The following is a 127,897-nucleotide window of genomic DNA, read 5'->3' as shown; positions in this document are numbered from 1 at the left end:
TGAATTAGGGAGAAATGCCTGCCTGCATCTCTGCTGGCCCTGCAGTTAACCCAGCACTTCACACTAAGAGGTTATGGGCAGCCAGCAAGATGAGAACCCCAAAATGAGCACTAAATCTTGTGAGATTAACATATAAAATCCCTTAATGGAAATGCAGGCACCACAGGTAATTACAGATCCACTGACTCAGCCAAGTACAGGGCACAATTCCAGAAACTGGGGAAGGAAAGGAAGTCACAGTATTTTCTCCAAAGAAACCTGAATCGAGCCAGAGAGCAGTAACAACAATTACTAAATTGTCAGATTATTCAGGCAGTAAGGAGGGCAGATGGAGACTCGGGGGCAGAGTTTCCAGCACTGGTCCATCTCTCACAAGAATCAGATGAATTTTACATCCCCCTAATGTTTTGCCTTTCCAGAAGGGTGAGCAGAAGCCTTGGGACAGGCGTGGGACAAGCACTGTTCAAAAGTCTGGAAGGAAAGCAGACAGGAGCTTTCCAGCTGAAGCTCCTGCCAGGACAAATTAGGAGGTGACAATTTACAGGGGCAGGAGAGGGCACGGAGTGACCTGATCTCACCTGGAAGGGACAGCACGGCCAGGCTGCTCCTGCTGCCACTGCCAAACACTCTCCACCCTGCAAGGACCTGGCAGGAGCTGTGCTCACCCAAACCATTCCCCAAGCCCCGCAGCAGTGCTGCTCCCCCATTCCTAAATCACAGTGGAGCATGGGTACAATGGGATTTTCTCAAGACAGCACAGATGTGTCCCAAAAGCAACAGGGCAAGGCTGGAGGGGAATCTGCCTTCCTGCCTGCCCCTGGCCAGGCTGGGAGCTGCACACCCACACCCCTGTGCCCTGGGCACCCAGCTCCACCTCTGCGTTCATCCCAGCACCCAGTGCCAGGGACCTTCTATGGCTGGAGAAGAGCTGCAGCTACAGAACTACTCAGGCTGATCTTAAAGAAAGTTTTTGCTCATTTAGATTCCCAGGCTCAGTGCTGAGTGCACTCACCTTGGCCAACCCACAACACAGAATATTCAAGAAACTCCTTTGGGGTCAGCAGTGCCCCTGAGGGCATAAAGAGCCTCCCACTGCCCCAAGAGCCCAGTTTTCCTGCTTGTTGGCACAGCTCTACCATGAGGCTGCTCCTTTACCCCAGACACCTCCCAGTGACACCCTAGCAGTCCCTAAACTGCACATCCTCTCATTTTAAACATGAATCCCCACAGGGAAAGCATGGCTCTCCTATCTCCATCACCTTGCCAGCATCCAGAAGCAACAAAGCCGTGGCACAGCTGAGAAGCTCAAGTGCTTTTCACTCCATTTTCACGAGCAAAACACCATCAGCCAAGGACTATCCATCTGCTAAGGGCAGAGCTTGAGGCTCATCCCTAATTACACCTTGTCCACCCTCCTGTCTCAGCAGCATGGAGCTGCTTTTGAGGGGAGGTGAGGTTTGACAGGTCAAAGCTGAGTGTTTGACCAGCACACCCTGGCACTACTGGAGCAGCTGAAGGAGAAGAGCCCTGTGAAAGCAGAAAGAAGGGTTTTTATCTGAGCTTGTCAAGGAGGATCACAGTGTTGAATTAATATCTGACATCTGCCAGGCTCCTGGAGCTACCAGGGCAACGCTTGCAGGACACGTCCCAGGGCTAATCAGGCTGGGGTTTAGTCCTCTGGAATTGTTTTCCCCCTCCCATACAACATCATGCTGATTTTTCAAACAAGTTTGCTTTTCTGTCACCGAGTTTTCTCAGCCTACTTCTTGAATTGTGATTTGACCTTGAATTAGAAGGGCTTAAGCTATATAAACACATATACAAATATATATCTATTTCAGGAGGCAGAAGCTTAGCTCTCACCTAATCACCACAGCCTAGGAGCTGGGGCTTTACGAGGAAAAGAAAATCAAAACCAACATTTCACGGCTCACAGCCTAGTGCCAGAACTGCACTGAAGGGACACGATGAGAGCACCCGGTCTGTGGCAGCATCCAGTGTCCACCGGCAGTACTGCACCCTGCCCACGCCGGCCTGGACCGTTCCAGGGATTGGCAGGACCTGGAAACGCCAAACACGAGACTCGGCAGGGAGCAGCAGAAGGTCCTCTGAGACCCCGCTGGGGCGCGGGGGTCGCAGGGATGCTGCGGGCACAGGGATGCTGCGGGCACAGGGATGCTGCAGCTGTGCTGTCCCACAGCTGCTGGATCCCGGATCAGGCACTGCCCGTGTCTCCTTTCTCAGGGGGAAATCCTTCACAGAGACAGAGCCCAAGCCTCTGTGATGATGAGTTCAGTGAAAAGTGCAGCAAATGTGTCATGCTCAGAGTCCCAGCACTGATGGTACACCTGGCAGAGTAACCAAAAAGCATCCCCCAAATCACAGAGATATGAAGCCAACTCACCCCAGCTGCGTTTTTCTGGCCCCAAACTTCATCCTGCAGGGTCTGCAGGAGAGGTGAGCCATGCCCTGTGGGAAGAGAGGTGATGAGCACTCTCAGGCCAAGGAACTCATTATTCCCTTTTACCCCTTGTATGAACGAGACTGTGCCCTGTGCCTGAGCTTCTTGATGGGAGGTGATGGATCCTGCCCGAGCAGAGTCCTACGACCACTAGGACTGCATTTTGCTCATTTTCCAGGGCTGACCTTCTCCCAGAGGCCGGACTGGAGCTCCTCTCCGGCAGGAGCAGAGCCCGTTCCCGGCTCCCGGCGGTCACCAGAGGGAGCCCAATGCCCGGGCACGGCGCATCCTGCGGGGCCGGGCAGGCTGGAAGCGCTGCGGGTGCCCTTCTGCAGCCTCCCCTGGCTCCTTCCCCATGGCTCATCACCGCAATCAGACAAAATCGGAGCCCCCGCTGGCCTGGTGTAACTGTTCATGAGGATTGGAAGAGGAGGAGGTGTTTGCATCGGCTCCCAGGCAGGGATGGCTTTATCACAGGTGACTTCCCAAAATCACCCTGCCCAAGGAAGGCACAACACTCCTTGGGAAGGCCTGAAGAGTCAGAGCCAGCCCCTGCCATGACAACAACATTTCTGTTCACTCACAATTAATTAACCAATTTTAGCTTCAAAGGGTCCCTGTGCCCCAGCAGTTTTGACCTTGTATTCAACTCCTGATGGAAGCTCTGCCAAAGCCCTGCTGCCTCCAGAATCCTGAGGAACTGAGCTTCTTCCTGAAGTCCTTGTCCCTCATTGCCCCATGGGTGACAAAGCCAAAGAGCTGCCTTGAAGCACCACCTCATCTGGAAGTTTGAGACAAGCAGCTCTTTCTGTGACACCTGCATTTCTATAGGGGTTAAACCTTATTCCTCCCCCATTCTTCCTTTTTGTATTGGGGTGATCCTTGTCTTCCACATTTTCAAAGCCTTCTCCGGCATTTTTAGAGCTGCCTTATAGGACACCTATGCCACACACAATTACTGCAGCTGCTCCTGTAAGAAGCTCTTAAACTACACTGTTTATTTCAGGGAAAAAACCAAACAAGCAAACAAAAAAAACCACCCACAAAAGCAAGCAACAAATCCACAAAACCCCTACCAGCTCCCAAAAAACACCAACACTCAGACCACTAAGCAAACTCCTCACCTTCTCCTTGCTCTGTAGTCCATGCAAACAGACAAATCCCTCCCATGGGCTCCTATTTAGCCCTTCAGCTGTGCTAGGAATGGAGGGAATTGTTGGCTGATTCCCAACATCTGGCAGCCCTTTCACCCCAGGGCAGGCTCAGCTGTTCTCTAATCTATAAGGGACACAATGCACTCTGACATCCTCCTGCTGCTCCCTGCAAATGTCACCATCTACATCTTTTCAGTGCCCTGAAACACTCCCACAGCTCTCCCACCTGCTCCCTGAGCAATCCTCTCTGTCCCCATGGCTCAGGATCCCATCCACTATTCAGTTTTGGGCCCTGCCCCAAAATAAGAAAGGCATTTGAAAACTCAGGTGAAAAACCACCAAGAGAGTTGAGGGCTGGAGCATTTGCTCAGTGAGAGGAGGCAGAGGGAGGTGGGGTCACTCAGCCTGGTCAGAAGAAGATTTCAAGGGGATATAACAGCGATGACCAGTAAAAAAACAGGTCCCTGAGCAGGTGGATTCAGACTCTTGATGGTGGTACATGGTTTAGAGACGAGACAGTTGAAAGAAAAGGTGCTGAAATTGGATACACAAGGAAAAAATTCTTTACCATAGTGACAGACAAATGCTGTCACAGGGAGCCCAAGGAGATTGCATATCCACCTTTGAGGGCTCTCAGTGCTTCATTGGGCAAAGCCCTGAGCAACCTGATAAGATCTCAGCACTAACCCTGCCCTGAGCAGGCGGCTGGACCAAAGTCCTTCCCAAGCTGATCCAGCCTGCTCCTCTTTGGGAAAAGAGGGTGAACCGGAATGATAACCAAGGGCTGAGCTTCCTCCCCAGCCGGGCTGTGGGAACCCTGCAGTCAGCACCACCACCCTGGGATCATCCCATGGCAGCTTGAAAAGCCTTGTCAAACGCTGTGAATGTCAAGGGAAAAAAGTAGGGCAAAGGATCCAACTGAGTTGCGACAGTGACACGTGCCTGTGCTGGGGGAGGAGGAGGAAGCAGTTGAGCTCACAAGTTAAATGGGCCGAGAGCCTGGACACAGGAAAGATCAGCTGCACCACCAGCAGAGTGAAGCTGTGAGAGGGAAACAACATCTTCCCTTTGCCATGGGCATGGCCTGGCCACGGGAGGATGCTCAGCTGTGAGCAGTGGTGCTGAGACCACACACAGATTTCATTCTGGTTGTATTTTAGCAGGTGAGGGACTGAGTGAGGTGTGGGGAGAACCTGGCCCTCATTCCACTGCAAGGGGTGGCTCCCTGCCCCTTCCTCCCCAGGGAGAGGAAGAGCTGTGAAGATGATCATCTTAGATGTTATCTAAGAGAGATCTCAAATGTATCATGACTCACTCACCTTCCAAAGCTGTCAAAAAAAAAAAAAAAAAAAAAAAGAAAAACCAACAAAAACACAAAAAAAAACCACTCAACAAAACAACCCAAACCCAACACAATTTCAAAGGTGTAAGAAGAAAACCAAGGAAAAACAGTGGCTGAAGGTTTGATCTCAGTTCTGGTGCGTGTTTCTGGGGAGGCAGCCAGACACAGATGGGAGTTCAGACTGGGCATCCTGTGCCCACTGCTGCCCCGTGCCAGGGATCCATCAGGGAAGGTGAATCCAGCTTTCAAAACCCAAGAGCGAGCATACCTGGCATCAGCAAACCATCCCTTCCATCCCAGTTAACTGGAACCATGTGCATCCTTCAGCTGGAAGGATGGATGACAACTGAAATGGGTTTTCTGGAGCTCTGCCTCTCTTGGCCCCTCATGGGGACAACATTTTGGGAAATGTCCCCAAGCAAGGGAAGTAATTTCCTCAGAGAAGATTAGTCCCACTCCCCACTTCCCTGACACAGGTGGAAGAGATGGTAGTTGGGTCTGTGAGATATGGAGGTGTTTTATTTGGTATTTTATCTGAAAAAAAACCCAAAGTAAATGATGGTTATTAAACAATGAACTTCTGTAATTTCTGTTCTCTTGTGATCTGTCCTTGTTATCTCAGCTTCCAGATTTAAAAGGATTAGATATGGCAATATGCTGTGAGAATTTTGGAGTCACTGATTGCCATCTCAGGCTTAAAGATGCACCATTGCCCTTCTCTTGTTAAAATGTGATTTTTCCATCCTAAAAATGGGGTATTTTTGCTCCTGTCCTCTGAACATGGTGCTGTTCCAGTGCCACGCAATGTAACAGGATCATCACAGGATAACTATGGTCAGAGAAGTCGTGGAGGTCATCCTGTTGCTCCAAGCTGGAGGATTGGTAGGGAAAGGCACTTTCCCAATGTGCTCTTCAGGACCACTTGTGCCTCTTGCTCCCCTCAATCCTGCCCATGCTCTGGATGTCCTCTTGAGTTTGGTAAAAAAACATCTGAATTTAAAAGCAAACAAGGACCCAGGCTGCACAACTGGGCCACAGAGAGGGTTGGTCTGCTTCAAAGAAGAGGTGGCAGATTTTGCAAGGATCCAGTAGGCTGGGATGGGGAAAACATCAGGATCAAAGGCAGCTGGTTGGAGAGAAGCTCCAAAACAGCTCCAAAACAAAGCTTTGCCTTTGCAGCTCAGCCACTGGCTGCCTGCCTGGGAAGTTACCAAATGACAAAGCATTTACCAGAATTGGGTTATGTGGATTACCAGAGGAGAAGCTGGTATTAGGTGTGCTGAGCACCTTGCTGAGGTCTCTCTTTTTAGGCATTGTGCCCCAGTTGAGTTCAAAGCTGGGATTGTGGCATGAGAGGCAAATGCTCAAGCTCTGTCCAAACAAGGTCCAGAGGTTTAGGTGCTCAGCATTTAGGTGCTTGCAAAAGATGTTGACCCCTGAGGCGCATGATAAATCTAAAGCTTCCTTTGAAAGTTAAGTGTTTAACATGAAGGTGCTGCTGTCCCATTGATCTACTGCCAATGTTTTAACAAGAGGATGCCACAAGTGTTTCCCTGTGAGAGTTTTGCACAGTGAAAGAGACCGTAAAATTACTTTTCTTGTGTTTGCACAAAGAGGGATTTGTCAGCCAGAGTGAAGAAGAGAGAGGGCAGCAGTGTGAAAAGTGAAGAAAGGAATGAAGTCTATGTGTATTAAAAATTGTAAATAAATGCAAACATGTATGCCTAGAAAATTAAGGTCTGTGTATGATTCAGAGAGAATTTATCCTAGAGAAGGGGAGAGTAAGCCCACAGCTCTTCTGCTCCAGGGATTTTTTTTTTTTTAATTATTGACAATTTATGCAATCTGGCTCTCTGCTAAATATAATTTTATTAGCATGCGAAGACACTTGGCAGCAGGAAAATAATGCTGGTGAGCTCACAGTTTTCAAGACAAAGCATTCTCTAAGAGAAAAGAAGGGAAAAGACTGATTTGGTTAGAAGATCCTTGCAGCTTCTGCCCAAAACCAGCCTCCACCTGCCATCTCCTGGGTGAAGGCTTAAATGGAGCAATATTCCCTACCCTCAGCTCCTTGTCTCTGCTTTCCAAAGGAGATGAGGCATATGCAGTCACGCTGTTCATCAGCTCTCCCATCACCCTCCCACAGTAACCCCTGAGAGAGGAGGAACATGGCTATGGAGGCTGGGGAGGGGACCAAGGCTCCTGCTGTCACCCACCCCCTGGGATGGGCAGAGTCGGGCAGGAGCAGTTTTTGGCTGCCCAGCATGTGCCAGTTTGCCAGGCAGGACGGGGCAGAGGAGCTGTGGCTGGCAGAGACAGGAGGACACAACCCACGGAGCCGTGGGAATCGCCTTTCTTCCCAGGAGGAGGTGATGCAACAGCTCAGGAGAGCAAAGCCACACATCAGGCTCCAGCACGGCTAGATCAAAGCATTTTTCTGGGTCTTATGGAAGAAAGAATCCAGCCAAAGAATGGTGCTGAGTGTTATTTTATTGAGCAGAGACAGCAGAGGGAGGACAGGCTGCTCCCGTGTCCGCGGTCGAGGGCGGCTCAGCTCCTGCTGCTCGGTCCAGGCAGGACTCAGCATTTCCCCAGGTGCTTCAATCTTATTTTCCCTCCACTTCTCCTGTAAAAGGAGGGAGAGAGACTTAGACCAAGCAGCAAATGACAGACACAGCAGTGTGGGACAGAGCTCACTCACCCCAACAGGCCTGACTTGTGCCAGAGTATGTCCCTGGTACCTCACAAGTAACACCCAGCTATTTTCTCCTCTCCTTGTTCTTCTCTGATTTGCCCTAGGATAAGGCAGCCTTGGCTGCACACTAAATGTAAGGATTGCTAAGGCAAAAACATTTTGCAAGCACATTCCATCCATCAGGGATGGCATCTCCTTTAAAAGGTGACAGAGCTTAGGAAAAGGAGAGACATCCTGTTCTTCCTCTGAGATCTTGTGTCTTGTTTCACAAAGTTCATTCAGACTTTTCAGGAATAACTTGGCATGGCTCAGCTCCCACATTCCTCCAGCACTTCTCAGTACCCAGGAGTGTGGGCAGTGAGAGCTGCAGCCTGTGGCACACAGTGGGAATTGTGCATCAATTTAGTGCTTGTGGAAGGTACAGGCAGGATGCATTTGCTTCCCAGGCCCTGTGCTGCCTCTCAGCATGGCAACCAGCAGCCTGCAACGCCCAGAAATGAATTAAAATTAACTTGTAGCACACAGCTCTGCTCCAAGGAGGAAACATTCCTCTTGGCACGGTTCAGAGGCTGGTCCATACAAGAGGGGCAGCCTGGATACAGGGCTTCCCCCCATGAAGATCACCACTGGACCCATGGAAATGAAGGCAAAGCCTGCTCTTCCAGGGCCCCCAGTGTCACTTACAGCACTGCCTTGCAGAAGGCACACTTGTTCCCATACGTGACGCCATCCGTGCCGCAGTGAGGGTTGGACTCCCTCGTGCAGTACACGCTTCTGTTTAGGAACTCCCTACAGATCTGCACAAGGAATAATAATTTTTAAAAAACCAAAACTTTCAGGACCTCCGTACTTTTTGTTTCACTTTCCAAATCGGACCCAAGGTCATTAATGTAAAGCTTTTTCTGACAAGTTCTGACACTGTCTCTTTTCTGACAGAAAAAGCCCTTTCACAAATTAACAGAAGCAGCATTTCAGGGGAATTTTGGCCCGTGTTTGAGGAAGGAAATTGTAGTCACCTGGGAGAAGTCTTGATCTCCCAACAATAGGAGTGGATTAGCCTAGGCATGCACGAGAAGAGTCAGCACTGATGCTCTGTCAGGCACTCTGAGCTGAGCTCCCTCCCTGCTGCATGACTTCAGGTGTCTTGCGAAACGCTGCACTCACTTTGGTGCTTGCTAAGCTCCTGCTTTCCCAGAGGAAGGAGGCAGAAACAATAGGGAAATCCCTGGGCAATTAAAAATTATGCCCAGGAAGTGTACAGGTATTTTGCCTCTCTACAAATCCCAGGGATGAACTAAATTTGGGGGAATAGGACACTCAATAATCCGTTTGCTTCATGAGAAGATTGTATAGTCAAAAGTCAAGTCAAAAGTGGTGCAGCACATAAACATTTGCTAAATCAACCATTTATTTCCCTGCTCTACCTGCTAACGTGGCCACACAATATTCCCCAGGTAGAAGTGAACTCCCCAGCACTGGGAATACTTGGAAGGACCCACCTGATCCCAGCAGACATTAAAAACTGTTTACCCAGCACCAAGGTTTTGGTTATAAAAAACATTTCTCCAAAGTGAAACGCCATGACTGGATGTGGCACTCAGTGCTATGGTTTAGTTGACAAAGTGGTGATCAGTCAAATCTTGGATTCGGTGGTCTTGGGGGTCTTTTCCACCAGTAATGATTCCATGGTTTTATTAAATGCAGATTCAGCAAGCAGAAACAGCAGCACTAACCTCTTCAATCTCTTGACCTGCTACATCTGGAACTAAAAGGGAAAAAAAAAAAAAAAAAAGGCAAATAAAAACCAGACAGATTTTACACGTCAGCATTACTTTCTGATAAAGCCTGAATTAAATTCACAAACAAGTTATGCAAACTACAGTGAAACATACTCCAGGTTTTTCCTACTCCGTCATCCCTCATGGGGGAAGAGGGGGCAGGAAATACATTATCTGAATTGCTTTTCAGTATTTTCCTATTTTGAAAAATGCTACTAAAATACCATGTAATCATTCATTCAGCTGCTAACTACACCTCAGACACATAACCCAATCTCCTGGAAGGCAGCCACTCCCGGGGAAGCAAGCTGCCATATCAGATGTGGAACCATGCTCCCAGAGATTTGAAACCCATGTTGGCTTTTAAGGCCTTTAGGCTCCTGCACCTCTGAACAATGCACGTGGCTGCTGCTGCTGACAGGAGGGGACCCTGGAGCAGGAAATCTCGTGGTTGGGTTCATGCTCAGCACAGCCCAGACACCCTCCCAGGACAGGCTCAGCCTGGTGAGATACACAGAGACGTCATGGGGTGACAGCAGAACAGGCAGCACCGGTCAGAACCAGCACCAAAATCCCCTGGAAGCACAGGCTCTGGGCTTGGAGCTCAGCAGTCCATGCTCTTTTTGTTTCTTCTTGGCAAAGCTGGCAGGCAGGAATGTGGGCTGAGTCAGAGCTGTGAAATGGGGCGACCCTGTCATGTCTCTAAAGGGGAGCCTGACACTGCAGGGTGGGTTGATTGAAGAGCTGCAGATTCTGGGTCACAGCAGAGTGGGATGAATACCCAGCATTTGGTGAGGCTGTACCTGCTGGTCAGCAGGGTCACTGCCAGCTGTGGTGCTGCTCAGGTGGCTCTGGGCAGGAGGGGAAGGACCTTGTCCTCCACTCATCCCTCTCCAGTGGATGAGGGACACCCAACCTGCAGTCAGCTCAACCCTCGTTCATCAAACCTTCCTTCTTCTTTTGCTATTTCTGTTGTCCTTTGGTGTTTTTTCCTGGTGCTGGCACATTTACTCTGTCCTCAGGTTTTGCTAGGCTCCTGTAATGTTGAAGGCACTGGTATGGCTATCTGCATATTATTTACAAAACAGCTCATTAAATATTTTTTATAAATATTACATGAAGCTACAGAAGAATTTGTGATGATGCCTCTTGACATCTGTTTATTTTACTGGAGATCACAGGGTTTGCTACTATTCTGCCCGGCCTTGGAAGGAAGAATCAGCCTTCTGATGGAACCCAGTCCCAATTAAGACTCAATTAGAGACAGATGAATATTTCATAATGAATAATGTGTACAAAGCAATTCACCTCTTCTCCATGCACAGCTTGCCATTTTCTCAAGTGATTTCTTTATTCAAATTATTCACAAAAAAACAAGTATAAATATTTCTTGTTCCACATATTCTTCAATAACTGTTGCCACAGACCTTGCAGAGCTGGGTCAGCTGGACTCAAGCAAGTGATAACACTGGCATGATCTATAGGTTCAAAAATCATCACTCAGCTTCCCCACATCATCACAGAGATGTGTAAATCTCCAGATAAATAGTTGCTGGATCCTTTTAATTTGCCCTCTTTGTTCTGACTCCTTGAGGACATTTGAATTTAATTTTCAAGCTTTTCTCTGCAACATCAACGAAAGCTGAAACTTTCATCTAATTACATCTCCACATCTCCAAGGAAAACACAAAATACCAAGATGCTTAGGATCAAAACAAGAGCAGATGACCTGGAGGTGAGTGAGTTTCTTCTCTAACTGGTTCAGCAAAACTCTCCAGTGAGCACTTGTACCAAAAATTCATAATTACACTCTGCTTTGGTATATTTGCTGAAGAAGTACTCAGAATTTGCTCACTCTGTCTCCCAGTGACACGTCCACTACATTATCCACTGCAGAGGCACACGAGAAGTGGAAAAATGTCATATGAGTGAGCAAGTCCTGCAGGTATTTTCTACTTGCTCAGTTTTATCTTCAAGCCTGTCAGCCAGTGATCAAGACTCTCCAAAATTTGTTGTCAGGAGATGTTCTGGTGTTTGATTTTCTTTTCTAGGCTAGGGAAAAGATCACTTACCCGTGAAGAAAGAGAGCAGCAGCAGGCTGAGAAGCACTAAGGCACCTGTAGCCCTCATGCTGCAGGAAGCTCTTTAGCCAAGCCAAGGTCGGAGCAGGAGGTGCTGTCTCAGTCCCAGAGCCCACAGTGCACACAGAGCTGCCTTTCTATGTATTTATGTGCCTGTCCACAGATGTCCTCATTCCCCACCTTAATTGTGAGAACTTCTCCACTTGGTTTCTAAAGCCATTATTGGTCCTGGCCAGTTTATGGTGCTTTAAGGAATGCTGCCCTGTCCACATCAAACCTAGAAAGGGATAATTATATGAGTGATAGACGTGCTTGTAACGTAATTATTTTTTTTTTTTTCTAAATAGTCACAGGATTCTCACAAGGGTGAATTTTCAAAGCAGTGATTCATCAGGGAAGCTGGTAATTTTCATTCTCTGGGCTCTCTCCGAATGCCAGCACCGAGGCTCTGAGTGCGGCGTGATGACACTCACCAGACGTTACGAAATAAATCACAGCATGAGAATGTGTTGTCTGTGAAACCAATTATACGTTGTTCCCTGGCTATTTTTGAGGATGGTTCTAAATTTGTGGAGTTGGGGTGGAGAAGCTCTGGGCTGTGACATGCTCTCCTCGCCGTGTGCACAGTCCCAGATAGAACTGCTGACTCTCCTCCCTGAACTATTTAAACCCGAGCTGTCAATGTTTTTCCAGTTTCTCACATTCACAAACATATGTTAGGGCTCTGCTCCCACCGCAAGTGGCAGTGATGGGAATTTGATGGGGAATTGGCAGATCCAAGCTCTATTTCCAGCTGAGGCTGTGCAAGGATTTGTGTTCACGCACACCAAACACCTCTCCAGATAAGAATAAGCCTAAATTTTAGTATGTTTTCCTGAGGAGGCAAGGCTTAGGAGACAAATATGTGTAGATATATCTAGGTTTCAGTTCCCCCAGTGAATTCTGAATACACAACTAGTTGCAGCCAGATTTCACACAGGAGTGGAAAAAAAAATTAAAAATAACGATCACATTTTTATACCTTTTCTCTAAGCAAGAGGAGGAAGAGGAAAGATGCTACAAGCATCCCCAGCCAGCTTCTGCAGGAGATCAATGCTATGGGTGCCCTACATCTGGGAAAGCACCTCAGTTTGCAGCTTGCCAGACATCTTAAAATCCACAGAGTGGCAGAGAAACCGTGAGTGACAGGCAAATCCTGGGCTGTCTATTAAGGGTGATCTCACGACGCAGCCTCTCGTGTAATTTAGTTATCAAACCCGTCAGCCGCAGCGCCGTTCCCAGCCACGCTCAGTTCTGCCGCTCGCAGCACTCCCTGTTTGCCTTTTCTGGTTTCAGACGTCACCGCTCGTGACCACAGCCTCGATGCCTCAGTCCCTTATCTGCCCAAATAATATTTTGGTTGCTGCAGCACAGCTGGGCTGGCTCCAGCCTCAGCAAACCAACCCCTTCCGGGCTGAGCAGAGGGAAAGGCTAAATTACCAGCCAGGTGATTATTGTTGCTGCCCGTTTCCACTTCTTTGTGACGCCTGAGGAGTGGCAAGGAAAGGCACTTTCCCAATGTGTTCTTCAGGAGCACTTGTGCCTCTTGCTCCCCTCAATCCTGCCCATGCTCTGGATGTCCTCTTGAGTTTGGTAACAAAACATCTGATTTAAAAGCAAACAAGGGCCCAGGCTGCACAGCTGGGCCACAGAGAGGGTTGGTCTGCTTCAAAGAAGAGGTGGCAGATTTTGCAAGGATCCAACAGGCTGGGATGGGGAAAACATCAGGATCAAAGGTGACTTGGTGGCAAAATGCTGTCCCTTTCAGGGACAAAAGAAAGGCACCTGGACCTCACTGTGCAGCCTAAGGGGTGGCTGGGCAGAGTCTTGCTGGTGTTAAGCTGAGTCCCTAACCTGTGCTGGCCACTTTTTAGACTTAAATGCTACAAACCTTTCCATTTTCTAATGTCCTTGCTAGAGGCTTATGAGACAGCCACATATTCACCATTTGGCCCCATTTTGCTGCGGGTGAACTCTTCTCTGGGCTTTTCCAAAGCCTTCTGAGCAGGTATCTAACTTCCTCAGGCACAAACTACCTCTGAAGAGGGGACTCACCATAAGACTTTGCCATTGAAGATAATTTCCTGCTATGGCCAGAATTCACTGGTCTGTGGCCACTATGTGAACTTCTTGTCCAAAAAGGAATTATAAAACAATTCAACAAACCCATCCATTTTACTGTTCCTTTTACTCCTTTTACTGTTCCTTAACTGTTTTCTCAGACACACAAGCAGGTAACTAGTGAGGACTCTTGTGACTCTCCAATTTCTCTCTCTTTTCTTAGAAGCAGGCACAAAGGTATGATGTGATTTATACTACCTGTAGTAACACAAAAAAAATCCCCCAAAATAAGAATTTCCATTCTTCTTCCTGCTCTCTGTGCTGGTTCTAGGGAAGGACAAACCTCTTACATTCTGGTGGGGAGCACCTACAAAATCCTTGGTCAAGAAATTATCTACTTCAGGAAACAAGACCAAAAGAAGTGTCTTGAAACTTGCAGATTTTGTCCTAAATATCAGCCTTAGCAGCAGGTGTTCTTTTACATAACAAGAGAATGGGAGGTGGAGAAAGGATGAGGAAGGGAGTGTGTGAGCCATGGCACTTGGGACTTTTTTTGCTTGTGCTGTTTGCATATTAACTCCTTGACTCACCCAAAAAGATAGCAGATCATCACCAACAGTCATATATGTCATTTTTCCTGCAGTGCACGCTTCAGGTTCCCACAAAGATGTTATCTTCACACTTTTTTTCCCCAGATAAAAAACACATTTGAACTGCTAGCACATCTTCTTGCCCTTCTTTCCTGGAGTTAGAAAACCCAAGACCTTTTCCTGAAGGGTCCTCTGCCTCACCTCTGCCTCACATACCATCAGTACAGCTTTTTAGATCTGTCCTCCAAGAAGCTGAAAGCCTGAGCCCAGTCTAATTTCTCCTCAGGTTCTCATTAGGCTCATTACAACCTTGCATAGCTTGCTGCAATTTTCTGCTGATGGGCACAGTCTCAGTGGACACACCCTTCAAGGAAGCAGCAGTTCCTAATTTTCTTCCCTATGAGAGACCTCCTCCCTTTGCCATAAGCCTCCTTTTTATAAGGCACCACCTGACCTGCCCCTTGTCCAGGTGTGACCAGATAAAGCTGATCACACCCCCTTTCACACTTCCCCAGCACCATCCCACCAGGCCAAGGCCCCAGAAAGGAACAGCTCCTCCAAGGTCCAGCACTGTGACAAAGACAAATCCATTTACACTCTGCAAGACTTCAAAATTAAATTCAAAGATGTGCTATTTTATAGCATTTCTGATGGTTTCTACAGAGTGACATTCTCTCTTGAGGGCTTGGGCTGGTGTTTTGCTCTTTATTGTGGTTTATTTCACCACTTCTCCTGCCTGGCAGAAAAGTTCCCAAAAAGCCTGAAGACCATTACCCTGCCTAGAAAACAAAACCAAAATTAAAAACCATTCCATGGCAAAGATTGTGGCTGCATTTAATTTATTGATCAATCAAAGCAGAGACTGGTGTATAACATTTGAGGGAGCAAGGAAGAGCATGTTTGATTGAAGAATTTGGGAGGGAAATGTCGTGTTGAAGGGTCCAGCTCCAGCGCTTAGCATTCGCCTTGGTGCCTGACGAACAGACCTCCAAAGCTGCGTCTGAAGAGAGAGAGGGAGACCAAAATTAGAGACATGGATCTCATCTTTATAGCCTGACTTTACCCAAATAAGCCAAATGCCCTTGTGCTCTCCAAGTCATAGAGTACTTTGCTTAATGTTCCACCTCTTTTCAGATTCCTCAAGTTACACGCTTTCATACGTTGAAGAGATTTGGGACAAACCCCATAATTTTGGACACCTCCTACGGTCACACTTTCAATCACCCTGGCAGGGAGGCAGTCAGCAAGGCTATGAGCCTGCAAGCGGGGATCTGCTTTTAATTGCAAGGGGAGGAGGAGAAGACTCACTCAGGCTTAGGATCCGCGGCGCCTGGGGGGTGGCAGAGGAGTGAGCGTTGGGAGAGGAGCATGGGGTAGGGATGGGAGCTAACGGGAGCTCTGGGGCTTCCACCCCAGCTGCCACAGCTGCATGGGAGCTCCTCTGGTTCATGGTGAGCTCTGTACTTACGAGACGGCGTTGCAGAACTGGCACTTGTTCCCGTAAGTCCTGCCGTCGGAGCCGCAGATGGGGGTGTACTCGGAGGTGCAGACGAGGTTGCCGCCCTTCTGCTGGAAAGCGCTGCAGTCGATGTTGACAGTGTGCTAATGGAACAAAAAACAGGGTTTAACACTTCTGTTCCCCGTATTTTCCTACATAAGTGCTTTGTGTTTGTTTAGTATTTTGTGATGTGGCAAAGCATGAAAGCGCTTTTCAGGAGCAGGGCTTCTGCAGACTCAGAGAATGTGCTTGCCTGGAACAACCTGAAGTAGGGAGATGGTGGAGGCAAAAAAAAAATCTAATAAATATTACTATGAGTAGTTGAGTGACCATGCTGGTATTTCCAGGCTGGCTCTCCCACTGGCTGCTCTGGTTCAGCAGACAAGAAGTGGCAAGTGGACAGAAAGGGGGTGGTCACAAGCCCCAGTGCACTAAGTTCTCCCACCCAGGGAATCACTGCTACTAGTAGAGCTCCTGCATCAATGACACAGCGTCTCTTGCTCATCCAGTTTTGCAGTAAATGAAGGTCTCAGCACCTTCTGCCTGCTGTTCCCAGATCAGAGAGGGGACCAAATATCTCAGCCATGGATTAGGTTCCATACCTAATCTGGTATGGACCTGGCATAACTATTTTCCTCAAGTCCTATTTCCATGCCAAATACACCAGGACAGCAGAGGCATTTCTATTATTCAGCCATGAATTTGTGTTACAAAATGTAACAGCAGTTAAGAGTGCAGATTTCTGGCTTTACCTGGTAACACTCTCCGTAGTTCCTCAGGTCCACTTCCAGGCCGCTCCTGTGTGGGGAAAGCAAGTGGAGAATGAATGAGCACAGTGCAGCTGCTCCGTGAGTCAAACTGCCCCTTTATGCTCCAAATGCCAAAAAGAGCAATACTTGTGCAGAAGCCCTGTCCTGCCCTGGGCCCTTCACTTACGCCACAGCAGTACAGAACTGGCACTTGTTCCTGTAGGAGATGCCATTGGTGCCGCAGATGGGGGAGTACTCCATGGTGCAGGGGATGTTGTAACCACTGCCAGGCTTCAGGAAACCAGTACAGTCGACCTGAAAGTCACAGAGCAGCATTTGAATCTCTGCTCCCTTTTGCAGCAGCCCTTTGTAATGGAGTGTGGTGCAGGAGACATTCCCCCCTCTAGCCAGAGCTGCAAGAAGAAAGGGGATTCCAGCCACAGTGTGGTGGATTTTGGGGAGCACAGATGAAATCCTGCCTGTGGGTACAGCACCAGTGTTTGTTCTGAGGTGGGCTTCATCCCTGTTATCTTGGGGATTTTCCCCCTGAATGCCACCATGAAGGATCCTTGCCTAAAATACCTCACACCTTTCAAAAATTGAGTTTACACTCAACCTGCTGCTCCTGCAATTACTCTGAGTATATTGAAATGGGAGTCATTGTATTATGTGAAATTGCACAGCCAGAATGTTTCTCTTCTCTCTCTCTCTCTCTCTAAACTAAAATAGACATTCTTTGTCACTTCATGGTAGCTCCATATATTGATACTAACTCTAGCTTGTGATAAACATTCTGATAGAATACATTTTTTTCTGTTACAAAATTATAGTTTAGTTGAAATTCAAACTTCTGGGGATTTCTTAGCTACAATAAGCCTCTAAGTCTAAATGTAAAGGGAAGTGTTTTCATAACACTGAACAAAACACTCCTGAAATAAAAAAGTTTCCTTTCTAAACTCTAATGTTACACAGATCTTTTGCCTTTTAAAACTCACTGATTTTAGCTGTTCAAACAAAATGCAAATTAAATTTCCTGCAAATCTGAAATTCTTCATTTTCACCCCATTTCTGAGAGCTAGCAGTTGTGTGGGTCCAGTACAGGACCAATCCTAAGCTAGGTTTGTGTCTGGCTCTCACCCATCAGGGGAAGGAACCAATCTCTGACTGTACCTTAACGCATCTTCCATCGTGTTTCTTGTCAAGAGCACGGTTGCGGCTAGAGGCAGAGAGGGAGAAGAAAAGCAGGGATTAATCTTTTCATGCCATGTTGTCATCTCAATCATTAAGTCCCTCCACCCGTAAAGCCTCAGCAATTAATCAGATTCTGGAGCTTTGACACGGAAGATCCCGGGCATTAGGGAAGACAGAAACTTAAGAAAATTCTAGTCCACCCCACGATTAGTCACAACCCCAAGGGCTTCTGCCTGCTGCTTGAAGTGGAGGTGTAGGTGGTCAGGGGACTTTCTACTCACAAGAAGTCCCTGCACAGGGAGCACTCGTTGGGGTAGGTGCGGCCATTGGTGCCGCACACGGGGTCGTAGTTGCGGGGACAGACAACGCTCATGGTTTTTCCAGTCGTCATGTAGGCGCCGCAGGAGGCCTGGGAAAGGGGACTCGTCATGTCTCCAAACACACAGAAGGCTGTTCTTGCCCTAATCGTGTTTTTGCTGCATTGGGAGGCTGCTCTGAGGAACCTCTATGGCTCCTCCATGGTGAAAAAAGATTTATATATCGAGTATCTTACAGCATAACAAAAGCACCTCTCTGGCGTTAAGACTTAAAGTAATTTTGGTGAGAATTATGGGCAAAAATGATCATTCCTTGGGGAATTAAGACAGGGAAGATATTTAGGCAGATATTCAATAGTCATATAGATTTTCTACTGGCACTCTGTGCTGTGCTGACTCGCATTCTACATTATTAATCACTGCCTTTTTAATCATCAAAGTGCTAAATTATCTATCTCTGACAAAGGTGGTTTCTTCTGTTGGTAAAAGAGGTGCACTTAGGGGCACTTCTTTCTTATTCATTTTCTCTTTTTTTTTCCCCCTCATGCATTCCCTGACATATAGTGTGAGTATGAATTATTCATCTAGACTTAGAAATCAAGACTAAATGACAAAGATCTAATACTCACCCGTCTTTGGGCAACAGCAAGATCTACAATAAAAATAGAAATTATAAAATGTAAAAGTTGTATGATGTCCTTCGCTAAAATTCCTTTGGAAATATCAATTTCCCTACAGATTAACCAAATACACCTTCTCATTACCAGGAAGTGATTATCCTCCCAAATGTTTCATCTACTCCAAGTAAATGCAAAGTGATACACTGAGATTAAAAAAAATCGCTTATTTGTGAAACCAGAAATTTTGACTCACTAAACAAGAAATAGGACCTAGAATTTTATCCTGCCTCAGCACCATAATCCCCACTAAGGCTCAAAAGATTAAAGCATAGATCCCATGAGTTTGTCTGTACAAGGGTGAAGTTCATTCAAAAGAGAGGCCGCGTATTCCTAAACCATCACACCCCCAAGAGGCTGCATCCCTCGGGATGCACGGAGACAGGGAAAGGATCAGGTTGGTCTAGACCAGCACAGAGTGTAACAAAGGTGACAAAAATGACTTACCAGAAAGGCAGCCAAGAAGGACCAGCCCCAGGAGGGCAGCACAGTTGGCCATCTTCATGCTGGCGGTGGTGGTGGCGGCTGTTCCGTGTGGGTCGGTGCCGGAGAGTCCGTGGATGGTTCTCAGCCTTCTCCCTCCCCAGTATATATATGCATCTCCCCGACCTTGTGAAGTCATCACCAGAAAGTAATTATTTGCTCTGTAAACTAAGAAAATTGTATTGATTACTGAGTTGAGCTCCAAAGAATACTTGTTTGTTAGAGAGATGCCTAGAAGAATTAAACAAAAATGTGAGCTACACCCAGCTTGTTAACAAAGGCGTCTTGCTGTACAATGAGTGATTTGTACTTTCCAAACAGGAGCACTGTCTCAATAGAGGATGTTATGAAATGGAATATGGAAGTTGGGGAAGGAAAAAAGAGCCCGTTTGTTGGAAGTGTTTGACTTGTACTCACCATATCACATATGCTAGACAGGAACTGGGCTCTGGGAGACTTTCATGGTACAGCAGAGTGGGGTGCCAGGAGGATGGGACACTCTAAGGTTTTACTGACATCATATCTGGGGTCTGGAAAGCATCAGTGCACTTTAAAGATGCTGAAGTCTCAGTGAATCTCTCCACATTCTCTTCTGTAATTTCCTGGTACACTGGATTTCTCACCCACAGAAACTCATCATGAGAGAAAAGCACCACAAAAACCCCCAGAAGTTTATTAGACATTTCTGTGTAGGAGCAAGAGTTATTCATCTCTTGGCAATGAGCATGAGTCTGATTAAGAAATTACGAGAATAAGTAGCTTCAAATCTGTACTGGGATAATGTTTCCTATTAATGGCAAGCAACTGGTATTCTGTGCAGGTGAAATGGGCTTGTCAATACTAAAGGCATTCCAGAAAAAATTCCAGTAACTGCAAACAGAAAGAGAGCCCTTAGGCTTCCCCCTTCTCCCTCAATTATATGGCATTAAATTTTGAGTGTCAGCTGAGAGTTGTGTTTTAGGGAAGATAAGTGATAAATAATGTGCTAGGCTCTGCTAAGTGGCTCGACTCTATCGCAAGTGTATGGAAAAACAAATAGGGGATATTGCATAAAATAATAAATTTTTGATTTAAGGTAGTCACGGAAGGAAGTGACGGATGGAACTTTTTTGTGCTTCAGAAGAAGCTTAATTCATACATGTGGCTTAAAGGCAGCCTGAGTTTTAAATAGAAAATCAGAATTGGTTTTCTTATTATCCTGGGAGATGTTCAACACTTGGCATGAGCAGATAAATCATAAAAACGTAGCTGAAAGTGTAAGGGAACAGTAGTCACAGAATGGAGCTTGTGGGATTTGGTCTGTTTGTATCAATGAAATCATTTTCCTGAAAAATAAATGAATAATGCTATTTGGATCTCTTTCACAAATATCACAAGTTGAAGGGTTCCTTTGAAAGTTGTTTCTGTCGCATTCTTAGCATCCTGAGCAAGTTGACTTTCAGATTCCTTGTACTGATTGTGAGCACATTTGGAAAGGAAGCGGTAGTCACGGAAGCATTAATATTGATTAATCTCCAGGGGCAGGAATGCCAAAGTCTGAAAACAAAGCTTCCTCAGAACTTGCACCAGCCACTAGTGGAGGTGCTGCTTGCCAGCCCCATGGCTGGGGGGGCTCCAGGAGCAGAGTCTGTCTCTTCTCCAGCCCTGTGACCCAAACAGCCTCATACCCACCTCCAGATTTGAGATCCCCATTAGCAGGAGCTGTGCTGCTTCTCCTGTTGTGTTTCCTGCCAGGCTGAGGCCAGCAGGAGCTGCTGTGCCTGGCAGTGTCTGCCAGGGATGGCATCACTGATGTTGGGCCAGCACCTGCTCTTTCATTAGTGAGATCCGCTGGGAGATCCTCTCTGCCCCATGTGCTGCCCCTGAGGGTGTTGGTGGCCATCCAAAAAGCTCTTCTCCTTCAGCAGCCCCTGCCACTTCCCAAGGCAGCAGGGAGGAAAAGAGAAACGAGGAAAGAGCCTTGCTACAGGGTCTGAGAGAAGGGATGGGAGACAAAGCAGTGTCCAGGGCAGGGCAGGAGAGCTGCTGGCACAGGTGTGACAGGGGATTGCACAAGGAGCCCCATTAAGAGGAAACAGAGGGAATGGGACAGCAGTAATCACAGGAGAGTGGATGGACTGAAAACAGGCACGAGGAGCAGTGAAAAACAGCAGTACTCACAAACAGTGAGCCTTGGAAAGTGGCAAACACCTGCTGCAAATGGGAAGGGCAAAGTGAAGCCACCTGCCCAACCCCCTGGGATGTGTGTGATGGTGCCAGGCTGTTCTCAGAGGTGCCCAGTGACAGGACAAGGAGCAGTGCCCATGAACTAAAACACAACAAGTTCCACCTCAACAGGAGGAGAAACTTCTTTCCACTGAGAGTTGCAGAGCACTGGGACAGCTGCCCAGGGAGGTCATGGAGTCTCTGTCTGGAGTCATCCTAAACCCACTTGGACATGTTCCTGTGTCACCTGCTCCAGGTGTCCCTGCTTTGGTGTGGGTTTGGACTAGATGATCTCCAGAGATCACTTCCAACCCAAACTATCCTGTGATTCTGAGGTTCAGAAATACGATGGAGGGCTCAGTAAAGTGACTTTGGGATTGTTTTAATGTTACTACAGATACAAGATCCATATAGAAGCTTAAATAAAACCCTTAAATAAAATGCTTCCTTCTATTTCAGACTCCTAGAGGGCAAACATTCAGGAAGGTTATGGCCTCATGAATGGGATAAATATTGGCCATCATATGACGGGTCCTCTTGTATTAAGGTAAATTTCCAATAACTCTGAGTTTCTACTCCAGCAGTATTTTTTCCCATAGCAGTGAGGAAGATTTTCCTCTGGTCTTGAGACTTCCTACCTCAAGTAAATCCATAACCTACCACAACCTAAAAAATTCTTCACAGATGATGCTCCCTGCTTTGGTTTAAAACTTGCCATAGTCTTTTGGCTGCTGTCTTTATTATTATTATTATTATTATTACTAAATACGGGGTGGATGTGTGCACGCAAGATGTTGTCACGGGTGGGAGAACAAAGGGGCCCCGCCGCAGCGGGGCAGGAGGAGCGAGCGCCGGGCGGGGATGGGCGCAGCCGCTCCCGGCCAGCTGCTGTTCCCGCACCTCTGCACACGGGGGCAGAGCTGGATCTTCTATCCGAGCAGAAATTCAATTTACAGCCGGCAGAGCCCCTGCTCTAAGCCGCACTCACCTATTATTTCTCCTCGTAGTTCAGCTATCTGATTGCTGCCTGAATATCCCCAGTCTTTTAAGCATAGATGATGTCACAGGCAAGGGTGTCTGGAATAATTTGACTGTCTGGAAGCTGCATGCTAACAGCATAAGGCTGAGGATCCCAATCCCTCAGTGAATCTCAGCTCTGCCTCGCTGCAATAGCTCTGATACAGCCAGCCTCCCAAGACACCCACAATTAATTCACTTTTCAAACATAATTTTATTTTTCTCCACATCAAGAAAGAATGCAGTAACAAACCATTTCTCCTGAATGAAGCCACAGAGAGAAATTGCATTAACAGAAAGGTCTAGACTGGCCTGAGGTATATTTTGGCCAGCAACAAGTTGAACAATGCACAAAAATAGAAGGAACAATATAAAATAAAGAAAACAGAATAAGTACATGCAATATGTTAATCAGGTTGTGGGGTAATTGAATGGCATTTCCTGAATCCAAAACATCAGATAATGACATAAAGTGCTGAGGTACTGCTCAAAGAATTGTACCATAAAATACCTTGGCAGGCAGACAATGTTTCCTACCTTGAATTTCCTGGAGGGAGAGTTAGATTAGTAATGGTGAGAGGATTTGTGCTGCTGTGGCAGGATTTTATTGAGAAGCAATAAAAAAAATTATTTCCAACGAGGTGCTCATAAAGGAGAATTCTCTTCCTCTCCATCCTAAGGAGCATCCAGGATGAGCTGCTGGGGCAAGAGACTGGGGATTCTACTGGAGTTCTGTTCTGCCCTTGGTCACTCCTGAGCAACCACAGAGGATTTATCATTTCTACTCACAATTTCCCCCTAATTGCCTGCTGGATTTTCCTGATTGGCAGACATGCCCCTGTCAAGAGTCCCTCTGAGCATCACTGGGATCTCCAGCATGATCAGGAGCTCTGCTTGTCTCCAAGGCATCGCGGCTCCTGAGGGCCATCCTCATCCTCCCTGCTGCTGCTCAAGGAAAAAAAATAACTGCTGCAGCTGGTGCTCTCCTACCCTGGCTCCCACACTCAGCAGAGAGGGAGAAGAAGGAGACTGAATGTGCCCCACACCCCCAGCACTGCCCCCCAGAGCCTCAATTTATCCTGGTCCCCAGAAATGGCATCAGACACTGAAAAGCCATCCCACACACAGACCTCCCCCTCACCGGAGGGACACTCCAGCCCCAGGAAGGGACTTGGCACTAAATGGCTGCAGAGAGTCATGTCTTTTGGAAATAAATAGTCTCCTTTTAGAGAGCTTCTCTCCGCAGTCTCTAGGAAGTGACACATTGTCACTTAAGATCATTAACTATTTGACTGTGAGACTGCTGCCTCTACAGCACGGGCACGGCAGCGCCTCGCTGCTAATGAATAATAAATTAACACTGTGACTCTGAGCCTTTCCTTTCATCAGCCGAGATTTCCAGAGGCCGGAGAATCTCAAAGGATCCTCTACAAGCAACAGTCAAGGTAATTACCTTCAACCAGCAGCTAAGTGATGGGTGAGGTGCCCGGATGGGCTGTGGCAGTGGTTGCCAGCATCCCCTGGACATCGGCTCTGTTAGCACTGCCTGCCCACGGGTTTCCTGCAATGCCCCTCAGCAATGAACCAACACGGGCAGCCCAGAGAAAACACCCTGGCACATTGCTCTGGGGAGCAAAGCAGATTGCAAAAGGCCTCCTCTCACCTGGAGGTGGGTTTTCAATCCTGCTTGCGAGGTGCAGGCAGCTTGGAACGTGACCTCCCTCACATATTCTCTTGCAGGTGTAAGAAATTGGGGATAACCCTGGAAACTGAAACAGGGGTGAGCAGCTCACTGTGCCAGCAAGACCCCTTCTGTGTGACAGAACAATGCCAGAACACCTCAATTACAAGTCTGGGGACTGGCTCTAATGATGTTAATGTTCAGGTTTGCCCGGGGCCCCTTCGTGCTGCCAGGCCACAGAGTGAGGCTGGGCGAGGCTGCAGGTGTTTGTTAGCAGCACCTGGGGAGGGAGGCAGCTCCTCTCAGCCAGGCAGAGAGCGATTCAGATCCCCTCAGAGCAGTAAATGGGCAGGAGCACCAGGCTGCATCTCCAGCCTGGGCTTTCTTTTGGAAAGTCAGATGAAGTCAGCCCACAAAAGCTGCCCATTTTGCTTTTGTGGTTGGGCTTGATATTTTTGTAGCTCAGAACACCATTCTCCCTCACCCTGCAATTTGCCCATTAATTCCCACACCCCAGGGTTGTGGCAGTGGTATAATCATGCAACATATTAGGTAAAACCAAAAATGAGACTAAAGGATGACATAAATGCTGGGTCTTTTTTTTTATTATCAGAGGTTTCACGATTGATAGGAGGTTTTCAAGGGTCAGGTCGAGGGTTTAGGAAGTCATCTGCCATGGGGAGCATTGCCAGGGAGGGGTGTTCTTTCTCAGCTGAATCCAGTCGAGAACTTAACATGCATTAAGAGATCTCAAGCCAAGACCTCCACGGCTTCTCCTGCAGAGAAAGAAATCAGTACCTCAGAGACAGAACATTTGTTGGTCTGTCCCTCTGCACCACAGAGGGACTTATGAACTCTCTTCCACATATTTACTTTTATTATTGACAAGAAAATTTCTTATTTCGAAAGACTAAATAGTCTGTAGGAAACAGGCTTTGTTTGCTGAGAGAAAGCTCTTTTGCAAATCACTTAAGAGGAAAACAGAGAACACTCCATTGTCTCTTTACATCTGAAAGAAAGAAGTTCCTAGCAGGCTCTCCCAATAAAAAAAAAAAATTACCCTTGCTGGTGAGAGAAAAAACAAATGAAATAAAAGAATTTTACTTCTCCAACCTGTCTCCAAGACTGATTAGCCAGTTTAAGCTAAGTTAATTCACCACATAGTAGGTGAAGAGATTTATTCCATACGTACAGGAAGGCATTGCAGAACGTGCATTTGTTGGGGTAGGTGACACCATCAGACCCGCAGTGGGGGACATACTCCATGGAACACATATCCCTGAGACCCTTCTGGTCCCTGCAGTAGACGGATGCAGCCTGTATTCACAAAAAAAAAGAGCTGTCAACCAAAGCTGGGCGAGAAAGGTGACATTAGGAGGCCTCACACACCCCTTGATCTGCCCCCTAACTGCCCAGGAGCAGAGGCTGAGGAAGAGCCCAGGGACAGGGAGGATGCAGGGGAGTGCTGCCTCCAGCCATGCAGAGCCTCTGTAACCACTGCAAAGGATGCTGCAGCAACTTTGACAACAACTTGGACATGAACTGAATACTGCCCTGCTTGTTGAAACTGTCACCAGATGAAAATGGCAATTTCACCCGATAATATCTGTGGCAAATATTGCTCAGGCAGCTGGGTGCCTCAGGATTTCGAAAGGCTCCGTCGTGATGTGATTAGTAAAGATTTATACAGAAACTGCTTTAAGGAAAGAAAAGATGGAGAATAGAAAAATTTGTCCCTTACCTGCAGAGCATCAGTAGCTGGAACTAAAAAAAAAAAAAAAAAAAAAAAAGAACAAACGAAATATGTTACAAATGCAATTCATGGATTCTGTTAAAATCTGAGAACGCATGCCCTGAATACATATCCTCCAACTCCCTGTGTGTTAGCAAATTATTCTTAGACAAAAGGAATTTCAGGCAAAATGTTGTGCCATACTGTATGTTGATTCTGTAGCATTTTTTTTAATAAGAGTTACAGTCAAAATGGGAAAAGCTGTGTAAAATAAAAGAAGAGAAAGGCATTTTCTATGGTTCAAAGGATGGAACAGGACATGAGCTCAAAGCAAAGCAAATTATTGAGGCAAACAGGGACATAAAGCAGACAAGTACACGGAGAAAGCATCTTATATGCATTGCCAATATTATTTTAAAATAAGAATAGTATTTAGTGAGAGGTGAATTTACAAAGCTTCTACAGCAGTTCAGGCTCTCAAACTGCACCTCGGTTCAGGGTGACTACAAGAAATGTTCACTTTCATTCAGTAAAATTATTTGTGTTCCTGCAACATTTCAGAGGTTAAATACTGGTTGTCTGAGTCTCCGGGTTGCACCACGTACATGTCACTTCTTTCATTATGCATAAACTAGCACTGAGAGTAGAGCTGTTCCCACAGTTGTTCTTACCCACTCAGTTCTGTTGCTAAAATATTACCCCATAAGTGATAGTCTCTGATGTCAAGTCTTTTCAACACTATCTTTCTAGGAGTAAATAAGTCCTTGCAGAATGGAGCTCTTTCCAGTCTGAGGATGTTTTTTTGTGGTTTTGAAGACAGCCAGCGCTTACTCCAAGGCGGAGCAGGAGGCAGTGGAGCCACTCACCTGAGATGCAGAAAAGGGCCAGAGAGAACAGAAGCAGCACCCCCGTGATCTTCATGGTGGCTGGATGAGCTGTGAGCAGCAGAGCTTGGCTTTTGCTCAGGAACCACAGCCTGGATTCTGTCCTCAGGTGGCAACCACGCTTATATGTACGCCTGCACCACTGGGGGTGTGTGTGTGTTTGTGCATGTTCATATTTGCCTTATCCACCCTTATCCTGGAGCAACATTTCCAGCCTTTTGTCTCAGTGCTAATATCAGTAGAGGTAAGCTGTTCTGTAAGCCAAGAATGGTGTTTCTTCATCAACGGGAGTCACGAGAAGTTGAGATGTGTGAGATACACCCTCTGCGTCGTTATTTTAAGTGAAATATGTGACAGTTTCCTTCTGAAGGACCACAGAGAATTCCTGCAGGCAAAAGAGCCACTGTACAAAGTGCTGTCAGATTTTCTCTGTGTTCACCTATCACTGCCTATTTTTGTGCAGTGCTTTTTCTCAAGAAAAACATTGAATGAAATACTTCTGTAGCAGAAAACCTCTCCTTTTATTTTTGTGCTTCACCCAAGTAAAACATCACTAAGTTATAGTGAAAGCAGGAAAACAATGAACCAGGAAGGCAAGCAAGAGTGTCCCAGACACTGAAGGGAGTCCTAAGAAATGACAAGGGATGGAGAAACTTTTATGAGACCATGCAAAAAAAAAAAATTTACAATTGTTGTTCCCCCTAAAAGCCATTAGCTTTGCAGTAATAGACTTTTAGTATGATGATGACAGAATGATTTGAGACCACAGCATGGATCCTAGAAAAGCTGAACCCAATCTGGAAATCACTACTTCATCCATCTGCCCATCTCTACATAAATCCTTTGTTTTACCACCAAAGCATTGCTTTTTGGGGCAATCTCCATCAAGGAGAACAAGCACCCCTCTCATTTTGATTCCCAGAAGAAATGCATGTGGGAGATATTACTTTTTAGAAGGGATAAGCCCAATTTATTTATGCCTCTCTTGTGTGGATCCAAAAAGAAAAAAACCAAAACCCAATTCAATACTCAAACAGAAGACAAAAGCAAAATAAATTTCATGCACAATACGCCAATGACAGGTCACACTCTCAAGAAACAGAAGGAAACTTTGTCCTTGGGTTTTGAAACACTGCTGAAATACTCCTTGGGCTGGCAAAGAACATTGTGTAATTGAAGACTGAGAGAAGACAAGTAGGCAGGAGTAGGCACCACACCTAGGAAGGCATTAATCTCAAAACACTTGAAGGGTGTTAAAGGACGGCTCCAAGATGAGAAGAATCTGGTAATAAGTCAGTTGGAGGACTTAGACAAATGGACAGAAACAATGCACATGTCTGAGAAATATGGGCTTTGCCAACAGAGCGTCCTTGAGAGAGCAACACTTCAGGTGAGGACCAGGGATCAGCTCTGGGCAGTGACACCAAGGTGTGACTGGGTTTTACTGACAAGGAAAATGCACCAGGAACACCTTAGGAGAGACCCTCCTGTGCCACCCCTTCAGCCCTTTCCAATGTCCAGCATGAAAGGGGCTGAGCACTAACGCAGGGACGCCTCATTTATGTGCAAAGACACACAGCTCTGGGCTTTGAGCATCTGTATTTCATTTTCTGACTTTTATGAGAGGGAGGGGAGCAAGATGTTGTTCTTGTTCTGTCCCAGAGCTTTGGGCACGTAACTTATTCTGCCCGGTATCATCATTCAACAAATCGTGACAATGTTTCATGAGACAACACATGAAAGAAGACAGGGAAATGTTGCTGATTTAGTTTATTGAGAAAGAAAATCGGGAGTGAGCTGAGTTCCCCAGGGGGTGAGATGAACTGAGGTGACATCTTTATCTGGGATTTTCCAGTGGGGACCCTGTGGTGAATTCTCTTGGCACTGATACTCAGCATTTCCCAAAATGGTTTAAAGTGATAGTCCCATTGCTGTCCCTGAAAGCAAGGAGGGGAAAGAATGAATTAAACACAGAGTCCTGCCTGCTATAATCTGTCTTTTTGATGGCTCCTAGAGATGGTGTCAGATGGGATCCTGCCCCAGAGCCAAGGAACTAGCAGACCCATAATCCCATTTGCTATTGGATTATTAAGACATGAGTGAAACAATTTACCCCATTCCTAAGACTAAAAATATCTGTGGGGAAACTATAGTGGAATTTCAATAGGAAAGGAATTTCATTTCCTTTGCAACATGCAAGAAAAATTCCATTAAGATTAAATGGTCTTCAAACCATTCACACTAACAAAGCAGCCGTAGCTTTTTTTATGCTCTAATGAAAAAAAGAAATGAATGCTTGACACGGTGGCTGGCATTCCCTCCTGCCCCAAATCCCTAATCAACATTATCTAGCAAACAAAAAAGCAGTAACTGTGCAAACTTGTGCCCACAGGGGGCAACTGATAACACAAAACATCACTCATATTTGTACATACATGACTGCGTTGCAGAAGGCGCACTTATTGTTGTATGTTGTGTTGTCAGAGCCACAGAGAGGCATGTAGGCAAGTGAGCAGACAGGTTTGGGATGGTCACTGCAGTCAACCTGTAAAAAATAAATAAAAATCAAAGAGTCTGATGTGAAGGAGTCAGTAACACAAGGGTTTGAACCCTGAGCTAGAGCTGTAGTGCTGGTGATACCAATCTTACTAAAAGTAATTAACTTCCTTGCACATCTGATATAAACAAAGGTGTCAGTTTCTCCTATGCCAGGAGAATTTAATAATATAAAAATAGATCATAATTTCCTGTTTGAAGAGATGTATATCATAACCTGGTCACAGCATTTCCAAGCAGCAGCAGTTCACTCGGTGAAGGTGCCTTGCTCTGTGTTCCCAAGCTGGCCAGGAAATTAAATGGAAAAACACTGGTGTCTGGAGAAATGGAGTGCTGATCCTCTGTAAAGGTCCCTCCTGGAGTCTTAAAACTGGCAGATCAGCATGTAGCTGGATACTGCAGGAGTGGGATTCTGTTTCCTGGAGAAATGGGTGCTACACCTGCTGAGGAGCATTGTGGAGATAAAAATGTGTCTGGGTGCAGGAAGAGGCTGAGGAATTTCATGGAGGAGAAATCTCTCAAGGCTTACTGACTACACAGGAATCACACCTAGGGTAGAAATCACTCTTTACATTCTGCACTCTCACTCTGTCCTACACAATGCTCACAGCCCCTGCACCAAGTTGCCACGGGCTAGAAGGACCATTGGGCTGACCACAAAAGCCATTCTCTGTTCTTATCCACACTTCTGCCCTGATGGATTATTTCTTCTATCCTTTTACTCGTTCCTTCCTGAGCAGTCACCTGCTCCTTTCCTGGCATTCACACGAGTAACGTTTATTACGTGTAGAGAAAGCAAATCTCGTTCTGCAGCACAGCAGCTGTTTCACTTCTGCAGGACACTGCTGGTCTGGGGGCTGCTGCAGACACTGGCAGTGTTTTTCCTGACAGCAGCAGGACCAAAACCCAGCCCCTGATCACCCAATTCACTTACTGTGACAGTTTCCTTCTTGCATTCACCATCAGCCTTCTTGGCAACACTGCTTCCAGCCTCTCTGGGAAGGGAAGAGAGCTGCATTAGGGAGCTGTGCTGAACCCCTATCACACAGGAATTCTGAGCAGCCTCAGGCACAATGTATGGGATACAGGAGGCATCCAGCTTAGGCAGTGCCCATGTAGCTCCAGGGACCAGTTCAGGTGGCATCACTGCCTGCCAGAGAGCTGGTTTATAGCAAGATGTGAGGGACAGGGCTCAGGGTGGATGAGGAGAGAGGCTGTGTGATAATCTCAATGCCCCCTGGGTTAATTGTTGTCCTCTGCAAGGCAGCATCTGCCACAGAGACCCTTTTAACTTAGTTAAGAGAACCATCCTGTCCTGGGTGAGACTCCCAGCCAGCCCTCTACTTCTCTGTCTAGACCAAAGGCAGAGCTTGCCTCCTAATCACAGAGGAAAAGAAGGTTTAGTCAGGATTTTGAAAGGCTCCGTCTTGAGGAGGGTCAAAGTCTAAGCACCTCACAAAAAAGGCCTTGGAGGAAGTCCTGCTATCCTAAAGAGCAGGTCCAGGAGCACCAGGCCCTGTTGCTGTGCTCAGTACTCACAGGCTCCGGGCGCAGAGCAGGCACTCGTTGTCGTAGGTGACCCAGTCGGTCCCGCAGACAGGGCTGATGTCTTTGTTGCAGAGCAGCACCACTTTGCCCTCCTCACTGGTTGTGTTGGGGTACCTGCTGCAATCCACCTGGTGAGGGAACAAACAGGTCCCTGGTGAAGGCCTTGCTTACAGCACACAAGTAGGTCTGGTGAGTGCATCTGCCTGGCCACACAGGACACCACCACGGCAGGAGAAAAGCTTTTCTGTCAGTCACTATGATAACAGTTCACTTGGAGGAGACAAGTGCAAGATTCTGGCATCTCATCTGTACTCTTGTTTGGGGTTTGAATTATTTCAATAAGCACCTTTGGCCACTCAGAAGCAGGACATACCCTTTGTTTTGCCCTTGGTTTAACTTACAGGGGCAACTTCCTTGCATTCTCCATCGTGGTCTTTGCTGACATTGGTTCCATATTCTCTGCAGAGGGAAAGACAAATGTTAGGAAATTCAGCAAAGATGTCTTGCTACATCCTAGAATTAATACAAGAGAAAGCTGACTCTTTCTTGGTCAGGCTTCTTTTATATTTGAGAAGGTAGTGCCACTCTCCCTGACCAGTTGAGTAGCTGGCAGGGATGTAAAACCCTGGGAAGCTTTAGGACCATTTTGGGCAGCCTTGAGCAGAGCATCTCCATTCTTTTGCTGTGATGAGATATGCTCTCAAAGCCATCACCTGACCACTCCTCGAGACAGAAAAGAAGAAACCTGAATAAATTACAGAAGCAAAAGAAAGACACAGTGACTGAAGCTCTGCCTGAGCGCTGTGCCGTGATAGCCAAGCTCATTTTGAAGGAATTGACAGGGGACAGAGCACTGATTGGTGAGCCATGGTGCTGCCAGGAGCTCTAGCTGTGCTGCCTGGGGTCCCCACACTGTCCCCACGCCGTCCCCACACAGAACATACGCGTTGTAGGCACAGAGCTGGCACTCGTTGCCGTAGGTGACGCCGTCGGAACCGCAGATGGAGCTGACGGCCGTGCTGCAGACCAGCACCTCTCTGCCCTCCTCATTTGTGGTGTTGGGATATGTGCTGCAGTCCACCTGCCAGAGGAATCACAGCAACAGGCTCAGAAGACCTGTGGCGTTCACAGGTCTCATCTTGTGGGGGACACTGAGCTGGTACATCCAGTCCTCACTGCCACAGCACAAACTTCTGCCGTGGGTCCATCAGCTCCATCCTGCAGAGATGATCCCACAGAGCAGGAGAAGAGGAGGAGGAGGGAAGAGCTAAACCCATGCATCCCATTGGTTGGGATAAACCAGTGCTGGTCTCTCATGCTCACTTGACATGATTTCATAAAGGCTCTCCATTGGTTCCTAGTTCTTCTATTCTTGTGGCCTCTCTACTGTACTTCTGGTTTTACTTTTTCATTTTCAATACAATGATCATGTTTTATTTCAGAGGACCAAGACTAATGACCTGTGAAGAAGCTGGATCAGCTCAGAGTACTTTAGTCTTTCAGTAGGTTGCCCTCAGGTGGGTTCTGATACCAGTCTATTGCTTCAGTTTAGAACCAGCTATATTTTTCCAGCTTAAAGCTTAGACCAGTCTAAAGTTGCTGAAAAATCAATTAATCCAAAAACATTGTATCATTACCACTAAAACATTATTAACATACAACAGCCAAGGGCAGTATAATTTAATGTTTTACACTGTAGAACCTGATTACAGTGACCCAAGTGTCACACTTAGGTGAAAAACAGCTGAGCACCTGCAGGCTGGAGGTTTTTCTCATTCCTTTGGTTATGTCATTATCAGGCCACATGCTCGAGAAAGGTGACAGAAAGAAATCTTCCACTTACCTCAACCCCAAAGGCAGTATCTGGAAAAGAAAAGAGAGGCAGAAAGAATGAACAAAAGCCACTATGATAAGACCTCAATTGAAGCTGGAAATATGGATATAAAATTCCTGTGTGCAGAACCAAGCTGAATGATTTCCAGTGATTGTTTTCTGAACTAAATAAACTATGTATGATTCTTTTTCTTTATGTTGATAAGTACAATAGCATTTCTTATTGCTGGCTGTGATGAAACACCTTTTTGAATAGCTTTGTTCTTTTTTTGTTGTTAGACATGTAGATTTATTAATTGAAAACAGAAGAGCTTTTCCTTCGTTATCTTTTTACATATCCGTTTTGACCCTAAAGCACTGCTGTTGTGTATTTGAAAATACACCTGAATCAACAGAGACAAATGCAAATAGTCACCTACAGGATAAGCAAATACATACAACATCTGTTGACAGAAATATGCATTTGAAAGAAAGCGAATGTGAAAAAAATGTCTTTGGCTTTGTAATTTCATCAGTTGTGACTATGCAGTGAGAACATCAGAGTCTGGCTTGTTTTCATCTCTTGCTGTTCCATTAGCAGAAAGAGCATTACAGGAAATTTGCCAGGGTCCTGCAGAGAACTTGCTTGTGCCATTACAATATTTTCCTTACTAGTTACTGGAGGTCTGACCCCCTTCTCATGGCCTTATTTCAAGTATTCATCCATTTTGCTGTAATTGTACAAGTCTAAGCAGTGTAATGGTGTGAGAACATCAGTGTACAAAGTGTAACAGCACGAGTTGCCAGCACACAACTCCACTTGCTGTTACTTATATTTATGACAAACATTCAGCTACAGCAGCGAGCCATTGAGGACTATGCTGAAATACACTCCTACAACCTGCACGATGCCAACCGAGGCAGCAGAGCCCTCGGAAGGAGATTTTCTCTCTTTGAATCCTCTGTCTTATCCTTTTGTCTTAATCTTTTTGACTCAGACACCGGGAGAGTCACTCACCTGGGACGCAGCAAAGCGCGAAGGAGAGGAGCACCACAAGCCCCGCCGTGCTCATGGTGGAGGTGTCTGGAGTCTGCAGGCTGCCAGCTCCCACTCTGCTCACGAGATGCTCCCTCAGGGCTGCCTGCAAATATATACAAATGCAATGTCTAAACTGTTCAACTGTAACATAAAACAACCTGCAGAATCTGTCACCAGCACAATGAGGCCGGTGATATTTATGGAGGTCTTGACTTTTCGGGTAATGGTCTGCGTCTGCTGGGCAATTGATTTTGGCTGGACACCTGGTTAATAGATCAAGACAAGTATCACAAGTTCTGAGTGGTCAAAAGCAAACAGCCTTTGGGACAAAAGAAACCTCTTTGGGATTCTAGTGGAAATATAAGGAGCACAAAATATTGAGGGGAGTAAAGAGCAGGACTTTGTCTCTTGCAGAACAACATCTCCCATCAGGGAGCAGCTTAGGCAGGATGCAGTCCCACCCTGCCTGCAGATCAGGCTGAGTCTCTGCTTTCCTTTCTGGTTTTGGGTGGGTTTTTCTTCCCAAATTCCCAGATAATCACTTCTAGGTACAAACACAGGTCAGGTATGGCTTTGCCATCAGCAGCACCAGTTAAGCTTCGTCAGACAAGTCTGGCAGGACTGTGTCCAACCTGTGAATCCAAATGTTTTTAGCACTAGTTTGAGTAAAGCCAAGTCTTTTACATTTTCACTGCCTGGGTATAGAGGAGCTCAGTAGAAGACTTGAAAGCAGGTTAAAAATCTGTCAAATGGCACTAAAAATGTCACTTGAACCTTAGCAACAGGGAGCACTTATTTACAGACCCAGTCCCAGTTAAACACACGGATTCAGAGTGCTCTGCCAAGCCATCTAAAGAACAAAAGACACTGAAGGTTTGGGAACCTATTTACATTGCACCAGCTATGCCTGAAAGTACAGTGGGTCCTTTCCTCTTACAGATATTTTAGAAAATGATACTTAAAATATAGAATCTGTCCCCATTTCCCTGTCTGTCTCACACCACCAGCCTTTGTGTCATCTCCAAATTGCTCCTGCCTAGGAGCAGGTCTGTATCTCTGCTGTTTTAGTAGCTTTAATATTGCAGGAGTGGGTTCTGCCTGTAACCTGTTCCTCATCCCTTTCACAGGTTCAAAATGGCAAGGGTACTGGGGGGTTTTTTGGGGGGTCATTGGAGCTGAGCATTGTGCTCAGGGTAGACTTCAGAACTATGGGAGGTGCAGAGCAAAAGGTGCTTTATAGTTGCTGTCTTTAATGAACCAGGCACCACCCATTAGACAAATGAAATTCATCTGAAATAATTGAAATTCACCCCAAGCAAATGTGTTATTGTCTGATCCACCACAGGAGTCTGAAGGGTATATTTTGATCCTTACATGGATATATTGGATAGTGCATGGAATCATCTCTCCTGTCATGCCCAGAAGGCCACAGCACGGCTGTGTGGATATGCAGGTCACATTTTCACATCCAAGAGATGAGATTCTTCACAGGGAGAAGCATTGAAATAATTATGCTGCTGTGATTGTTTCTATAAATTACAGGGAGCATGCATGAATATTTCAGACAGATTTGGCACATCTTCAGGATATATTGCCCTGATGTGTCTTGTGAACAGCATCTCTGGAAGCCAAACACTTTTCCCTGAGCATGTGCAGGAGTTACAGGAGCTGCTCCCTACGTGTCACAGCTGCTGCTTTTACCTGTGCAGGCTCTGCAGAGTTGGAGGTACTCCATCTTTCTGGGTTAAATATGGACTTGGCCACTGCCTCCTCCAGCCAAGACCTCTCCAAATCATCCTCACCAGCCTTTGCAGTCCCACCCCTGGACAGTGCTGTCCTTTGGGCAAGACCAACCTCTCCTGATGAGTGGAGAGCAGCTTCCTGCCGAAGTCTGGCTCGTGTTACACCAGAGAAAATTTTTCCACTTCAACTCCTGGGTTCAGCACTACGTCTGGCACTGGCCCCAGGCAACTCAGATTTTCTCTGACCACAATGCCTGTTGGATGTGCAGCAGATCTTTCTTTCTCTCTCTCACCTACAGACACTTCAGGGAGACACAAGTCTGCAATAATTAAATGGTGACTGGGGAACACCTGAGCCCCTCAGGTACCCCCTGGACGAGCCACAGAAGAGACACCCAGAAGTCCCCAGGTTTCAGACACTTGCACAGCCTGCAGCCATTCAGCATCCACAGCCTCCCCACCCAGGGCTGCAGCTCCAGATTATCCCAGCTCTGATAACAGCGTGGAAAAATCCCACAGCTGGCTAAACTCATGCTGCAGGACAGGTCGCTCAGGCCTTAGCTGCTCCTGGAAGAACAGTTAGAAACAGGATTTGGTTTGCAATCCTGCCACTGATCTGCTGTAATCCACTTCATTATGGTCTCCTAATCCTCAAAGTCAGATGCAGCATATGGCTAATGACCATTTGGCTAAAGGAAAATCCTCTGTGTGCAGCAGCCAGCATGAGGGCAGAGAGCCTACAAGAGAGCTGGAGATGGACTTTGGACAAGAGCTATGAAGTGATAGGACAAGGGGGACTGGAAAGACTTTAAGCAGAAAGAGGCTAGATTTAGATTAAGTATTAGGGAGAAATTCCTTACTGGGAGGTCCTGGCACAGAGGAAGCTGAGGCTGCCCCATCCCTGGAAGTCTGCAAGGCCAGGCTGGGCAGAGATTGGAGCAAGCTGGGATAGTGGAAGATGTCCCTGCCTATGGCAGAGGGGTTGGACCAAAATTATCTTTAAGGTCTCCTCCAAACCCAAAAATTCTATGAATCTTTAATCCGCAGGTAAGCAAAGGCAGTGCCACACCTCAGGGTGCTGCCTGTTATGGTCCTGAGCACCATGAAGTCTGTATGCTGACACCAGGGCAGGATTATACAACATCCTCTCTGATTTACTCGTGTAATTTCTTGTTTTACATTTCCCATTACAGGTTTTTTTTTCAGTATCGATTTCATATTCTCTGAAAGAATCAAAACTGAGGGTGAAGAATTTTCTTAGCAGATATGCAACTTCTCAGCATAAATAACACATTGATAAATAAATGGCAAATCATTTAATACACTTTTCTAAACACTCCTGGGGTTTGTCACATTATTCAATTAACAAATAACTGCTGTAAAAGTGGGAAATGCCCACAGGTTGCAGCTCTTTCATGAAAATGCCTCTAATCTCTGCAAAATTCCTGCTAAACACATTTCAGGCTGCAGTTTTCATCTCTGGCTTTCTTTTGGCCACAGTGTGGCAAATAACTGCTTGCACTGAGCCACATGCCTGGAGAAACCAGTCCAGCACAAATGGAAGCTTTGCCTCTTACCCAGTGCTTGAAGGCCTCACTTGAACTGAGCAATAAAGCAAACAAAATCACTGATATGATTAAAAACATCTCCCTATCAAAACATATCCATGTGTTTAAGAACTTATTAAATAGAACTTGATCCAGGTAATGCCAGTGGATGTTTTCCTGAGCTAATAAGACCATGTGCAGAACTTTGTACCCTGCAGGTGAAGGCTAACATGGTTTCACATTACTTATGCAATGAATTAAATGTGTTTGGCCCCACTACAAGGGCAGATGTTGACACATGGGAACAAATCCAGCAGAGGCAGGCAGGTTACCCAGCGACAGGGGCACAGGGCATTCCAGGAAAGCTGAAGGAGCTGGGCTTCTTCATCCTGGAGAATTGATGGTCCTGGGGATCACCTTGCTGTCTGCAGCTCCCTGGTGGGGTTAGAGATAAGGCAGAGCCAGAGCCTTCTCTAAGCTGTATGGCAAAAGGATTAAATTCTGAATGAATGTGAGGAATTATTCCTTGTCATGAGGATGATCAAGCACAGAAAGCAGAGAGGCCATGCATGTCTTTCCTCAGTGCTATTGAAAACACAACTGAAAAAAGAAAGGCTTGGGCATCCTGACCTGCCTTTGACTTTGGCCTTGCTTTGATCAAGGCTTGAGCCAGAGACCTCTGGAGAGCTCTTACAACTTGAATTAGTTTATTTATATTGTACTTATATAATTCTCTCTCCTATAAATAGTTGTTATTAATAAAATAAATCACATTACTCTATGACCCAGGAGAGTCTTCTCAGAATTTTCCTCCAGCCTTTACTAAAGGGTCACAGGTAAGCTCTACAAAGAGCTCCCAGAATGTTATTACAGGGGGTGATCAGTACCATGTACATCAGAAATTGTAATTATAATAATTCTTAAAATAAAGCCACACAATAAACCATCCAAATTTTAATATGTTATTAGCTCCCAATGATTTCAAAGTCTCCTCACTTCTGCATGAGCCCAGCACTTTGCCACCACAACCCTTCTCCAGAAGAGCATCAGCATTTGAATCTCAAGAAAAGTTATCTGCACCACAGAAAATCAGCTGCCAAAATATCATGCACTTCCCTGCTGTGCTGCAGCCTGGACCAGACCTGGGTGTCAGCAGCAGCAGCAGCTCTGAGGACACAGCTCCACCCTTCACCTCCCCAGCCTGTCCTCTGCTCCAGCTCTGAGAAGTTTTTGGGTGATAAGGATGTCAGGCCAGGGCTCCATTGCAGAGGCAGGAGTCACTCATGAGGAAGCAGCACAAAGCTACAATGAACATCAGAAAAAGGAGGCAGCAACCAACACAATTTGGCTGGACACTGACCCAGGTTATTGCTCTTGGAAGTGAATGCACTGCAGGGAAGGTGGGCTGGAGGTAACACAGAGGTATTAACCTGCAGCTGATCAGAGGAACAGGAAATCATTGCTTTAATCAGTTTCCCTAACACTTCAGTGATCTCAGCTCTGCCTCACTGAGCACTCGTCTCATCTTTGCCACAGCCCAGGCAGGAGCAATGAGGAGGTGGCTGCAGGGAAGTGGCAGCTGACCTGGGGCTGACACCATTCATGGCTGCCTGGCAGGACGGAGTCAATCAGGCAACTTCACTGCCAGGCTGGGAAAGTCTCCTGCAGGAGAAAATCTTCCAAAGGTAGAATAACAAATAATAAAATTCAATAGATTCTTATCTGCAATGAGACATTATTTATAGCTCAACGCACAGTTAAAATAGAACGAATAAGCATGTTCAGCTATGAAAGCAAATTGCTTTGAGGTTATATAAACCAGGGGAATAGTTGAACACATTTTCAAACTACCAGTCATGTAGCAGCCCTCACATCACCAGAATAGCACAGAGCAGGGGGACTGTGGCTGTGTCCCACCAAGGAGTGTCACAGCCACAGAGGCAGAGAGCAGGACTAAGATATTTTAACTGACTGACAGGCAGGGCTGGGAAAAGTGATCTAGTGTGGTTGAGATGAGCACTTGCTGCACATTGAGCAGCAGAGAGGAAAGTGAAAGCCTCAAGGAAGATGGTTTGATCCCTGGACAGCTGCATTGCAGAGTTTGTTTACAGAGGGATAACCATCCCGGATGTGACTGCAGCACAGAACCTGCGGCCAGGCTGGCTGGGGAGCCAGGTTATTGTCTCACACGAAGCACAGGGATCATCTCTTCACACTGAGCTGCCAAGTCTCATTAATTTATCGTGGGGACATGCCTCCAGTGCTCACTCCCCTCAGTTCTGTTTTGTAAGATTGACAGATATGTCTATAGATCACAAAGTGTTCTTGACAAGAGGGTAATTAACCTTCAATGTTTACATCTCCTTCCTCTTGGAAGTAACACACAATTTGGGGAATTGGGCAGGTCTGGCTGTAAATGCAATTGATCAGAGTCCAGAAGGAGTGACTTTCCTAAGCTTTGCACAGAGAAGGAGGTAACCAAGGGAGAATTTCCCTGGGTAAATGGCCAAAGCCTTAGACTCAGGGCTTTTGGACCAGCACCATGTCTGCAATCATCCATAAGTCTGTAACTGTGCCCTTTGGGTCCAGGTCTGGGATTTGCTTCATGTGAGCTCAGAACAGGGTGGGCTGAGGCTCTGCCCAACTTGGGGGAACCAGGGGGGAAGAAGTTTATATACAGACAGTGACATGTAGCAGAGGAATTGTTGTAAAGGGGAGGTAAAGTTAGATAAACATTTCAAGGGTATGTTCCCCTGCACAAATCCCATGTGGAAGCAATCAGGACAGCCACTGTTACCTGCAGGCATCACTCTGCCCCAAGAAAAAATCAGGGGATCACATCCCCATGCAAAACTCCTTTTCCATGTGAAACCACAGGATGATGCAGAACAGAAGCAAGCAGAGCACCAAACAAAAACATGCCCCCAGGTCTCATCTTATCAACCAACAAACCAGCAAAAATGCATATAAGGAATACTGTTTGGAAAAGACAAGTGAAGGTGCTTGCTTTCCTGTATGGGAATAAAACCAGGAGCCCTTGGGATATGGGATAAATGAGAGTTTGGTATTTAAGAATGATCTTGTAAATAAAGCAGCAACAAGAGGTAGGTGCAATAGGCTCAGAATGAAAATTCACTGCTCTTCCTGGTGGGAACAGCAGGGAGGAGAGGGTGAGAGGCAGGATATATCACGGTGCCATAGCTTCAGCACTTGGCTGGGAGAGGCTGAACTGGATGGAAAGAATTTCTATTGCTGAAGGACTATTAGCATCCTAACCACTGAACACATCTTCATTATTAACATCAGAAGAAAGGGCAACAATTTCATTTATTCTGCAAAGCTGAGCTTTAATGAGACCACTGACTGATTCTTTGCATCTGGACATGGGTGAAACGCAGTTGGTGCTGACAGAAGGGCACAGGATGTCCAATTACAGGATTTTACTGTTTTATAGTAAAACTGAGGTAGACAGCAGGAATTCTACCCTCTCTGAACTATTGCAGTAGAAAAGTAACCCAAAATAAACAGGTATTTACTTAGTAAGTTATATATGCATGGCAACTGCTGTATTATACATGATCATAGGGCCCCTACATCCCATGGTTTGGGCACTGCCCCATTTGCAATCTGACAAAACATTCTTCTCCCAGGAGAACTGAATGATTGATCTCTGCAAAGGCTTTGTGTGCCTCCTTTTCTGGTCTTGAAACATGTTATTCTGCACTTTCCTGCTGCTGTCAGTGGAGGTTGTTTGTGAATGCTTCTATAGCAAAGAAATATTTCTCCTACTTGTCTCATATTTTGCATCATTTTGCCCTCCTTCCCTTCCTACTTTGGAATGCAGCCTGTGGAGAACAGCAATATTAGAAAGCTCGTGTTAAATCACTGCCAAATAAAATGTCAACAGAAGGTGTGTGCATCACTTACGTCCAACCCTGCGCTGCCTGCTCAGCATCCGGCTGACACCGCTTGGGATGCTGCCACGGAGAGCAATGGGAGTTCAGGCTGCTCCTTCCTGTGCCTTCCTTCTTAGTCACTGGGGAAACTGCTCTTCCCAAGGCCCTGAGTGCCCCACGTTCTCTGGGGAAGGGAAAGTCTGCCATTAGAGACTCGGTGTGGCCATTTTCCCAAAGGGACACGAGTGCTGGAAATGTACACGAAACTCCCAAATGAGGCAAGTGATGGAGAGATCACCCCAGTTAATCACCAACAATGAAGTGGTTTTACTGTCTCTGACTATTATAAACCTATCTCCCATTTGAATGTGCTGCATCATTTGAATTTCCACCCCAGATACTTTTTTCAGCTATTTTTTTTTTTCTCAGCTAAATCTTCATGATTTACCCCCAAGCAAAAACAGCAAGTGGAGACGGAGAAAAGGAGGATAAATTGGAAAAGCACAAGGAGAGGCCAGGGGCTAGGGAACTGTCACTCAGAAAGCATATTCCTTCCATTGGAATGACACTTTATAGGCACAGATCCCACATTCACTGGTGTAAGTGGAACCATCTGTGCCACAGATCTGCTCCAGCACTTGGTCAGGGGGCCCTGACTGGCCATCCTCAGCAATGGCCCTGGGGCACGGGCTGCAGCCCAGCTTTAAAGGGAATGCAAGAAAGAGCTCAAAGCAATGCATCCAAACATTCCTCATCCTTCAGGGGGCTCGAACAAAATTAACATTTTACTTCTAGGCATGAAAAACAGGCAGGAAGCAGCACACTCATTCTTTGCAGTTTCATGTTATGTTTAAAATCACGGGGCCTCACCTCAGCTGGTGGAAATGTGGAAACCCCTCCTGGGTTGTGTGGACATCTGCCAGCTGGAGAGAAGCTCCTTCCACTGCTGCTCTCTGCTTTTTGCCTCTCTACTCGTTGATCCGTGGAGAGCACGAAACTAGAGCCCAGGGCATGGCAAAGAATCAAATAAAACTGTATCAAACATTAAATTGCAGCCAGAGAATGAACATGTCTGAGTGTGAACATATTGATGGATGAAATGGGTGCATAACAGGGCTATATATTTTTTTAAACACAGAGGTCCAAAGAAATCTTTTAAGTTCCCAAACTATTTTCTTTGCCAACTGTCAGTTAAATAGGATGGTGCAATTGATACAATGAGTTTGAATAATTATTTCTGGATTTTTTTTTTTTTTTTTTTGAGGAACATATGGTTATAAAAATGCTTTAAAAATAGTTTAAATATTCTTCTGAAATGAATATTTAAAAATCAGTGGGATGAGCCTTGTCACTCTCCAGCATCCCTCAAGAGAGTGACAGAGTGTCTGAGCCCATCCACATGCCTCAGTAACAAATGCAGCACATGAAAAAATAGCTAAACCAAGGCAAATTATCAGCAGACAAAATTTTGAAAGGCACAGATTTTTAGATAATGGGTTTGAAGGGAGTTTAGGTACAGCCACGCTCAAGGAAAGGTTGTGAGGCTTTTTTTCAAGTTGCAGATGTGTGAGTGCTGATAAAAGATGAAAAAAAAAAAAATTCCCAGCTCAATATGAAAGGACTAAGTATTGTTTTCTACATTCCACTTATCAATCAAAATTTAAATGATTTGCCTCATTCTTCCCCCTCTTTGTGTTGCAAGAAAAATGACTGTAGACTCAGAAAACATTGATAACGCTATAAAGATAAGTCAGACAAACACGGAAAGAGAGAGGACGTTTATATTTTTAAAACACGGCCTCTGTGATGTGTTCTGGTACATTTAGGGTCACAGATCCTGAGGCTGGATCAGCATCAGTGTGAAACACGTCAAAGTTGGTCCAGCCTTGGCAGCTCCATCCCCCTGCCCAGAGCTGCGGCTGCCAGGCAGCGTCTGCAGTGGCACCAGCTGCATTTCAGATGCCTCATCCTGCAGCCATAGCAGGCTCTGCAAAGTCATTTTTTTCCCCTTCACTTCATCCTTGACTGAGGATATAATGCTTCTGTTCATGGCAAGAGTGCAAAAATAAGAGTCCACCAAAGCAGGACTAAGTCCGTGCTTGTATCTGATCCTTTCAGTGCTCCTTTCCAGGTTAGTAACCAAGCTTTCCCAGAATGACTGTGGAATGGTTTTTGAGACAAACCTGACTATTCTGAAGCTGCTCAGGCAGCTCAAGTTGAGTAAAAAAGCCCCAGTGCTCTGCAGCATCCTGCACCTGAGCAGGGATGGAGCAGCACTAAAGCATCTGTCACCCACACAGCGATGGCTGCTGTTTGCAGTTTGGCAAGCAGAGCTTATAAGGTGCTTGGGGACTTCTTGACTGGGGAGGATGGACCAGATGCCCTCCAACTTTAACTATTCTGTCACTTCTTACTGTGGTGGGAAACAGAAACACACACCCATCCCTCTGTCTGCGCCCAAGCAGGCGCCCAGCTCGGTCCACTGTGCCTCGACACCACCTTTCAAGTCTCTTAGGGGAGGGGCACTTGAAACCTGGTATTTTTCTGCCTCTCTCCTAAGCCACAAAAAGTCAATGTTCCTTCTTGAATGTGCTTGTCTTCGCCTCATCACAGAATTGTTTAGGTTGGAAAAGACCTCTAAGATCATCAAGTCCAAGCATTACCATTGCCAAGGCCACCACTAAGCCATGTCCTGAAGCACCACATCTATGCATCTTATAAATATCTCTAGGGTCACTGACTCAATCACTTCCCTGAGCAGCTTCTTCCAGTGCTTGACAACCCCTTCTATGAATAAATTTTTCCTAACATCTGATCTAAAGCTCCCCTGGTGCAACTTGAGGCCATTTCCAATACAAAGCAGAAAAAAATCATCTAAGTAACACACACTCAGTAAGTAACCATGGAACAGCTGAAAAATAACTCCAAGGCACAGAAAACCATGCTGTCCCTGAGAAGGCTGCCCTATTTTTATAGTTATATTGCTTCATAAAACACCCCCTGAGCCTGGGGGATATTTAAACTCCAATGTCAGGCTTTTCCCATTTCCTGGCCCAGTTTTAGTGATTTATTCCATTATGTACTTTGACATGAAACCTACTGGTGAGTCCTGTGTGGAAACCTCCATCCTCTAACCCCTTTGGCTGCTTCCTTGGATGGCTCTGACTTAATCTCAACTTCGTGCCTCCTTGAATTCTTGTTTGCCTTTGGTGTCACCAGACAATGAGCTGCACAGAGGAGGCTTTAGCTGTGCCAAGATAATGCCACTGAGTTGGCTCTTGACAGCTTTACTGCAAAGGCTTGCAAAAGCCAGCAGTCAGAGCACAGTCCAAGTGAAAGGCTGCCAAAGTCCACAAGAAAAAAAAATATCCAGGTCTTATCCCTGAGGATAACCAAGTAACACTTAAACAGGAGTAAAACAGCATGTTCTGCAAAAACACCTGAGCAGAAAATGGCAAAAAGGTTATATAAACCAAAAGAACGTTTACTTTAGGACACAGACCCAAGAAAAGTACAATAAGCCATTGTTAGTTACAAATCATCCTGAAAATGGACACTAATGGCACAGAGGTACTGTGGCCTCTTTCCCTGGAACAATACCCCCAATACCTCCAAATCAGGAACATTTGCCTTCAGCCTATTCTTCTAGCCCAGCAATTCAAAGAGTGACTTTCCAAACTGATCCAAATAATTGTGTTATTCTCTGGTGAGCTACAATGGGACATTGAATCAGGGAGGCACTAACTGCAGTCCAGAAGAATCCCTGAAATATTAGACTTGCAATAGCTTTGGTGACCTCGTGTGGAGGCAATGGCTCAGCCAACAGATGAAGGGCAGCCCCAAGGACCCGCTGCCTCCCTGCCACCCACACAGACCACCACAATGACAATAATTATGTCACCGGGTCCTGAGCAACTTGGCTTCAAAAAAGAAGGCAAAATGACAATCAGGCAGAATTTTTTTCCTATGGCTTGTTATATATTTGGTTAAAACTGGTCACAAGTGAACCTCTGCATCTTTTTTTCCTTCCCAAATGACTTTAGAAAGCAGCTCAGTGATGCACCAGGGCTGTCCCATGCCTCAGGGGTGATCACAGCCCACCAGTCCTGGAGATATTCTGCATTAATAAATTAAGATACTTCATGAGTAGACACTTCTGCTGTCTGTCACTCATGAATGGAGCTCAAGATTCCCCTCCGGTAGATTATATCCTTAAACTGCACTTGACATTGTGGACAAATCCGGTGGAGGCAGGCTGGGATCCTCTTTCCTGGCCACAGCTGTTGTCTCTGCCATGGGACAGGCTCCACAGGCAGTGGGAATGAGCACAGGGAATCTCTTGCCCAGGCAGCCAACTCCCCTTCCTAGCCCAAGCAAAAAAGTGCTCTCCTCAAGAGCAAATCACCACCTACATCCTCAGCATTTCCCCGTGGAGGAGGTGGACCATGCTCTGGAGGTAAATGTCTCCTTGCGCTGACTGTAGAGAGGGACTCTGTGGCCAGGTCACACAGAGATGTCATGGTTTGAGAAGATTAACACTGACAAGAAGATTGAGGAGTAAGGAAAGGACTGAGAGCTCCAAGGGGAGCCCAGGTCCTCATCAGAGCAGGGCTGGCACTGACACATGGCAAGAAAATTCTATCCACATTAGCTGGTAGTGAAAAACATCAATAGAAAAACACATCCACCACTCAAAGTACTGTGACAGGGAAGAGATGAGGCAAAAGGGAAGAGATGTGGCATTGAGACAGAGGAATGTTGCCAAGTCAGTTTATTGAACAAGTGTTTCAGGAGCTAAGGAAACAAGGCGGACTGAAGGGATGTTACTAGGGAAGGTCAGCCCAGGGGAAGACACATGGAAGGGAGTTTGTCTTCTTGGGCTAAAGTCCAGCACAGACTTAGCATTCAGACATTTTCACGAGGTTGAGAGTTGCCCTGCTTTCCCTGGTGAGAGAAGGAGAGAGGAGAATTAGACATGGCTGATGCCCCTTTCCTCATTTCACTGGCCCAAGCATTGGCTTAGGGTTGATTGGAGATAAAGAACAGTCTCAAAACCCAAAATATCCCCTTTCATTATCCTCATTTGAGGAAAGATGAATGGTTTCATTCATTTGGTACAATCCAGTTGGTTTGGTGCAGCAATTTCCACACACTCTTGTGAGCTTGTGGAACAGATTGAGCACTGCTGAAAACCAATAAAATACTTTTAAAGCTGACAAACAGGGGGCCAGGTACAGATCACAGAAATGGGCCCTTCTCATTTTCCCTTACATTGCAAAAAACCTAGAGATGTCCAGTATATGCCCCAAGCAGTTATACAAAAAGGCACGATGAGACAGCCCTGCATTCACAGCAGGTCCAGGAATTGCTCATGAAAGGGAAGGTTTCACTCCTGTACGTACAGGTAGGCGTTGCAGAACATGCATCTGTTGCCGTAGGTTTGGCCATCAGAGCCACAGTGGGGCATGTACTCCATGGTGCAGATAGGAGAGACTTCTTTGGAGTCCTTGCAAAGGGCCTGCACACAGAAGATAGATATTGAGAACCTCTGGCCCAGAGCAATCTGCGAGCCCCCCAGCATAAGGAACAACACCCCACTGAGAAATTAAACCGGCTGTAACATCACCATAACCAACTCCAAGTGTCCTCCTGATGGCAGATGTGATCTTGTAATGCTTCTGCTCACTCTTATATTTATTCCTGCTTTATTACAGAGCAGTGGGATGGATGTTGGCTGGTTTATGAGCAGTGTGAAATTCCTAAGGGATCTCCTCAGGTGTGCACACCACCACCTCCTGATTTGTAGCCCAGAGCAGAACACAGTCCCCCAGGAGTGTAACAGACCCTGAATTTCACTCTTCATTCCCATCCTTTCCCACTCACCCTTGTAATATCCTCTTCACAGGGTCCGTTCTTTCTCTTGCCAAGGTTGGTCCTATGCTCCCTGGAGGAAGGAGAGATTGTTATTAACCACGACCTTCCCTGTTACAGCCAGAGAGCAAGAACAAACCTCACTCCCATAGGGTCAGAGAGATTTCCAGATCACCCAGCCCAGCTCTAACAAAAACCTGCCCTTACAGACCAGACACCATCCCCTGTTGGTGCAGCCCCTCTGTGGGGTTGAACACCCATATCAGACACCGAGCAGGGCAAGCAGGAAAACGGGGGCAGACAGACAGAATCCCTTCAGCACCAGGTTTCAGAGAGAGCCCTTGCGGATTACCTGGCTCCCACAGAGCCAAACTGTGAATGCCCCAGGGAGGCAGAGGAGCCCTTACATGTTGTGGGCACACAGGGTGCACTCGCTGGCGTAGGTGACACCGTCGGTGCCGCACACGGGGTTGTAGATCATGGTGCAGGCCATCAGCTCCCTGCCATCCTTCAGCGTGGTCCTGCGGTACTGGCTGCAGTTCAGCTGGGCAAAACAAGGACAGCAAAGGCTCTGCCACAGCTCTGCTCTGTGCAAGGCAGCCCCAGCACATCCCCCCTGCTAATGCCTCTGCCAGACCCTAAAAGGATCTGCCAGATGACAAATGGTGGTTATATATTAACTCGTTCTTCATGGAAAACTAGCAATTTCCTTTCACAGCCTTCCCTGGAGAAGGCTGAATCAAGGCTGGAAGGTAGACATTATTCACTGAGCTCTGCATTTATCACAGTGCCCCTATACCTTACCAAACCCACCAGGATATTACAAAAGGCAGTTCAGAAATAGTCTGTAAATCAAAATGGCACGATTTATGCACTTCCTGCAAGGGGGCTGAGGGTGACCAAGGTGTTTTTCAAGGCCCACAAGAATGGAGGGGAGATGTGCTGACAGGTCTTTTGTTGCAGTGGGACAGTTCCGAGTGTTGAGAGCTGCCAGCAGGACTGACAGCAGGGGAAGCTGATTTACGTCAGCCGAGGAACTGGCCTTGTGGTTTAGTACTCCCAGTTTCTCCAGTGTGAACTCTTCATTCCTGATTTATGTATCTCAACCGGTCCAAGCACAGAGCGTACTCAGGAAACAAAGGAATGACATTTCATAGTTTGTTTGTATAGAAATGAAATATCTGACTCGGGATGTTGACTCTTTCAAACACATGCTAATGAGGTGGCTTTGTTCTTCTACTCCCCAGTGAAAGTAAATGGTTTAGAACTGGCCAAATATAGTTAATCTGGTATTTTTACATGATTCATGTTAGCATATATTAGATTACATTGCATTTACCAAAAAAAAAAAAAAAAAAAAAAAAAAAAAAACAAAAAACCCAAAAACAACAAACCACCTACACCAAACCAAAAACCAAAGGTGGGTTTGAATCCCTTGATACTTTAGGTATCAGCATTCAAAACACAGGCAGTTTTCTAATCTTTGAAAAACATCCTTTTGTAAAACATAAGCATTGAGAGAGCACCAGGTTCCCTGGGCCCTCTGCATCCCCTGCCCATATTGCCAAAACATCCTGCAAAGTTCCTGCAGCAACTGTGACAGAGTGCTGTGGGAAGAGGATTCTCTGTGTAAAGCCTTTAATCATTGATCATCTACCTGTCTCATAACTCAGTCCTCACCTGTCCTCTCCTCTTTCTTTCCCTGATTGTGTGCAGGAAGTGCACAATGTTCCTGCTGATGGGAGGGTGACATTCACCCACAGAAGGAAGGGCAGCACAAGTGTGACCCCCGTGGAGGCTACACCACCCAAACCACCCAGTGTTTGCTCAGGTTGTGCAGTTGGCACCTGCTCAAACTCTTCCTTTCCTTCAGGCATCACTTACCTGGGGAACTTCTTCTATGCACCTTCCATCGTGCTTCTTGGCAACCTGGGTTCCATACTCCCTGGAAGAGAAAGCAGAGTTAAAAACGCTCAGGAAATGGCTCTGTGGGGCTCTCGGGGGGTGCCTGCAGGGCTCACATGTTGTGGGCACACAGGGCGCAGTCGTTGCTGTAGGTGACGCCGTCTGTCCCGCAGATCTCGCGCAGGATGTAGGGACAGGCTGCCATGGCCTCTCCGGATTTGGTCCCGCTCAGGTACGTGCTGCAGTCAACCTGGGCAGATAAAACAGCAGCGTTGGGTCAGTGGCCCCTCTGCACTCTGATCCTCTAGATTTTAGAGGTGTTTGTCAGGGGAAAATCAGAGGGGTTTTTAAGTTTAGACTTGCATTAGAAATGAATTATGTAATCGTAGTTCGGTGTTTTCTGCTAGCGGAGGGAACAGCTGGTAAAAGGGATTATTCTGCTAGAGCAGAACATACACAGAGATTTAAAACATAGAAATTTTAAATCCAGCATTCATAAAATCATAAAGATTAGAAAAGACTTCTAAAATCATCAAGCCCATCCATTAACCTAGAACCCCCATGTTCATCACCAGAACATATCCCCAAGTGCCACATCCACATTCCCTTTGAACAACTCCAAGGAATAGCAATCCTCTGGTCAGCCTATTCCAATTACTGATAAGACTTTCACTGAAGATTTTTTTTGTGCTAATTTCTAAACTAAACATCCTTTAACTCAGCCTGAGGAATCTGATTTAAAGTGTTTGACATTGAGTGCAGTTTGACATAGTTTACTATGTCAAGCTGCACCATCGCTTAAACTTGGATATTGTTTACTATAGCCAAGATTTTGTTTCAGCATTTCCAAGGGAAGCAAGAACTGTTTCACTAGCTTCTGTTGCAAAAATATTTACAATATATAGAATCTAATGCTTTAAATATTTGAGGATCAATAGACAAACACCTATTGGAAATCACTCTACATTAGCTAAGCATCACTGACACTTCACTGTCATTTTGCACAGTCTCCCCAGTGCACTGTCTCTTATTATCCATATTTCCCATGTGGTCCAAGAACAAATTAAAGCAAAGACCACATTTTAACGTGCCTTTTCTACAGAAAATATATTGCACTCCCTCGGGATGTATGAAATTATTTTTGGTGCTTCAGAGCTGCTCTGCATAAGCAGAATAAATGTGTTGAGATATTATCAGCATATATTGTTACTGTGCAGGATAATAAAGCTATTTCTGTACACATACCTGAGAGCAGATTTGTCCTGGCTGACCAGAGTACAAGGATTTTTTTAACCTGTCTAGTGCAATGGAAATCCTAGCACTGAATAAATACACAGACATCTAACACAGCTGTCTGCCTCCTCTCCTACTGTTCTAAAATGGGCTGCATGGTTCTTGGGCTGCCTCTGATGATTTCTGTTCAGAGATTGGCAGTACTGGGACATTTTGTTTCTGAAGTGCCAGCCTGTCCCCATCCTCTCTTTCCCTCCTGTACAGCACACTGGCAGCTGTGAGCAGCTGAGGAGAAGCACAGCATCAGCACGAGCCCTGTGCACCATCTCTGGGTGTCCTGAGCCCAGCCAGGGTCTCCCTGGAGACTGCAGAGAGAGTAGATGGTGCTTATTTAACAGCCAAAAGAACACTTACAGGAGTGCTTTCCTCCTTGCACCTTCCATCGTGGCTTTTCTTAACATCAGTCCCATGTTGTCTGAAAGGGAGAGGTTGGGGTCAGCACATTCACTCCCTGAGCCCTGGAACACCCAGGCACCACAGAAGGCAAACCAGACCCATAACCAATATATCTGATAAAGGAGACACCTGACTGCCTGATGAACCAGCTTCTCCCTGTCATTAGAAAGTGTAATTCTAAGTGGTAACAGACCAGTCAGGTCTCCTCATTGTGTACCATACAATAGCTCCATTCACTCTTTCTCCTGCCCAAATATCCCAGCCCTCACAGAGTGCTCAGGTTGAGAACTGGCTCTCCCACACTTCCCCAAGGAGCAAAAAGAACATCAGGGAACAAAATCCAGGTGACAAGGGCTTCAGGAGGTTGGAAGAGGAGCACAGATACGTTAGTACCAAAAGAAAAGCCACCTGGAGCACTAAGCCTGGCTTGCCACTCCAAAAGAGAGTCCTGTGTACCATACTTACACGTTGTGGGCACAGATGCTGCAGTCGTTGTCATAGGTGAACCCATCTGTGCCACACACTGGGTGCAGGATCCTGGGGCACCGGACCAGGTCTTTGCCACCCTTCACCTTCCTGGCTGGGAATTTCTTGCAGTCAAGCTACAAAAAAAGCATCAGCATCAAACTTGAGGAAAACCTTGATCTCCAATTAAAAAAAAATTCCATCATAACCTGCTGCCATGTCTCTAATGCTGGGATGCTGAGACAACACCAGTGCTACGACTCAGTTCTTACTAAACCAGGCTGAGTCAGCTCTGCCTGAGCCCTCTCACATGGGGGGAACTGCACAGCACTGCACAGTGTGAAGGGACAAATCCCTGGCTTAAGCACCTTGGTCAGTCCCAACTACAAGATATGTCAAAAAAGAAAAAAATTAAAACATGGCCCCTTTTTAATTGTGCAGTGAAAGAACTTGGACTTTGCATTTGAAGATCAAAGAAGATCAAAGCTGAATGATTCTCATATTTGTGTGTTAGCATGTCCTACACAGCAGCTGATACATTCAAATCAAAATTTCAGGTGTGCTCCACATTTCAGAATATGACCCCAACCCAAAAGCTGCTGTAGGTGTGAATTCACCATGAGGACTCTGTGCATAGCTCCCACCCAGCCCATCTGCCAGAGCTGCTGGGCAAAGATGGCCCAGAGGACACCTGCCTCAGGACAGGTGGGATTTGTCAGCACCCTCAATACGAGGAGCTGATAAGATTTAATAGACAGGTGGAGAAAGCCAGACCTCAGGCCAGCTCACTTTCAGAGTAGATGTCACCCAGGGAACCCTTCAGTTGATGCAGCTAGGAGGAGCTATATTGAACACTTACCTCAGCAGTCTTCTCTCTGCATTTTCCACTGTGCCTTTTGCCAACGTGGGTCTTCTTCTCCCTGGAAGAGGGAAACAAAACAAATACTTAACCTCTTGGTCAAAGTCATGTGCAAAATGAGGAAAACTGTGGCTTCAGACTCTTTAAAAAGTGTTAAGAATTACTACTTTACTCATAACCAAGCTCATCCCATCTTTACAATTTAAAGCAATATTGTCAATTGTTGCTTCCTCTTCCCAACCCAAAGACTCATCCAAGGAGATGCCTTATGACTCTTTGTGAGCACACGGAAGGCACCAGAAAGAAACTCAAGGCAAATCCAAAACCATCCCATTTCTAAGAGACTTGAAGGCACAGGCAGGAGCAGAAGTGCAGCAGGGCAGCTCTCAAGGCTGCCCAGCACTGCTGGGCACGCAGGAGGAGCACTCCGGGCACGGCACTCACGCGTTGTGGGCGCAGATCGCGCACTCGTTGTCGTAGGTGGTGCCATCTGTGCCACAAACGGGGTTCAGGTCCCTTGGACAGGCTACCAACGTTCTTCCATCTTTAGTGGCTTGAGATCGGTACCTGGTGCAGTCAACCTGGCAAAAAAAAAAGGACAAATCACTCTGGTGGAGCCCTTGCTAGGCAAGGAAAGTTGATTCAAAATCTTTTTGTTCTGTATGTCAGCCTCAAATTTTTCTGCAACAGGACAAAGCCTTGTTACACTGAAGCTAAACTTCCAATCAGAAATTAAACTTTGAATATTATCCTAGTTCTCCAGGAGTCAAGAAAAGGACTATCTTGGAGAAGAGATCCTTCGGACTTGAGAAAATGTATAAAATTTTTGGCCTCGTCTAATTTAAAAAAAAAAATGAATTTAGTAAGAAACATTTTTCAACAGCTGTAAATCTGAATAATACTGTTTAAGTTTGTGTTGGTTTTCTCCACACTTTTCCAGCTCTGAGATTACTTCTTCAGAGTCCCTGTAGTTCAGTACAGGATTTGAAAGGATAGGAAAGAATGGTTATCTATCTGTTGGAGAATGGACTTCCTACATCCCAGAATTTTAGCACTGAAATACAGAAACTTCTCCTTCTCAGGCATCAGACTGCTGGCCTCAGAAGAAATACAATAAACTATGCTCTATAAATATTTATGGTTAGTGCTCTTGTGAGTCTCACTACATCTGTGAATACAACCAGCATGGGAGTTTTCAAATCCCTGCTGCTGAGGGTGGAAACGCTTGTGGTCTCCAGAGAGAAAACTGCCAACCTGCACAGCGTGTTGGCAAGAGAAATCTTCTGTCCCTCCTCCTGGGGACACAACTCAGCTCCTCATATCCATCTCCTTCCTCTTTCCTCAGTTTGGTGTGGCAAGCATGGGGTGACCTCTCTGGAGCAGAGAGGATACCAAATCCACCACCACCACACAGGAGAGCAAATAATGGACTGGGACCCTTGCACACCTTGCCCTATGGACATCCTCCAGCTTCTAAAAGAAGTCTATGAGGTCTTCAGGATTTTATTAGCAGCCCTAAGAGATGGGTTTTTGACTTATATTGCACTTACAGCAACAGATTCCTTGCAGGGCCCATCATGCATTTTGGTAATGTTGGAGTCATGTTCTCTGAAAGGAAGAAAAGCTTTGGTCAGGGAGCATTGAGAATAACCTTCCCCATGACACTGAAGGCACTGGGACAGCAAAGCAGGGTCCCACCCTCCCCATGGGACACAAAACTGCCTGAATTCTCTGAATGTGCCCTGCAGATGGCAGCTGCTAATGTGCAGATATTCCCATCTCCCGTGGGAATGAAGTGCTAGGAGCAATTAGGTGTTACAAGCAACACTTTGATCTGCTCATGTCTCTGCTCTGGTTTTTTTTGTGATTCCCTTCATGAGCATAGACAAAAAAAAAAATGGGGAAGAAAGCTCAAGTAGGCTGAAGAATCATGAGAAGCCAGAAGCAAGGAGACCTGCAGAGACACCTGCCTTAAAACTGGTATTTTACAGAGGTGCTTCTGAGAGCCTGAACTTGTTGATTATCCAGAAGGGCGTTCCATGCTCAAGACTTACGCATTGTAGGCACAGATGCCACAGTCATTGTCATAAGTGAAGCTATCTGAGCCACAGACTGGTTTCAATATCCTTGGGCATGCTACCAGGACATGATCATCTCCTACAGTTTTACGGTAATTACTGCAATCAACCTGTAAAAATAGCAGGAATAGAGAGAAAAAAACCCACCTTTTTGATATAAAGATAAAACATGCTTATGTAGTCTTCTCACTCTCCCTCAGCCTTTGGGGACAAATCCAGCTTCAAACAAATTTCACTATCAAAAGTAGAAACTGGAAATTCTCTGGAAATTCTCCCCCAATGAAAAAAATCAAATGGGATATTAAGAAGCACTGTGATTTGGGTTTTGTGAGGTCCTTCATAGGATCCTACTGGAGGTATCCAGGTGATGAGATCCAACCTTCAGCCAACATATTATATTTACTTTATTCCCAATTAGACAGGTTTGAAGTCTGAAGTAGAAAATAACAGAGATGGTATCAGATAACCTATGAAAACCCTCTCAACTTTGGTTATCACCAGATTATGTTTTGGGCTATGCAGACCAGCTGTGCACACCCTGCCCCACTTCTGCGTGGTGTTTGAGTTGTCCCCATTACAGACTTTGTCTTACCACGACAGGTTTTGGGTCACATTCCCCATCGTGCTCCTTCTCCACGCTGGCGCTGTGCTCCCTGGAAGAAAGCAGACCTGTGTCAGGGATCAAAGAACAGCATCACCTCAGGGCTGGTGGCTTTGTCACCCAGCTGCAGGGGCACATGCTCCTCATCCCTGGGGTACAAAGCTGCCACCCCCAGCCAGACTCACGCGTTGTAGAGGCAGATCCCGCAGTCGTTGCTGTACGTGTTGCCATCGGTGCCACACACTGGTTTCAAGTCCCTTGGGCAAGCTACCCACGACCTCCCATCCTTGGTAATGCCACTGGAGTACTGGCTGCAATCAAGCTGTGGAAACAGCTCAGAATCAGCCCCGATTTTGGCTCCCTCACGGAATAAAACCCCCCAAGCATCCTCCCACCACCACCACGCCTGTAGCTGCTGCTGGGAGGCAAATTAGAGGCATTATTGGGAATCTGCTCAGGCAATCAGGAGGAGGGAATCTTCCCTACAGAAGTTTCTGATTATGCACTTCTGCCAGGGTCCAGGGAGGGAGGATGGCTGTGGGTGAGACAGTGCCTAATGAAGGCAGTGGTAATTGGGAGCCCCTGGGCTCTGCAGCGGATCCTTCCAGATCGTGCTGCACTCCGGAGAGCTCCAGGAGGCTCCTGGCTGCGTGGGAGGAACCTGCAGACAAATCCATGGCTCAGACCCTGCTGGTTTTCTCTCTGTGATATAGGTATAGAAACTTATGCAAGGAATTCTTTACGCCTTGCTGTATGGAAGCAATTATCAGAGTCACAGTGTTTGATGTTTTCGAGCATGTCATCCTAAGACAGTTCTCCTCACAAGGAGGAAAACTACTGCCTTTGGCTGGGAGTAACTAAATTATGTCTAAGAGTTAATATAATAACAGTGTACAATTACTTCTTGTTTTTTCACTTTATTTAATGAACCGAAAATATTGCAAAAAATGGGGATCTTTTGCTTTCTCGTGAAATTGGAAATGTCGTTCAACCATGCACTGGGAAATATTATTTTAACAGCAAAGACTTAATTAGATTTAACCCATGTGCTCATTGGGTAGCTACGTACTGCTTCTACTTTGCCAGAAGCCTGAACAGAACATAATAAATAGATCTGTGGCTCACCTGAACTCCAAAGGCAGTACCTGAAAGAAAAAAATGGAGACAGAAAAAACCCCACCATATTATTATCATGCAGAGAACACATATACATATATTATCACGAAACAAGCTAATTTGGTGATTAGTCAACACTAACTTATTTTGTTCAGGAAAATGTGGAGTTTTACATTATTCCAGTAAATGGCCTCTAGTAGGTATTAAAAGTTACTAAATAAAGCTTCATTGCATTTCTAAGGGATAAACCTTGTGAGAACACATATATTTATCCCTAAAATGTTACAGGTAAGTAATACAGGTACTTTCGATTCCATACTCTTGGATTTTAACCTCTCCTAAGAGACTTTTATGTTTGACTTTCAAAAGGTGGGACATGAATGCTTAAGATAATTATTGCCACCAGCACTGTCCGTCTCCAAATACATCATTCTCAGTTACCAGGAGTAGCACAGTTCAATGAGAGTTTAACCTAGAGGTTAAAGTTTGCATTTCTATTGCTCACATGGGTAATAATGCCATTTTTACAGTTTTATTTTGCCTTTATATGCAGGACTGCCACGTGCAAGGCCCTACCCTGCACTAGAACTGCTCCTACAAACCAAGAAGATAGCAGCTGTATGATGTTTGCTGAAACCTCAATCTTGAAACCTAATTTCCTTGCTGTGCTCTCTCAGGAAGGCTATTTCTTCATGGAACAAGGTTCTCCTCCATGTTGCAAGACCCAAAGGCTTTTACTGAAATGAACACTCAACTCTGACACAGCCAGATTGATCTTTGCAGTACCCCAGTGAATACTCACCCAAGCAGCAGCAAAGGGCAAGAGCTGCCCTGACCAAAAGTCCTGTCACCTTCATGGCAGCCAGGGACACCCCTCCAGTGCAGCCTGCCTGCTCTCTGTGCGGGAGAGGAAGATTGCAGGGAGGAGCAGGAATATATAACACACCACGCTATCAAGTGGTCCCACCTCATTAGGTAACGCTCCCAGCCTGTCATCACCACTCAAAGCCAAAAACGTGTTTACCCAGCTCTGGATGCCTGGCTAATGATTGATACAAGTGTGTGTGCCAGGAAGGGGATTTCGTGTGGCTCGGGGTGGGTGGGGACCGTGCCAGGACCCCTCTCCTCCCGCACGCTCTGCCCAGCCCTGCCCCTCGCACGGCTGCAGCACATCCCAGGCTCACATCTCCCCTCTGCCTCCCTAAATGCAATTAGGACTTTCTCCTCAGCTGTCATTTTCAACCGAGCTGCCAAGTGATAGCCGAACCCCCCGTTATTTAACCTCAGAGGGTGGTTTTGTACTCTTCACTGCTGTATTTCAGCCCGGTTTGAGCCCAGGCAATTTGAGCCCAGAAGGTCACCCTGTGCTCTGCAGGAGGAATCCTGCTCTTCTCATGTTTAAAAAACTCAGCAGTGCTCTGCTGTACGTGCCAACTTTTCCTATAATACAGCAAGGAGTAAAAATACTAAGTTTGGTCCTAAAAATCCATCTCTTTTGGCTGTTCACTGGAAACTATCATGGCACCTTCTGCTCATCTGCTACCACCTCCCCCATGGCCAATCCCTGACCCACCTTACTGAGCCTAAGTGACACCATCCCCCAGGGCAGCAGGCCAAATGCCTTTAGTATCTGCACAGACTAGATGTACTGTACTTCCTTTACCTAGGAAGTCAGCCAACTTTGCAAAGATTGGTATTAGCCCACGCATGGTTTGCTTCCTGAAAATTCACTGTGTACATTATCTCTTTATGCTTTATGTCTTTAGTTTTCTTCAAATATCTCCTTAAGGTTTGCCCACTATTCAGGTAATAGAACTTAGATTGGCCCTGAACGCTTTTTTTGTCCTTTACATAAGGAGATTTTTGGCAATTCTTTGGATTAATCTCAATTGTAGACTTCTCAGTTGGGAATCCTAAATTCTCCAAATCTCTCACTAACTTTTCATTTTTCAAATACTGTATTTGGTAATCAAAATCCTTGCTTGCAGATCTATTTTTTGACACAATTTAAACAGAGCGAGCTTGTGTTGAATCATCACAGTTTTATTTTCTAAGAGAAGGAAATTTCCAACATCTTTCTCACTTGAAAAGCAAATCCACAACAACACAATTTTAGGGATTACCTAGTGGAAAAATATTTGCTTTCATATCCAGGAGCTCTGCTAATATTAGTACTTTGCAGTGTGCATCTGCAAAACTAAAGCCCCTCCAAATGCCAATGTTTCCTGCTACGTTAGGAACACGAGGGATGTCCTTGTTCATACTCCTCACTTTCATTCCTTCCCCCTGGTGTTCTGCCCTGTGTTTCCTGACCTTTCCCTTATCTCATTTCCACCATGTGTCCAGGACTCCAGACCTTTGGATCGATGCAGATTTTGGCTGCAAGGAGCCCTTCTCATCCCAAGTACAATATCCATCTCCCAGGGCATATTCCAGCCAAGGCCAGGATCCATTAATGCTTCCCAGCAGTGGAAAATGATTCCTGACAACTTAATTGCCAGGCTCTGGAAAAGCTGTCATGGTCAAGCAAATTCCTGCCAATGTCCACAGCGATGACACCTGAACCCTATGGGAAAGGACATATTATTTGCAAACCAAATCTGCAGCTAAAGTGGATTGACTCAGCATGTTCTGTCAAGAGCAAAGTAATTCTCTTCCAACCAAGCTATTAAATTTGGGAAGTAGTTTGCAATAGGAGACAGAGTAAAGAGACAGAAGAGCAAACACCTGTCAAGGATCAAGAGAAGAAATTTGGATTTAGAAAACACTGCAGCTACAGCACGTGTCTGCTGTCCCCTGTGTCAGCTGGGGCACACAGAGCTCAGATCTGGGCTCCTGCCCTGTGCATGAGGAAGACCCATGCTGTGACCCTGCCAGAGAGCTGCCTGCTTCACAGAGAGCGATTCAGCAAAGCTTTTTACACCAGGAAATGGGAACTTTTCCCTTAGGACAGAGCCTTTCAGGAGTGAGAGGCAGGTGCAGTACATTCCACCCACCTGGACAGGGAGACCTTTGGCTGTGTTAACACCCTTCTGCTTGTGCAACTCCCACTTGCAGTGATGCTGTGTTGACATCTACCTGTTTATTTTCCTTTGCTGCAAATCCCACCTGGCTGAGCACTCCACCCTTTCTTCTGCTGCCTCTCCAGGTTACCTCTGGTCCCAGCTGTGAATCACCTGTCTCCATCTCTGCAGAATCTCACCGACACAGGCCAAGAAAGGAAGCAACCCCTTTGCGGCAAGAAGGCAACAAAGCCAACTCATCTGTTTTTCAGAGATATATGTGGAAATTCTCCATGCTTCCCACCCTCAAACCACAGGGGTGGTTGTTACTACACCCAGCATTAAGTGTTTCTTTTGACACCTTCTACATCAAGGGTCTGTATTCTTAACTTTCAAGCAGCTGTATCTTGTTTTCAGTGAACAACTTGAGTGGAGTTACTCACCCTTCATGCAGAGGAAAGCATTGGAAGGTTTTGTGTTGCAGTTCCAGAGAAAGAGCTGGGCAGCAGGAGAGACCTTGCAGCAGAATAGAGCAGGGAGATCCCAAGGAAATTGCCTGGAGAGCAATTGCCTGTAGCAGGGAGAGCCATGCAGGGAAAGACAGATGTTCCAACAGCTGCCAAACAGAAGCCCTAGAGAGAAAAAAGAGAGAGGCCCATTCATGAGTCCCCAAGGTGAAAGCAGATGGGCCATGGAGCAGAAATTATGATAATCAAGACAAATAATATTGAAATCCCCAGGTACCCATAGCAGAAGTTGTGTGGTGGGACTGAGCATCACAGGGATGTAGGGAGAGCCAGGAAAGAGAGCTCTGCAGCAGAGCCAGAGGGGCTTCCCTGCACAAAGAGCATCAAGCTCTCCATGTCGCAATTCACCAAGTTCTTAAAGGAGCAAATGCCTCTAAACTGCAAGATTTCCAGCACTGTCTGCTGTGGCAGCCTGAAAAAGGTGCCCTGGGCAGAGCACACCATGGGGTCAGGCCAGGGCTGTCCCTTGGTGTGGCTGGGAGCAGCAGGGAGCTGCTGGGCAGAGCTCCCAGGCTCCAAATGGACAGAGGGCTGAAAAATACCACAGGCAGTTCAAGGTCTGCTGAGGCATCTGACAGAGTCAACAGTCCTCAGTCTCTACCAAGAGCAGCCACTTGTGTGCCCCGAAAAGTTGCATAAGTTCCTGACACTTTCTATGAAATAAGAAGGAAAAAAATACTAAGACACTAAAGGTTCCTGCAGAGGTCGTTTTAGCTCAAAACCCAATGGCATTGAGAAACTGGAGGCCAAAGTGTCAGTTCATAATGCCAGTTCTGCAAAACCTCAGGAACTGCTGTGAACCACATGGGGTCTGCGGTTATTGGCAAGCAACACCCTTAATAAAGTGTAATTTACAGCAAAGCGAAGAGTCCCCAGAGCTCTGGTACCTTTCCAGTTTCATAGAGGACTGGCTTGGCCTCATTACCATTCTAAAGGCGAAACAAAGGGCAACCGCAAGCAAACAGAAAAGAAAAAGTGGTAAATCTCCAGCACCTCATGAGCCTTTGCCTCCTCCTCAGGAGTAACATGTGGCATCCTGCTGGAGCTCTGCTGTGCCACCAGGGACATTCCTCACCAGCCAGCCCTTGGAACAACCTGCAAAAAGGGGGTTGAAAGCAAGAGCAGAGCGAGCAGGCAGGCTGCTGGGAGCAGGATGGAGCCAGCCCTGCTGCTAACAGCAGCACAGGCAGCTTCAGCAAGTCCCTGTCCTGTGCCTCCTCAGCAGATGGGCTCAGAATCTGATTAACCATCCCTTATCACCAGCTGTGATTTTTGTGGATGGTAATTTCTGCTGGCTGCAGGAGAAATTTAGAAGGTGCTCAAATACTGACAGAAGAGGCTACTGGGGCAGTCTTCATCAGTTTATTGCTTTTCAAGCACAGTTAATAAAGGTTTTAGGGGTCATTATTTGAAAACTTAAATACCTGAAATCACTACAAATCATAGTAGCCTTCAAGTGTACCAATTTTCATTTGCAAGAATTTATTTTAAGCCACAAATCGTGCACTGCTTTTATGAAATCATGTAGATGTCCCTGCACACGACGTTAGTTGGAATCAGTGAGCAGACATCATCAAAGAACATTTTTACTCTCTGACATTCATCGCTCTCATGCTGCATAAATAACATTCAAGAATGTACTTGTTTCATCTCTGCTCAAAGACAAAAATCTGCATCTCCCAAAACAGCTAACCAGCCCCAAACTGGTGACTCTCACCCTACATGACTCTACTTGGTATGGGGATTTTCCATGTAGAAAGAAACAGTCATAATTTGTTTCTAAACCACAGTGTTTGCTCACATTAATAATAAGCATATAAACTATTAACAACCACTTATGGCAAAGTCTGTTGATAATAAAATCAATTTTTATTATTATCAGCTGCAATAAAGCATGATGCATGCGTAAGCATTTTGAGAGTTTATAATCAATTCTCATTAACTGCAGTAGAAATAGAGGATGTGATAACTTAATTGAAAGATTTCTACGTCTTTGGTGGTAGTGAAATTAATTGGTATTAGGTAAAATCCTGTCAAAATCTGAAAGTCACATCAACCTTATCTGCAAGAGAAAAGTGTTTACAGATCAGGTCAGCTGAAGTGGACTCAAACACTGCAAATGTTCATTCAAGGTCTTCTGGAAATGTCCTGCAATAAACTTTATACAAATAAAGAATGTATTTGCTTTAAGAAACGGCTATAGAAGAGAGTACAGAAAGTACGTGCAAACCACCAGCAGATTTCTATTAACTCACCATCAGGGTCTCCTGTTCTGCAAAGTCCACCCCAGTCCCAGATCCACTGACTCCAAAAAAAACCAGGGAAACCCTTGTCTCAGAGGCCTGGCTTCATCTGAACACAGTTTCAGAATATAAATGAATTAGGATCATCTGTAGGTCAGTTACATCTCAGAACAACACATCTTCTCCTTAAAAAGCTTAATCCATTCCATACCATGGAATTTCTCACTTCTCCATGTGCCCCAGCACCAGAACCCCAAAGGAAGGAGCCTCCTCCCCTTGCAGGAGATGGTTCCTGAGACAGAACTGACCTGAGCCTACAGAGAACTTCAGGCCAAGGCAGAGGCTGACCCAGCAGCAGATGGCCCATGGGCCACCACAGTGGCTGAGCTTCCTGCACTGCCTTGAGGGTGCCACCAGTCCTTCTGCCCTCTCACAGCAAGAAATACTGGCCAAATTCACACCTCCAGATCCCAAAGACCTTTCTGGGCTCAGCACATCCCCTAACATGACCACTGAATATGTATCTGCTTCCCAGCATTGCTCCAAAGTGAGGTCTGGATTTCCCAGCACCTCACATGAGAAGCCTGGAAGAGGACACTTAGTTCATCATCTAAACACTGCCAGCCCAAGACACGAGGTGCTTTACAACCAATTTTCCTCTGTAGGTTTCCAAATGTAAACCAAACAAATCTCAAACAACCCTCTGAGGTAGGCAAGTATAATTTAATGTTCATTTTACAGGCAGGAGAAAAGGGCTGATAGGGCAGTGACGTGATTGACCCAAGACCCCATAAAGAGCCAGAGACAACTGACCCCTGACCCCTCCTCACAAAACCCCAAACCATATTCTTCCTCTTTGGGTCCAACATCTTCGCCAGGTATTTACAGCAGCTGCTGCACCTCAGGGTGCTGGTTCCTAAGGAGCAAAGGCAGCGCAGGGAGCCGAGTGTCCCTCCCCTGAGGCTGAGTGAAGAGAAGGGACATGAAGCTGAGGAGTTATCTTTATTGGAGAAGCACGTTTAGACACAGCGAGGCAGCAGGGACTGCAGCACGGGGACACCTGGGAAGGCACCACTGAGTCCCCACAGCCTCTCGCCCTCCACCTGAGCAAGGACAGGCCCCGTGTGCTGCAGAAGGGGATGAAGGCAGCTCTGGCAGTCCCGGGGACTCGGCAGCTCCCCCGATGCTCGACATCGACGCTTCCTTTACTCGCTCTGCAGAGATAGAGGGCAGACCGTTTATTGCTGCAGTCCCAGAAGGCAAAGGGATCTGAAAGGACCATGAGGAAAGCTTAAAGCTGTGATGTTCTCATGCTCTGCAGGGGCTCTGGGCATTCCTGCCTCCCTGTGATGGGGACCACTCTGCCAGCATCCTCCCCGCTCTGCAGGAACAGCTTGGCTGAAAAAACAGAGCCAGGGGAAAGGAGTGGGCAGATTCCACTATTTCAAGTCCCCACAGGCTCAGCCCCACCATCATAAGGCAGCAGTGAGAGAAAAAAATCTGCAGAACAATCTGTCCTGGCCCTGCAGCTTGTCTGGACAAGGTAGGACACAACCTCCAAAGGACAGGGTGGCCAAGCAGGGCTAAGCCCCTCTCTGTCCATACCTTTGGTCACAGCTGATCCCTGGTGTTTGCTGGCAGTCTGAGCTCCATTACTCCTGGAAAGGAAGAACAAAAAAAACATAAGCCCATCCCCAGGCTTGACCACATCTGTGTGACACTGGTATCAGTGTGACAGCCCCGCAGGCCAGCTCAGTGCCACGTAAGGCAACTGCAGCAGAGCCTGGCACAAGGGCAGGCAGGCTGGGCCACTGCCACCTGAGGAAAACAAGAGTAATTTCAGCCTTAAGCTAGGTGCTTTCCACACCTATTTTCTAATCTGGGAAAGGTCATGCTTTTCTTCTTTCACTGCCTTTAAAAGTAGCACGGCAAAACAGAGAGCATTGTAAGGAAAGTGGGATTTGTGGGAGTGATCTGTTTGTTGAGAAAGAGGTTTAAAGAAGAAAAGGAAAACCCTGGATAACCCCTTTTTTCCCCTGATCTATTGACCAGCAGGCTGGTGACTACTGCCCAGGTGATTAGTGTGAAAAACCTTTGGACAAGTAAAAGAACTGCAAGATAAAAAGGTCCTGCAAGAACTGCAGGATTAAAAGTCAAATGTGCAGGAAAGACCCACAATCAATTCATCCACATGGCACAGGCCTGCAGGACCTACCAGCCAGTTAACTTACCAAAAAAAAGAGATCTTATCCCACGATGCCAACCTGTATTTGTCATCAGTAAAGCAGAACAGGATCAAAGGAATTCAGTTATGGCAGAGATCTCCCAGGGAAGGTGGCCAGACCCAGTGCTGGCCAGTGGGGACAGGCTCTCTCTGCAGCAAGGTTTTCCACCCCAGCCATGCCCAGATACACCCTTTAGTGTCAGCTCTCTCTCAAACCACACTGCTCCCAACCCTTCCCACAGGCATCCTTCCCTGATGGCCATCAGGTCACCAGAGCTACCAGAAACACCTGGAAATCCACCTGGAAATCCAGGCAGGGGTGGCTGCAGGCACTGGGCTACAAAGGGATGAGGCAGCTTTAACACACATTTTCACAGGCAACCCAGCACTTGCCATAGGTAATTTAAAAATACATCTCAAGGAAATGCTATAATTTTGGGGTAACAATTTCTTATCTTCTTCCAAAGCATTTTACATTCTGCATATTGCAACTCTCTAAACCCATTTCTGATGCCAAAAGCACTGCTGGAGCTGCTTTCCTTCAGGTTTTAGTAGCATATATTGAGTGCCTGAATCTTCAGCAGAAAGAAAAATTCATTATACTGTAAGTGAGCACGAATTTTAGTGCTGAAAATAACATTGCTCTGTACATTGTTTATAAGCTCCCATAAATTTCCAGCCCAATTCTTCAGGTGACTTAATAAACATAAAGCATAAATCATTGTGCAGGGGGGCTTTAGCTTTTCTTGCCTCAAGAAAAAAAGCTTATCACTTTGACTTCCAATTGCATCCATCTCTCCTTGGAATACTTAACACAGCTGCAAGCTCTCTGACTTCCAGTAAATGGCATCTCCCTCTTATTGCAAGGGCTTGAGAGCTGTAATAGCTCAGTGAAACGGCAAGGAATTCCAGACCAAGCACAGGTTTTTTTGGGAATCCTGTGTATTTTTCAGTTGCCACGGTGTATCCAGTCTCATTCTGTCTTGGAGACAGTCACTAACAGGCTCTTACAGTGCCTCATCTCCCTTTACCCACAGGCCAACAGCAGCTCCATCTCCCTAAAGACTGAGACACAGAGACCTCCAGTACTGTCACAGGCAAAAATATTTCTCTCTGCACTGCAATTTCTTTAAGCAAAGTTTAGAGCACTCTGCTGCTTTAGAGATGAGGAGGAAAGGAGCCAGGTTTTCTGTGTTTGGGGGATCTGCTGGTGTCCTGGCACTGAGCAGAGGAAGGCATGGAATGACACTGTGGCACGATGGCTCTCTCATAACCCACATCCCACTGTGCCTACAAACACACAGATACCACATCCATACTCAGAAGCCAATGCTCCCACTCAAAACTTCCCAGAAATCCCTTTAGTAGGTTCAACATTTGGATTCTCTACAGGTTTAGAGTGGGAACTAATCTATTTCCCTGGGGAGGAAGATTTCTCAAGAGTTTCTCAACAGTTCATGCCAACGAGCACAGTCCTCCCCAGGTGCTACAGGACATCCCGTGCACAGAGTCACAAACTGGGAGACACTGGCTGGCTGTCCAGCTTCCACTGCTAGGAAGACAAAGCACAGCTAAGAAATGTTTAACTCATCTGCTCTGTGGGATTGCACAAGATGTCAAGGCTCAAGACCTTTCCCGAAAGTGTGCCACCTAGTGAATAATCTTAATTTCCCAACCATCTCCCTGGATATTATTTAGGGAACAAGCCCTTAATGGTTTATACAGTTCTGGTCTTTCTAGCTCCATCAAAGTCCCAGGAGAAAAGTCAGCTGTTTTCCCAGACATCACACTCCTACCACACAGCCTAGGCAAAACATGGAGACTATGCCCAGGTTATGCAATAAATCTGAGTCTCAACCTGCATTTAAACATCTGGACTGTGACCATCCATTCCTGGGGCTCTAATGATCCTGTCACAGGTGCAGAAGCCAGGCTGGCTCCCCAGCAAGCACTTGGAGTAAAGTGGGATGCTACACACACCAAGAGGCACTTTCTTTTCTTCACCTCTTGGCATCACTCCACTCCAGGAACAAAATAAAGTAGAAATAGGAGCTTCAATACCTCTCTTCCCTCCCAGCCAAAGTGGCTGAAGAGCAGCTGGAGAGCATGCCTTTAATTAGCCCACTGTTACCTGAAGGAACAAGCTAACTCTGTTAACCTGCCAGCGAGGTCCCAGTGCGGACACCCAGCTCCTGCTGAAGGGCACAGTGGGCAGCTGGTGAGTGCCAGCCACTCCTCATTCCTCACTGCCTATTGTGGCTGCCTGGATCAGGTCACCACAGGCTGAGACGGAGCCAGCAGGGAATTTCCACCAGGAGAAAGGCAGAGATTGATGTTTGGCAGCCCAGCTGTGGTTTGCCGCTTACCACTGCAGGGGCAGGCTCTCGGCACTCGCCTCGATAGTTTACCGTGATGAAGTCTGAAGCTCTCCTGCAAAGGGAGGACAAGACATTGCTTATTATTCACTTGCAATGCCACAGCTCTCAGCCGCCGGCATGACAGTCCTCTGTGGGCTCCTTAATGCTTTGATGCTACTTCCAATGTGATGGCATTTACTACTCCCCAAACAATTTCATGATTGGGCAGAAAGGGAATAGGGGACCCTGGCAACTTGTGTATCTTAATTAGCTGTCATCAGATTAATCTCAGGCATTTTGATCTATGTTTGCTTAACAGCAAAGCACCAAGGACACACTTGATAGTGAGTCATGATGTATCAAAACAAACACTGTTCTGCAAAAGACACTCGGGAATGGTGGATGGCCCTGTATTACTGAAATCTCTCCGCCTACTCACATGGCAGCTGAACACAAGTCACATTCATTTTTGTATGTTTTCCCATCAGTGCCACAGACTGGTTGTGAGGATTCGCTGCAGAAAATCCTTCCACCCTTTACCCCATGCAGAATTCGATCACAGTCCAGCTGAAGAGAGAAAGAAATCACATTTGGTGACGGTTCACTTGCTAGACCCTCCTTTAAGTGAAGGTGCTTATAAACCAAGCCTTGCATGGGGCACCTCTGTCCTGTATCACATCCAGCCAGGCCAGACTTGGAAAGACATCATGTCTTTTGTTGGACCAGCCAAGTTTTGGGGACGGAGCCCTCACTCCCCGCTCACCTATCCACCCCAACACTCCTGTCTGGTGCAAGGCTTATTTCTCTCGACGTGCATCCATCTTCTACCTGTACCTAGCCTTGCTTATCAGTATGCTGACAGCACTTATCTCCAAGGATGGAGACGAAGCGCATTGGGCACGGACGAGGAGGAGCGGCCGGAGCTGCGGGCGGTGCGGCACGCAGCGCTCCCGCCGCCCACCGAGCGGGAGCGGCTGCGGCTGACGAGGGATGGATGCCCCCGAGCACGGCAACGCTCAGGCACAGCTTTCCCTGCAAACCACACGCGGCACAGCCAGCACACACCGACCTTTAGGGATCCCCAAAAAGCCTCTCGCACCCGCGGAGCGGGTGTTCGCTCAGTCATAGCAGGTTTCCAACAGCAGAGGTCAGGGATAGCACAGCCTGTTCCCTGGTATCGCAGCCCCTTCCTCAGCCCCAGGAACCGAAAAAAAAAGACCGAGACGAAGAAGCGGCTAATGGGCTCCCGAATCCTTTCTCCAGGCGTTGCAGAGGCTGTAAATGGTGCGATGGGTCTGAGACAACATCCCACTTCCCCTGCACCTGGAGAGGCAGCATTTAGCCCAAAAATGATGGTTTATCAGCAGCAGGGAGCACCCCAGGGAAGGATTTCATGCCAGGCAGCACAATGGGAGGTTTTGGTGATGTTGGGGTGCTCTGATAGCACCTGCTGGTTAAACGTCACTTGCTAATTTCCATAATGTGCTGCTTCCTCCCTCATCTGGGTAATTATCAGTGACGTGAGAGCAGAAAATGCTGACCTTTGCAGTCCTCTGCTGGATGCCTTCCTACGCACCAGACATTGCTGCCTGCACCACAGCCCAGGGCAGGAGGCCACCCCACCAGCAGCCCCACACATCACAGGTGCCAGCAGCCAGCGCCACCACTCCTTTGGCTCTGGTTCTTGTCTGTGACAAAACCCACAGGTGGCCCTGGAAAGAGGAGAGGAGCAGATCTGCTCCCTGAATCACCTCTGGTCTGTCAGGCTCATCGGCATCCACTCCCCCTCCGGTGCTATCAGGAAATACCACAAAGCCCTGAAGCAGACTGGCCTTATTACACCTAATGCTTCCTCTGGAATGCATCAGAATTGCTGTACTTGAACTATATATTGGGGTTTTAGCTCAAATATCCCTTTTCTCGAAGTGGTTAGTGCCAGAGCTTTCAGAGAAAGTTAAGGCAGTTGGTAGTAAGATCCCTCCAAATCCATAGAAACACATTTCCTATCTCTTCCAGAATGCTATTTAAATTGCTGTATGAAAAGTCTGGAGGGATTAAAACATCAGGTATTTTTTTAACCATCCTACCTCTAGACAACACCCTGTGATAGCGAGATCCACACTTTAGTCACCCTTTTTACGGTAACTTATTTTCTCTTATTAGTTCACATTTTCCACTTTTAGCTTTGTTGGAACTATTCCATTTTCTTCTCATGAGAAGGGAGAGCAGACACCCCCACCTTCCTCCTACAGTATTCCATACACAGTTGTCATCTACCACTCAGTGTTTCCCCCTTTAGCACTCCTTCCTTCTGCCAAACTTGTCCTCATCCCCTGGTCACCTCCACCACTCTTCTCTGACCATGGCCTTCATCTCAGCATGGGGAGGTAGAACTCTTTACCCTAGTTTGGCTACATGTGGGGCAGGATTCCAACCTGAGCTCAAGACCCACACCCCCACAGCTGGGGGGCTTCCACAAGGAGCCAAGCCCTTCCCTCTATTTCCATGCCAGGTGATACAAGGGCTTTCAGCAGGCTACAGATATGATTTTGCTCATTCAAGCCCCTCCGAGGACATGGGGCAAAGTGAAAAGCCTCAGGGTTAAAGCAAGAACAGGAAAAGCTGATAGGAAAGGAGCAGAGGTGGCTCAGCACCAGCAGAGGAGCAGCCCATGGGAGAGGTCCCCATTTCTGCCCACACAGCTGCCAGCCCAGGGGCAGGAGCCCTGTTTGTGCCCACATAGCTGCCAGCCCAGGGGCAGGAGCCCCATTTGTGCCCACACAGCTGCCAGCCCAGGGCAGGAGGTGGATTTACCATGGGGTCCTCGTGGGTGTCTCCGCTCTGTGACTTGCGGCTGGGTGGCCGGTTGCAGTTCCTGCCACGCTGGACTTGTGGGCTGGCAGAGAGAGCAGAGATACAGCTCAGCACCGTCTCCTTCCAAACAGGGGGTGCAAACCCACCCTCCCTGCAGACCCCCACGGCTCCTGGGGGGCTGTTTGCACTATGACATCCACCCACCCACAGGAGAGGAGAGGGAGAGAGGCTCCCCAGCACCACCACCCTGGGGCTCTGCAGCCCCGTGCTCCTGGCAGCCCTTGCTGGAAGGGGGACATGAAGGAATTGCACCAGGCAAAGCAAGAAATCTCAGTATGCCCCAGAAAAAGCAGCAGCCGAGTCCTGCTCAGGGCCAACAGCTACAAAACAAACAGCTCCTGCCTGACCAGTGCCCAGAAAGCACATGGTGCACCAGGCACTGCCTTTGAGCCAGGGCCAGGCACACACGTGTGCACTGCCAGGAGACAGATTTTGCTGGACAGAGTGTCCTGAGAGGGATTCTGAGCACAGCAATCACTAGTGCTTCGTACACAGAACATCGAGGCCAAAATGGGGCAAGGGTTGCATGAGAGACATGCCCCAGTGTGTGTCTCTTCCCCAACACCAGCTCAGCCTGTGGGAAGTGCTGTAGTGAGCACCAAACAGCACAACATGCACTGCCCCATCCCAGACTGTGCTGCCAAACTATCCTTGCTCCAATTAATTTCCTAACACCCCCAAAAAACACACATACATGGATGGTGGTGTGTGTGGGGACAGGCCACCACCCCGGGTGCTGCTGAACTCACCCTCTGCCCGAGGAGAAGGGACGCCTCTCGTTTACACCCTGCCGTGAACCACCACAGTTCTTCTGCAAAAGGGGCAGAACACACTCAACAACCACAGAAACAACTTCTATGTAACTAGGGAAGCAGCAAAGCTAAAGCAGCTCCTGCCCTGCCCCCTGATCCTCCCAGACCCAAAGAATCACCTTCTTAAAGTAGCAGGTTTGATGCACTGCATACCCACCAAATGTTATCATCCAAGGGTTTACAGGATTGTGGGGAGTCTGAACCTGCCCTTTATCTCCCATATGGCATCACATCACTGGGAAAGTGAGAGGGGCAGTTCTGTCAGCTGCAAGCATGTCCAGTTTGTATGCTCACACCCAGGTCCATCCCACAAATGAGAGAAGCTTTGCAATGCAAAAGTTTCTCCCCCATGATTAGCTGGCTACAGAATCCTAAACACCTTGATCACCCTTGGCTGACCACAGGCAGTCCCTGGCCATCCTGATCCCACAGAGTCTCACCAGACCTTTCTGAGTTCTGCACAGGCTCCGAGCTCCATCTCACCTGCTTTGTCCTCTCTGAAGAGGGCAATTTATTGCGCTGGAGGGTTCCACCCCCTCTTTGAGCTTCCTTTTTGCTGGAAGAAGGGAAGAAGAGAAAAAATGGAGTGCTATAGTAGTGTGAGTGCCACCAGCACCCAGGGCTGCCCTGTAAGCCAGTGTCATACCACTAGGTCCCACCTCCCCTTCCACAGTCCCTGTTCTTGGTGGTCCTGTTCCTAATTCCCACCCCTAAGACTTCTCCTTTTCTCCTCCAAATTCCCACTGTAGGCTACATCCCGGTTCCAGGTGGCTGCTTTTATATCAGGTCTGCTTCTACATATGGGAGTAGAGAGAGAGAGCATTTGGAAGGCAAAGCACACCCGTGAGAAACTCCTCAGGAGCTTCCCATGCCCGACAGTCCCCTGGGAAAGGGGCTGCTCTCTGCCACCTTTGCTTCTCCTCCTCTACTCCACAATGCTTCTGACCTGCCCTTGGGCCCTTAGTGCTGAAAGGGAAGGGGGAAGAGGAGCCCAGCTGCCAGAGCATCTCCTAGAGAGCCACTGGGAGTCAGGACTCTCCCAGGCATGGCCCAGGTGCAGCTTCACAGGCAGAAGCTGCACTTCTGCAGCGGGAGGTTTCCCTCTTGGCTGTTGCTGCTCAGGGGAAGGGGTACTCACAACTTCTCAGCACACATGAGACACTTGTTGATGTGCTGCCTGCCAGAGGCATCCCGGACCGGGGCGTTCTCCCTCGTGCAGGACAGGCGGCCGCCTTCAAACTGGGAGCGGAACTCGCTGCAGTCATCCTGCAGAGGGAGGGCAGGGTTAGGGCACTCTGTCCTCCTTGCCTTACTGATCAGATCCTTAGAAACCTGGGGTTTTCCTGCCAGGAAAGCATGGAACCATCACAAATGCATCACAGGAGAGTCTGGGTGGGGGTGAGAGAAGAGGGTGTGCAGTACCAGCCACTTAGCATATAAACAGAGGAGTGAGTCAGAAAAATTCCGGGTCCTTCTGCCTGCACAGCACGTGTTGGGAGTTTTCTAGTATGGTCCCACTAATTATTATTCTCCTGGCTGGGCTATCCAAAGCACGCCAGTGATGTGACCGATACAGCAATGAAGTCACTCCCTTTTCTCCCAACATCCTTAATACACAGCTACAGCCTTTTCCCAGATTGTATCTCAGGATAATTTTCTTTACAAAGCGCGTAGGATCCTCCAAACCAGCCACACTTTGGGACATGTCAATCAAGAAGCAGCAGTTAAAACATAAAAGCACAATGCAAACACACTTAATAGCCCACGAGCAGAGGAAGGTTGTTTGGAGAGTGGATGATTAATTTGTCCCTTGTTCAAAACTGCTGTACAGAAACTGTGTTAACCTGCCCCTGATATGTAACAGAGATGGAAACATTCAGCCCCCCTAATTTCAACTAGTTCACACAGTGCAATAGGCAGTTTCAAATGAAAAGTACAAAGGGTAAGGAAGCGACTTCCACTTACCCTTTTCTTTTTAAAAACAGCTTTTAACACTCGCAATTTTCTGCCCATTTTGTGCACAGTTTTGCTATCTCGTGTGAAGGTCCTTGGCAGGTCACTGGCCTCACCCTTTGCTTTGCTCAGAAGTTTACATCTCATCCTCTCTGCCAGGGGAAGGTTAGCCCAGTGCTGCTCTGCATCCCATCCAGGGCACCCCAGCCTCCAGCTCCTCAGCTTTCCCACGAGGGTAATGCTGGCAAACCACCCTGAGTACAGAGCCCCACATTTCCCTAGAGCCAGCCAGCCACAGGCAGCAGAGATGATCTGGCCCTGGATGAGCCTCTCCTGCTGTGCCAGCAGCCATAAGGCATTGTCCCATCAGAAATCAGTGTTGCACCCACTACAGAGGGCATCCCCATGAGCCTCCCTGCTTCTCCTCACCACCAGCTCACACCCCTGAACAGTTCTGGCAATGCTTTCCCCTTCCCAACAAGCTCTCCTTGTTCCCTGGGACCAGCCCAGCTCAGCAGCCCAATCCTCTGCAGACAGATGTGCCTTCCCCTAAGAGCCTCTCTCAAACATTTTCTCTTTGAGCCAGCATTTCTGGAGCCCTGTTCAGGCCTGACCTCTGCTGCAAAAATCTCACCGAGTACATCTGTGCCGTGCATTTGCCTTTTTCATGGCCTGTAACATCCCTGACCCACTAATAAATGCAGGGCTTTCTTATCCTTTGTCACTTCTACCCAATGAGTAGGAATTCTTGTTGAGCACTGGCTGTGTGATCTTGCACTGCCATTACATTTTATCTTGTTTCTATTACTGCAGGCCTCAGCACTATCCAATTAGTCTTGAGTGATCTGCTGATCCTCCTCTACTGATACTGCCTCCCAGCTTTGCCATCAGCAAATTTCACTTACGCTTCTATTTTTTGGTGCCAAAGTCATTAGAAAAAGCACTAAAACGGGATTATCCCCACGACTGAAGCTTAAGGGGGCCGCACCACTCCCTACCATATCAGGAATCAAGAGGAAAGTGGTGGAAAGCATCTATTTTCCCTTTCCTGGGCTGTTTTTGCCAGCAAAGCATCAGCGCACAGCAACATGGAGGCTGCAGCATGCCAGGGAGAAGGTGGCAAATCACAGCTCAATGAGAACAAAGTTTCCAACAAAAAAAAAAGCTAAAACTGAGCCACAGGCCTGGAGATAGTGCAGGGCTGACATCTCCCAGAACACAGTGATCTCTTAAACTGTGCAGAGTTCAGATTTAGGGCTTTTCACACATTTTCCTTTTCCACCTAATTAGCAGCCTCAGCAGAACTGACCTCTCCACCTGCAAGCTGAAATTTGGGACAGCACAGCACACCTGGCTTCCTGCTCTGTCAGGATTTGCCTGTCCCTAGATCCACAGGTCACTGGGGCAGACCATAATATTCAGGCACAAGTTGTTCACTTGAGGGATTCAAGAGCATGAATAAGAAATAAGGAGCACAAGGAAAGTGGATCTCAAAATTAAGTCAGAGGAGAAAGAGAACGGAGTAGAATAACATTCCCTTTTCTCTGTCTTGGGTGAAAATCCAATAAAGTTCCATATTGACCTGCCTAATACTTTAATCTCACCTTATCTTTTCCTTGTCTGTTTTTAGATAACTTCCGCTCATTCTCCCTTTTGCTGGAAGAGAAGAGAGATGAGAAAGTGAGTACCAGGGTGCTCCAGGGAGGAGAGCTTTCCCACACTCCTCTCCTTTACTCACAACTTCTCTGCACACATGATGCACTTATTGCTGTGCTGCTTCCCAGAGGCATCCCGGACAGGGTCGTTCTCCCTGGTGCAGGAAAGTTTCCCTCTCTTGAACAGATCCCGAAACTCCTGACATTCATCCTGTGCAAACGCCAAAAGCATGGGTTGACACGGATATGCTGACAGAGAGGCACATCTCCCACAAATCCACAAAGGATTATCCACCCAATGAATTACATTTCGAGTGTTATTTTGCTTCCTTGAGGCGTAACTCGATGGAAAAATCATAACATGCGGCATAAAACAAATAAATCCGTTTGTTTCGATCAGCAGATCTGTCTTTCGCATCCAGGGTAGCCTTGATGCTATTTCTAACAGATAATGCATGCAAGAGCCTGCCTGAAGGACCTAAGCTCTGTTCTAAGTATAAAATCCACAATTTCAGTGAATTTGAAATGAGAAAGTCAGTTTTCCCATCCCTCCGGAGAGAACGCACTACTGAAACTAAAGAATTTTAAAATCCATGCAGAGTAAAAAAATGAAGCTGCAGGCATAAGAAAATATAATCCTTGAACACCTCTTATTGCCAGGTACAGGAGAAGAGTAAGAGGTGGGTGTTTTTACCCTCCACTTAACATGATGGTATGTGTTAATTGAACCAAAGCACTCTATTTCACAAAAGGCTTTTGTAGCAAAGCCTGCATAAGCATTTCAGCCTGGCCTTTACTTTTCTCTGAACAGCTTTCCTATGACTTTCAGGGCAAGTCTGGAGCATAAGAAACACATGGAACATGTGAGGTCTTCAGGTTCATTTATGCAGCACTTACAACCTTATCGGTTGTGTGATCTGTAATACATTTTTCCTCTCACACCATGTAGAGGAGATGGCTTGATAGCTTATCCCAGTTCTGCAGATGGGGAAGTCAAGCCTAGAAAATTACTTGCCAAAAGCCAGACAGAAAATCTATGGCTTAACAAAGAAATTCAGTGTAGGTCTCTTCCTGACACTGTAAAACTGTCCTGCTGCCTTCAGGACCACACTTTGGCAAGTCAGATGTCTAAAAAAAAAGATCTCCCTTAGGACAGCTATGCCTTACAAAGCCTTTAATTTGTCCAGACACACAAGAGCTAGAAAGCTACCCTGCTTAACCAGCTGTAAAAAAATAAATAAATCAATCACCACAACCAACACTATCTGATGAAAACCAATTTGCTCCCATCTAGAACAAAAACCCAAGGCTAAAAAGACAGCTCCCTCCACATAAAGGCCTGCTATCTAGAAAAACAGCTATGGGTAAAAGAAACCACAGGTGCATCAACAAGATAAACAAGGCACAATTAGAGTCAGCCTATTCCCACACCCTGCCCTAGTCAGAGCTCACATGTGCCAACCTTGCTATTAAATATTTGCCAGATTCCAATGGTGCCTTATAAACAGGCAGGCATCCTCCTCAGCCTGGGCTCTGGGTCAGGCACACACCGGGGCTGCTGTGATTGCCTGGGAGGAGCCGCCAGGAATTTTGGTTTCTTTTACGCTGGTGGATGGCACCAAGCCTCACACTCTTCCCAAGGCTGGGCACGTTTGCCCTGCTCCCCTTGCAGGGCTCTTTCCCACGCTGCAGACGAGGAAACGCCCTGGGCAGCGGGTCAGAGGCAGCAGACGAGATGCCATCGCCAATAAAACTGGCTTTGGCAGCCATGCTTCACCTCACCTTTCCCAAGGAGTTCACATTCCTGTCCGCCTCTCCACCACTCCCTTGGTTTTTTGAGTCTCTTTCCCTGTAAGAAAGGGAGGTGTGAGTGACGGGGCAGCGTGCAGTGCTTGGACACAAAGCCAAAATTGGGGGTGATTAAAGCCCAGTCTGGCCAACCCCACCTCCCCATTGCGCAAGGCAGCGGCACAGGCCAGCAGCAGGGCTCAGCTCCCTGACACACATCCAGGTGCTCAGCATCTCTGCTCTGGGGGCACTGTGCCACCCTTTCTCCCTGCCTAATATCCAGCTCTCCCCATCCTAAGAAACACCATCGATGGAAACAAGAAATTAATCTGTGTAAGTTTTCACTCTGCATTTGTGGTGAATCCCCACCATGTGATGAGCTGGGGAGGGCTGCTGGCTTCAAAGGTTTGCTGAAGAATTACAAACTGGTCTGGCTGGCCAGGGACAACAACTTTATAGCACGGAGCCTCCAGAGAGTTGGCTCCCTGCTACAGGAGGAGAGGACAGGCTGTGGGTGGGCAGGGCTGCCACTGGAGCCAGCAGGCAGCTGATACTCACAGCAGCCTTTGGCACATCATGCACTTGTTGAGGTCTCCTTTTTTATTTGGGCTGCTGAAGGGCTCCTTGGTGGTGGGACAGGAAAACTTCCCGCTGCGCAGGAGTGACCAAATTTTCCTGCAATCATTCTGCAAAGCACAGAGGAGAGCAATCAGTGGAGGCTCCCAGCAAGATCCTGACACACGTTTGCTCACGCTGAATCTTTTTTGGGTGTGCTGCAGGCTCTCAGCAATTCACACAACCACGCTCCTCCTGCCCATCCCTGGCCACACACCACACATGGCACAGGCTGCACCCAGAGCCCTGCCCCTGGCTACCAAGGCAGAAAAGACAATGAGAAAGTTCAAAACCCATCGCAAGAACCATTAACAACAGGGAAAGCAATATATATTTAAGGAACACATTTAATTTACATACAGCTGCAAATTGCTGCCCGCTACAGCAGAGAACTGCAGGTTATAAAGTCAGCCAAGAGCAGAAAATATATCTCTGGAAGTGCCAGAGGGATGCAAGAGGAATGAACGGGCCAGAGTGACTGAAGAGTGATTCACATGCAAGCAGCAAGCACAGAAAAGAACAACCCTCTCAGGAAGCAGAGCAGTAACATTGTGCAATGTTGCAGCAGCCCATTGCATCTTCTGCTGGGTAACTGGGATGCAAACCAGGGAGAAGCAATGAACCGTTCAGTTATTTTTGGCTACTGTGTTTCCCGAAAGGATCTTTACCAAGGAGACAAGCTCACTTGATTAAAACATGAATGGAACTGACTTCTAAGTCATTGAATCAAATTATTTTCTGAGACTCAAAGGACTTGCGTTAATTCTTTTAATTATGAAACTCAGGAATTATCAGAAGCAGGGGTTTCTGCTGGATCAGAAGCTACATTCTAAGATTTCATTAAAGATATAATTCATGCCATTTCTAACATCACTTCTTGAGACTTCCAGCCCAGAGCTGTTTGGATATGCTCTCAGCATCATGCACCAAACACACACTGTCAGCTGGAGCCATTGCCATATTACCTAAGTGTTGTCTCTAAATATGGAGAGATTCGCTGTTTTCTCCACCACTGAAAAAGCTTTATAATATCTAAGTATAGTGCATCTAAATGGACTTTGCTCAGAGCATGCATTAAAGCAGTGTAAATTGGCAAGACAAAGGGAGAAGCAGAATAGAAAAGGTTGGACTCGCCTTAATCGAAGCTTGACTGGCAACATCTGCGACAGAAAAACCAACAATGAAACCATACAAAAATCTTTGAAGGGAAATTTTAAAGCAAAAGCATTTAATTAAAATACTTGATGCAGTTTCCTAATCCACCCAAATACCTCTTGATAAAAGCTAATCCAATGCATTATTTCACAGATAGAAATTCTCTAATGCTCAGTCCTTTCTGGAACATTGCACTTTTTGTCATTCAAATGCAAAATCACATCCATTTTTTTGAGTGTCTTTGTGCCCTTCTTTACTGTGTTACTTTTCTCAGGCTTAAAATCCAAGTTCCAAGGATAGTTCAGTAACTGTTTCTTCATTATTGTATACCCTTGCCTTGGCAGTTGCATCAAACCTACACAAATATTTTTGGCATCCTTCACCATTCCTTAAAACTGGGATACCAAAGCTAGGCCATTGTTGTTTGTCCAAAATGACAAATTCCTTTTCAGGGCCCATTCCATTTGCAGTACTTCACACAAATTATCAAATTAATAATGAGTCAGCAGGTGAGTAGCTGATACCTCTTTCTTTTTACTAAGCCACTTAAAGCTGGTATAATATGTTTCATCCTCCTTTTCATCATCAGTGGCATTGCAAGAAACTGTCAAGAAATCTTCCATTAGTGCTTTTTCAATAGAAACTAGCAGGAAATTGAAAGACCATTGCTTCAAACCTAACTCCTGCTGAAGTCTATCTATTGTAGCCAAATTACTGCAGCCATGTGAAAATGCCTTCCTTAGCAAGTGTTGACAAGACATTACCATTTTTCTGAATTTACAAAAAATTGTATTGCATTTTTGTTCAAAGTTGGGCCTTTTATGGAAGAATTCAGTCTGGTTGGAAATTGGTATTCTTCCACTTAGATAAATGGGGGTCTGGCTTTTTTTGTTTTGGTTTGTTTTTTGATTTTTTTTGTTTGGCTTTTTTTTTTTTTTTTTTTTTGCTTTCTTCTTTAACTGTTAATTCTATTAAAAATTGATGCTTTCATCTACCAATAAAACTTCACTATTTCCACATGAAAAAGAAAGAGCAGTTAGCAAGACATGTTATATCAAACCAATGCACGTAGTACAGCAAAAATAAAATGGTGGGCTTCTTCTATACCACCACACTTTTTAAAAAACAAAAGCTCTCTAATCCTCTCTCTCTGTCTTTATGGGCACTCCCAGGCTGCGTCCTCTGCCAGTCCCAGATTCCAGCACAGAGAACATCACAAGTTACTGACCTGAGAAGAAGCAGAAAAATGCCAGAGCAAGGACCACCGAGGCACCTTCTATTTTCATGGTGAGGGTGGTGGCAGCTGTTTGCCTACGTTGACTCTACTAGAGCATTGCTCAATGAAACCCAAAGAAAGGGCTCAGGGCTCATCACATATATATAGATGACCAGGTTCTCCGCCTCCCTTATGACATAACCTTCCCAAGAGCCTTCATTAGCTGCAAAAACCAGTTTGTTGACACTACTCTAAATTCTAATGACCCCATTAACACAATTAATTTCCATAAGGATGGGACATATTTGAGTCACTCCCCGCATTTTGTCCAGGTAAGAAAATTATAAATAGATCACTTCAGATCCCCCACACAGCCAGAGGGATTCTTGCCATCCTCAGGGTGGTTCATAAGGCAGCAAGACTCCACAGCCACCACACCACAAGTACCTTTCATATCTCAACAAAAGAGCTGAAAGGGGTTTATTTCAATAACTTGGCTGCAGAAGAGACAACAGGAAGGCCACGTCATAAAAACCTCTGGAAGTCAGTCTGCTTTTATTAAAGCACCTCAGTGTGAACCTGAAGAGTAAACATTCAGGAAACATTGAAAAGCATCAAGTTTGAGGCTTTGTTGAAATTCTTTGGGTTTGATGCTACAGTGCTCATAGCAGCCGTGTTAATAATAAAACCACACTGACAAATCCTCATCCTTTCCCAGTTTCTCCCTGTTGTCTTCAGGAAAAATAAATATGCAGTGTTATTAGTGAAAGCCTTTCTTCAGCCCAGGTGGGACCTGGCAGACCATTATAGATGCTGCTCTTTGAGGTGTGTTGTTATTGATGCTAAAGGGTCCAGCAAAGCAGCCCTGCTCTGGGCTTTCCAAAGAAGAGATAAGATGAAAGTAATCATCCTGCACAGGGTTTCTCAGGAGTCCCGAGAGAGGAAAATAAAGATGACATCAAAGTTTTGGAATGTGATTTACGTGGGAAGAAGCTGTGTGCCTTGTCTCCAGTGAAAAGAGAAGAATTTGGAGAGAAAAGTCATTTGCAAGGTTTGAAAGGGGTGGATAAATGAGTCAGTCAAGCAAACCAGAGCAATGAGGGGCTCGAGCACAGGCTGTGGCTGTGCAGAGAGGCAGATCAGCACCATCTGAGGAAGAAAACATACTTCTGCATGACATATGTGCCTGGCCAGACAGGCCAGCAGAGCCCAGTATAAATCCTTGTAATAAACTGCTGCCACACGTTTCACAGAACAGAACAGTTGCTCGTGTTCACAACTGGAGCCAAAGCCAAGCCAGCACTGCCCTGATTTGGAGTGTGGTCACCCCTAACATTTATTTTCAAGCCAAACTGAAATGGTGTGCAGGTTCACAGTGGAGAGTTTGCAATACAGCAGCAAACTGCCCAAGGCCATGCAGATGGCTCATGGCAGATCTGAAGAGCTGTGTATTGTCCTGAATCATGAGATAATTCCTGTATGCGTATTTGGGCGTGGAATTGGAGGGAAGGCCAACAGGAAGAGAGGAAAACTAAGCTGACAGAGCATGTGTCAGTAAATCCTTGGGAGAATTGGAAGAGAAAAAGCAAAAAAAAAAAAAAAATAAAGTGTATGGTAGTTTAAAAGTGGTTAGAGCTTGGAAATCTATCTGAAGGACAAAAAACAAAAGATGCTATTTGTTACTGAGGCGTCTGCCCATGAGTCAGCCATGAGGTGGGAGGGTTTGGGAACGGGAAGCGCATTTTTATAAAGGGTTTTGTTCTTAAAATTTTCTCTTCCTCCAAAAGTTCCATTCCAACTGAGAAATGAAACAACTCCCTGATTTAAGACACCTGGCTGACTGCCCTATTCCTGAAGGAGCAGAGTGGGTGCCAGATCAGGTCAGACTGGCCAGGTGAGAGCAGCTCCCAGCGTGGCAGTGCAGTGGGACAAGGAAAAGGAGAGGGAGAGACAGGTCCTGACCCCACACTGGCCTTGTGACCACCCCACTCTCCCATATTCCCACCGTGTCCACCAATTACACCCACACCAACATGTGGGAGAAGCTCAGAATGGCCCAAACACACCTTGATACCAAAACCAGATCCACGTTCAGCAACAAAACTCAAGAGGGAAAAAACCAGAAAGGATTCCCAGCCTAATTACTACTGCACAATGACAACCTCCTAAAAAAACCCAGCAATGGAATGAAATGTGAAGGGATGGAGAGGACCCAGCAAAGCCTCATGGTTTGCAGGATTATTTGTGTTTCACAAACCTGGGCACAATGAGGGATGACAGCAGGAGTGTATTAAGCAGAAACCTTGCCCAACTCCCTTGATTGCTTGTATTGATCGATTTACACCATATTGATCCATCTACACCATGAAGTCTCAATCCTGCACTGAAATCCAGACAGCCCATTAATTTCCATAGGAATTTATATCCCATAGGGTTGGATCTGGAAGAGAGATGATCCCAATGCTTTATTAATATATTTTTAGCACAGCACCTAGCTAATCTTACTTTAAAAATATATGCCAAACAGCCAGAGAGCAAAATGCCACTGAGCAAAGCAGATGAGGGCAAGAAGAGAAATTGCAAAGGTATCTTTTGTTCATGTCTCAGTTAAGAAATTTGGAAAAGTAAACAGCATATAATGATGCTGTGCCTGGTAGGACAGCTCTCACTGGGTCTATTTTTCACCACATTCTCCTATGAAAACAGGAATCAGGATAAAAATAATCATGAAGGAGTAACTAGGAAAACACAGGAGAAAATAGAAGCATAACATGAAATGTAGGGAACCCCATGGCAGCTGAAAACCCAAAAACAATATCCTGCAGCCAGCAAGCTGGGCCAGCACTGTGGCAGGCAGGACACAGCCACGGTGGGCATTCACCTCTTCCCTCTCCAGGGCCCCAAGGAGAATGGGAAGGGAGTCCAATAAGCAGCCAAATTATTTATACCCTAATTAGTGATGAATATCACACTCCTTTTCCTACAGCCATTCTCCCCTTTTCTGATGTTCCCATATTTCATTCCTTCACAACCTGTGCCCGCACAGAAATATATTCATACACAGAAAAATAATTGAGATGCCTTGTCCACTCAGGAAGTTGTTTTTCTTCCCATTAATGACATGGCACTGTTTTGCAGGCAGTATCACCTCCTTCCTAATGGGTTTAGCTTCACTTAGGGATATTTTTACCAGGGAAAAGCTTCCTGGCAGCATTAATTGGTTTGGATGGTGATGCTGGGGGTGCTGTTTGGTTTGGGGTTTTTTAGGGTGTTTTGGTTTGGGATTTCTTTTTAAGGCAGTGGAAGGGGGGTTTGCTTGGGGATTTTTTTTGGTTAGGTTTGTGGGTTTTGTTGAACCATCTGTGCTTTGGTAGCTCTTCACTGGTTGAATGCCAGCCTCCAGCCCAAGCAGCTCTGAAGTTGCCCTAAATGCTTGAGGACATGGGCTGTGCTGTCCCATTCTCACCCCAGAGCACGGCAGTGTTTTGGGTCAGGCCTCCAAAGCCACCACAAAGTGGGACAAAAAGCCCAGATGAGGATCTGCAGCCCATGTTTCATCCACTTTTTCCCTGGCAGAAGTGCCAGTCTCTTTCACAGCACCATTTGTCCTCATAAAACTGCAGACATGACTAAATTCCCACCATAGATGTGCTTTTCCATCCCGATTGATGCAATTTTTACCTCCCACCATCTCTCTTCTTCTGAGGAACCCCATCAGCACCACTGCTCAACACTTAATTTCTATAAAATATTGAAACTCCTTTCTTTTCCAGCTGACCACTATGTCCCTCTCCAGCCCAGAGATCCTTAGGGACAAAAGGGAAGAGACAGAGTTGTTTGGCATATTTAACAAAGGAAGCACAGAGTAAATGCTGTTTTGCTTCACAGCCAAAGCTGAATCCAGAGCTCTCAACTTCAGCAGTCTCATGAGTTCACAGAATCACAGAATGGTTTGAGATGAAAGGGACCTTGAAGATCTTCTCACTCCAATCCCCTGCCATGGGCTGGGACAGCACCCACCAGACCAGGCTGCTCCAAACCCCATCCAGCCTGGCCTTGGACACTTCCAGGGATCCAGGGGCAGCCACAGCTGCTCTGGGCCACCTGTGCCAGAGCCTTACCACCCTTACAGAGAAGACTTTCTTCCTAATACCCAACCCAAACCTGTCCTCTTATAACTCCAGAGTGAGGCATTGCAAAAAGAGGGACTTCAGAGACACAGGGTGGTTCCCTGCCCAAGACACTCATTCATGCACCCATCCTGGGCCAGACTCTGCTGCAAGAGGAGCTACAAATTCACCCACTCCAGCAGAGCTTAAGAGGCTCCTCACCACACATCCCATGCAAGAACAAGATTTATGATGCTGGACAAAGCTTTGCCTGCCCTTCCAAGACCAAAATCCAGGTGCTGATCAGCCAAGAAGCCAGTAAACCCCAAGTTGATGGAAATGAATTTGAGTCAGCCCAGAGCTCCCATTTGTACCCTCTGCTGCTGCAGCCCAGATCTCAAACAAGTCTTGGTCATCCTGCAATCCCACTGTCACTGCAGGTACCCAAGGCCACCACAGCCCTTCCCTTCAGCCAGGAAAGCTTCCTGAGCCCAAAGCAAGGCTCCAGCAGTCTGACACAATAAAAGTCTTTCCCCAGAGGCTGTTGAGCTCCCAGCGTGGTGTTGGGTGTGCAGTGCAGCTGCTGGCTGGTCACAATTCCTGGCTGCGTCCCTGGAAATGCTGCAGGTTAACTCCCTTCATCCTGGAGCACTACTCCTACTCTGGCAGCTCACCAAGGAGATGGAATTGCTCAAGGCCAGGATAGGAATGATGGGAATTTCCTGATTTCATCCACTTCTGAGAGTCAGTTGTACAGTGAATGTTATGCATCCACAAAGCCTCAGTAAAATGCATTCCAGAAACACATCCAGAGTGCAGCAAGTCCTTACTGAAGAATTAAAACCACTCAAACCCAAAAAAAACTGTGTCAAGTGAACTTACTCTACCAAAAGGAGACAAAGTGGATAAGCTTAATTTGGAATAATTGCTTTGCAAATCTCTGTGCACTGAGAGCATTTAAGAATTTCCCCTAAATGCAGTATCTGCTGCAGCCTCCTCTGGACCCAGTGTCTCATGAGTCACACCCTTCCCTGTCACCAGGTTTCCTTTCCCACCCAAATCCACCTTTTCAACTCTGACCTGAAAGTCACAAAAAGCATCTGAGGTTATGGACTGACCACATGCCCCGGGGACATCCTCCAGCACAGAAAGCTCCTGGCTGTCCTTGTCACACCTGCAATGCCATGGCAGCAATTTCCAGTCCCCTGTGCTGGGACCAGAGCATGAACCTCATCTTTTCAACCCTCCCCAGGCCATGAGCCACCATGACATGTGGCTGACTGGCCTGGACAGGCCTTTGCCACTGCTGATTTGGCTTGACAGTGCCAGGGAGGAGGGGGAAATGAATCAGGAAGTGAGCAACAGTGAGAGGTGTAGGTCCAAAAGGCAGGCAACTTCGGAAGATCAAAATAATAGCATGTAACACATGCCATCTTCAAAGGACTAATGAATCCCTACAGGGTTCCCCTATTATTATTTGCATTTCACAGATGGATACATTAAGATGCAGAATGCTGCATTATCCTCTGGGTCACACCTAATTCAGTCTATTCATCCCTGGTCTTATACTGGAGCTCGTCCCTGCTGTGCCAGAGATCCTCCCAGAGGAAAAACAACTCTGCTGCCTCCCAGGCAAGCCTGCTCCAGGAGGCACTGCTGTGTCTGGGCTCTGATTTGCACAGCACAGACTGACTGGTCCAATCGATCCCTCCTGACCTTGAAAACTGATTAACTTATCAGCTCTCCTTCCCTCCAATCAGGCTGAGGAGTACAAGCAGCTCTGGCTTAAAGCTGGATTGAATCTTTTCTTAATGTACTTTTCTTCTAGATGTGAAATATAAGACAGAGGAGCCCAGAGGAGAGATGCATCTGAGTGTTCAACACACAGCCCAGCCTCATTCCACCCCTCAGCCTGGCTGTGGAAAGGACCCACCTTCCAGCCAGGAGCTTCCCTGCAGCTCAGCAGCTTTTGTTCACAGAAGAATAAAGCTGCCCTGGGAAACTCTGCTCGCTGGGAGAGCAGAGCTGCTCCCCGAGCTGCAGCTGATGCCATGTGGGGCTGGGGATGCTGGAACTGCTCTCTGCATTCAGAGGGAGATCCAGCATTGAGGCAACAGGCTCTCCCTGCCGACTCCGAGGAAGCAGCTGCCATTCCTGCTGTCAACACTCTCCTGGGCGGGTTTTGCTCATTGAAAATCGCCAGGCTGGAGATGGCAGGAGCTGGGGTTTGATCTACAAGGCCTCAGCAAGTAACATCTGCACGCTGAAAGGACTTCCCATGGCAAAGCACCACGACATCCCCTGGAGCTGCCCAGCACTTGGAGCCTCCAAAGGCCACCAAGATCTGCGCTGTGACAGTCCTTCCCAGTGCCAGCCGATTTACCTCCCTGACAGTGTTTGTAGCTTAGATAAGGCTAATCAAAATCTCATCATTCAGGGTGTAAACTGATCGCCTGCAGGGGTTAGAAAGGAGTTTTACTCCGTGTGTAGCGTTGCACAACTGCCAGGATTCACTGTGGGCATTCTCCAGACTCTGCTGAGCACCAGGCGGGACCACAGCGAACAGCAAAGCACAGCACACCGGCTGAAAAGCCAGAGCCATCATGCAAAACAACGGAGCCCTATTGTTTGGGAACAAAGCAGAAATTCTTCTGACTCTGGATTCAACTCACACATGGAAATGGAAGACAATGACTGTCACTAGGCTACTGAAACAGCAGAATTTCAACAGAGGAAGAAAAATCTGTCCTGAGATAATATTCCTGCAGACAGTGAGAGGAATGCCTAGAGAGCACTGAGGATTGCACTTGTGTAACTCTGCCCATCCTGTGCAGGCACCAGACCCTCTAAGTGATGCTCCGGCGAGTGGTACCAACCACCTGCCCCCCTCATGAGGGCTGAGCCCTTCCATGCCCCCCAAAAACCCTCACTCCCACCCCCCCACCTGAACAGCAAGCCACGAGAACACAGTGTCTTTCCCCTCTGCAAAATTATTATTTATGTTTTATCAGCGGCCAAGGCTCCATAGTGCCGGAATCGGCCGAGGGGTGTGGCGGCCTAAGTGCCAGCACCCATGGCTGCAGTGACAGCAGGAGGCCAAAAACGCCCGTGTGGGTGGTGGCTGCTCTCAGATCGAAGTATCACCACGCCCCACTCTCCTAATTGTGCCGTGGAACTCTGATCTCTGCCCGATCCCACAGCCAGCCCCGTGGCAGGAGCCCTGAGCCACCCATGGGATCCCCCAAAGCTCCAGCTACTCCTCCAGAGAAGCCCACAGCAAGATGAGATCCCAAATTCCCTTGCCCTGTAGAAGGTAACTGAGAATAAGGCATTTCAGGACTTGCACGTGACAGAAAACCACACTGTCATCGCTTGAGGCATCTGCTGCCTTGGATTGTGACTGGAGCTGCCAGCCAAAAGGGAGAGTTTCCAAAGAAAACTATCAATTTTTCTCACAGAAGGAAAAAAAAAGGCAACTGCAGCTGAAAGTTGAATATGTTTGCATTAGAAGTATGGATTTTCCATACATTAGATTTTCCAGTACCTAAAGGGGGGCTATAGAAAAGCTGGAGAGAAACTTTTTACATGGGCATGAAGTGATAGGACAAAGGAGGAATGGGCCTACACTGAAAGAGGTAGGGTTGGGTTAGATATTAGGAAGAAACTTAACTATAAGAGTGGCAAGACACTGGAAGAGATTGCCCAGAGCAGCTGTGGCTGCCCCATCACTGGAAGTGCCCAAGGCCAGGGTGGACAGGGCTTGGAGCCACCTGGGACAGTGGAAAGTGTCCCTGCCCATGGCAGAGGGGTGGAACTGGATTCTATTCAAGGTCCTTTCCAATCCAAACCACTATGATTATCTGATTTCATATCCCCCAAATGTAAGGAGAGCACATAGAATTAACAAATATTTGCATTTGGTTCAAACACCCTATTTTTAATTTGAAAACTGCAGAACCTGTTTAAGGCACCCAAAACTATCACTTTTCAGTCACTGTACAACCTTTCTGCAGTGTGCTGGTCATGCAGCAGTACCTGGGAAAGAGGACAGTTGTTCCTTTACACAAGATGTAAAAAGCTTTAAGCACATTTTTTTGTGGATGAGAGGCATTTTTCCAAGCAGCATCAGTACATTCAATAGCATCACTCTGGCTGCTGAAGGAACAGTTTAGCCTTATCAAAGATAATGGCACAGCCCTTGATGCTGCAGAGAGAAATCACCAGAAATGCATCAGTATTTTGGGGAGTCATTTGAGGTCTAATGCACTTAAAGCATCTCCATTCAGTCCTCGCTCACACACCAACACCCAAGTCTCATGCAAACATGACCCTGGAATCTGCTCCCCTGTGCTGCAGTCGACACCCCAGAGGACGTGTCTGCAGCCACCCAGCTCCTGCAGGTTTGTGCTGATTTTCAGCTGGTATAATCACTACTGAGCTGAGAATCCCTGTGCCCACGAGGGTGTTTGCCAGGCCCTTTCTGGCAGCAGCACAAGGACACCCTGACAGATTCCAGTCAGGACAGCTTCCCCTGCACACAAACCTGTGACAGAGCCCTTGTCCCTGCAGCAGGAATGCACTTATCCTGGGAAGTCCAGAGGTTTACCTTGGTACATTTAACTACCTGTGGCTTTTTGCTTGCATTTAAAAACTATTTCCCACAGTCTGAGCACCCATATCCAACCCAAGAAACACCCCATTTCCCATTGCAGCTGAATCACCAGGATAATGGTGGACACCAGCCAACAAATGGTTGATGACCAGGGGAATCAACATGTCCACCAGCAGTGACTGATTTGGAAATTGGCTACCAGGAGTGACATATGGCAGGCAACAGCATCCTAGATCTGAAACAAGGAAAGACCTGAATCAATTTTTTTAAGGAATGTCTAGATCATGGTCCAGTTCTTTTTATCACCAGGTAAAAGTGTCTGGCAGACTGGTCAAACCAATAAAATTTTAAATAGGCAGCAGGGGTGCTCAGCTCCTTTTGATGTTCACTTTGCTCTAAAGCATCTAATGTTTTGGCTGAACATATTCCAGGTGTTTGTCCTTAATGCTACAAAAACCACAAAACAGTTTTTTCCTGGTGGACCATTGCAATCTGCCAGTTTATGGCCCCTTCCAGGGATGGGATTGTATTTAGGCTTTGTTTCCCAACTGAAAATATAGCCATAATGCAACATTTCAGCTGCAGGAACAGAGCGTTCTGAATAGGAAGGAGGAAATTTGCATAAAGCTTGTATTTTCAGCTTTTTAGGGAGCTGAGGATGCCACACACCAGCTGTTGCACATGAGCACATCTGTACAAACAGGAGCATACTCCACATACAGCGTGAATAAAATTTTTAAAAATTAAAGAAGATACCTCCCCTTTGCAGCACTGATCTAGTGACAGGCAGCCCTGGGGATCAGGAGCAGAGACCAAGCTGCTGCCTCAGGAATTCCCCCTTCATTTCCTCCAGTCCTTGCTTGTAGCAAGGTAGGTCTCCTGTATTTGCAGAGCCCTTTTCTTTTCTAAACCTGTTGCACATACACTTAATCCCTGCTGCTGCCTGCCCTGCCTTCACTGCAGAGGTTCATCCTTGGCTGAGTTACTGCCTGTGCAGGTCTGTCCTCCTGTCTCTGGCTCAGGATTAGACACAGCCAACAGCACTCAGGGCCCAAATGCTATTTTTGTCATGTATCCATCATGGACATGTTGGGTCCATGTGCTGTTGGCTGCAGTGCTGACTTTAGGGACACGCTCAGCCTTGCCAGGCAGAGCTGGAGATGCCATGGAGCCTGGTTCCAGAGATGCAGGACAGAAACACTCGTGATTCTCTCTGGCATTAGCACCGCGCTGCCTCCACGGAGCTCACAAGTGGAAAGGACCTCCTGGGTCATCAAGTTCATCTCCTTGTCATCCCCAGTAACCACATCACTAGATCAATTAGAGATGTTTGATTGGCCTATCACAGCTAATGGGCTCCTCCATCTGGCAGAGGAATAACAGGATCCAAAGGTGATGCCAGGCTGGAAACAAGGGTGGCCATGTAACGGTGCCTGGCTTTGCCCAGGGCACCCCATGTCACCCTCAGATTTTCAGTCTGAAGTTGTGCCAAGACCATTTTATCCAGTGACTTTCTGCTCCAAAACTGAGTCTGGGAATCTCTGGGCAGCAGTTCCATGGTTTGTGAGCAGTGACAAAGAAGAGCAGTTTCCATCAGCTGTGTAATACAGTCACTGAGGTTTGGTTGGGTTTTGGTTTGGTTATCCTTTAAGGAATTGCAGCTTTCCTGAGCAGCACCAAAGAAATCAACAAGCTGAAAGAGGAGGTTCAAAAAGGAAAAAAAAAAAAAAATCACTGCTCTGAGCAAAACAAGAACTAATTCTAAAGAATCCTCTGGCTGCAGCTTTAAAACCCACCCTAAGTGCTATGCCCATCACCAGGTTTACAAAAGCAAGGAGTTAAATGGAATTTATTACTTGTTTTCAAGGTATTGAATCAAATAATGAATCAAAAATTACCATATGCATGTGCCCTTTTCCCACATGCTTTTGAAGATGCCCTCTTGCAGATTAGACTGACATCTAAGATAATTAGCATATCTTCAGGCTGGAGATTTAATGAATAACAAACAAATAATAAGTCTCTTTTACTTACTAAAAAGTCTGGGCAATCTCTCTTCTAATATTTTCTCCTAAGCAAACATACATACGCTGCACCATGGTTATAGTGGTGCTAAGATTCACTTTCTGGTCATTATCAGTTCCAGAAAAAAAATATTACCAGAAAAACCCAAAGACTTGAGGGGAGTTAAATTATTTTTCAGGCAAAATAAGATGCTTTGGTTCATTCTTGAGCTTTTCTATATTCCACATTTCACATAAACCCAAAATACTTCACTTAAATGATGCAAATCACTGCAACAGCAACTGCAAATCACTGCAACATCCCAGACACACACAAAAATAAACATTTTCATTCCATGGGGCTATGTTTCACCAATGTGTGGGATGCTTAGACTATGTGATTTAGTGAAATTACCCAGAAATGACAGCACATTCTACACAAGGGATCAAGAATTTGTGTTAAGAATGTAATGGAGAGGATTTTGAATCCCTAAGTAACAGGACATGAATTCACCTTCCACTGAGCAATAGGACAGTCAAGTGCTGCTCAGGGATGGAAGACAACCCTGCAGCTTCTCACTGGAGATTTGTGGGACCCCTCAAAATGCAACAGCTTTGAAAAGGTGCAAAAATCATACCAAAAGAAACAAGTTTAAGTATTTACACATGATTATGGCACTGTCCAGGGAATAATTTACTCAGTCTTTCCCCATTTTGTGGGCATCCAAAGGCCTTTTCCAAACATCTGACTCAGTGCAATGGCAACAGACAACTGAGGACCGAAACATCAGTTGTGTGCTGAATGCTGATGTGGTGATCTCTCATCTCTCACTTCTGAGCTGGGAAGCAACTCCTGGGGAGGTCTATATAGGTCACCACCAAAGCAGGATGGAGAGAGCAATCTTGAAGGCAAGATTCAGCTTAAGGCCAGGACCAACTCAATAAAATGCTCAGAAATGCTTCCCCAAGTGCCATATAATGAAATCCAGGGTCACCCCAAAGTGCAGAGTGTAGTACTCCGAGGACAGGCTTAAACAAGTAGGAACCTGTACAGCAAAGATACAAATATTAAATCCAAATGAAAAAAGATCGAGGCTACTGGCACATAAAGAAGGTCTTTTAAACTAAATATTGTGGGAAAGCCAAACGTTTGACAAGACATGTGGCTTGGGAAAATACAGTCTCCAGTGGAGAAGTCATGAAAATTTAGTATCCTTGAAGAAAAGGATAGGAGAGAAGCCAAAAACAGTCAGGGGGAAACAGCAGGCCCAGCTGACAGCCCTGCCAGGGCTGCAGAGAGGGAACAGCACAGGACACCAGGTGTGCATTTCCATCCAGGCAAGTCTAAAAGGCCAGGGGAGTGAACAGCAGTGCCCTGGTTTCAGATGGGGCTATTAACATAACCAGCACCTTGGAAACCTGGTGGGGGGAAGATAAGCAGCAGAACATGGTAATGAGTGGGTACAAATCAAACAGGAATGAGAGTGGGCTGTGCAGGTGGAGGAGCTGAGCATCAGAGGAGCTGAGCATTAAGGACAGCTCAAAGAGCTCAACCAAGATAACTGTATCAACAAATAGCTGATACTGTTAGGATTGCAGCCCCATGCCCAGACATTATAGTGTTAGAGTTATTCCATCCTCCACCCACCCAGAACAGGCCAACAACGCAAACCTTAAGGGAGACAAGTGAGGCGGTGATGGATATAAGCAGAGACAAACAGGAGATGTCCCTGTCCCTGTTCACATGGGATCACTGGCAGGAGGGAACATGTTTACATTGAAAATGGAAAGTTACTGCTCCCTCCAGCAGTAATTTATGACCTCTGACACAAGAGCCTCTTCAGCACATCCTGAGCAGCACCCAGGAACCAGCGGATTTGATTTCAAGTGTATGGCCAAGGGCTCTTTGCACCTTAAAACTGACAAATCCTGATGGCAGCCTTGAAAACGTGCTACTGTGAGTTAGCTTGAAGAGGGTACTGCCTAAACACACAGGCACTTGTTCAAAGAAAATTAAAAAGGAAAAGCCCTTAAGGAAAAACACACCCAGGAGGTGGGAAGACCATTTGAAGAGGTCATTAGAGTAAATGTTTATTGCTTAAGGGGGAAAAAAAAATCAGAATAAATTCTAGTGTGCTTAAAGTGAGACAATTAACAGTAAAATGAGACTAAGGAGAAGCACTGTCCAAATAGCAAAAATGTAAAAACCAAGACTAAAATCTAAAGTTGCAACTGTGCCAAAATGCTCCAATGACTGAGAAGAATTTTCCAAGCCACAGCAGTAATAACAAAACACATTGAAGAGTCCTTGATCACAGGGCTAAGGGAGCCTCCAAGGAAGATAACAGCAGAGTAGAAAAGCTAAATTAACTTATTCACAATAAGCTGATAAATCCTGATAACACAGAGCCACAGTCAGGGATTAAATCCCCCTCTCAGCAGCACTGAAGGTGCCCAAATGTGCAATCACCCAGCTCAGGCTCCATAGAGCACTCTGGGGGAAAGGCAGGAAAGCTCATCTAAAAAGAGTAACAAAGCACACAGAGAGAGGTGACAGGCTGGGGAAGACTCATCACAGGTTTCTGGGAGACAAGTCCTGCCCCATCAGCCCCAGTCCTCTGAAGTGTGGGTAAGTGGGCACTGCTTGGCACCATGAACTTCCCTTTCTAACAAACCAGTTACAAGAAATTAAGGTGCCATTATGTAAAGAAGTTTCTTTGAGTTTAAAATGAAGGAGAAGAAATGAAGAAGAGTTTCTTTGAGTTTAAAACGGTTAAAAATGGAAGCAGTAATAAGATGTCAGCTCTCCCAGTGGAGGTGAGACACGACAGGCATCTCTGCAGCTCAGCTTTTTGTAAATGACTATGAAAAGGCAATTAGCAAAGGGACAAATTGAATGATTCGAGAGAGTTCAAAGCTTTGAGTCAACTGAGAGAAAAACCACGAGTCACTCAGGACACAGTGGCTGGACAAGAAAGTGGCAGACAAATTTCAGGGTTGAAAAATGGAGAGAGAAGAGAAAAGCTTGCTGTGCTCCACCTGTACATTACAGCTCCACAGTAACCATCACTGTCAGAAGTGCATTAAGGAGTTCTGTGGCTAAGGTCACAAACAAAGGTCACATCATTGCCAGAGGAGCAATTAGAAAGGTTTAGCACCTGATAGGAGCTGTTAGGGAACATGGAAAGGATAAAACAAATTATTTCTGTCGTGCTGCCTTATGATTGCTGGGTCTGCCCAGCTGCACAGTTGTGGCACTGTGGCCTCCCCCATCATCACCATAACAGGGATTTAGAGAGGTAAAAGGACACAGGAAACACCTCTCCTGGCCACAGAGAGGAGCAGAAATGGGAAAGGCTTTTGTCTAAACTCACAGCAACTCCCACGGTGGAAAACAGGCTATAGAGGCTCATGACAGTCCACAAAATCAGGAGGAATCCACAGAAAATAAAGAGTAGCTGCTGTTCAGGATTACTCACAGCACTAGAATTAATGGATACTAAATAAATTATCATATAGTAGGTTTAAACAAACACAGGGAAGTTTTTCCTTCCCCTCCCTGTAAAATGTAATTGTATTGTGGAACTCATCGCCCCAGGATGTTGTGGGTGCCAAACACCTCAAGAGAGTCAAAAGTCAATTAAACAAATTCATGGACAGGTCCATCAGTGGCTATTAAACATGATGATAGAGATGCAGCCTCCAGCTGGCAAGTCTCTGAACCACATGAAACTTTATCACAGGAAGATTTTCTTTGTGCTTGCTCTGTTTGCTCCCCTCAACATCCACAGCCAACCATGGACCCAGGTACTGGGTTATTCCAAGTTATTCCAAGCTGGGGCCAGCTCCCAGAGTTGAAGTGTGCATTTTCAGCACACACCAGCCCTGGTCTAGAGCTCTAGAATTCCTATTTGTCCCTGTCCTGAAGTGACATTAATCTTTTGAACACAGGGTGGATTGCCAACATCTTAGGCTAAAATTTTGGGCTTTAAACCTCAGGAGATTCCAAGGACATGAAATCCAAAATGACACACAGATGTCAGCCCTTTGTTTGGATGTTGTGATTTATACTATGAGTGATACTTCCTCTTCTGTCTCCCTAACAATGACAAAACAAAGAGCTATAAACAAAACCTGACTCCAGATGTTCTTTTGCCCTCATTAGCGACCAGCTTGGCTAATACTATTTCATCAGCCCTTTGTTTCAGGGTGGCAAGCCAACATCAGCAACTCGAGGACATTTTGATGGGCTCCCCCCACTTGGGATGCGACAAATTCCCAGGACACTCCTGCCCAACACTCACTACAACAACAAGCACGGGGCTGAATTACTGCCCTCGACAATGTTTGGTACGTGGAAGAACTCGTGCGTGCTAATTACCGTGATTGCTCCATAAAAATCCCCCCCAGGCAGCCGTGTGCAATCCCGGTGAGCCCCAGCCCTGCCCCCCGGCAGCAGCCCAGGTGGAGAGAGCCTTTCCTCTTTGAAGAGCCTCCCCAGCACCCGAGGTGTCCCACCCACTCGCCAAATCTATTCCTAGACATATCAGCTATGTTTATTTTCCACGCTGACTCTTACACCAGTGCAAAGGGCGAGAATCAGGCTGGACACTTAAGTAGGCTACAAAACAAAGGCACTTCCTCTCCCTTTGAAGACTACTATCCATTATTTTTGATAAGAGGTGCAGCAGATTTATTTCTCTGGTTTGAGCACTCCAAAGCCTCTTTACTAAGCCTGGCAGCAGGAACCTCAAAGCAGATGCCAAACTCTGTAATCTTTTCATGTGTGGTAGAAATAATCCCTTTTCTTGGAGCCTGGGGGAGATGAACCCTGACATCCACAGGAGCTGCTGATGGACAGGTACTTGGGAGCCAAAGCAGAGCCAGCAATGGTCTCTTCTCCCCACAGAGCCTCTTCTCTCTGTAGCCAACCAACAACCACACACTTTGCTTTTTTCTGAGCTCCAGCCTCACCCTTGCACCAAGATCAGTAAGAAATACTCAGATCTAACCCCAAAGCCCATCACATCCCCCTGTGCCAGTTCTTCTAACAAAGGATCCTTTACTCCTCCTGCAGTTTCACTCCTACCTTTAGATGCTTTGTGAGTTGAAGAAGCTCAAAGAAGATCACATAACAGGGCAACCCAGCTCCCAAAGCCACCCCTGCTCCCAGATTAACACAGGCCAAGCAACAAGGCCCTTTGGCTTGCAGGCTGCCTTGGGCTGAGTCACCAAATCCCAGTGCCAAATCCCCAGTACCGGGGTAATTGCAGACATTTTGAACCAGATTATGCTGCGAGGGCAGAGGGAAGCTAATCATAAAGGGAGTAAATCAAGGGGAAACACTTGGCACCTCACTTTTGTCAGGAAAGGGCTGATCAACTTTTACTCTGGATAAATAGAGAGTGAGAGAGGGAAGATTCACTTTCACTTGGTTCCCAGGATGTCCAAGGACTTTCACATCCCAGCACAGAGAACAGCTGCTGTATGTCTTTACATCTCACAATGATAGATTCCTTATTTAAAAATAAATCAGAGCAGCCTGGGATAGATGCCAGCACATTTCCCCCAGTTTTCCCACATCCTACATTTTAAAGGCAGCTGATGAGCTCCATCCTTGCTGATCCCTCATCCTTCCTTTAATAACTCCCCATGTTCCCATTAAAACCAGTGCATTGCCCTCCTCACCTTTAAATTCCCCCCAAGCCGTAGTTCCCTATTTTGGCTGCTCTTACTCAGTTTTGTATCATGTGTTGTTACTGCTCCAAGAGCACCAGCACACTCTGAAGTTCTTTTCTTTTTGTAACTTTTCTCCTCAGGCAGCACAACTGAACCCTTTCTGTAAAAAAAAAAACCACCTCTGCTGGGCTAATCCATGTCCAAAAATCACTACCTCATCAATCACTTGTGATAATGCTTTAGAAGTTAAAATCAATAGTTCAGGCACAGCTGGAACCAACACATATTGGAACCACATATTGGTCTTGACCTTTTGGGTTGATATTTTTCCCCAAAATTTATAAAAGGGACCCAAGCTTGCAAACAAGGTGCCCAAGCACATGGTGTTGAGCAACACAGAGGCTATCAAAGCTGAGATCTCATTACACCCTGTGCCTCCCACTCCGGGTTGTGCTCCCTTGTTCCATCTTGTTTCAAATTAGACTGAGAGCTCCTCACGCCAGCGGCTGTGGCTCCCGTGGCACCACTGCACCAAACAGGATTAATAAGATAAGACTAAAGACAGCTCTCAAAAGCACATAAAACAAAGGGATGTGGGAAAGTCTTGCCCCTGCCCTGGATAAAGACCTCTCAAGATACTTGAATAACTTCAGGACATCCATGAACTTGGCTTCTCTATCATGAGTTTAATTTTTCACTTTTAACCCCAGCACTCCACAAATTAAGTGAAACTAAATTAAAAGATGCTTTGCATGGTCTAAGATTTTTGTTCTAATGTTTCATCAGCATAGCTCAAAGGTTTATGTAGTCCATTCAAACTGGGTCATTTGTGTTGTAGACAACAGGGCACACTCAGCAAGCAAGGGATAAGGATTTTAGTGGCAAGAAAACAAGCAGCTTGTCCTTTATCAGCTGGCTGCTCTGACCTAGCCCAGGATCTCCTATCTCCCAAAGCATGGTTTTATCACTGTCTTCCTTCTGGTTTAGGACTTGCCTTGGGAATTAAGCCACCCTTACCACAATAACATCTGGCTGGGGTGGTGCTGCTGGCTCAGCTTCCCACCAAACTGCTCCCAGAGCCCCTGGTGCTGCCCTTCCATCAGGGCACACAAAGATGTGGCATTTGGGTATCTGGCCATCAATTTCCAGAGGCTTTACACCAACTGAACCAATTTTCCCATTTTCCCATAGCCTGAAGAGGCTGACCTAGAGCCACATCTGGCTTTTATCAGGTGGGATACAGAAAAAGGAGAGATTTGCCAGCAGCCACCAAACAAGCCAGTGGTTAAGGTAAGGTGCTCTTTTCTCTGCCTGGAGCTGAAGTTGGGATTCAGTTCACTGGCCCCATCATCTTTTCACACTCATCTGCTGAGCTCCATGATAACAGCTCAAGATTTGGGAGAGTTCACAATGCGCTGCCATTTCACCCAGCTGCAGCTGAGAGTTTCCCCCTCTTCATTCACCATGGTCCTGTAACAGAAGCTTTCAGTGTGATAGGAATTCCCAGGCCAAAAAGTATAATTTTAATAGTTCAGCTTTACAACAGCAGATCAGGCATCACTGCTTCCCTGGAGGCCTTAAATCCTTTCTCTCCCTGCACACCCTCCCAAAGAGCATCCTCTCTGAGGGTTCACTTCTCCCAGGACTAGAACATAATTGGATTTTGCTCCCACTGGAACTTCCAACATCAAAAATAATGCCCAAGTAGCAGTTCTGGTGATTTTCTCCTAGGAGGCATAGTGGGCCTGCCTTAATGGCAGCATCTCCTTGGACAGCACTGCAGTCCCTGGCACCACAGACCTCCAGAGAAGGTGGGTCTGGGGGCTACAGAGGGAACTCAGTGCCCACACAAATGAGCACACTTAGAGTAGAGAACAGCACTAGAAAGTAGAGTTGTCATTCCATGGGAGATCCTCATTTCCAAACAAGATTAGTTGTGCCTTTAATCATCCTTCATCCAACCAATGCTTGGGACAAGAGGCCTTGCAGGCAAAACTCAACCTCCCTGTCTTACCCTTTGCTTGCAGCTGTTGTTACAGAAACACACAAACGAGACCATCACATTTGCATGCCATTTAACTCGGCATGACAGTTTTCCTGCTGGGAGGAAAGCTCCTTCAGGCTGGGTGGTGTAGGGCTGCCCAGAAACAAAACCCTTTTCTACAGAAAAGGACGAAGAAGTTTGTTGTCTCCTGCCTTGCCCCAGAGCTTCGGAGTGAAGGCACTTACTTATGGCAACAGCAAACAAGTGCTCAGCAGCACTTCAGTGATGTGGTTTAAGCAGAAAAATAAAAAACCTTTCTTGAGCATGGAGCTAAGCAGGCCCCAGGCAGTAATGGGTACATGGTGAATAATAAACCCAGCTGAAGCAAGATGCATGAGTCAACCCAGATGAAGAGTTCCTCTTGGTTCCTCCCTCCCCCCTGTCTTTGGCTGTTCCTTGGAAAATCCATATGCGTTTTAAGGGTGTCCACAAAACAAACATTTGGCTGCTTTCTTCAAGAAACCTTGCAGAGCCCAAAACTGGCTGTGTGGGCTGAGTACTCAGCGGGGTACAGTAACCAAAGCAAAGAGAAACCTCCTCAGGGACTGTTAGAGTATTTGGGATGGGGGAAATGGAGCAGAAATCTTTGTAGAAAAGCTATTTACATCTGTTTGACCCTTGTAAAACAGGTCCCCAGACTCTTCTCCACTCAAAGGCATTTGGATGACAAGGCTGGAGCAACATTTCGATCTTTCCCAGGGGAAAGGAATGGGGCAGAGCCACCATGGGTAACCACCAAGCACACACATGGCACAGGCAGGAAGGGACACCAGGAGGCTCCCTGGAAGGAGCAGGTGCTGCCTGCAGTGCTGCCTCTTGGCTCACAGCCCCAGGAGGAGCCAACGAAAGTGAAAGACACCTGCATCCTCCTCCAGACTCCACCTTGCCCCCCAGCCTTCCCCAGCAGGCAGCTCCTCCCTGGAGGCTGTTCATCCCCTCCCACACGAATCCCTTGATCTGTTTGCCAAGGCCCGGGTGCTCCAGGAGGGTCTGGCTGCCCACAGGTCATGCAGGGCTGCAGCTCAGCTCTGGGTGCTACAGGGCCAGGTGGCTCTGGGTCTGCTCTCCCCTTGCTTTGTTCCAAATCCCAAATGGAGATTTACAAGGTCACCCAACACAGCAGCACGTGCTGGCCCCAAAGCTTGGGAAAGCCAATCCCATGAGGAAGGGGAATCCCTCGTGCCAAGAGTCTTTGCTGAAAATGTGGATGCACACAAGTGACCAACCCATGCCAGGCATGGCTCCTGCTGCTGGTCTGGAGCCAGGCTCACCCACAGCTCACTCTGCCTCCATGTTTGCTGCCACCACAACCTTCCTCACCCCAAGGGCAGCACCACCTCCACTTCTCCCTGAATCATGAGTGGCACCAAGCCAGGAGCAGTGTGGAGGTGGTCTGCTTGCTAGGGACCATGGAGAGCAGAGAAATGGGATGACAGAGGGTTGACTTGCACAGTTCTGCACCCAGCAGCCTCTCAGCAACTTTGTGCCACGGGAGGTAGACTACAGGGTCGATGAGAGGTGGCAGGTGAATGCTGACTTACCTGCACAGAATCTGTCCTTCTAGAAAGAAAATTTCAAGTCTGGTGTCATTCAGGACAGCACTGGGTGTGACAGCCAGCTCTGCTGCCGGCTTCCGTCACTGCTTATACTGCAGGACAAAGCCTTGCTCTGTCCACTACCCTAGGAAAAGAGAAAGTGGGTTTTGACTCCTTCCACTGTGGATGCCTTGCAGTACGTGGACAATGCAGAGGGCTTGCCTTGAGGGCTGACACACAAACCCCAGGAGCACTCTGCCCCAGACCCAGAGCATTGCCCACCCCATGGAAGCTCCCTCTTCCCTGGGCCATCCCATCGCACTGGGAATCCTCACCAGGCACCACAAGCAGCCAAGTGAGCATGGCCTCCTCCTCCTCCAGCCTGTTGAGCAACCTGCAGTGGGTGGACACACACCCAGGCTAAACACAGCTCCAGCACGGCCGCCCCCACCCGCCGTGGCTTGGGCCCAGGTCACCAAACACATTCTTGCTGTGGGTGCGCTGGTTCCCATGCTCCTCCCCGGGAGAAGCCCGTCTTGCTCAACCCCACTCAGCGCTGGTTTCCCCAGCGCTGAACCCGGAACCAGATTTCACTCATCACCAAACGTGCCAGCCCTTCTTGCCACACAGCTCTGCCCCAGGGCCGGGCAGGATGCGCTGCTGCCAGCGAGAGCTGCTCCATTCCCCACCACTCCACGTCCTGCAGGCTGGCCCAGGACTAATGGGGAGGGAAAGGCTTTTGTTGCAGTTGTCATTGTCCTTAATCCCTGTTATTGACCAGATCAGCCTGTGAGATGCTTGACACCTGAGGAAGAGGGATTTTAAGGCTTCCAATGCCTCCTCAGCATGGCCTTTACCTCCTTATGACGCATCAGAGCTTTTGCAATCCAGGTTAGCACCAATCTGCCCTATTTCAACTTCAAAGCACTTCACAAACATTAACCAATTAATCCTCTCACTGTCCTCCAAAGGAGGTGAGCATCTTTATTTTTATCTGTTTCCCCGTCAATGAGAAGGAGAGAGTTAAGTGCCTCTCCCAAGGCTGTCTGCACTTGACTCCCAGCCCCAGGCTGGGGCCATCAGAGGAATGGACAGGTGCACCTCAGACACAAGAAATGCTTCAGGAATCACATCACCTAAATCAAGTAACTTTGGTTTTCTCCATGCCCCATATGATTCAGCTTTTGGAGCATTTTCTGTTCATCATGAGTCAATGACCTGGAAGAAAAATTATCTGAGACAAGCAAGACAGAGGAGGCCACTGACACAGCAGCCAGGACCAGCTGGAGTGCCAGGGCACACAGACAGTGTTTTAAATAAGCCAGGACAAGTCCTACATCTTGTAATAAAAGATAGAGCTCAGCATGGATGGTTTCAGAGTAAGGGGACAAACTTTGATGCAACCACAGGTAGACAGACAGCCAAAACACAGCATGAGCTCCTGGCAGTGCTTACCTTCTGCTAAAAACTGGGGCAGAACATCCCAGCTCACTCTGCATTTTAAATGGCCCTCATTTCCTCCAGCTCAGGCAAAACTTGGTTTAGGGAACCCTACAAACCTCTGAGGCACTGGCACAGACAGAGCTGGAAGGGGAGCTGTCCTTCAACTGGGAAACTGCAGGAAATCAGCAGGGGTCACACCAGCGTGGTGGCAGCTCGCTCAGGATGGGACACATGTACCTGGGAGTGACTCTCCCCCTCAGCCATCCTCTACATCAGCCAGGACTCACTCAAACACTGCCAGCAAAGAGCACAGCACCCACATTCACCAGGTCTATTGTGTGCCTCTGAGGAGCAACCAGCAAAAAAAATAGTGCTTTATCACCTGAAATGGCTATTTATTTGTTGGAGTCATGAGCACTCCTTCCTCCCCCAGTGTGGATTTCTCTCTTGGGATTCCTGAGGGTCAGGGTGACCCCAAGAGAGATCCAAAAAGAGTCTTTGCTTCCCTAGCCCAAATGCAGCCAAATGAGGGGTCTTGGAATGCTTCTGACTGTGCTTTTTCAAGGTTGTTTATTTCTTCTTATCTATAATATTTTCTCTCTGACCTGCTGAGCTCTGGCTAATACAGAAGCTATGGCAGCCTCTCCTTCAGTCCTGGGCAGCTCCCACAATATATACTCAAAATTACATGTACCATGTTTACAGTTCCTGTACCAATACCTAAAATCTATGCTGGACAGTGTGTCCCTATCCTAAACCAATAGAAAAGTGTCACCATCACAGCAAGTCATGGAGGCCAAGAAGGAGGAGAAAAAGGCTAGGACACGCCCAGATTCCTCCATCTTGTACCCCTGAATTACATTCTAAAAAAATTCTACTTTTCCACCCTGTGTTAGTTTAAATATCACACTACTAAAACCCTTGTGAGTTATAATTCCTCATACAGAGTTGACAGTTTTCCAGGGGCTAAAATCAAAGACACAGATGTTTTTGACTTCTTGACAGGGTCTCTGAGACCCCTGCTAGGGTCTCGAGACAGCCAGGCCAGCCAGAGGGATGTGCTGGACTCCAACACCCCAGCACCCAGGAGTGCTCAGGAGTGGGGATAGAACACCCTGATCCCAACAGCCCTGAGACAGGAGGAAGAATGGCATGCGCACACACACACAGGGGTTGAACACCAGAGCCCACCTTCAGTGGTGGCTGCATTTATTAAACCTTTTCAGGATTAAAAGGTGGCTGGGGAGAAGGGACCCGAGCTGCAGGAGTGCTCCCACTCTTCCTGTGGCACCGTGGGATGGGCCAGGCAGGGCTGGGGTGCTGCTCCCAGCTCCCTTTCACTGCAGCAGTTCCTGTCCCCAGGGTTCCTCAGAGCATGTGAGTGAAAGTCTCTCTGCTTTTGCAACACCACTGACCCAGGGTGGGACTCCTGCCCCAGTGGCAGAGAAAACCCACAATTGCAGGGCTTACAGGGAAGCACTGGTTCATTTTTCTCATCATTTCCAATGGCTGGGGCTCAGCACTAACTGCTGACAATTACTCATTACCACTCACCCCGAGGTTCCACAGTGCTCTCTAAACCCTGTGAAGATGCAGGAATCCCAAAACCTTTCGGATGGAGAGGGGCAACCTTTAAACAAAGCTCTGCAATGCCAGATCAATACTGGAAAGAGCTGAAATCAGTCCAGCATCTCGCTTAAGTGGCAGGAGAATTTCAGGCAGATGAAATGCAATTCTCTAACAGCAGTTATTAGAGGCAGCGGGGGTAGAAGCCTTGCTGAATCTGGAATAGAAGTACCATCCTGAGGGAAGGCTTTTCTTAGCATCAAGAACCTCTAAATGCACTGCTTTAAACAGGTATTCAGAGCATGCCTTGAATTAATCGCTAAGCACAGACCTCAGGTCACAGTAGCACCTTGAAAAGGGAGACTTGCCCACCTCTGCAGAGGTGCCACAGCTGCCCCTCCACCCGGGCCCAGGGAGGGAGGCAGAGCTGTGGCTGCTCCCAAGGAGCGCCCCAGGAGCGGGGACAGCGCAGGGCTGGTCACAGCAGACAGTGCCACCTGCTGTCACCTGCCCTGTCCCATCCCTCCCGGACCCTAAAAACCAACTGGTTTCCTACGCAATATCCTTGTCTGTTCATCAGGCCCTTCCCCGTGTGGGACAGGCACTGAGCTGCTGTTTGCCCATGGCCTGCAGCACGTCATGGGATTTGACACCGCGTGCCCATACTGTTCGCCAAGAAGGAAAAGGCAAACACCAGCTCCTAAATATGTCAAGAAACAATTTCCGAGTGTGCTTTGTCACAAGAAACAATTTCTGAGTGTGCCTTGTCTCCCCCCTCAACTGAAAACCTTGGTTTTGCGTATCTTTCTTGAGCATTGACATCACCTCTTCCACTCCTGAACCTCTCACCACCTTTTTGTGGCATGAAGAGGAGCCCAAGCTGCTCAGAAACACCCTGGAATTGAGCAGGCAGACCACCCCACCCTATTCAAACACCAGGATTAGAGTTCATTTAGAAACTGCAATTGCATGACATGCCCACAAACCCAAAATACCTTATATAAGAGTTATGGGGTTTGCCTTGACCCCACAGGGATACAGCACCCTCACAAAACTCCTATGAACTCCTCCAGGCAGCCTTTGCAGCTTGGCTCAGACCGGAATCAAAATATGAAGCAAAGCCACCAAGCTCAGCAGGATTTTGGGCCCTCAGAGACTCAGCAAACCCTTAACATTCAGCACAAGGAGCTTTTAACAGATAAGTGGATTCTCTAGCATATTCTCAAACTTATGAGCATTTACCTTGCTCTTCTTTTTACTAGAATTCATTGGAAGATGGAATCCCCCTTCACAATAAATCTATTTGCCAAGCCCCTCTCATGCCCAAATTTGCTCTTCCATTAACTGGCCACCAGGATCTTGACCAACAGTACATTGGCTTTTTTCATATTTGAAAAGTGAAAGGCCCAAGGATTCACTAGGAGAGATACTTAAACCAGTTTACAAAACAAAGATCAAGTTAGACAAAATCCACACAAATAAGAGGGAATGGAACTCACAGCCTAAAACATCCCTTCTCAAAAGCCTTCCCTTAAGCAGAACAGAACAAATCCAAATAAGAATGAAGTGTTTTTCAGGAGCCCACTTTGGCTCCTGCTGGGGGAGTTACTGGCGAGCCCAGAAACCCCTGCAAGGGCCAGCACAGCAGGGCTGCCCAAAAAGCTGGCACACAACAAACTCCTCTCTGCCCAGGAGCAGATGCAGAGACAGCTTTGACATGAAAGCTTGTGCCTCTGAGCCATCTGAGAAAGGTCCACCCTGGACAGGAACCATCTAGAAAAAAATCAGCTTTGTTGACACCCCTCTCAAATACTTGGTTTTGAAACTAGATAAGTCACACACCAGATTTCAAATAAAGCTCTACAAAAGCAGGGCAATCCCTGAGAGCATGCTTAGTCCCCCTACTACCCAAAGTCTCATTATTACCTGAAAATCAACTTAATTGAAGAACTCACATTCAGCCTGCAAATCCCTCAAAACCAATTATGCCAGGATCTGCTTCTTCCTGGTGCATTCCCAAAGCAATCCCACTGCTGGCTCTCCAGACCATCCAGCCTCCCCTTAAATAGGGAGGGGGCACATATTTATGATACCAGGAGGAGTCACATGCCTTAGGTTAGCTGAGCTTGTTTCTCAGTCTCCTTGTTTTCAATTTCCCTCCTTCAGTCAGTGCTGAAGTGGCACAGGAGAACAAAATTCAATTAACAGGATTAATAGCAATTAAGCTCCTATTGGAGTCAGGGTTGTGCTCTTTAGTCCTGGGAAGAAACTAGATGTCACTGCAACAAGATAAGCAGCAGGTGATGCCAGAAGCTTTTTATTTCCAAGGAGAAAAATTGGTTGTCTTCCTGAAAGTCCTCTCTTCCTCCTCCCTACCTCCTCTGATCAGAATTTTGCCCAGATGGAGCCAATTCCTTTCCAGCCTGCTCCTGCTCAGCCCTGCTCTCTGCACCTGGAAGAGCTCAGCTTCCCCTGAACACGAGTTGTAGGGTCTGAACGAACCACCCTGAAGTCACTCTCTTTTTCCATGCCTGTATAAAAAAAACCAACCCAGTTTCACAGCATGTGTGGGAACGAGTAGAGCACTTGGATGTGATGCTGAAGTTCCCTTTAGTCTGTAGGATTTGCTCCCGACAGCCTGACCCTGCTGTGCAAGGAGGTTCTGCCAAGAGGGTCAGTCCCAGTTTTGGGTACCCCGAGGTGTTCCCACTCCCTGCAGAGTCCTGACCCTTCCCACAGCAGGGCCCATCCTCGAAGGCAGGAAGGCACTGTCACTCTGGCAATTTATCCTCCGGTCTCACCCTGTTATCACAGCACCTCACAGAAGTTATTTTAGCTACAGAGCAGCTTTCTGGCTTCCTGTGTAATTCCTTAGTGTTCTTTCTAATTGAGGGCTTTAACATTAACAGCCTTTAGCAGCTGTTCTTCTTCCGGAGCTTGGCGTGGGGGGGCACCAAATCTTTTATTCAAATTTCTTCTCTAAGAAGTGGAAACGTGACCCACATCCTAAGATGTCCCTCAAGTGACAAGCCTTCCCCACTCTGTCACAGGCTCCTTTCAGCCACTGCTCCCACGATTTGATGAATTCACCAGTCCATACATAATCCCCAAGCAGGAACCAGGGATCCCAGGCTGGGTATTTCCTACAGAACCAGGAAAGGAGCTCTGTATGGCTTGGTGGGAGCTGGAGCCTCCCAATTCCAATGCTGGCCCATCAGTGCCCTCTCCCTGCTGTGCCATCTGTGAGTGAAACTCTGGATAAAATGGGGTGGGTTCACCAGGGGCTCTGTCCAGGCAGGGGCAGAGCAGCAGCAGCCGGGGGCTGTGGGCTCTTCCCAATGGGATGCTGCGTGCAGCAGCAACCAAGCAAAATGGAAAATGGGATAGGAAAGGATTGTGGGACACACTGAGGTCGGTGCCTGCAGTTCCTCTCCAGTCAGGGTGGGATCTGCATGGCAAAAAGCTGCCTGAGCCCTCAGAAGAGAGCTGGGATTTACTTTTGTCAGAGCCTTGAGTGTTTTGAAGTCTGGAGAGTGGCAAGAAACAACAAGCTCCACCAGTGCCCCCGGGAAATTGCAACAGAGTCACCAGTCAAAAGCATTCAAAGATCACAAACCAGACCCAGATGATCATGAATCACAGCGTAGAAACCGCAAATGGTTCTTAAGCCTCATCCAAATAATGTCATTTACCAACAGGCTCCTTCGGAGTGGTTCTCATTTTCCAGCCTCCTCCTGAACTCAGGAGAGAGAACAGGCTGCAGCAGGACAGAGCTCCTCGTGCAGTGCCAGCTCCTGGGAGCTGGGGACATCAGGGAGATGTTCTGACACCTGGCACAAGGTTTTACCCCTGTTGGTGGTGCCGGGGCTGTGGGAGGGGCTCTGTGGGAGAGCCTGGTGTCCACAAGGGTGGGCAAGGGGTGACCCTGGACAGGCTGAGCCGGTGTGAAGGAGGGCAGGGAGTCTCTCACCTGGTTCCCGGCTCCCTCCAAGGCTCCTCTGGCCTCACCTGCCCCACACTCACCTTTGGAAGTTTGAGGGATGTCAGACAATTTTGTTTGAAAATGCTTCCTATGGTTTTCACCAGGGAACACACAGAGGTGATGTTAAGTGCACTAATGTGGTAAAACACCACAGGCTCCTTGGTCCACGTGTGTGGGCAAACCTGAAGCTCCAGACAGAGCAAGACCTACATCCCAATAATGCACAGGCAGTAAAGCTCTTATGTGTCATCAATGTTTTAACGCCCCATTTAAATATTAATCTAATGGAACAGCATAAAAGCAATATCCCTGAAAGCACAGGGTCATTTAGTCCATTGCCCTGTTCTTAGGAAGAATTCAGAGACCTCCTCCAAGTGTTTTACTTCCCCAGTCCAGTGCTGACTTTCTCAGTCTCATAACATTAGTTCTAGTAATAATAATACATCATCATAATGCAAAGCTGGCCATCATGATAATTATTTATGACTTATGCTTCTGGCCGTAACTGAATGTTTCTGTAGAGGTTTTAATTATCATTTATGCATCTTTGTTCCACATCCATAAAAATCCCAGGGCTCTGTATGGCTGAAAGCTGAATTTATAGGATCCTGGGAATGGCAGAGCCTGGATCCACTGAGAAAGGCTGCTCCTAACCACCAAAATGCCAGATCCAGTGAAAGGACATGTCAGCAGGACACAAAATCCAAAAATTAGTCCCAGCAGGTGGAACTGCAGCTCCTGGAGTAAAAGTGACTTCTGTCAGCTGCATTTGATCCATGTCTGCACCTTGATGGAAATGACAGGGGAGAGGTCTCTGGGTCTGAGCCCAGCTGGCCAAGAGGCTGGCAGAGTGAGGGGCACAGCACACAGAGAGGAGTTTGGGTTCGAGGACAAGGACACTTGTGCCTCCTCCCTCCCTTGCTCCAGAGGGAGCTGCACTCGGGGCTGTCCAGCCCCAGGAGGGTCTGATCACCCTCGGTGCAATCCTGGAGGATCCTCAGGGAGAGCAGGAGCTGGCCACCAGCAGCCCTGCGGTTCCTCCTGAGCAGAGGAGCAGCAGAGCACAAAGCTCAGGGATGTCTCAGCTAAACAGGCAGATGCAGCATCATCAGCTGCCTCCAGCACACCCCTCACCATCTGCTCCTGGCAAACACCTCAGCACTGGAAGAGAGATGCCCCAAGTGCAGGCACTGCGAGGCTGCCTTCAGCTTGGAAGCAGGCTAGATTCCTTCTTCTAAAATACACAAAGGGAAAAATACAAGATGCAACATCCCCAAGTATTTCCCACAGAAACTACTGCATAACATGAGAATCTGGGCTGGTTTTTTAACTGGAAAACCAAGTTTCTTGGTAAGTGGGGCTTGAAACTGTGAGCCAGGGGCTTCCAGAAGCTCAGAAAATGGGGAGGAATGAAGAAAAGAGGATTTTGGCAGGGATGAATAAGGATAAGAAGGAAAAGCATACTGCAGGCAGCAGCCATGGGCTTTGGCAGCCACTTCCTCTTGTAGAAGAAAAAAAACCCAATTTAAAAGCTGCTTGGGGAAAAGGAGGTTCACCAGTGGATTTTTTCATCTCTGTTACCAGAGCAAAAGGGCTGCTTCTCATATCCCTGATGGGCTGAGGACAGTGCCTTCACTGCAAAGCACCTCGCTCCCACAACCAGGCTGGAAATGTACAAGGCATCAAAAATAATGTCACATTTATTAGGGAAGCAATTCAAGTGCAAAACTCACCGAGGGATATAGGGAGCTGACTACATGCAGAAATCAAAGGGAGCCCTTGATGGAAAAGAAATGTTTAGCCACTATGTTCAAAGGCTCCCTAAATCAAAGACAAACTCCTTCTTTAATCAAGGCCATTGACCGAGGCTGAAAGCAGAGAGAAGTGCCAACAATCCCCGCAGCGTCGCTCTTCGCGGCAGGGCTGCAGGTGCTGATGCTTTTATACCCAGAATTCTCCCCCCAGCATCCTGTCTCTGTGTCCTGGAAGCAGCTCTTGGCACTCAAAACACAGCAGTTTTGTGGGGACAATAAACCTCAGCCACCAGCCATCCAACCATCCCAGTGCCCCTGTTTCAGCTGCAGGAAACTCCGAGCTTGAGGAGTCATTAGGAGAAGGAGCAAGTGTTAATTGGGCTGTATCTAATCTCAGCCCGAGCCAGGGGTCAATAGCTGTTAGCTAAAGTTTATCAGCAGTGTTTGGCCATCATTTATCAGCTCTGGGGAGGCTGGGCTCGGACAGGTGTGCAGCATGCTGACGCACAGACGGGGTCAGGGAATATTGATTTTCCCAAGCGGAGCCGATCAACGAGCGCCTGTTGGTTGTGGTTAAAGCCACCAGCAGTAACACGAGATGCTGCTAGGGAAAAAGCTGGCCAAGAATGAAGGCACATTTATGAATGGACTCGTGAAATAACGTGGGTCTCGCAGTGCCTTGTGACAGCACAGCTCTGAGGAAAAAGCATCTCTAGAAACAAGCTCAGTGTTTCTCATCTCTGCTGTGCTTTATGTTCAGAATCAGAGTCCAGCAATGTTATCCCCAGCTCTGTCTCATGTCTGCTACTTGTTTTCCCTTTCCTCCTAAAATCTCTTTTCCACCATTCTGTGTAAAAGCACACTGCTCATTTTAAAATCTCTCTATAGATCACAGGAAGAAATGTTGACAGAAATTAAAGCCTTCTTTCATAATCTGCATTAGTTTTGTCTTCCTATCCTCACCTTCCTGATGTTTTTAATAGACAATTTTTTTCTATGGAGCTAAGCAGGCTGGGACCTCTCCACTGGAAAAACCTCATCTCCTCTGTCCAAAATGGCACAGCGAGCTGGACCAAAGAGCTTCAGCATCCTTTAGCCATATGTTTCATCAAAATCAGAAGTATAATACTGTTTTTCCTATTTCTGGGCCAGTTCTGGGAGCAAATTATTTATCAATAGCCATTAGTGCTGCCAATGGAACTCACAGGAGTAGCTAGAAATGCCAGGTATTTCTGGGGTTGTGATGAAAGTCATTTGCAGTATATTTGGTTTTGTTGATCAGCTGCCTTACAAAGTGATGTAAAATATTACAAAAGCTTGACAAAAACTTTGACAAAATGTTTTCAAGAAATTAGGGGGAAATGTGAAGTTATCCTGGATTTCAGACCTCAACTAAAAAAATCTCCTAGTCCTGGAGACTGTGTTAGCCAAGGACCACGGAGGGACTGTTGCTTCTCTGCTGGTTTCTGATAGCTTTTGTGGAAAATATCACTTCATTCAGTCATGTTATGAACCCCTGCAAGTATAAAGACTCCACTTTTATTGGTCCAGCAGCAGTGTTTGTCCACTCTCATGGTGAATGTTATTTTCCTATTGTGCCATTGGGATAACCCTTCCTGCAGCTTTTCTGCCATCCTGCTATTCAGGTCTGGGAGGGCTTTGGCTCTGTCTTCTCCCCACGTCCTGCCAATCCTTCACCTCCTCACACCAGCTCTGCAGGCAGGACAATGCACCCAGAGCTCACCTGGACTGCTTTCTAAAGAGCCAGTTTCAGATACCATCACTTGAAACTCACCTGAGGGAAAAGGTCAGACAGTCACAGAATGGTTCGAGTTGGAAGGGACCCTAAAGATCACCCAGCCCATCCCCCTGCCATGGGCAGGGCACTTTTCCCTAGACCAGGCTGCTCCAAACCCTGTCCAGCCTGGCCATGAACACTCCCAGGGATGGGGCAGCCACAGCTTCCCTGGGCAATGGACAATAGCTGCAGGCAGACAAGATCTTTTATATAAACTGCACCAGGCACTAGAGATCCAGCATCCTTATCAAGAATGCCTCATACCAGAGCTCTTAAGTTACCTCACACACACTTCAGAGTGAGATCCAGCCCTGGACAAGGGACATGTGGTCCTTGGGAGCAGCGACAGAGCTGCCTGAGCTGAGCAGAAGGACAGATTAGACTGGATCATCCCCCCTGAGTCTGTGACCCCGAAAGGACAGGGACCATATGCTTCCCATCTGGTTAAGCTCCGTGGAAGAGGGAGTGGGCACAGGGTGCTGCTTGGAGTTGGAGAAAGGGGGAGTGATTTGCTGGAGGAGATTGAAATCTGTGTTTGCCCAATTATCAGCCGCAGTGCTTAATCACTCTGCCCTGGATCTCTCCGGCAGCCGCAGGGGCAGTCGGATGTGGGGGCGGGAGGCAGATAGGATTTAATAAAGAAGCAATTTTATGAAGGAATACTTTGCTTTTGGCACTTTCTGTGGGAGTGGGAAAAATGATCCTTTTTTCTTCGGTAATGCCAGGGAAAGCAAGAAAAGCAGAGCTCCATGTTTCAGCTCCTGAGGGATCGACTCTCCCTCCATGTGCTCTCGCTGCCTCTCCCTCCATCCCATGGAAGTTCTGCAGGATGCCCAAGGAGAGGGGCATGAGAGATCAGGGGAGAAAGGGGGGAAAGCCTGTCCAGGAGCTGGCACTGACCCCGGGTCCCACCTGCAAGGGACAGAGCCCCAAGGTCACCAGAGCTGACCACAGTCAGAGTCATTCCCAGCAGACACGTGCCATCACCCAGCAAGTCCCAGCAGACGAGGGAAAGGTTTCCATGGACTGAGCCCGTGGGGTTTGGTGTCACTGAGAGGTGGGAGAGCAGAGGCAAACAGGCCAGGAGCTGGGCTGGCAACTTCCACGCCAGGCCGGGAACTCTACCCCAGCCAGCGTCAGCCAGGAATCCTTCCAACCACAGAGCCTGTCCCCAGCACATTCATCCTCCTCGGGAAGCATTTGATTGGCACCCAGTCACAGCCTCTTCTGAACAGCCCAACAAGCTGTGATTTATGTGATGTCTTTGTCTTTAGACACTGCTGTCAGCAATACCCATTCTCAGGCAAAGCTGCCGATGCCTGCAGATTTCCAAAGGTCTCTCTCATGGACACGCTGCCCTTGCTGAAGGACAACAAACAGAAGCTTTCGTAAAAGTAGAAATGATGATTTGGTAGTGTTATCCTGTAGCTATGCCCAGCCCCCTCCCCAGAAACCAGAGGTCCCACATCTTCCAGAACAGAAGAGAAAACAAATTGATATGCTGTCCTGGGCTCCAGAGATTCTCCTGCAGCTGGAGAAAATATGTGATGCTTTCTCAGCAGCTACTCACAGGATCCCTTTTCCTAAACTGCCAGAATGTTCAATATCTCCCATGCACCCAAAGCAACAGAATAGCTTTCTCAGCATTAAATGGGAAAGAATCCAAGACAAAAATCACTACCGACCAGATTATGGTTTATTCTTTATTCTGCAGGAAAAATCAGTGTTTGAGCTGTATTCCCTTGACAGAGGAGCAGCTGATCCCTGCACACTGCTCTCACCTTGCTGATGCAAAAGGGCTTGGTCTGTCCCACACACATTTCAAAACCACCTTGTAAACTTTTGGCATGGTCTTGGCTACACCTGCAAGATCCAGGCCTGGCAAGTAACACAATTTTAGGCATTTTAACTTTTAAATCAAACACAAGCAGCATCTTGGACCCAAAAGAACTTTGAGCAGCTTGAGAACTGGTTTTTGTGGCACCTCTAGGTTTCACATTTGCATCAGCCTTTCTCCAAATCTCACTCATCCCACCCACTGCAGGGCAGCAGCAAAGTCCCCAATTGCCTTGCTGAGATCCTGACACGGAGGAGCCTCTGGAGCCTCATGAATCCTAAGGAAGGTCCCCACAACCTCCACCAAGGGACCAAGCTCAGGGATCCACCAGCACAGGGCCATGGTGCAGATCTTGGTCACGCAGTCATTCCCTGGTGAAAGGGGTTGGGACTGCACGAGGAGCTCTGCTCCTGCCTTAGCCCATTCTCTCTCTGGTTCAGGAGGCAGCTGGAAAGTGTGAGCCAGCCCTAATGAGCTTGTTGGGAAAAGCCATTATTTGGAAGAGGCTTAAGAACCATTTGTGACTTCTAAGCTGTGATTCATGATCATCTGGGTCTGGTTTGTGATCTTTGGATGCTTTTGAATGGAGACTCTGTTGGTTTCCTGGGGGCACTGGTGGCTTTCTCTTTGTACATCAAGTCTCCACAAAAAAAAAAAAAAATCAAATTCCAGAATTCCAGCCTTGATTATAACAAGTGATCCTCCAGGATGGACCATCACAGGGAAATAGGTAGTTTCCCAGATTTTTAATTCCCCTGCAATGTAATTTTTTATCCCTTTGCAACACCTTACTACTGAAATGAATGTAACTTGAAAACACTCAGGTTTGGCCAAAAGACAGTACAGAATTTCATCCTGCAGAAGGAGAATCACCTCTTCCTGCTGGTCCACCTGGAGGCAGATCTGGCAGTTCAACTTGCCTCCTTACCCACTGCCCCTTCCCCTCGTGCCTTGTGCAGCATCAACTCCCTCTCTGAGTGCCTCCAGCATCCAGGAGGAGACACCATCAGCAACTGCAGAGGTCTTGTGTGCAGTGGCCACCACCCAACAAGGTGGCCAAGGGGACACCATGCCGTGCCAGCCCCTGCTTTGGGACCCGCCTGTGCCCTCCATTTCTCCACGACAGGCTCAGCAAGTCACACAGCATGGCTGGCAGAGCCACCTGACTCATTTCTCTCTACTCCTCCAGCTGATGTGTTTGGAGGAACACGCTGCTCTGACAAGGTGACACATCCTGAGAAAGCCCACACTGCTGAGGATGGTACCAGGAGCAGCCAGTGCACTAGCAGCTCGCAGCTCTTTTTCATTCCTCCCCAGTCAAATCAGCCCCAAGCATTTCTGTTTGATTTTCCTGAAGGATATTGAATTGCTGTCAATCAGGAGAGAGGAGCCCTGAAATCCCGTTTTTGAAGGCATCTCATAAAGACACAGCTGTCAGTGGAGACGCTTGGAAAGGAAGAGTATTTGCTAACAGAGAAACTGCATTACAACCCCAGTGTGCCTGCTGTTCAGCTGCAGCCTATGCTGAAATCTTCTTTTGGCAGAGGCAACTGCCCTTGAGTCTGTTGGTTTGGCTCAATTCGTTGTGGAATAATTAAGTTCAGTCCATTGCACTGCATAATCTGGAGTTTCTTCAACCTTCCTCAGTAGCAAAGTACTTAATCTCATCCAGCTCTGGGAGCAGTTGGGAACATTAAAATCAGTCAGTGCAAAGCTATCAGGAGCCTCAGCAGTAAGAGGATGAAGAGGGAAGTGGCCAGGAAGCAGGGGCAGGTCAACAGCCTGCTAGTGTTTTGATGCCTCTGACTTCTGGAGGAAGGAGAAAACCATGGCATTACACACCCTGAAATGTCCCAGGAGCCAACACAGTTGCCACCTGCAAACATAAGCATAGCATAAACAACAGAGCATAAACAGTGAGGATGTACCCACAAACCCAAGTCTGGAAATGCTCCTGGATGTTACCAAGGAATCTGAGGAAAAGAGTTTCTGTTCCTGGACAATCCCAACTATCACATTTCCTGGCTACAGCAAGGATCTTTAATCTGAAAAATTTGTTTTACCAGGAGTGGGCATGCCCTAAACATGGGTAATCAGAGAAACTCTTTTCAGCACTGCACTATTTACATGTCTTAGTTTGAAGAGGGAAAAAAACCAGGGGACAGTGTTGGACTGAGCTGAACCTCTTTTAGCTGTAAAAAATTATCATCCTTCCCTCCCCTGCTCCTCAGAGGGTGATGACACCACCTGAACCATTGTCCCAGGCATGCTAAAGGATTGTTGCCTGTGCTCAAAGGTCCACTAACACCCACCCCAGCTCCTGAGAGCTGCTGAGCAGGTCATACCCAAAGCCAGCTTTACTTTCTGTATTAATAAAATAACAGATGCCACTAGGAGCAGTTCTTTCTGCCCCATGTTTCAGGTCAGCCCAGGTACAGCAGAGAGAAACCCAGCCAAGAGGGAGGAATCTTCCTATGACCACTGAGGCAAAACTAAAAGAGATGTTTATGGCGGGGGAAAGCACCCTCCAGAGCCATGCAGGGATGGGGTATCCCTTGGACAATGGAGCAGCTGCCAATGAAGCTGAGATTTCTCCCTCTCAAACAGCTCCTTGAATTGCTCTTGGCATTGGCTTTTTCCTGTTCAGCTAATTAAAAATCTGTCTTTGAGTCATAAGCCCCCATTAGTAATAATTTGCTTTGCACTTCTCCAGTGATTTATGGCTGAGATATCAAAGTGCTTTAGAAACATTAATTAATCCTTCTAATCCCCGAGGGACTGATCCACTCTCTGCAATGCACCACTGGTGGTGTAACTGTGGGAAATCCCCAGGGTTTACTCCCAGCTGCAGGCAGGGAGAGGGGAAGGGAGCAGCGTCCGACCCAGCAGCTCATTTCAGCTGCTGTCTGCAATCAGAGATGTGCAGTCAAAACAGCAGCACTGGATCTGCAGCCGTGAGCAAGCCCAAGGCACAGCTCTGTGTGCTCTCCAGAGCAATCCTTGCTCCCATTCCTGCCTGCCCGGGGAGGGAAGGGGAGCTGCAGCACCCCAGCTCTGCTCTGTGGGTCACAGCAGGAAAGGTGTGTGTGGAGCAAAGCCATCTTCACCCAGAGGTGGCTTCAGCAGAGAGTTTCACCCTACAAGTGGCAACAGCAGGGTCATTAATCAAAGCCACAGTGCTGCTAACTGCACTTCCCTTGCTGTCCTGCCCATTTCTCCAATCTTGGTTCTTTGTACGGCACTGCTTTATCACAGGAGTGCAGACCCAGGGCTGACCCCGACACCTGGGCCAGGGCCCCAGTCCAGATAAGGATTATTTCCTCCATTGGTTTGGGAGAGGCTTTCATCCTCGCGCCCTCCAATGAGCCAGTTGCCAGTTGCCACCTGCTGTGGTCCCCATGCTTTGAACGTTGTCACCGCAGGACTGCAGGGTGGAGCTGGCTGTGTGGTGTGGTGCCAGCAGTGGGGAAAGGTATAAAGGTCCCATCAGAGTGCCAGAGACAGGATCCCTGAGACACTCAGGAGGGTCCTGCTTTCTCTCTGCTGTGCTCAGTAAAACATCACCTCGACCATGAAGGTAGCTGGTGTTTTCCTGCTCCTCTCCCTGGCACTCTTCTTCTACCAAGGTGAGTCCAGCATTTTGCTTAGGAGCTATTTCCTCTCCTTGCTAAAGCTCCCAGGTCTGCCACATGGGAAGGTGAGTGTGGGAAGAGACCAGCTGGTGCTGGGACCTTGCTGCGGCCCTGGGCAGGGAATGCTGCAATGGCCAATGTGCATTAAACCTGTACCTGGCTGTGGCTGTGAGCAAGCCTAAAGCAAAGGCTTTGAAAGGCTGCACTTGCTCCCAAAAACCTAACAGACCTGCTGGGCTGATGCTCTTTCTTCAGGGGTAGGATTTGTCCTGTGACCGGTGATTTCTAGGACAGTGTGATCCTTTCAGAGTGAATAGGTGCTATTCTGGTTTTAAAAAAGCAAATCCAAGAAGACAGGAAATGAATCTATGCAAGGGAAAATGCAGCTCTCACTACCAAAGCCAATGTTTAAGCCAACTGTGTTTTCAAAATCCCATATGGTGCAGAGGGATGAGAACATGAGCTGTTGCTGCTCCTCAGGTCCTGCTTTAGTGGGCTCATTCCAAACAGGATGGTGCTTCTGAAGCAGGTCCTCTGTCATCCTGTTTACTGCACAGAGGCTGCCATTGCAGGGCTGTCTGAGCACAAAATCTGGGCTCATTTCAGATGAACTGAGTATGTCGTGAGCTGCAGCTCCTGCGTCTGGAACAGTGCTAGCCCAAAGTAAAATCCTTGAAATATTAAACAGTGTGGCTACCAGCTCCTCAGCACCAAAATGCTTCACTGCTACTGGGCTATGCTGGTTGTTAATACAGATGTAGTATAAATCCTCCATGTAAATTCCTTGAAATATTAAACAGTGTGGCTACCAGCTCCTCAGCAGCAAAATGTTTCACTGGGCCATGCTGGTTGTTAATACAGATGTAGGATAAATCCTCCATGTAGATGACTTCTGGGTTTATTAAAAAAAAACAGGATCATCTTCTCAGTTCTGTCTTTTGCCAAAAAAATCAGGTTGTTTTTCAAAACACACCCAGCGTGTGTTCCACCCGTGTGATCCCAGCTGCCAGCTCAGGCCCAGCTTCTCCATGGGAAGCCCACCAAAGTCATGGTTTGATCCCACCAGCTTTGATGTGAGACCTCAGGGTCTCCTTCTAGTAGAGACTTTCAACAGCTTGTCTTTTGCTCTGCTTGCCTGTGGTAAAAACAGAGTAACAGTAGAAAAATCGTCCTGGGTTTACTCCAGCACCTGTCCAGTGCCAGCAGGAGTTTCTCAGGTACTCATGAACATGTGGCAAGACAGGATAAAAGCCACCTTTAGCTCCGTGACAGCTGGCAGGTGACATCTCTAAAGGTGCATTTTGCCATGGCAGGGCCTTGCACCATTACAGTGTTTCTGCCAGTGGAAGGAAGGTGACACAGCAGGGAGGGATCCAGCTGAGAAATGTGGGCAATCCAAGGGAAAAAAATATTTTCTAGGACAAAGGTGTTTGAGTGAAGACATACAATCCTCAGCCTAAACTGTCCCACTTGAAACCAGCCTGAGTCATGGGTGCTAAGGTGTCTTCTCTCCCTCTCTGTCTGTCTCTCTCTCCTCTTTCTCTAGGAAATGCCGGGATGGATGCAGCTGCTCTCAGAGGAACAGAGGTGAAGTTTTCTCTTTTACATAGCACAAGTGAGGCAGCACTAACCCAAACACTGGGGAGCCACTGTTGCTAAATACAGGGAAGCAGAGTGGGTTAGCCCAAAAATGCCAGTGCCTGGGAACCCCCTTCCACCTGCAGTGCCACAGCAAAATCCCAGTGATGATACTGGTTTTCCACTGCATTTCCCCCAAACACCAAAAGAGAATTTCCTAAAAAGCCAAATATTGCTGTTACCTGCCAGGGAAGTCAGGAGTCCCCTTTAGTCTGTGGCTTGCAAGTGTGAGGACAGGTATTGCTGTGGCATAAAAATAAACACTGGGAAGAACATGCTCAAGCAGTGCACATGGAGCACTATTTACACTGCTGCTCCTAAGGGTGTGCAGCAGTGCCAGGTGGGGTTCAGCTGGCCAAGGGACATGGTCCCAGTATCTCTGAGAGCTCACAGCAGAGCTCTGGGGATGGGTTATGAAGATTAACAAAATGTGCACCTCTCTGGGAAAGCAAAGCTCCTCTGGTAAATTGAGAACAGGCTTAACATTTTCAAAATTAACCTTTTGTGTCTCCAGCCATCTTGTGAGAATTTCAACCTCAGAAGAGGGTGTACAAGGGAGTTTGACCCCATCTGTGGCACGGATAACCTCCTGTACAGCAACGAGTGCCTGCTGTGCCTTCACAACCTGTGAGTATCTGCAACTGCTGCAGCTCTAAATGCCACACAGATGAGGGCTACCACATATATCTGGGATTTCCTAGAAAGAAAGCTGCTTGCATGCAGCTGGGTGGAGCTTGGGCAGTGAGCCCAGCACATCTGGCAGGGATCTGGCCTCCTGCACAGCTGTTCTCAGCACGTGGACTCCAGCTGAGGAACAGCACACACGCTGCCCACAGGCAAAAATCTCCCCATACCTGCAGCTGCCCAGCAGCAGCAAGAGCTGGCTGGCATCCAGGATCTCAGACAAATGGCAAAGTCCTCCAAGTCTGCCCAGATCTAGCACACGGGCTGAAGAATATTTTTCCAGATGACCTCAGATGTGTGGTGGCTAAGGGAAAAACTGTGTTTTTTCACCCCAGAAATTTATAGCTGAGTTCTTCTTTCTGTCTGCTCTGCATATGAAAGGACACAATTTGCTCTGGGTATTTTTAAGAATGAGTTTTATATTTAATCTGTGCTGGTGCCAGATTGCACTGCTCTAGCAGAAGGCCAGGTCCAAATGCTAAGGGTGTCTCTGGCAAGACTTGATACATTTCATCTGGCTTGGGCCCTAGGTAATTTAAAATATATTTATACATTGGAAGCACTCTGTGTCAGACAAGTGAAGGAATTACTTCCAACTCAATGCTATTAAGTGGTTCAAAATCTCTTTTGGGAAGATTGAGTTTTATCTGGAGCCAGATGTCCCAGTCCAGTCTGCAGGGCTAAGGGAGCTTCAGCCTTGACTTCACCTGGTGTAGGCAGGGATTTTTGGTGATCAGGTTCACAGGCCCATCTGCCATCAGCAGAGACATTTGTAGCAAAAGCTCAAAGTCCAGCTTTTCTCTCCCTGGATGCGTGGGTTTGTGAAGCCAAATTCTGCTTTCAGGAGCATCGCCTCCCTGCTAACTCTGCAGGAACAAGGACCAGAATCCAGATCACTAGGGAAAAAAAAGAGCCTGGATAAATATTGTCAGTTGGGTTGTCCCCTCTTTGCTTCATTAACCCAGGCTGCTGCCACATCCTCTGCTCCTGGCCTGCTCAGATGCTGGTTCACCTTTCAAGGCTGAGTATGGTGCAGTCAGGCAGAGAGAGGCTGAGTGGGATCTCCTCAGCAAAAGCACCACAGCTAATGACCCGGCACGGCCTGGCAGGGTGGTAATGACCCTGCTGGAAGCCAGCAGCCCAGCACCAGCTGTCCCTGTATTGTGCAACAGATGGGGGTGGGAGGTTCATCAGACACAACATCATTAGGGCTTTGGCCACGGACCAGGAACGGGGTGAAGTGAGCGAGGAAGGCTCCACAGTCAGCTGTGCAAAGTGGCATCCAGGATGCTCCATCTCCCCAGAGCTGAGGGCAGCTTCACAGGGGATGGGAGCTCACAAGAAGGGAAATAGGGGTACAAGAAAGGGAAGGGCTGAGCTGGTGGTGTATTCAGAGCCAGGCAGGAGTCAGAAGAGGGGTGGGATGGATGAGAAGCTGGTGCTGCATCTGCCTTGTGTTGACAGGCGCTGCATTCCCAGAGCTCCTAAAACTCCTGCCTGTGCAAGCTCCGAGTAGCTGCAACTGGAAATGTGCTGCTCCTGTGGGTCACAGCCCTGGGCCTCGCAGCTCCCCTGATCTGTTCCCAGGTGATGGAATTCTGAGGTCAGGAACAGCCTTTTGGTCTCCTGGCCAGGGCCATCTGGGCTCTGAAGCTTTATTCAGGGCTCTGAAGCTGCCTGGTGCCAAATGACTTGGGGGAGAGATAAACGGAGTGTCCTCATCTATAAAGCCTTGGTCCACGGGGAGAATTCAGCCAGGAGGCAGGATGAAGTGTCATTTGCAGTTTTGTGTGTGTAACTGGCCTGACAAGAGCTGGAAGCCTGCAAGGAGCCTGGGAATAACTGAGCATCTGGCAGGTCCCTATGGCAGCAGCGTCACACTTGTCGCCTTTGGTCACTTCACTGTGACCAGCATGCAAAATGCTTTTTGCAAAAGGCAAATCATTTTACCAGCATTTCTCTAACGCACCTGAGAAATGGATCTGTCTTTCCAAAGAGGAGAACATCATGATTCCATGTGAAAAATGGAACAATTCAGAGGAATCATGTCCACTATTGGGCAAAAAGAAGAAAATAGTTTTTTAAAGGTACCTTTTTAGTATTTTCCTCACTTTTGCTACAGAAGCAATCGGGAGGGGAGGCTGGGAGCAGGCCAAACCCAAGTGAGACACAGTGGTGGTCTTTTGTTTCTAAAAAGCTACAAAATAAAATCATAACTTTTATTGTCTGCAGTCAGACAGGCATTAGAGGTGTCTCAGTGCTGTCCTGCAGCACGGAGGTGAATTATCCTGCCAGGAAGTGTCAGAAAGCACTCTTGAGCTTATTGGAATTAATTAACACATGTCCATGGTAACCCTGAACTCCCTGTCAAGAATATGTGGCCTTGCTTGCTGTGAATAACACTTAGATGATGATTTAAGCAGTATTTTCCTTTCTTTCTGCCTTTCTCCTCTGAGCCAGGCTCTGCTGTGTCTCAGGGACCCGAGGGCAGCCCCCCAACATTTTTCACCTCTCTTGCAGGCAAAGAAGCGACCACGTGCGCATCAAGAACAGGGGAATGTGCCAAACTCCCCGCAACAACGTCGCTTAAAGTGAGATGAGAGAAGAGAGCACAAAGCTGTCCCCTCACCTGCTGAGACCCCAATAAAATGGAAGCATCGCCACATCTTGTGCTGGGATTTCTTACACACACAGCAATCCCCTTTCCCCAACACTTAGAGCACCTTCCTGAAAAATGTGGTTTGTTCTGGTGATGCCTGTAAAGAGCCGTGAGCAAATTACTGATAGAGAGCCAGGGAGAAGGCTGGGATGTGCCCAAGGAGAGAGCCAGGCTCTGGCATAACAGGGAGACTCTTTTTTTGCATCAAGAATTTTGTTTTCCTTTCCTAGACTTCCAGTATTCGAGCAATAGATTTTTAGCCTTCTCATGACCTGCAACAGCATTTGCTAAATAAATAAAGGGCACTAAAGCCCTTGCTCCAGAGCCTTTTCCAGGAGAAAGAATCCAGCAAGTCATCTCCATGTTGACCCATCTCCAGCCTTGTCCATATGCCAGTGCCCCATGACATGTCCCTGTGCACCAAGAGCCTCACACTTACCCTGCAGGTCAAAAACTAAAAAGATTCAATTTTTCCAGGCAAAATTCTATTTTTTTCCCCCCTCTACTGACTTTGGCGAGCTTTGCTGCTGGCACTAATGACCTGGCCTAAGGGCTCTGGGCTGGCAGGATGGGAGATGCCTTTCCAAGAAGGACTTGAAGGTGCTGGTGGATGAGAGGCTGGACAGTGTGCACTCACAGCCTGGAAACCAGCCTTGTCCTGGGCTGCATCCAAAGCAGTGTGAGCAGCGGGGCAAGGGAGGGGACTCAGCCCCTCTGCTCTGGTGAGACCCTCCTGCAGTGCTGCACCCAGCTCTGGGGTCCCCAACATGAGAAAAACTTGGGTCTGTTGGAGCAAGTCCAGAGGAGGCCATGAAGCCACTCCAAGGGCTGGATCAGCTCTGCTACAGAGACAGGCTGAGAGAGCTGGGAATGCTCAGCCTGGAGAAAGCTCCTGGGAGAATTTAACAGCCCTTCCAGTGTCTCAAGGGGCACCAAGAGAGACTTTTTAGGGGACTTGGAGTGACGGGACAAGGGGGGGTGGCTTCAAACTGACAGAGGGCAGGGTTAGTTAAATATTAGGAAGAAGATTTTTACCATGAAGGTGGTGAGAAAGTAGAATAGTATTGTAAATGCAGGTGAACCCAGTGGGAAGAAATGATGATGTCTGACTCTAGTTCAGAAGATTGAATTATTTCTTTATTATAACTATACTATAATACATTAATATACTATTTAAAGGAGATACTAAAATTACATACTTACTTTTCTAACTACCATATCTAATTCCTTAACAATTCGTGACCCTCTCCCAAGAGTCCAGCCACAGGTGGATTGGCTTGGCCATAAGGCTCAAACAATCCTCACCAGAATACAATCAAGCATTCATTCCAGGTGAACAATTCTCCAAACACATTCCACATGGGAAAAACAAGGAGCAGAAATATAAATGGTTTTCTCTTTTTTTTCCTCTGTGCTCCTCTATAAAAAATCCTAAGGAGAAAAATGTGCTTGCCACAGAATAGGCTGCCCAGAGAAGTTGTGGACACCCCATCCCCGGAATCATTTCAAGATCAGGCTGGAGGGAGTTCTGAGCAGCCTGGTCCCGTTGCAGATGTCCCTGCCCACGGCAGGGGGGTTGGCCCAGGTGCCCTCCGAAGGTCGCTCCCGTTCCGTGGTTCGCGGCTGTGCGGTCCTGGATGGAGCGCGGGAGGAGCTTTCGGCACTGGAGGCCGCTGTTGCTCCGCCGCAGCCGGAGCCGCTGCCGGAGCCCAGCCCGCAGCTGCATCCCGCAGCTGGATCCGCAGCTGGATCCGCAGCTGGATCCGCAGCTGGCGGGGGATGCGCGGCGGGCCGGGCGGGCGGGGAGCGGCGCACAGCGGGCGGTGCTGCCCCTGCCAGGAGCCGCTGAGGCGCTCGGCCTCGCCGCGTCCCCGTCCCTCACAGCCCACGGGCAGGTCTGGGGGATGCTCCGCCCAAGGGGCTGCAAGGACAAGAGGGGCCCCGGCGGGTGTGCCCTGCGCTGGAGGGATGTGTCAGCCTCTGCCTGGCGCTGGCACAGCACTGCCAGCTGCTACCTGGAGAGCCGGGCACTCCCCTGCTTGTGCCAAAGGGCTGTCGTGAGTCAGCCCAAAACGGCCTGGGACGGAGCATTTGGAGTTGGGGATCAAACCCTCGTGATTCATGGCCCTTCAGTAAATGACTGTATTTGGGGCAAGCCCAGCGCTTTGTTCTTAGGAAATCCTGGGCTTCATTGTGGGTAGAAAGATGACTTTTCTTTATGAAGTGGCTGAAACAAACACCCAAAAAAAAAAAAAAAAAAAAAAATAGCATGATCCAGCTGAGAGAGCTCCAGTGCTCCTTTCAAATTTCAAATGTGGCCAGATGCAGCTGGAGGGGGGAAGCACAGGCTCCTCAGATCTGCCAAAGAGTGTCTGCAGTTGAGGGAGAGATGAAAAATGACTCACTTTGCCCACATGTAAAATTAATGCACTAAAGGTGGTAGTCCCAAATAGGCTTGGGACTGTGAATTGCCTTGACATCTTTGCACACAGGGGATCCTGGAAGGATGCTTCCCACAGCTGGGATAGTGCTGATTCTGCTGCATCATAAGAAATGGAGCATAGCTTTTATCCAGGGAGATCTCTTCCAGTGAGGCTGGCAGGAGGGGAGTCTAATCCTCCCTACAATTCTTTCACTGCTCTTGGATTTTTTTGGCATGGCTAAACCCACCTTAGCCCCAAACCCATCCCAGTTGATTCCTTCTCCCCAGCAGAACACTGAAATGTGCACTGAGGCATTTATGCCAAACAAAACATCTTTCCTGCCCATGCCATTTCTGGGAAACATCACCCAGTGTTAGCCAAGAGCGTTTCTCTGATGAAGTGAGGTGCTGACCGAGCCTGCAAAGCAGCAGGTCTCGTCAGCCACACGGCTGAGCACAGCCTGCCTCTCCCCAGGCACTGTTCTGATGAGAACTGGCATTCCTGCTAAATGTCAGCCACATCCGTTTCACAGCAAGGTCCATATCAGCCTGGAGATTATGGGAAGCAGCAGGCCAGGGGCCACTCTGTTGTTCTGCACAGCAGGGGCACATCGGGCAGAACCAGTGGCAAGTTTCCAGGAGGGAATGGTTCCTGTCCATATTTCAATTTTGGCTTGAACAAGGGCAAATCTGAGGTGCAGGTGCAAAGTTTAGACTCATCCTCAAAAGCCAGACTTCTGCCCCCATAAGAGTTTTTCCCTGAAGCAGAGGAATGGAATGCTTCATCCAAGCTGCTCCTCTGCCATCTGATCCCCAGCAGAGCCTGGAGCTGTCCTGCCAGCAGCAAGCCTGACTTTTCTGAGACACCAGCTTGCCTTCCCTGTGTCTCCATGATGCTGTTTCCAGTGCTGGTGAGCTGGCAGGGACAAAGCAAAATGGGCAGTGACAGGACCAGTGGCTTCAGTTCTTGGTTTCTTTGTCTAAATAGCTGCAGCTCTTCGGGCTCCTTCCCAGGGCAGTGCTGCTGGCCATGTGTTTGGAGCCCTGAACACGTTTTGAATGATGCAGCGAGGGAAAAGCAGGATTTGCCAAATCAGAGGAAGGGCTCAGCCATCCACCTCCCTGCTCCTTCCCTTCTGGCTGCTCCCAGAGGGCTCAGCCAGGGCAAAAACCAAAAAGGCCAAGAACACATGGTGGCTGAGAATACCAAAGGATGGTACAAAGGGCTTGGCATTTACTGCCCTGGGGAAGCTCAGACAGAGAGCAACACAGCTCCTGTCAGTCACAGAATTCCTGCCCCAGTCCCACAGTTCCTGCCCCACTGCCACACTGCTCACAATAACAAGTAATTTAATGACAAAGGGGGGAAATTCCAAAAATAACCTCAATGGCTGAGACAGCCAGGGCTCTGCAGAAATCAGGACACCCACAGGGCCCAGCCCCAGCCTGCCTGCCCTTGGGAGCACCAGCACATCCTCGGGAGGAGCAGGTGGTTTGGAAGCTGGTTTTGAGCCTTCCTCAGATTTGCTGCAGCTGCCGGAGGGCACTTCCCACGAGGCATATTCAGTTCTAGGAGACTTGTTTTGGGGAAGCTGAATTAAACTCATTTTGTTGGACTGGCAAGGAGAGCTCCCCTTTGCAGACACCCCATGGGAACCATCTGCTGCTGGAAAGGCTCCTGTGTGCTGTGATGGTTCCATGTGCCACCTCCCAGATGTGGCCTTTGGCAAAGGATGCAGACAGAGGTGCCCCAGTGCCCAGGGCAGGGCAGAGATCCAGAGCCTGCTCTCCTTGATGGCTACAGAGCCACTTCAGCTGCTGCTGTTGTGACAGCCTCAACGAGAGATGTCAGGAGTGCCAGCAAATGCAAACAGTTTTGTCATGGTGGAGAGGCAGCTGCCAGCCCAGCACAGCAGCCCTGCTGTGGCAGAGGGTCACGCTGCCAAGCTTGAGGCCACCGAAGGAAATACCAATTGGTTCCACCCGAGTGGGAAATGACATTGTTAATACTCTGCAAAGGAAAAGCCTGACTGGAATGGAAGGATGCCTTTAAACTGCAAATTTCCTTTAATCTAAACCACAGCTCGGGCTACGGAGGGAAAAGCTGTCCTTGGCAATTGTATGGGAATGAGCTGGAAGTGGCTCTGCACCGACACAGAGAGGCTGTCCCCAGGGCTTAGTGGGGCTGGAGCAGGACCATGGCTAAATTAGAGGTGGACACTTCTCAGTGGCAGGCTGAAACCACCCTGATAACCACAGACATGGCACAAATAGCCACAACTGCAGCTGCACCTTTGAAGCAAGGTCTCAGCTTTTGCTTTCTAATGTCTGTGAGCTGTTAGAGAAGTCGGATGACATCGATAGTTTGTATTTCTCCCTATCAAAAGACAGTAAAAGCTTCCAGGACTTGGGAGCATCCAAAGTGTTCCACAGACAGCAAAGCAGCCTTGCCAATGCTTCAACACTACTTTTCTGGCCTTCATCCTTCATCAGGCACACTCCACTTACAGCAAGGACAAGGAGGGGCTGGAAGTGCCAGCTCTGCGTGGTGCTGGCACGTGTTGGAGACCTCCCGGCGCTGCAGTCGGCATTAGCACGGCAGGTGGATTCAGGGCTCAGAAGTTCTGCTTCCTTCCAGCTAAGCAGCACAGCTCCTGGAAAGCTCCCAGGCAAAGGTCCTGCCCTTCACCTATGCCAGAACAATAACCTGTTGTTGTAGCATGGCTCAGCAGGGCTGGATTGCAGACTTTTTCCAATAACTTCAGCACTTTTCTTGCTGGAAAAGGATGCCACAAACAGAAAATCACATATGAGGTTTAACCCAAATAGGCTGCTGGCCTCTGAGAAAAGGCTGGATCCTTCCTGGCACACCTTGGCATGGATTTAGATGGTGATCCACCCCCACACCTGCGTGGTGGGGTGCTGGGAAGCTTTCCTTTGCTGGCAGATGGTACAATGTGGCTTGAAGCCACAAAGGCATTAGGTCAGTGTAAGTGTCCAGCTTGCAGGTGGCATCACTCTCATGGACTGAGATCTGAGGCATTAATCAGTGGCCCCCCATCAGCCCTCTTTTCTGAAGTCATTATCCATACAGAGAGGGGAAGCAGCAGCCTCCCTACATGCCCTATCCCACGCCCTGGGGCTCTGTCCCCTCACTAATGTCCTCCTGGGTGCAGATGGTGTTTAACGCCAGAGGCAGGATTCCAGGACCTGAAAGCAAAAGCCAGGATGCCTCAAGTTGGGCACAGCAGGGGCTGAAACACGGTGGTGAAAGAGCCAAGGCAGGACTGAAGCATGAGGCAAGGCATGGCTGGGGCAGAGAAAGATGTCCCACAGCCCTTGCACTGATGGCCATGTACTGGGAATGTCCAAAGGCAGGGAATGAGTTATTGCACATGGCAGTGAGATGGCACAGAAGCCTGACTGAGTGTGCCTGTGGATTTGGCAGAGCTCTGGATCCGGCCCCAGCAAGGCACCACAGGGAGCTGCACCAGCACTGCTGCAGCTGCTACTGGGCTGGAAATGTTTCTGGCTGCACCAGGACTTCGGCAGGAGTTCTCTCTCTTCCCTCACCCCACCCCTGGTCACAAGCACACAGGAATTTGGTAGCCTGGGATTGTTCTGTGCACATTTCCAAAGGGATGGAGCTACCAGTGGTGACTCTCGTGGCCTCTGCTGGCATTCCTGGCTGGTCCAGGACACTGCACCTGCATCAACAACAGCCAGTGGCAACACAGGAAAACATCTGCACCAGCAGCTCCTCTCCTCCACCTGACCAGCAGAGCCCACAGAGTGCAAGAGGGGAGTAGAGGTCTTGCCCTGCCAGTGTGGAAGGCTGTTCTAGGGAAGAGCACGCACATTCATCCTGTCTGGGATGTTCCAGGAACCATGCAGACTTGGCTACAGCATCTTAAATCAAACCAAATCAAACCAGCATGGGATAGAACCCCAAAGTTCTGCCCTCCAACCCTTCTCCAGCCACTGACATCTCCAGTGCCCTGAGCTCAGCTTCTCCCATTCAACAGGATCTTCAAATGTTGGTGCTCAGAAACAATCACCAACATGCCTGAGCTCTCCAGTTTGCCTGGCAGTGCAGAGAGAGGCAAGTAGAGCATGTAAATGAAAACAGAGTTCAAGGCCATGGTCTTTCTGAGAAAAAAACTGAAATAATAAGCATAAACTGATTTGATCATAATGAGTGCACCATTGTTTCTGCTTTTGAGTCCAGAGCCACAAATAACCCCAACCTCTTGGCAAAGGAAAGGGACTATCCGGTTACAAATGACTTCCCAAAAAGCTATAAAGAAAAGTTATATTAACCTCTATAGGCACTGGGGCAAACAAACATTTTCTGGTTCCAGCACTGACATGCCCCCCATCCTGATCCAACTCCTTTTAAAGACAAATCCTGCCTCAGAGACTTCAAAGGCAGGTCCAGGCTTTTCCAGATCTCTTACAGGCAAAGTGAAGGGTTTGACCTAAATAGGACATCTGGACAAGAAAACATATGTTTAAAGTTTCGTCATTGAACTGCCACTCTTGGAAATAAGGCCCATGAGAGAAAAGTCACCCCCAGTAACCAGTTCCCACATGGGAAAGGAGCTCTTTCCCATAAAAACACATTCCTGTTCATTGGACATGGTACACACAGCCTCCATGAGCCACAGTTCGTCACTTTTGGGATTTTGTGCCTATTTCAAGCCCATGATTCTTGCTTGATTGTGCAAAACACTGGTGGGATGACCCACTAAAATTGAAGCAAAGGAAATGAGCTCTAGATCTGGGTCTTCAAGGGTTGCAGCTGGAAACAGTGCGGCTGCAGTTCTGAAAGCCATGGAGGCTTCCTCATCCAAACCCCTGACCATAAATATAACAGCCAGAAAGATCCTTACCAAAGTGGAAACTGGAAAACAGCACCTTTGTCACATTATCCCCAGCAAACTTGCTGTCATACACCTGCAGGGTAACTGCACCACGTTTCACACTCCCTCTCTGCTGCTGCTGTTGGAAGGGTTTGAGTTTGGAGAAGACTTCAAGCAAGCCCTGGACTCCAGGTCACCAGCCTGACACGTGTGCTCTGCACAGAAGGGTCAGTGCCACTCCGTGTCCCCGCTTGCCTTGCACGCATTTGGCTGCACCGTGAGAAATAAGCCACAAATCAGACAGGGCCACAAAGAGTAGCCACACAAGCTGTTTTTCTTCAGCAAAGATAAGGCCAGAGACCAAAAAGGAACCTCAGAGGAATATTAAAAATATCACTGCAAACTTGTAGCCTGGCAATGTGCCTAATTGGGCATTGCCCACATCGAGAGGAGATATTCCTGTGAAAACCTGGTGCTGACTAACTCACTCCCAGCCTGTAGATGGGATCCTGCACAAACACCTGCCACTGGAGATCCAGGAGGGGAGATGTAACAGGAAGCGGCAGGAGGTACATAAAATGTAATTTTCTCTTCCTCTGATCGAGCATGTTGAAGAATAGCTTGCCTGTGTTGAAACAGTGTGAAAACCACCTTGTCAATAGATAGAAATCATGGGGTTGTTGAGCCAGTCAGGGCAAGAGGTTTTATTTCTAGACCATCAAGGGAGAAATAATTCTTTAGAAAAATCAATGAAATTTAAATGAGTACATAGGAATGGCTGGTTTAGCCCCAAAGGTCCATCCAGCCAAGCACTGTGCTTCCAGCACAATATGTCCTTCATCAAGAGAACAGAGTTGTGCAGCTCCCAAGGGCACCGTGAACATGGGAGGCGTGTGGAGATATGAAGTGCCACGAAACAGATGCCATCCCCTCAGATCCTCCCAGCTCCCCCGTGTCCAGCAGCAAAATTAGCCTGTTTGGGTAGTTCTGCTGGGGGATCTGAGGGCCTGGCAACCCCCTCCACAGTGCAAGGTGGTGGCCAAGGACTTGGGGGCATCACGTCCCCATTGGCAGAGCCAGGCAGGAATTATCTGGGCAAGGAGCTTCTGCCTGGCAGAGGGAACACATGCCCTCTGTGTGGCCACAGACAGAGGGACATAACTGTCCCCAAACACCCATCTGGGTCACGTCAGCTGGGTGGAGATCTCAGTCACATTCTGCCACCCCTCCCGAACCTGGGAATCAGAAAAATCTGTCTGTGCCAGGGGAAAGCAGGTGAAGTGTCTGGTGTGCTTCCAGAACGTACAAGGACCCTAATTAATACCTAGAGATGCCTTTCTCTGGTCACAGCCTCCATTCTCTCCTCAGCACTCAGCCACCAAGGCCTGTGGTCTCAGCCCTCAGATTTGGTTCTGGCAGTGCCTGACTTTGCAGCTCTGGAGCTGAACCCTTCCAAAAAGCCATCAACAGCTGTGCCACCTCTCTGACTTGAGGATAATACCACCAATTAACAAAAATAAAGGTTGGAAGAGCCTAAGGAGCTCAAAGCTGTATCAGGTGTTTCCCCACTTTCTTTCATAGGCTTCCAGTAATGGAATTTCTACAACTTCCCCAAGAAACAATTTCCCAGCATCTGCGTCTTTCTAGTTTGGCTCGTGACATCTTCTCCAAACCAAGAAAGACACAAAAGGAAAAAAAAACATTTTCTTCCTCTTTTCAGTAGCTTTTTCCATATTGCAAGAGCTTCACACTTATCCTGTTTTGCCTCAATCTTCCATAAACAATTTTCTCCCTCCCTTCCATGCCCTGCTAGGTCAGATGTTCTCTCTTTCTCCCTGTTCCTACTGCTGTCTTCTAT

General features: G+C 47.5%; 6 protein-coding genes and 2 long non-coding RNA genes across 8 annotated transcripts; 1 reads left to right on the top strand and 7 right to left on the bottom strand.

The window, feature by feature from the left end:
* Nucleotides 1–7,429: 7,429 nt before the first annotated feature.
* On the bottom strand, nucleotides 7,430–11,586 carry LOC110470838 (serine peptidase inhibitor Kazal type 6). Its single transcript, XM_021530777.3, has 4 exons — nucleotides 11,503–11,586; nucleotides 9,386–9,417; nucleotides 8,337–8,449; nucleotides 7,430–7,583 (listed from the first exon to the last, which is right to left on the bottom strand). Exons 1-4 carry the CDS (start codon nucleotides 11,558–11,560, stop codon nucleotides 7,538–7,540), a joined length of 249 nt encoding a protein of 82 aa, XP_021386452.1. The 5' UTR covers nucleotides 11,561–11,586; the 3' UTR covers nucleotides 7,430–7,537.
* Nucleotides 11,587–15,023: 3,437 nt separating this feature from the next.
* On the bottom strand, nucleotides 15,024–19,165 carry LOC110470837 (double-headed protease inhibitor, submandibular gland). The gene is made up of 8 exons (XM_021530776.2): nucleotides 19,081–19,165; nucleotides 18,586–18,608; nucleotides 17,921–18,048; nucleotides 17,619–17,664; nucleotides 16,636–16,763; nucleotides 16,452–16,497; nucleotides 15,670–15,803; nucleotides 15,024–15,201 (listed from the first exon to the last, which is right to left on the bottom strand). The coding sequence occupies exons 1-8, from the start codon at nucleotides 19,136–19,138 to the stop codon at nucleotides 15,156–15,158; spliced, it is 609 nt and encodes a 202-aa protein (XP_021386451.2). The 5' UTR covers nucleotides 19,139–19,165; the 3' UTR covers nucleotides 15,024–15,155.
* Nucleotides 19,166–24,606: 5,441 nt separating this feature from the next.
* On the bottom strand, nucleotides 24,607–26,751 carry LOC110470836 (ovomucoid-like). Its single transcript, XM_077786752.1, has 4 exons — nucleotides 26,618–26,751; nucleotides 25,761–25,783; nucleotides 25,212–25,336; nucleotides 24,607–24,795 (listed from the first exon to the last, which is right to left on the bottom strand). The coding sequence occupies exons 1-4, from the start codon at nucleotides 26,670–26,672 to the stop codon at nucleotides 24,750–24,752; spliced, it is 249 nt and encodes an 82-aa protein (XP_077642878.1). The 5' UTR covers nucleotides 26,673–26,751; the 3' UTR covers nucleotides 24,607–24,749.
* Nucleotides 26,752–28,397: 1,646 nt separating this feature from the next.
* Nucleotides 28,398–40,837, bottom strand: LOC110470835 (ovomucoid). The gene is made up of 9 exons (XM_021530774.2): nucleotides 40,807–40,837; nucleotides 33,570–33,693; nucleotides 32,583–32,602; nucleotides 31,684–31,820; nucleotides 31,141–31,198; nucleotides 30,731–30,867; nucleotides 30,126–30,186; nucleotides 29,071–29,180; nucleotides 28,398–28,572 (listed from the first exon to the last, which is right to left on the bottom strand). Exons 2-9 carry the CDS (start codon nucleotides 33,622–33,624, stop codon nucleotides 28,527–28,529), a joined length of 624 nt encoding a protein of 207 aa, XP_021386449.1. The 5' UTR covers nucleotides 33,625–33,693; nucleotides 40,807–40,837; the 3' UTR covers nucleotides 28,398–28,526.
* A 4,694-nt stretch (nucleotides 40,838–45,531) lies between these two features.
* LOC110470798 (ovoinhibitor) lies at nucleotides 45,532–56,294 on the bottom strand. The gene is made up of 16 exons (XM_021530717.2): nucleotides 56,162–56,294; nucleotides 55,369–55,388; nucleotides 54,429–54,565; nucleotides 54,235–54,295; nucleotides 53,619–53,752; nucleotides 53,115–53,172; nucleotides 52,009–52,145; nucleotides 51,565–51,625; nucleotides 50,706–50,842; nucleotides 50,199–50,259; nucleotides 48,668–48,801; nucleotides 48,531–48,591; nucleotides 47,054–47,190; nucleotides 46,659–46,719; nucleotides 46,178–46,293; nucleotides 45,532–45,719 (listed from the first exon to the last, which is right to left on the bottom strand). The coding sequence occupies exons 1-16, from the start codon at nucleotides 56,214–56,216 to the stop codon at nucleotides 45,674–45,676; spliced, it is 1,416 nt and encodes a 471-aa protein (XP_021386392.1). The 5' UTR covers nucleotides 56,217–56,294; the 3' UTR covers nucleotides 45,532–45,673.
* Nucleotides 56,295–62,116: 5,822 nt separating this feature from the next.
* On the bottom strand, nucleotides 62,117–66,187 carry LOC144247145 (uncharacterized). Its single transcript, XR_013340840.1, has 4 exons — nucleotides 66,152–66,187; nucleotides 65,722–65,785; nucleotides 62,737–62,789; nucleotides 62,117–62,345 (listed from the first exon to the last, which is right to left on the bottom strand). It is a non-coding gene; the product is annotated as an uncharacterized LOC144247145 (long non-coding RNA).
* Nucleotides 66,188–68,579: 2,392 nt separating this feature from the next.
* Nucleotides 68,580–69,911, bottom strand: LOC144247124 (uncharacterized). The gene is made up of 3 exons (XR_013340820.1): nucleotides 69,882–69,911; nucleotides 69,336–69,397; nucleotides 68,580–68,608 (listed from the first exon to the last, which is right to left on the bottom strand). It is a non-coding gene; the product is annotated as an uncharacterized LOC144247124 (long non-coding RNA).
* Nucleotides 69,912–113,573: 43,662 nt separating this feature from the next.
* LOC110470833 (pancreatic secretory trypsin inhibitor-like) lies at nucleotides 113,574–118,759 on the top strand. Its single transcript, XM_021530773.1, has 4 exons — nucleotides 113,574–113,768; nucleotides 115,321–115,361; nucleotides 115,927–116,039; nucleotides 118,617–118,759. Exons 1-4 carry the CDS (start codon nucleotides 113,714–113,716, stop codon nucleotides 118,684–118,686), a joined length of 279 nt encoding a protein of 92 aa, XP_021386448.1. The 5' UTR covers nucleotides 113,574–113,713; the 3' UTR covers nucleotides 118,687–118,759.
* The last annotated feature ends 9,138 nt before the right edge of the window (nucleotides 118,760–127,897 follow it).

This window comes from Lonchura striata, chromosome 15, assembly GCF_046129695.1.
Source record: "Lonchura striata isolate bLonStr1 chromosome 15, bLonStr1.mat, whole genome shotgun sequence".
Lineage (NCBI taxonomy): Eukaryota > Metazoa > Chordata > Aves > Passeriformes > Estrildidae > Lonchura > Lonchura striata.
This window is presented reverse-complemented; position numbering and strand designations above follow the sequence as displayed.

Bases quoted from the DNA above. Each gene is read 5' to 3' on its own strand.
- LOC110470838 (XM_021530777.3), bottom strand. From the start codon at position 11,560: ATGAGGGCTACAGGTGCCTTAGTGCTTCTCAGCCTGCTGCTGCTCTCT. The intron at 9,418-11,502 runs GTAAGTGATCTT...TTTCCCTTTTAG, and splicing joins GCTGCTCTCTTTCTTCACGG to TTCCAGATGTAGCAGGTCAA. The intron at 8,450-9,385 runs GTTAGTGCTGCT...TTCCTTGTGCAG, and splicing joins CAGGTCAAGAGATTGAAGAG to ATCTGTAGGGAGTTCCTAAA.
- LOC110470837 (XM_021530776.2), bottom strand. From the start codon at position 19,138: ATGAAGATGGCCAACTGTGCTGCCCTCCTGGGGCTGGTCCTTCTTGGC. The intron at 18,609-19,080 runs GTAAGTCATTTT...TTTTTATTGTAG, and splicing joins CCTTCTTGGCTGCCTTTCTG to ATCTTGCTGTTGCCCAAAGA. The intron at 18,049-18,585 runs GTGAGTATTAGA...CCCCTTTCCCAG, and splicing joins TTGCTGTTGCCCAAAGACGG to GCCTCCTGCGGCGCCTACAT.
- LOC110470836 (XM_077786752.1), bottom strand. From the start codon at position 26,672: ATGAAGATCACGGGGGTGCTGCTTCTGTTCTCTCTGGCCCTTTTCTGC. The intron at 25,784-26,617 runs GTGAGTGGCTCC...TTTTTTTTTTAG, and splicing joins GGCCCTTTTCTGCATCTCAG to TTCCAGCTACTGATGCTCTG. The intron at 25,337-25,760 runs GTAAGGGACAAA...TTGTGAATACAG, and splicing joins CAGCTACTGATGCTCTGCAG to GCTGCATCCGTCTACTGCAG.
- LOC110470835 (XM_021530774.2), bottom strand. From the start codon at position 33,624: ATGAGCACGGCGGGGCTTGTGGTGCTCCTCTCCTTCGCGCTTTGCTGC. The intron at 32,603-33,569 runs GTGAGTGACTCT...TTTCTTTTCCAG, and splicing joins CGCGCTTTGCTGCGTCCCAG to ATACTGCCTTTGGGGTTGAG. The intron at 28,573-29,070 runs GTATGTACAAAT...CCTTGCTTTCAG, and splicing joins GCCTTCTGCAACGCAGTCAT to GGACAGCAATGGGACTATCA.
- LOC110470798 (XM_021530717.2), bottom strand. From the start codon at position 56,216: ATGAAGGTGACAGGACTTTTGGTCAGGGCAGCTCTTGCCCTTTGCTGC. The intron at 50,260-50,705 runs GTAAGTATGGTA...TCTCCCTTTCAG, and splicing joins AGCATCTGTGCCCACAACGT to ACAACATGGGACTGATGTTA. The intron at 45,720-46,177 runs GTACGTACAGGA...TTCTCTCACCAG, and splicing joins ATGTTCTGCAACGCCTACCT to GGAAAGCAGGGCAACTCTCA.
- LOC110470833 (XM_021530773.1), top strand. From the start codon at position 113,714: ATGAAGGTAGCTGGTGTTTTCCTGCTCCTCTCCCTGGCACTCTTCTTC. The intron at 113,769-115,320 runs GTGAGTCCAGCA...CTCTTTCTCTAG, and splicing joins GGCACTCTTCTTCTACCAAG to GAAATGCCGGGATGGATGCA. The intron at 116,040-118,616 runs GTGAGTATCTGC...CCTCTCTTGCAG, and splicing joins CTGCTGTGCCTTCACAACCT to GCAAAGAAGCGACCACGTGC.